Source organism: Ovis canadensis, chromosome 14, assembly GCF_042477335.2.
Source record: "Ovis canadensis isolate MfBH-ARS-UI-01 breed Bighorn chromosome 14, ARS-UI_OviCan_v2, whole genome shotgun sequence".
NCBI lineage: Eukaryota > Metazoa > Chordata > Mammalia > Artiodactyla > Bovidae > Ovis > Ovis canadensis.
In genome coordinates, this window is record NC_091258.1 from 36,318,347 (window position 1) to 36,462,525 (window position 144,179).

At 43.6% G+C, this 144,179-nt stretch overlaps 2 protein-coding genes and 1 long non-coding RNA gene across 26 annotated transcripts; 2 read left to right on the forward strand and 1 right to left on the reverse strand.

The window, feature by feature from the left end:
* Positions 1-22,292: 22,292 nt before the first annotated feature.
* On the reverse strand, positions 22,293-83,619 carry LOC138418454 (uncharacterized). Of its 22 annotated transcripts, none has more exons than XR_011248568.1 (14): positions 83,202-83,619; positions 79,510-79,627; positions 78,042-78,107; positions 71,161-71,217; positions 68,629-68,806; positions 46,841-46,935; positions 44,907-45,014; positions 44,569-44,680; positions 44,189-44,280; positions 42,574-42,791; positions 34,667-34,883; positions 32,610-32,874; positions 26,165-26,247; positions 22,293-22,556 (listed from the first exon to the last, which is right to left on the reverse strand). It is a non-coding gene; the product is annotated as an uncharacterized lncRNA (long non-coding RNA). The 22 variants fall into 22 exon arrangements; XR_011248572.1 differs by having other exon boundaries at positions 32,610-33,251; positions 68,629-68,974; XR_011248570.1 differs by lacking the exon at positions 68,629-68,806 and adding an exon at positions 80,861-80,909 and having other exon boundaries at positions 83,202-83,600.
* LOC138418453 (uncharacterized) lies at positions 82,562-83,916 on the forward strand. The gene is made up of 2 exons (XM_069549855.1): positions 82,562-82,797; positions 82,891-83,916. Exons 1-2 carry the CDS (start codon positions 82,795-82,797, stop codon positions 83,644-83,646), a joined length of 759 nt encoding a protein of 252 aa, XP_069405956.1. The 5' UTR covers positions 82,562-82,794; the 3' UTR covers positions 83,647-83,916.
* A 1,182-nt stretch (positions 83,917-85,098) lies between these two features.
* On the forward strand, positions 85,099-108,436 carry IRX5 (iroquois homeobox 5). Of its 3 annotated transcripts, XM_069549858.1 has the most exons (5): positions 85,116-85,825; positions 86,890-87,295; positions 87,445-88,224; positions 106,752-106,835; positions 108,234-108,436. In XM_069549858.1, the coding sequence occupies exons 1-4, from the start codon at positions 85,577-85,579 to the stop codon at positions 106,796-106,798; spliced, it is 1,482 nt and encodes a 493-aa protein (XP_069405959.1). In that variant the 5' UTR covers positions 85,116-85,576; the 3' UTR covers positions 106,799-106,835; positions 108,234-108,436. The 3 variants fall into 3 exon arrangements, with proteins under 3 accessions (XP_069405960.1, XP_069405959.1, XP_069405958.1); XM_069549857.1 differs by lacking the exon at positions 108,234-108,436 and having other exon boundaries at positions 106,752-106,870; XM_069549859.1 differs by lacking the exons at positions 106,752-106,835; positions 108,234-108,436 and having other exon boundaries at positions 85,099-85,825; positions 87,445-88,798.
* Positions 108,437-144,179: the final 35,743 nt, after the last annotated feature.

A 144,179-nucleotide genomic window follows, 5' to 3' on the forward strand; every position in this document is an offset into this window, starting at 1 on the left:
CGTGAAAGGAACCCAAAGCCAGGCTATCATGAATTAGTCCCAAGGCCCACAGGAGGAAGGATCCTTGCTCACCTTGTGGGGGAGGAAGTTGGTGGGCAGACCGTTCTGAACTGAGCAATCACATTCACCAAATGGGTCAGACCCTTAGGGAAGACAATGATAACAATACAGTAAGAAGTGTAACAGCCACCACTTACCGAGCACTTCCTAAAGGTCAGACACTGAGCGCCCACAAAGGCCTGACTCTGGAAGACCCTTACCACAATGCTAGGGAGCTGCTCTGACGTATTATCCTCATTTTCACTGGAGAAACTGGAGGCTCAGAAAGGTTAGATAGCTCGCCTGGAGCCAAACAGTAGTGCATGGCTGAGTGCCAGTTTGATCCCAGGTTCCTTGAAAGCGAAGCTCACCTCTTCACCTCTGTGCTCTCTGGCCTCTCCAGCTGCCCCCTCTTGGGGCCCACTTCTCTCTGAGATGCTCTGGGCACAGCTCCCACGTGGCCAGCGCCAGGAGAACCTCTGCTTCTTGCAAGAAGCAAGATGCCTACCGTCACTGCACTGCTAGAAAGACAGATGAAATCCAGACCTGGCTCTATTTCTTTTCTAAGCAGTTCTAAAATCTATTTTTTAAAAGGCCGTATAAATAATATGTATAACACTTTAGAAAACTTGCAAATTTTTGCCTAACTAAAAAGTTTATGCCATTTTGATTCCACATGTTTGACTTAGTATGAATAGAGCGTTAGATTTCTGATTAAAAAAATAGATATGCAACAAACAAAAGAGGTTTACTAGAGAGCACAGGGAACTACAGTCAATGTCTGGTAATAACCTATAATGGAAAATAATTTCAAACATAATATACGTGGATATGTATAAATGAATCACCTTGCTGTGCGCCTGGAACGTTGTAAGTCAACTGTGCTGTGCTTAGCCACTCAGCCGTTTCTGACCCTTTGCGGCCCCAGGGACTGCAGCCCGCCAGGCTCCTCTGTTCCTAGGGATTCTCCAGGCAAGAATACTGGAGTGGGTTGCCAAGCCCTCCTCCAGGGTAAGTCAACTATACTTTAAAAAATATATGCATAAAGAAAGAAAAGGCCGGAGGTTGGGGGGGCAGTGGGGTGCGGTCAAGAACCACACTGTTGGCGCTTGCCAGAAAAGACTCCCGGCCTTCAAGCGGAAGAGAAGGGAGGCGGCCTTTCTGGAGAGATGTTAGTTCCAAAGCCGCGGAGACGAGGGTGACCATAAAGCCCGGCGTGTGGGCGCGGTCGGGTGCCGAGGCCCGCGCGCTGCTCCAGGACTAAGGCCTGCGGCATAAGGCGGCGGCAGCGCGGGCCCAGGCAGGCTGGCGGCCGGGTCCACCGGGCGCGGCTGCGTCCTGCGCCCTGGAGCAGAGCGAGGCGGCCTTCCAGGGGGCGAGGCTGCACAGGCCGGCACCCTCCAGCTGAGTCGGAAGTGTCCCAGCGGCAGCTGCTCTGGCCGCCGGGTCGCGGTGAGCCCTGGGCCTCTGCTCGCTGGTGTACGAGGCTCCCTTCGACGCCCAGGCCGGCCTCTGCCAGGCCTGCTGCGGCTCCCTGCAGCCCCGCTGGACCCGCTTCCTGGACTGCATCCTGCATGTGGGCTTCGTGGGCCGCTGGTGAGTGCGGGGGCCCAGATGTGCGACTGCGACCTCAGTGTTGGCAAGCTCTGTGCGGCGTGGGGCCCTACCTGCTGCGCTCCAGAGGCTCCTCCAGAGAAGTAAGGCCCTGTGGTGCTCAACGCCCTTGGACCAGGCGCGGTGGGAGGAGCAGGTCTTGCAGAAGAAGAAGGACCAGCTGGCCCTGAGCTAGGCTGACCCTCTGGTGCCCTCGGAGCTCGCGAGATGAAACCCCAGCCCAGCCTGGGTCCGGACCGGGCTCTGAGCCTGGGTAGATGGCTGGCCTGCGATTGCGCAGTTGGTGTGAGTGAGCCTCAGCTACAGAGTGATGGGAATAAATCATGTGCTGTGTTCTCTCCCTGGTTTTTCACAAAATTAGGGGCCCCCTTCTCACTTGTTCCTTATGACCTGACGCTGACTCAGAGCCTTCTTGGTCTGGGAGTTGGGGAGAGATATGTTCCATGCCATATTTATCACACTGCCCCAGTGACTAAGGAGCCTTGGAGGGAAGTAAACCTTTTTTAACTGGACTCCAGGGTTTCCCTGACTGAAGTATCACAGGTGATAGGTGACTCCCAAGCTCTCCTAAGAACTTTCAGATTTTCGTTTTAAATTTTGAACTGAACTTTATCCTCTCTTTCCATAAGTAACATATTTAAAAAATAATACTAATTTTGAAATAATTGTAGTCTCAGAGGAAACTGCAAAAATAATCGAGACTTCCTGGATACCCTTCCCTCAGCTTCCACCAAATGGTAACCTTTTATATCAGCAGTACCAGACCAGGAGATGGACATTGGGTTGACTCTTTGGATTTTACATGGAAACTTTTTGCAGAAACAACTTGCTTTTCCCTTGTGTGTACTGCTAGTGATGTTAAAGTGACTTGGAGGGATAAAGCATTTTCTGATCTGGAAATCAATATGGAATCAAAGCTTCTGGTCATGTTACACTTCAATCATCCTGAAAACACAGAATCCTATGGAAAGGAATATGTTGATGTACATAGCTGGGTTATAATCAGACTTTTAAAATATTAGAGGAATGAGATGAACTTTGTCACCCACATGGCCTGTGGTTAGTTAATAAACCAAGAGATGAAACAGCAAAAGGGGACCATGAAGACAAAAGTGCTTAGAGTGCATGAAAGTCACAAGCCTGCCCAACATCTGCTAGATGCTAAAGATCTTTTGTAGCCCATCTTCCCACTTTACCTAGAGGGAAGCTGAGGCTGAGAGAAAGGAAAGGACATGTCCTATGTCATCCAGCCAGTGATGATTAAACCTGGAGCCTGGATCCTCCCATCTCAGTTCTGAACCATTTCTATATCAGGAATGAATCAGAAACCATGATGCTTCTTTTTGGTCCTTCTCGTGTTTTCTAACTGGGATTAGGTAAGTGTGTCCATCTAAGATACATTTGATCGGCTTTTGTGTTTTGGTATTCAAGCTGTCACAGTTAATGTCTTTGTGCCTTTTAAAATAATGTACAAGTGAGAAATGCAATGATTCTGGGTGGTTCTTTCCTGGAGGACAGGTTCTTTCCTTTTATATTAAATACAACCCTTTATGTGAAAGGGTCTTGAGAAGGTTAAAAAGTGCTTATGGACCTGAAAGGGGTTACTATGGAGAAAGCAATTATGAGGCTGGGTGGTTAGAACTGAAAAGTGAAAACAATTTCCTTTAAAAACTGCCAGCAGACATTCTGGAACACCGATCTCAGTAATCTACCTTTTGGTTTTAAATTTGTCAGAAGCGCCCTTACTCAGCCCCTCTCACCAGGAGCAGTGGCGGCTGGGCCTGATCACTCGAGGCCTCTCTCTGCCATCTCTCTCTCTTCCAACAGGCAGAGGTCTCCACCAGGTTGGCCCCCAGACCCGGGCCATTTCATCCTGCCATCCCTTCCTTCTGGGCTGCCAGTGTTATTTATTTTTAATGCCTTTGATTCATTTCCCTCTTGTTTTGACCGAGCAAACAGCACACATCTGCTGCCACCAGGAGGTGTCAATAGTTCATACTGCTCAATTTGTATGCCCCAAACCCACTGTAGGACTGCTTTTTTTGCCATGCCTGTATCTCAAGTTTCAATTTCAAAGTATTATGCTGCGTTCTTGGCATTAAAGATTCATAGGTTGAATTAAAGATTTATTTTTTAAGGGGGGGGGTACATTATTATAAGGCAAATCACGTTCTTTTCATTTTAGACATATTGGCTATTACGATTTCATCTTTTTTGCTAAAAGCTCAATTACATCAATATCGCTCGAGACCCTCCAAACACTGAGCAAAAAGCCAGGCTTCTCAGCAGCCAAGTGCTGGTTGCCTTGGAAGGATTAACTTTTCTAAGAATGAATCCCATCCATCCGATGCAGAGTTATCTTCCTAATAAAAAGCTGATGGAGTTACACCTCTGCTTAAAATCTCTGCTGGCTTCCTGTTGCTTACAGAATGAAGTTTAAGCTCCTTCTGTCTTACAAAGCCTTCCACAGACTGGGCCCAACCTGCCTTTCACAATTTCTGGGGCACACACTACTCTTCTTCACACTGAAGAAGACCAGACCCTGCCAAAATGGCTCATCTTGACTGTAGGAGGGCCCCCTCACCCTGCAACCTTACTTCAAGACTTTGGTTCACTGATACCCAAGTATCTCTCACCCTGGGGCAGAATGCTAACACAGAAGTCCATGTGCCTCCACAGTTCAACTTCCTGGGCTATATTGTAGAATATCTATATGTCCATTCCTCCCCCTAGACTGAATTCCCAAAGATAGGAAGCAGAGGGCCAAGCATACGCCATAAAGATTAGTAAGTGAATAAATAAATGAAAGAGTTAAATGTATGGATTTAGCAGCCCAAGAACTCACAGGCATCTTGATCAACAGAACATGACAACAAAATCAATGACAGCCTCAGCATTTCGGGTTTTATATTCAGTATGTATAGAGAAAACAAGTATATACAGGGAACAGCCAAATTTCCTACCTTTACTAAGGATTCTGAGACAGGCTTTGACTACAGTAAGTGCACAGAAAATTATCCAAGTGGTCCCAGGCTTTTGTGGAGACCAGAGCTTTTGAAATGGGTGTGTTGAGTAGAGGGCAGGCGTTTGGACAAGGAGAAAAATGTCTTGAAATGGGTGACAACCACATGGACTTGTAGGTGAGCAAGAAAAGGGCCATTCTTAGCCGGAAAGTGTAGCAGACTTTCCGTTGTTAAGGATGATGTAAGTGACAAGGACAGGGAACTCTGGGGAGTGGGTAGGCATGATAGAAGCAGGAATTTCTAGAAAAAGTCAACCATGACTTTCCTGACTTAGAAGCAAGGAGAGTGGCTCCTTTGAAGGATGAAGTCACCTTTTTTCAGGGGCTCAATTCTGATGGAAGTTTCAAAGTGCTGTTTTGAACCGTGAGACGAAAGGACAAGGATAAAATGTGTGGAAAGTGGACAGCTATTCCCTAATGCTGCTGGTCCCTTTCCCCACTCCGCTCACTCCCCAGAGGGGAAGGAGCCACCTGCCTGGTTGGCCTGAGCGTGGTTTGGCTGCTCCTGGCTCTCTCAGGTCTGTCTGTCTGGAAGGGGCATTTCCTCATGCTCCTGCATCGACAGGGCAGGTTGTCTGGGGCCTGGCATCTCCTTTCTGGAAACAGGTTGGAAAACCATTTCTATTTGTCTGAACTCATGAGACTTCTCAGATGGGAGATGGTGACCCTATCAGCCATTGACCTAGGGCAGGTCAACGTTCCTTTACAAACAGGCAGTCCTAAGACCTTGTCTCGAAGGAGAGAGTGAGAGGCAAGATGTGAAAACCCAATCACTGAGCCACAGATTCCAACCACATTTTCTAATCGAATGATGTGATGTGACGTGACATGGAAGTCACTCAGTCGTATCTGACTCTCTGAGACCCCAGTCCATGGAATTCTCCAGGCCAGAATACTGGAGTGGGTAGTGAATTGAGTGAGGCCAGCAATAAAGATGACATTTTGATCTTCATCTATCTGATGCGTATAGATATTTCCTGATTAATTCTGAAATTTGGAGGGAAAGGATTTCATTTGCCACTTTAAAAACCCAACACATTGCTTATATTCTTTTAGCTCTGAATTAAGTGATGGGCTCCTGGACCACTCACTGCAGGAACCCAGGGAAAAAGCTGTTTCTTCAGCTGACACTCCGATATAGGGCTCCTGCCTCGTTTGATCTGAAGTGGGATATCCATTTACCGTTTAGGGGGAGAATCCTAACTTTCACAGTAGCTGGAGGTATCAGCCAATCCAAAGGGTGACAACAACCGCCCTACCAGAATGAAACATACAACCTTTGTGAACTGCAAGCTGAACCAAATCCAACTGCTTATCATACTCAATCTGAAATAAGCAAAGTTTTACTAAAAAAGCAATAAGGCACACCTTGAAGACATTGCAGGTTTGGTTCCAAGCCACAGCAATAAATTAAATATGACAATAAAGTGAGTCACAGGAATTTTTTGGTTTCCCAGTGCCTATAAAAGTTACCTTTACATTTTACGGCCATATATTAGGTATGTGATAGTGTTATGTATAAAAACAAAGTTATTGTTGTTTAGTCACTCACTCACGTCCAGCTCTTTGCAACCCCATGGACTGACTGTAGCCCACCAGGCTCCTCTGTCCATGGAATTCTCCCGGCAAGAATACTGGAGTGGGTTGCCATTTCCTTCTCCAGGGGAACTTCCCAACCCAGGGATTAAACACGTGTCTCCTGCATTGGCAGGCAGATTCTTTACCACTGAGAAAGGTAAATACCTTATTTAAAAACACTATTGCTAACCATTCTCTGAGCCTTGAGGAAGTTGTAATCTTTTTGCAGTAGTAACATCAAAGATCACTGATCACCATAACAAGTATGATAATAATGAAAAAGTTTGAAATATTGTGAGAATTAGCAAAATGTGACTCAGAGATCACAAATGAGCAAATGCTATTGGAAAAATGGTGCCGATAGTCTTGCTCGATGCAAGGTTGCCACAAACCGTCAATTTGTGAAAAACATAGTATCTGCAAATGTCAATAAAAGGAAGTGCAATAAAACAAGATGTCTGCAGAAAGATACTAAAGGATCATTCAGACAGAACTGAACTAGCTATTTCCTTAAAAAAATCAAAAGACCTCACCTACTGCATCAGAAGAAAATCAAAGCTTTAAAACATTTTCTGAATTGAACTGATAATTCATTCTGCAAGTATCGAATATCTATCTGGCAATTTTTTTTCCCAGCATAGAAAAATATTCAGCAAACTCAGCCATGGGTGTTGCTTCCCTCTCATCCTTTTAATTTCTCTCTGTTAAGTTACCTTCCCTTTTGGTTACCACTTTTCAATTGTTTCATCTTTCATAGTATATATGCATGTGTATTTAATTGCACTGAGCAACTTTAGCTGTATGCAAGAAATTCCAGTAAATTCTGGTCTCATCTTTATTCTCTTACAAATATTTTCTAATTTTTCTTGTTATGGTTTCTTAGATACACTCACCATTTACATGTGGACATTTAATTTCCAAATGTGTGGGATTTTAAGCGTCTTTAATTTCCGTCTAGTCAAGGCTATGGTTTTTCCAGTGGTCATGTATGGATGTGAGAGTTGGACTGTGAAGAAGGCTGAGCACCAAAGAATTGATGCTTTTGAACTGTGGTGTTGGAGAAGACTCTTGAGAGTCCCTTGGACTGCAAGGAGATCCAGCCAGTCCATCCTAAAGGAGATGAGCCCTGGGTGTTCTTTGGAAGGACTGATGCTAAAGCTGAAACTCCAATACTTTGGCCACCTCATGTGAAGAGTTGACTCATTGGAAAAGACTCTGATGCTGGGACGCATTGGGCGCAGGAGGAAAAGGGGACGACCGAGGATGAGATGGCTGGATGGCATCACCGACTCAATGGACGTGAGTTTGAGTGAACTCCGGGAGTTGGTGATGGACAGGGAGGCCTGGTGTGCTGCAATTCATGGGGTTGCAAAGAGTCGGACACAACTGAGCAACCGAACTAAACTGAGCTGAATGTTAATTTCTTCATTTGATACTGACTTCTTATTTAAATGCTTTCTTCTCTGCAATCACCCTCTGTGTTTTCTTTAGTCTAACTTTACTGAGGCTTTCTGTGGCTAAGTTGAAGTTGGTGAATGTCACATTGTACTTGAAAATATATGAGTTATTTTCAAATACCTTTTGATATTGGTTTCTAACATAATTCCACAGTGATAAGAGAACAGACTCGGTATGATTTCAGTACCTTTAGACCATGAAATTTTTGCATCTTGTTTCATGTTCCTGGATGTGTTCCAGTGTCTTTTAGTTTACAGTCTATGGGAACTTTCATAGAATTAGTATCCTAGTGTTGTGTGAAAATTGTATAAATCTTAATTATGTTGAGTTGGTTTATAGAGCTTTTCAGGTCCACTATATCCTTCTACTTCTCTGTATATTCGTTCTATTAATTTTTGAGAGTTTGATATTGAAACTCCCAAAAAAATCTTAATTTATCTACTTAAAAAAGAACAAATAGCATATAAGCATGAATGACCAATAAAAATAGTCAAAAGATTTTATCTATGTTGGTACAATATTTCATGTTTTCTCAAAGAAGAAATTGTGAAATTCATGGCTGAAGCACATATAACGATGGAATTTCCTCTTCTAAGACACCTTACAGGATTTTTGAAGGTGATCTTTTAATAGATTGTAAGTAAATGAAACCTGTTCCATTGCTCTCCAGGTAGTTCGCCGCTGGGGCTTCTAGTCTTGGCTTGTACACTTCTTAGTAGAGTGGTATTTATATAAGAGGGTTGGAGAGCTGTATGCCGGTTTGATTGTTTATTAGCTGATTCATTCATTCATTCCTTCAACGAATATCCAGTGACCCCCTCTGTGATAGTCCCACAGAATAAATAAGTCACAGCTCTCCTTTGAGTTCCCAGATTAACAGTGACAACAGGCACATCAGTGGATAAATCATAGAATAAGGGTTACAGAGAGGTAACAAGGAACTGTGAGAACTCTTTATGTTTCTGATTAATGGTGATGCTCGTTTCTTTTATCCTTAGATGAAACATCTATTTCCAGAGAATTCTAGTTCAAGGAAGTAAGCTGATCAACTCTATTGAGCTGCAGTCTGACATTTGGGAGGTACTTTGAAACCTCCCAAGGACTTCTGAACAGTGTCCAGCTACACAACTGTTGCTAGGCTGGGCTATGGTTAGAAATGACATGAAACAATAGTTTAGGCCGACTGCATAGGTACACTTATTTGGGGCCAGGCACTTTTCAAAGCACTTTAATTCATTGCACCTAATCACCCTGTGAGGTTGGTTCTTTTGTAATCCCTGTTCATAAATGATGCGTCCAAGCCACGGAGAAGGTGAACAAGTACCTCTGAGCACACAATGTATAAAGTGTTGAGCATATACTTTTGTTTACTCAGTGGAATGTAACCTTGAGAGCTTCTCTTGAGTTAGCTTCCTGCCGTAGGTTCCCTCTCTATCTCCTTCTCTCATAAAAATCATGTGCAAGGGACTTCCCTGGCAGTCCAGTTGTTAAGACTTTACCTTCCAGTATAGAGGGGTTGTGTGTTCAATCCCTGGTGGGGGGTGGTTAGATCCCACATGTCTCGTGGCCAAAAAAAAAAAAAAGGCAAAATATAAAACAGAAGCAATATTGTAATAAATTCAATAAAGACTTTAAAATGGTCCACATTAAAAAAATAATCTTTTAAAAACGTGCAAAATTTAAAAGCAACAACAACAACAAAAAAAAACCAAAATAAATGGGCTTCTTGAGTTTCAGGGTTCTAAGTTTAATAGAAGCTTTCTGTTTTCTCAAAACTTGCACTTTTTATCTTTTATGAATACTCTCATTTGGGTCTAAAACACAGCCTATATTTTTAAAAGAGCAGCAACTTGAAATCTAATAGATAAAAATTTATAACAAGTATTATATAAAAGTAATAATCAAATCTTTCTTGCAATGTGACAAACTAAATTTGAAACAAAATCAGTAAAGTTTAGGCCCCTGAATTTCATTTAAGAAATACACACGTAAAATAACTGGAAAATCATAGGTTATTCAAGGAAAACCTTAAGAACAAGGCCTTCCCTTGCTTATCAAAGATAAAAGAAAAAAGATTTATTGAACCCTAGTGAAATAAAGATTTGAGCATTCATTCTGCCTGAGGGACTGTTTCTTAGTTTCATGCCTAAAATTCTCTCAACAGAGACAGTCCTTTGAATTAAAATGTTATCTGCAGAAAGCCCCCAAACTCCACATGTTACCTAACAGGAGAGAAAACTTCTTATAACATATTAGCATCTTGTGATAAATTATAACAGCTTAATTTGTCAAATTAACCAACTACAACCTTAGAAAGCATTCAGCAGAGATGAAAAAGAATAGGACTCAGCAAAAGTGAATTTTAATTGATGGCAAGTCATTATGACTTCTCATGGATTTTTGAAAATACTTTCTTATTGATTTGTGAGAACTGTTTACATATTAGTGACAATCTGCTGGTTTTGCCCCTTGGCATTCATTTTCCCTTCTTCTGATAGCAGAGTCACGCTGTATTAGGAAGAATGTATTCCAGGTAGTTCGTGATCTACCCCTTTCCCTACCACAAGGGTAGCACATGATCCATGCCTGGCCAGAAACATCAGTGGGTAACACACTAGAATCTCAGAACAAGAGAGAGACAGGAGCAAAAGAGAAGGAAACTTTCCTTCAGCCACAGGGGTTATTCAGTGTTGGACCTGTGACCCAAACTGGGTCAAAATCCTTCTAAAACCTTCTCTGCTGGAGCAATCGTTAGGCTGGTAGGACAGGAGGGACTGGGCTCTAGGCAACCCAGGTGGAAGCCTCAGGCTACTCCATCCCTGGGCTCTCCAGTTATGGAAACTAGCAAATCCCCTTGTGTGTTCCAGCAAGTCTGAGCAGGACTCTTCAGTTGAGAGCAACCATACAAAATCACACACTGAAGATATTAACATTTGGTCTGCCACGTATGCAGTGTTTTCCCCAGTTGTTTGTTTTTTAATTTTGCTTAAGGAGAGTTCTGTCATATGGCAGTTTTTTGTTTTTAAGGGGTCATTCTTTTCCCTCTTCAGTGTCTAGCTTTGATGATATACTTCAAACAGCCTCCTTAAATTCCTTCTCTAACCGAAATTAACAAATAGTTATCTTTTTTTTTTCTGGTACTTTTCTGGTTTTGTCTGTACATTTAATCTTTAATCTATCACAGATTTTTATTGTAAGATGTGTAATAGGTAATTCATTTCAGCGTGACAATAGAGAGTCATTTGTCCTAACCTTATTGGGTGAACAATCCAATTTTTTTCTGGTCATTTCAATTTACCTTTACTTTGTCCCAATTCATAGTCATGCCTTGGTTTTTGTCTTGGCTCTCTATCGTCTTCCAACAAGGCACCCCTCTTCCTGAACCAGTTCTGCACCTACATAAATTAATGGATTCTTGGGGAGTTCCCTAGCAGTCCAATGATTAGGGCTCTTCATTTCCACTGTGAGGGGTCACGGGTTTGATCCCTGGTTGGGAAATTAAGATCCTGCATGCCTTGTAGCCTGGCCAAAAAAAAAACCCCAAACAGATTATTATACCTGCTAGAAGAAAGTTCATTCTTCTACTGGCTATTCTTACACATTTGATTCCATATTAGTATTAGAATCTTTTTTCTTCCAAAGTTCTTAAAAACTTTGCTGGAATTTGCTTGGGTCTGGATATGTGTATGAACTTACAGACAAGCAATATCTGTATTATTTTGAGTCCATCCATGTGAAGATGTGCTGAGTTTGCTGTGCTTAGTCACCCAGTTGTGTCCAGCTCTTTGTGACCCCAGGACTGTAGCCCACCAGGGCTCCTCTGCAATGGGGATTCTTCAGGCAAGAATGCTGCAGTGGGTTGCCATGCCTTCCTTCAGGGGATCTTCCCAACCCAGGGATGAAACCCATGTCTCCTGCACTGCAGGCGGATTCTTTACTGTCTGAGCCACCAGGGAAACCCTCAAATTATTAAAGTGATTTTTATCTTCATCAGTAGAGTTTAATAACTTTGCTTACATTGGTCCTGGGCATTTTGTATTTTTGTTAATCTTTAAAACAATATTGTTTGAGTGATTATGTTTTTTAAATTGTGTTTACTATTATATAGGAATACCAGACCACCTAACCTGCCTCTTGAGAAATCTATATGCAGGTCTGGAAGCAACAGTTAGACTGGACATGGAACAACAGACTAGTTCCAAATAGGAAAAGGAGTGCGTCAAGGCTGTATATTGTCACCCTGCTTATTTAACTTATATGCAGAGTACATCATGAGAAATGCTGGACTGGAAGAAACACAAGCTGGAATCAAGATTGCCGGGAGAAATATCAACAACCTCAGATATGCAGATGACACCACCCTTATGGCAGAAAGTGAAGAGGAGCTAAAAAGCCTCTTGATGAAAGTGAAAGAGGTGAGTGAAAAAGTTGGCTTAAAGCTCAACATTCAGAAAACAAAGATCATGGCATCTGGTCCCATCACTTCATGGCAAATAGATGGGGAAACAGTAGAAACAGTGTCAGACTTTATTGTTTTGGGCTCCAAAATCACTGCAGATGGTGACTGCAGCCATGAAATTAAAAGACGCTTACTCCTTGGAAGAAAAGTTATGACCAACCTAGATAGTATATTCAAAAGCAGAGACATTACTTTGCCGACTAAGGTCTGTCTAGTCAAGGCTATGGTTTTTCCAGTGATCATGTATGGATGTGAGAGTTGGACTGTGAAGAAGGCTGAGAGCTGAAGAATTGATGCTTTTGAACTGTGGTGTTGGAGAAGACTCTTGAGAGTCCCTTGGACTGCAAGGAGATCCAACCAGTCCATTCTGAAGGAGATCAGCCCTGGGATTTCTTTGGAAGGACTGATGCTAAAGCTGAAGCTCCAGTACTTTGGCCACCTCATGCGAAGAGTTGACTCATTGGAAAAGACTCTGATGCTGGGAGGGATTGGGGGCAAGAGGAAAAGGGGACGACAGAGGATGAGATGGCTGGATGGCATCACTGACTCGATGGATGAGAGTCTGAGTGAACTCTGGGAGATGGTGATGGACAGGGAGGCCTGGTGTGCTGTGATTCATGGGGTCGTGAGGAGTCGGACACGACTGAGCAACTGAACTGAACTGAACTGATTGGCTTTATAATTAGGATGGTAAACCCTCTTGATTCCAATAATTCTCTGTATTTCTTGGATTTTCAGGTGCACAGTTCCAATAACTGTAAATAACAGTATTTTAGGCCACCTCCTTTCTCACACAGAAATGTTATATTTTATTTTCACTGCTTATTTTGATGAGTACTTGTAGAATCTTGTTAAAATATTATCACCTATAATAGGACATGTAGATCTAGCTTCCAATTATAATGTTAGGTTCTCATGGGTTTCAGTACTAAGATATTGACTTAATGGTTTGAGATCGTATATATGATAAATTGTTATGCCTAGGTTAAAAGGGTATTCTATTCCAATATCACTAATTTTTTTTTCTTTTTTGCCTTTTATTTGTTTTTCGTTGAGGTAGAAGAGATACAAGTGAGGGAGAAAAACACACAAAAACACCCAGTCATCAGAAAAAATATTAACTAAAACCATAATGGTATGGTGTACAGTGATTACTGTACACCCACAAAATTTTTAAATGCTGAGAATACCAGATGTTAATGGCAATGTGGAGTGATCAGAGTTTGACATCTGTGGTAGACATTTTAAATCATATAGCCGTTTGAAAGACAATGAAATTTTTGGAAAGCTAAACGTACATTTACTCTATGACCTAGTAATTCGATGCCTAGTTATATACTTAAACAGAAGCACTTGTGATTTATTGTCTTTTTAATAGTAGCCATTCTAATAGGTGTGAGGTGGTATTTCATTGTGATTTTGATTTGCATTTCTTTGATGATTATTGATGCTGAACACCTGTACCCGTTGGCCATCTGTACGTTTTTTTTTGGGAAAAAAAAAAATGTCAATTCAGGCCCTTTTCCCAGTTTTTAATTGTGTGGGTTTTTTTTTTTTTTTAATGCTGAGTTGTATGAATGCTTTGTATATTTTGGATATTTATCCCTATCAGATGTATTGTTTGCAAATATATTCTCCTATTTGGTAGGCTGCCTTTGTGTTTTGTTGAGTTTCCCTTTACCGTCCAGTGCTTTTTAGTTTGACACAGCACCATTGGCTTATTTTTGCTTTTGCCTCCCTTAAGTGAGAAGACCTACCCCAAACTAGTTCTTCTAAGTGTGTACTGTCTGTTTTTCTCTAGAAGTTTTATGGTTTCAGGTCTTACAGTTAAGTCTTGAAGCCATTTTGAGTTTACGTTTGTATATGGTACAATAAAGTAAACCAGTTTGACTTCATGCATGTAACCGTCCAGGTTTCATAATACTATTAATTGAAGAGGCTGTCTTTTCCCCATTGTGTATTCTTGCCTCTTTTGTTGTAAATTAGCTGGCCATGTAAGTATGAATTCATTTCCGGGCTCTCTTTTCTGTTCCATTGATCTATGTGTCTGATTTCATGCCAGTACCATACTGTTTCGACTACTGTATCTTTGTAGTATAAGGAATAAGGAAGTATGATGCCTCCAGCTTTGTGCTTTGTTCTTCTTTCTCAAGATTGTTTTAGCTATTCAGGGTCTCTTTTGTTTCCACACAAATTTCAGAATTATTTGTTCTAGTTTTGTGAAAACTGCCATTGGTATTTTGATAGGGATTGTATTGAATCTGCGGATTGCCTTGGGTAGTATAGTCATTTTAACCACATGTCAACATGTATTCTTTTAGTCCATAAGCACGTAATATCTTTCCATTTGCTCGTGTTGTCTTTAATTTCTTTCATCAAAGTTGTAATTTCGAAGTACAAACCTTTTATCTCCTTGCTTAGATTTATTCCTAGGTATTTTATTCTTTTTGATGCAATTATTAGATTATTTTCTTAATGTCTCTTTCCGATAGTTTGTTCTTAGTGTATGGAAATGCAACAGGTTTCTGTGTATCTTGTATCCTGAAAATGTACTGAGCTTATTTATTAGTTCTAATAGTTGTTTGGTGATGTCTTTAGGATTTCTATACAGATGGCCTTTGAACAAATGTGAGTTTGAACTGCACAAGGCCACGTGGATTTTTTTTTTCAATAAATGCACAAAAATCTATGTGCAAGAGTTGTATTGAAGTGGATAACCTGTTCTTACATAGGCATCGATGACATTTAATATAAAATTAATAATGTGCTAGTTTTCTTACTGTTTATATCTTTTCTTTCAAAGGATTACCTTCCTGTACAATATGCTTCTCTCTCACAATTGGAGAAACTGCCTATCAGTCTATCATCCCAGGTAAGTGTTGTTTGTTTTTTAAAATAAGGTAACAATATTTCCAATACTGTATTATGAATACGACTGTAATACTGTATACCATAAAACTTTTGTAACAATTCATTCATTAATATATAGATCAGGCTTATTGTTTGCTGTTTAGTTGCTAAGTCATGTTCGACTCTTTGCGAGCCTGCCAGGCTCCTTTGTCCATGGGATTTTCCAGGCAAGAATACTGGCATGGGTTGCTGTTTTCTTCACCAGGAGATCTTCCCGACCCAGGGATCAAACCCTCATCTCCTGCTTGACAGGCAGATTCTTTACCATTGAGCAACCTGGGAAACCCCATAGGTTAGGCAACCATGAAGCAATTGTATAGGTTACACTAGATCAGCATAAAGCAATCATGTTGCTGCTTCCTTGTTATCAGTGCAGAAATTGTTATACCTGAAAATAAATATGCATTTGTCTTTTCCCTTTCTATGGTATTAGTAATATGTGTAATATTTACTGTGTCATATAAGCCAGTATTTATGTCATATAAGCCAGTATTGATGTGGGCTGACAGTTCATCTTGTAAATGAATGACATAAACTTAACAGTACTGAAAAATTCAGTACTGTACTATTAGTGGGATTCTCCAGGCAAGAATACGGGGGTGGGTTGCGATGCCCTCCTCCAGGGAATTTCCCACCCAGGGATTACACCCAGTTCTCTTAGTTCTCTTGCATTGTCAGGCAGATTCTTTACCACTAGCGCCCCCTGGGAAACCCATATATTTTTCACTTCCTTATGCTTTTCTTGGTGGCGCTAATGGTCAAGAACCCGCTTGCCAATTCAAGAGATGTAAGAGACCCAGGTTTGATCTCTGAGTCAGGAAGATCCCCTGAAGAAGGGAATGGCAACCCACTCCAGCATTTTTACCTGGAGAATTTCATGGACAGAGGAGCCTGGAGGGCTACAGTCCATAGGGTCGCAAAGAATCAGACACCACTGAAGCGACTTGGCACGCACTCACAAATGATTTTCATAATAGCATTTTCTCTGCTGCTGCTAAGTCACTTCAGTCGTGTCCAACTCTGTGTGACCCCATAGACTGCAGCCCACCAGGCTTCCCCATAGCTTACTTAATTGTAAGAATATAGTGTATATACATATTGGTAAGGCTTCTAGTCATCAGTAGGTTATTGATAGTTAAGTTTTCGGAGAGTCAAAGGTTATACACAGATTTTCAACTATAAGGAGAATTGGCTTCCCAGCCCTTGTGTTGTTCAAGGGTCAGCTATTTGTAGTATCATGTATTCTGCCAAAACTGGCAATTTTGCATCCTTCTTGCCAATTCGAATTCTTTCTATTTCTTGTCTGACTGCTGTGGCAATCCAAATTTCCTCTAATACCTCACTTTTGCAGCTTACAGAGTTCTAACTTCCCACCAGGGCAAAAACTAGCTCTACTGTTTTCCCTTTTGATCCTCGTCTTCCCTGAACCCTGGATTCATGTGTTCCTAAGTCTATCCCGGCCTCAGCACAACACACTTCTTAAATCAACTTGGAATTTTAGTTAAACACCTATTTTATCCTATATTTCTTGAGATTGTCTACAGAGGGGGAAAAAAAGAGAGAAAGTGATATTTAAAAAGTAGAGTGGAAGCAAAATTATTAAAGCTGGTGGTCTGATTTTTAATTTCAGGTTTAACATCCCCTGCAAAACATACACACATATAATCTTTGGTCAAAAAACCAAAACAAGTGGCATAATAATGATAAGGATTTTTTTTTGTTTGTTTAATTTTTAAAATTTTATTATTGGGTTATGATTGCTTTACAATGTTGTGTTGTACAACAAAATGAATCAGCTATACACGTCCATTTCCCCTTCTTCTTGGCCCTCCCTCCCACCTCCTCATCCCACCCCTCTAGTTTATCACAAAGCACTGAGCTGAGCTCCTTGTGCTACACGGCAGCTTCCCACTAGCTATCTATTAGAAGAAGGTACAATTATAATTTTTTTAAATGCAAGTATGGTAAATTTAATGCTACAGACTCGAGTGGAAGCCCTCTTACAGCCTTACCAACTCAATGTAAAGTCTTCTGAAATCAGCCTTCTTAACTTCGTTTTGTCCCATTTACTTTGTTTTTCTTCCTTCTCAGAATTATTAAGTTTCTGGTCACTTTGCCCCAGATGGCCTCTTAGCTTCATGATAAATATTGTCAACTCACGTGACACTTAATATATTGTTACAAATTTTGTAATCTGCAGGTAATCTCAGATCCTAACTGTAACAGGGTTCGACCTAAAGTTAAAATTTTTGAAACTGGAAACCTATCACTTTGAGTCACAAACATTGCTGAATACAAGGATGGTATATGGAATTGGTGTCGAAAAAGAACTTTTCCCTTTTTTTTCAGGGAAGTCCAATTTAAAGGCTGTTGAAAGTCACCAGTGTACGTAGAACATACGCGCACCCATTGTTCTTGGCAAAAGTATTGCACCCACAGGGTAACAAAAACGGAGACAATTCTTCTTGAGGGGCCGAGGGCTCTACTTGGTGGTATATGTGGTGTGTTTGAACAGCACTGTGCCCCTTGGGAGTTATAAACCTCTTTTCTCATGAAATCTGAATTTAGACTGATACTTGCCTGAAAAATCACTTTGTTTTTTCCCTTCCTGGGAGATGTGCCTATGATCTAACCCAAACATTTCTCATAAGAGATTACAAATTTTGAGGATGACCCAGTTTCCCATTCATCGTCAGGCCAAGAGATTGTGACAAGATACTGTATGGGTTTGACACAGGACTACCCACATTAGACTCTTAGGGTCCCATGGTGGTTTAGTCACTAAGTTGTGTCTGACTCTTGCGACCCCGTGGACTGTAGCCTGCCAGACTCCTCTGTTCATGGGATTCTCCAGGCAAGAATACTGGAGTGGGTTGCCATTTCCTTCTCCAAGGGATCTTCCTGATGCAGGAATCGAACCTGGGTCTCCTGCACTGCAGGCAGATTCTTTACCGACTGAGCTACAAGGGAAGCCCAGGGTCCCATAGATGGTGTCATTTAAGACTTTGAGTCTGGAAACAGTCCTCTAGACTTCTGGGTTTGTCTTGTCCAGGCCATGAGAATTTAGTGTTGTGCTAATGAAGGAGCATGGCTGTTTTCCAGGAAGGGAAGAGATCCTGTTAGTAATCAGGCTAGAGCAGGGATGAAGGATGGTCTTAAACTTGAGGAAAGACATCTTCCTCTCTCTGAGGCCAAGTTGAGTCTGGGATCTAAGGAAAGAGTTTTCTTAGAGGTGGCAGGGATAGAAACAAATAGCTTAGCCCAGTGGAGCTAGACCAGTAACCAAGATGAAGCCCTAAGTGAGGTCAGGGCTGTGTATTCAAGATGAGACATCTGTAGGGCGAACAAAAATTATTATAATAATTTTTTGGTCCAGGTTCGCTCAAAACTGACACAATTTTCAAACTAAAATTTCTGGAGAACTCCGTCTTTAAAGAAAAATTTTTGAAGTTTTTATTGGAGTATAGTTGCTGTTCAGTGTTGTGTTACTTTCTACTGCACAGGAAGTGTATCAGCTATATATATATATATATATACATTTCCACTCTCTTTTGGATTTGCTTCCCGTTGAGGTCACCACAGAGCATTGAGTGGAGTTCCCTGCGCTATACAGTAGGTTCTCATTAGTTATCTGGCCTACCGTTCTTGTTCAGTCTCTAAGTGTGTCCGACGCTGCACTCCCATGAACTGCCACATGCCAGGCTTCCCCGTCCTTCACTGTCTCCCAGAGCTTGCTCAAACTCATGGCCATTGAGTCGGTGATGCTATCCAACCATCTCATACATGGCATAAATAGAGTATATATATCAATCCCAATCTCCTAATTCATCCCCATTTTCTGGGCAAATTAGGATGCTTGGCTGACCTAGCTGTTAATCAAATGTTCCCCTTTGTGTTGTACTATCGATGCCCCCAAGACTTCAGTAAAAACTGGTTGGAGGTCCAAGCTGTGCTCTGGGGACCCGTTATTGCCCCTCCCTTTGGCGGGGCACACATCCATGTGTGAGGAGAGAGCAGTGGCTACCTGCCTAAACGTGACTCCTCAAATGTGGTAAGAAGCAGTCAGTGGAGACGTTGAGCATTAACCTGGACTGTTAGAGGAACATGTAAGTGGTCTTCACAGGTCCCAAGAGAAAGATGGGAGAGGTGACAGTGATAGGATGAAGGCTGGACTTCCTGTCAGGGCATAAACTATTATTTGAGTATTGAAGGGAAGTCTTGACCTTGAAGCTGGTAAACTTGGGGACATCTGGGTTACATATATTTCTAGACATCTTCCTGTATTGTATGGAAAAACACATGCCAACCTCAGAATTGATTTTTCCATTCATTTCCTTGGTACCAAATATATAAGTGACATTTTTCATTCCTAATGCCAGGTGTTCCAATATAGAATTCCCTGTGCATTAAGCTCTTCTTCAGTGGAAGAAATGAGATAGTAGTCTTATGACCCACCCCCAGCACTTCCTAGTTGTAAGACCTTAGAAAAATTTCTCAAGTCTTCAAAACATCACTTTCTCCATGTCTTTGAGGATTACCTAGAATTTCAGGATTAAATCCTAGTCTTTCAGGATTACCTAGAATTAAGTGAGAAAATTTCTAACAAGCAGGGTCACCACATTAAGAAATCTGTGGACCCTTGCCACATTGCCTTTGTTGGCACCTTCCTCCATAAAATAGGGTTAAAAAAACAAATTATTATCATAATAATTTTAAATTTTATTATATGAATCAATAATATATTAATATATTTAATTTATTGTATGAATTGATAATATATTAATATATTATATTCATTATAATAATTAAAATTTTATTATATGAATTAACAACATATTGATGTATAAATGCATTTTAATTTTATTATATGACTCGATAATACATTAATATAATTATATTATTATTATATTCATTGTTTTCATCTGATTTTAAAAGACATTAAAACATCCCTGCTGCCCTAGGCACTGTGCCTGTTGTGGCCTGCTAGTCAGCCCTGACGTCGAGTGACTGGATGAGCTTTCAGTAGGTCCTCCACAATTTTTATCCCCTTTCTCTCCCATGGCACGTCAAAAGAAAAAAAAATTTTTTTTCAAAAACTTCAAGTGGCAAATTAAAATTCAAGAAATCAAGTCAAAAGAAAATGTTCCCCAAGCCAATGGATATCTGTAACAGCAGGTTTCACTTATAGTGAATATCACTTTACTGCTTTTAACAAACTTCAAAGAAAATGTTGTAAGGCCATTCATTCTACATGTCTGTTTCACATCAGTCACAATTATATCCCAGCTTCACTTCTCTCCCCTTGTTATACCTCATAAATTGTGTAACCAGAATGTATGTGTAGTATATGGATTACATTAGGAATTGTCAGAAGTAGCCTGATAGTAAGCATTTGCAGTCACCCTCCCTTCTGGCTTCTCTGAACCGCTCTGAAGGTATGTTTAATACACTGCACCCACAATAACAGGGGACAAAAACACAGATCCGGGAAGGGGACCCAACATTCTTAGCAGCCCTTCCAGAGAACTGAAATTGCCACTGCGATGTTTAAACAATAGCCCTGCAGTTCTGTGACAGAGGTGTCCGCTTGCCTGTTGAACTGTCATACAGAAATAAAAATGAAAATTTCCACTGAGAGTGAAACCTTGCTTGTGGTAGGCAGGGACAACTTGGGTTTCCAAAGCAGGTTCATTCAGACCAGCAGTGAAGGGTGAGCTATCCTTTAAGAAACGCTCTCTGCCAAGTGCCTGTTCACACAGGAAATGTCTCTAAGCTTTGAGCTTGATCGTCTCCTGCTCTTCTCGCTATGGGTAGGACCCCTGGTGTCATCTGCCATCCTTCGCATAAGGAAACAACTACAGAGATGAAATGGCAAGCTGGGGCCTCTCTGGCAACCATTTGGACAGCAGCAAGAGAAATTCACCTTCTCTCCAGCCTCCCCACCTCCCATCATGGGTCCTTTCTCCTCACATTGTAAAGAACCAAGGAAGTGACTCATCTGTGCCCCGCAACTTTTTCTGTTTGAAAGATGCAGTTAAAGAAAAAAGTTATATGGTCACAGAATATAGATTCCTTGTTCTAAATGAAAGAGCTTTAATAGATTTATATTTATCACTCCTGTTGCATTTATAAGATCATTGAAATTCAAGACTGTATCATTTGTCTTGCACTGTTAGGGAGAGAGCTGCTTCCCACATGTGGCTTTTCTTGATAACCCAAGCTTTCTACCCTTTGAAGCACCAGCACTTGTTAAAACTGAATCTTTTTTTTTTTTTTCCTTGATAGAAAAATGTCCAAAATGTTACACATGTCTCCCAGGCTTTTAAAACAGACTTCCCTGAAACATACTTTAGCCTTTGTTGAGGGTCATCCTTCGGTGTTATGCTAATGCCTGAGAGGCATGATGGTGAAAGGACTCTGAAATCAGACAGGCTGGGTTCACATGAAATTCCGATTCTGCAGTACTGACCATGAAACCCTGGGGCAATTACAGATCTCTAAGTGCTGCCATCGAGGTGGGATAAAACCTGCCATTTCTGAGAGATGCTGAGAGTGTAAATGACCTGCTACACATTCAAAAGTGTTCAGTATGATGCTCAGGAGATAGTTAGCATTAAAAAAAAAAAATCATTGTAAAAACTAAATTGTACGATAAAATTTTAAAAGTGAATAAGCAAAATAAAAATGTAGTGGAACTGTAATAAACTGAAAAAGCAGTGTCATGATACAGAGATGACTTCAAAGGCCTCTTAGAGTAAGCTTCATTCATTCCACCTATCCAAAATGGTCCCAGATCTGCTCTGTGATGACCTAGGTGGGTGGGATGGGGAGTGGTGGGAGGGAGGTCCGAGAGGGAGGGGACATATGTATATGTATAGCTGAGTCACTTCATTGTACAGCAGAGACTATCGCAATATTGTAAAGCAATGATATTCCAATTTTTAAAAAACTGAAAAAAAATTAATTAAAATAAATGCAAAGCTAAAAAAAGTGCCCCCAGGTTATAACGCTTTTTGAGTTCCTTATCTTCTTATCACAATTTTCTTTTCTTTTTTATCGCCCAGTAGTTCTCCCTTCTTGCTGTGCCTACCAGTGCATACCTCTGGTAATATTGCCTCTAATATTTTGCTTCAAACATCCTGTGAGATGGAAAACCATATAAACAAGTTGGGGAGAAGTGTTTGAAAGTAAGAGCAAATGAGTTCAAAAGCATGACTTTAGACAGTTTTTATTTTCTGGGGGGTTGAGGATAGATGAAAAACAACTACAACTTTTAATTCATTATGTTAGTCAGGATGGGCTAGGTTTTGCTGCAGGAACGAAAGACTCCAAAATCTCAGGGGCAGTAATATAGCACAAGTTTGTTTCTCATTCATTTTATGCATCCACTGGGTTTCAGGAGAGCTCTCCTCAGCATGGCCGTCAGGGACCCAGGTGGGCAGAGGCTCCGTCTCAACACATGCTTCCAGGGTGCCCCTGTAGGGGAAGAGGAAGTGGTGAATTGCTCAGGAGGTCTTATAAATTCTGTAGGAAATCACACATGTCTTTATGCTTACATTTCACTGGCAAACACAAAAGAACATAGCCACACTTAACTTCTAGAGGGCAGATAAATGTGGTTCTATCATGGGTTGGCAACTGGCCATTATCTCATGCATTGCTTTGGTTTTACTTATTTTAGGTAATAATAATCCAAGGTCGTGAGTGTTTTACTATGTTCCATGTGCTGAACTAGGTGATTTCTATGTATGAACTATTAATATTTTCTATCATGAAGAATTAAAACTCAAATGGATAGGTTGCCTATCCATAGTTATAAAGACAGTAATTACATGATTAAACTGATGCTCAAATTAAGTGTGTCTGACACCAAACCTCATGTTCTTAACCAACTTTTTCTGAATCTCAAATACATTCCAGATCACTGAGGTTAATCAATAACATTGAAATAAGTGAGTTACTGTTTTGTCGGTGCAATTTATCCGCTAAAGAATGGTCAGAACTTGCGTGTTCATTTTCTTTTCTTCATTGCCTTTCCATCAGAGAGACTGCTTTCAATTTAACAAACATATTCTTTACAATGTGTTTAGCTGTGGAACATGCCATGAGGGATCCCAGGGCAAGGTATAATAAACACCACAGTTCTTGACTTCTGAGATTCTATAATCTTTTAAGGGAAATATGGAATAAAAGAAAGCAATTAAAAGGGAATAGAAAACATAAGATAGTTACATACAAATAAGAGAGAGCTGAACAATGCAATTATGTATTATGTGCTACAAACAGCTCTATTTGCTGTTGTCAATATTGGATTATACAAAGGAAGGTCTTTAAGAACTGGCAGGATTTGGACAACAGAGACATGAATCCTAAAATAAGTCAGATGATGTGTGTAAAAAGAGAGACTGGCCTGATGGAAATGAAAAATATGCATTGGGAAGTAGAGAGGGAGCTAAGCTGGCTGAAACATAGAGGTAAGTTATAAGGGACCATGAATATCTGGGAAAATCCTGAGCATCTCCCAGAGGCAGAGAGGGGGAAAGGCTTGTTTCTAAATGGTTTTTAAACTGTAGAACATTTCAGAGAACGTTGACATCTCCTTTACCCCCCACCTTAGCCCCTCCTGGTCACCATCATCTCTTCTCTTTCCCAACAGGAAGCTACTGCCATGTTTTGGTGGGTAGTATTCAAGTCCATAATTTTATGCTTTTCTTTTGCTTGTGTGCAAATTATGCATTCCATTTCTGTTCTGGCATGTCTACCCTTACATCCATGCGTGCATGAATGCTGAGTCGCTTCAGTCAGGTCAGACTCCTTGTGACCTTATGGACCATAGCTCACCAGGCCCCTCTGTCCATGGGATTCTCCAGGCATGAGTGGAGATTCTCCAGGCATACTGGAGTGGCCAGGGGATCAAATCTGGGTCTCTTGTGTTTCCTACCATGGCAAACAGGTTCTATTATCCCACTAGAGCCATGTGAGGAGCCCCACCCTTACATCCATATTCACACTTAACATCTAGTTAATCAGTATCACTTGAAAGAGGGTGAAAGTGTTAGTCACTCAGTCATGTCCAACTCTTTGCAACTTCATGGCCTGTAATAGCCCACCAGGCTCCTCCATCCATGGAATTCTCCAGACAAGAATATTGGAGTGGGTAGCCATTCCCTTTTCCAGGGGATCTTCCCGAACCAGGGATGAAACCTGGATCTCTTGCATTGCAGGCAGATTTTTTTTTTGTACCGTCTGAGCTTCCATGCATGTGTGCAAAGTCTCTTCAGTCATGTCTGAATCTTTGTGACACTATGGACCGTACCCCACCAGGCTCCTCTGTCCATGGGATTCTCCAGGCAAGAATCCTGGAGTCGGCTGCCATGCCCTCCTCCAGGGGATCTTCCTCACCCAGGGATTGAACATGTACCTCTTACATCTCCAGCATTGGCAGGCAGGTTCTTTACCACTAACACCACCTGGGAACCCCACCTGAGCCTCCAGGGAAGCCTGATCAATATCACTGATCTCCTTCTAAATAATATATGTTTTAATTCTGATTTGCTCTCCCATGTTCCATGATTTTGTTACTTAGAAATTTATTTTCCCTTATTTTTAAATACTCATAAAGTAGCCATTTCAATTTATACTATTAAGTGTTTGTTTAGGTACTTATCCATTTTAAAAATATTTCCTGCATCCCATTTCTTCTTTGCAAGGTAATTTACTTCCTAGCCAAAGGAAATATTCATGTACAGCATGCCAAATACTGCTGGCCAAAATAGTCATCTGTATCTGGAATTTACTTTATTCTACTTTCACTCTGGAAAGATAGTTTTTCTGTCAGTAATTTAAATGCATTATTCCTGTGCATTTGTAGCTACATTTATAACACAACAGCTGTGTTCTGCTAGTTATTCTTGCTTTGAATATTATGCCCCCAGTCTAATTGTCATTCATTTCTAGGTAATTTATTTTTTCTCTCTAGTAAATTTTAAGGTTGATACTTTGCAGTTGAACTTCTGTATTTAAGAATGGGTTTGTTTTTAATTATACTGCATAAGAACTGGTGTGCTTCTTAAAAGACTCCTGTCTTAGATAATGGAAATTATTGACTACTATTTATTAGCTTCTAACTCTTTTTTTTTTTTCCACTTGGAACTCTTAATAGACATAGGTAGAACCTTATCATTTGATCAATTTTCATATTTTTCATTTCTTTATCTTGTATGTTATATTCTGGATAATTTCCCGTAATGTGTCTTCCAATTCACTTAACCTCTCAGCAGCCCTCTCTGCCTTACAGTCCAACTGGTCTATTAGATTTTCATTTCAATTAGTATATTTTTTCCTTTTTAGAATGTCTTTTCCAAATCTGCTCATTTTCAAATAGTTTTATTCTGGATTTGTGACTACTCTTCTTTTTTCCATGACTTGAAATGATTTTGTTTTTATTTATTTTAAAGCCTTTTTGTTTTTAGGGTCATGGATTTTGGATAGCTTAGCTGGTGGGTTCTGGTTTGGGCTTTCTTGTGAAGTTGCAGTTTAAGAAATCTAGGGAATCAGCAAGAATTTCATTATCTGTGGCTGGACTCCTGCCTCCAAAATGATCCTCCCATATGGCTAGCCAATCAGGGCTGGCTTTTAGCCAGTGGTCTCTATTCCTTTGAGCCTTTGAATGCCCTCAGGACAAGATATAGGGCTTAGTGCAAAGTAAGTGATCCAAGAGGGCAAAGCCACAGTGCTTTTATAACCTCCCCTTGAGAGTCACGTGATCTCCACCACCTTCCATTTGAGAGAAACGAATTATGACACCTGGCCCACATTCAAGGGGAGTGTAAGAAGACCTGTCAAAGATTGAACTTATTTTAAACCATGAGAGCAGGCAAAGAGACTCAAGCAAAGAATGCCAGTGCCTATGGAAGTCAGGCAGGCTGAGGCCCTGTGGGACAAGGGAAATGGGTGAACCCCAAAAATGCCTTCTTCAGGAACAAATGAAGATAAGGCCCATCCATTTTCCAGTCAGTTTTCATTCCAATCCCAAAGAAAGGCAATGCCAAAGAATGTTCAAACTACCACACAATTGCACTCACCTCACATGCTAGCAAAGTAATGCTCAAAATTCTCCAAGCCAGGCTTCAACAGTATGTGATCCGTGAACTTCCAGATGTTCAAGCTGGATTTAGAAAAGGCAGAGGAACCAGAGATCAAATTGGCAACACCCACTGGATCATCGAAAAAGCAACAGAATTTCAGAAAAACATCTATTTCTGCTTTATTGATTATGCCAAAGCCTTTGACTGTGTAGACCACAACAAACTGTGGAAAATTCTTAAAAAGATGAGAATACCAGACCACCTTAACCTGCCTTCTGAGAAATCTGTATGCAGGTCAAAAAGCAGCAGTTAGAACTAGACATGGAACAACAGACTTGTTCCAAATTGGGAAAGGAGTACATCAGGGCTGGGTACTGTCACCGTGCTTGTTTAACTTATAGGCAGAGTATATCATGCGAAATGCTGGGCTGGAGGAAGCACAAGCTGGAATCAAGATAGCCGGGATAAATATCAATAACCTCAGATATGCAGATGACACCACCCTTATGGCAGAGCCTCTTGATAAAAGTGAAAGAGGAGAGTGAAAAAGTTGGCTTAAAACTCAACATTCAGAAAATTAAGATAATGGCATATGGTCCCATCACTTCATGGCAAATAGATGGGGAAACAATGGAAACAGTGTCAGACTTTATTTTTTTGGCTCCAAAATCACTGCAGATGCTGACTTCAGCCATGAAATTAAAAGATGCATGCTCCTTGGAAGAAAAGCTATGACCAACCTAGACAGCATTTTAAAAAGCAGGGACATTACTTTGCCAACAAAAGTCCGTCTAGTCAAAGCTATGGTTTTTCCAGTAGTCATGTATGGATGTGAGAGTTGGACCCTAAAGAAAGCTGAGCGCTGAAGAATTGATGCTTTTGAACTGTGGTGTTGGAGAAGACTCTTGAGAGTCCCTTGGACTGCAAGGAGATCAAACCAGTCAACCCTAAAGGAAATCAGTCCTGAATATTCATTGGGAGGACAGATGCTGAAGCTGAAACTCCAATACTTTGGCCACCTGATGTGAACAACTGACTCACTGGAAAAAAACCCTGATGCTGGGAAGGATTGAAGGCAAAAGGAAAAGGGAACCACAGAGGATGAAATGGTTGGATGGCATCACCAAATCGATGGACATGAGTTTGAGCAAGCTCTGGAAGTTGGTGATGGACAGGGAAGCCTGGAGTGCTGCAGTCCATGGGGTTGCCAAAAGTTGGACACGACTGTGCTACTGAACTGAACTGAACCCATTTTCCAGGCTTGGGGAAATAGATTTGGCTGATAGAAGGAGTTACAAAGTGACATCCTTTGCCAAGGATGTAGACTCAGAGAGGGGTGAAGATTTGAGATATTATAAGTGCCAATCTGCCGCAACCACTAAGAAAAAAACAGTACCAATTAGGTTATGATACTCCATTAATTATCAACTGTATCCCACTTTGGGGAACACAAGTATGAGAGAAAAGTACATCTTAGAATCAGCAAATATAGTAGTCGCACAAAATATTTCATATTTTTACCTATACGGTTGTTGCAAAAGCAAACACCTATAACTATTATCTTCCATCTTATATAGAGGTCATTAAAAATTAAGGGACTTTACTGGTGGTCCAGTGGTTAAGACTCCACCTTCCAACAGAGGGGGTCTGAGTTCAATCCCTGTGGTGTGTGACCGAAAAAAGTTTTTAATTAAACATAGGCAATCATTAATATGGAGGTTTTGATCATTAACTCTCTCTGCATCTCAGTTTTCACATCTGAAATTTAGATAAGGTACTGCTTTGATTCTCCTACAGATCAAAAATGAATTCAAAATAACTTCAAAATTAATATGTTATCTATCAAGTTGTAAGGTGCTATGAATGGACAGAAGCAGCTATAAAACTTACAGGCAGCATGAAAGAAGGTGATCATTTTCTTCTTGAAAGCTCAGGAAAAAGTGACTAATTCCTCATGCTGCTAGTCAAACTGGAATGATTCCTACATTTTAAAGAAATGTCACTGCTTAAAAGCAAAAGGGGGGGAAATGGGAGGTGGTGATTGGAAGCTGAGGATGGTCCCATACACACAGATCCTTCCCATAAATAAATTAAAGAAAAGCCCAAGTTGGTCATTTTCTAGCTGGCGCAATAATTCCAGGTGCAGGAGAGATACATATCTCATTGGCTGAGTGAGCATGCCTGGTCATTGTTCACACATGGCTGTTTCCTAATGTTTTCTGCACGGCCAAAACAGAGAACTTGGGGCTCTCAGCCAGAAAAACCCAGGCTGCCACTTGGGGAGCTTGAAAGCTCCCAATATAAAGAAGTGACATACACCTGAGCAGGTCTGATATATATTCCTTTCTGCAGAGGGCAGTGGAATGCATTCCCGGGCCATTCATCATCTTGCTAAAATTAGATCCTGCTTAGAAGGAATGATATATTACTGATTACATAATAAAGATAGCTATATTTCTCATGAGAAACAGAAGGGAGCGGTATAGTTAGGCAGAGGGCAAATATATCCTTGATATGAAAAATGGATTCATTAAGTATTTAATCTTTATACCATTCCTGTGAAATAAATGCACACATACATCATACGTGTGTTAAAGTGAGTTGATAATTAATATTGTTACACTTGAGAAAAATCCTAGCTCTCCATCCAGAAGTCATGTCGTGAGTCGGAGAACGCAGGCCGAGGCATGCCCTCTGCTGACCTCTGAATGGGACGGCATGGCTGTGCTCTGAAAGCCAAGGGAATCATCTCATTTGTGCATCGAGGGTGGGTCATGGCTTTGCATCAAGATTTCACCTCATTTCGGTGAAGGCCAGTGGGAGTCACAGGCCCCCCAGGTGGCTCAGTGGTGAAGAATCTGCCTACCAATGCAGGAGACACAGGTTCTGTCCCTGGGCTGGGAAGATCCCCTGGAGAAGGAAAAGGCAACCCACTCCAGTATTCTTTCCTGGAGAATCCCATGGACAGAGGAGCCTGGCGGGCTACAGTCCATAGGGTTGCACAGAGTCAGACATGATTTAGCAACAGAGCATGCACGCCCACAGTGGGAGTCACTGGGGCTCTCCTCAAGTAGCTGGATCTTCCGTTTTTAAGGGTCATGGAGAGGCAGCTGTAAAGATCCCATGTACTAAGGGCCTCTGTTAATTGAGTACAGCCTTCGTGCTCTCCTCTTGACAAATAAACCTTCTCCCTCCACATCCCATCTCATTCTATTTCCCTCCTCCAAGAGCCTTGCCAGAAAGGGCAAACCTCACAGTTTGTAAAACCTGGAGCCACAGTGGAGGAATTTCCAGATATCCTGGTGATGATATTCCAACTTAAACGTGAGTGCATTTGGTTTGAGTTAAACAAACATGCAGATTTGTAGCACCTTGGGTGTCAAAGATCAATGAAACTCTGAGTGAAATGAAATAAGAAAATCATTCTAGGAATTAATAGCTTGGAATAGTAGATTGATCTAACTAAACCAAAGAGATAATGTTAGATAAACACTAATAGGCTATCAAGGGTTAAAATCCATTACTTGTATGCTTATAGTACAGGAAAACTTACAGGTTTCAAGTCAGATGGACTTGGGTTCTTGTCCTGACTCTGTCATTTCCTAGTAGGTGATTTTTTAAATTTTTTTCTTTCTTGTTGAATTTTTTATTTTATTGACCACATGGCATGGGGGATCTTAGTTCCCTGATCAGGGAATCAAACCGACGCCCCCCTGCAGTGGAAGTGCAGAGTCCTAACCACTGTACTGACCCCATAGTTAGGTGATTTTTAAACAAGTAGTTTAACCTCTTTGGAGCTCTTCTTCCTTATCAATAATATAAAAATCAAAATCCTCTAGTCACACTGTTCTGAAGACTGACTGCATGTGCAGCATCTGGCAAGGCACCTGGTATAGAGTAGGAAATCAACAAACATTATTTCCCTGCCATTCTCCATCCCCTTGAGCGCACCCACCATAGATGAGCCCAGAAAAGGAATGCCAGAAACCTGTTCCCTCTCCTTCACCAGGCTGGAGATGAGTAAAAGTTCTAGAGAGTTAACAGGAGCACCTTCATGAGGAAAATCTTGGCAGCAGTAAGGATAGGCTAGGCTCTGCTGCAGTAACAACCACCAAGGCTCTGTGGCTTAACATAGTGAAGACTGATGTCTCTTTCATTCTGTCTGTCCACTGTGGGTCAGCAGGTGGCTGTGCTTAATTTAGTCACCCAGGGACTCAAAGATTCTACCATTTTTCTATGCCACCATCTCAACACAAGGTTGACAATTCATCATCAGAGGAAAAGAGAAAACAACATCAAAAATACAGTGGTGGCTCTTCATGGCTTCCACAAGGAAGTGATGTATGACCCTTCCTCTCATGTCTCAAAGGGGCAGGGAGGTACAATCTGCCTGAGTGTGTGCGTGAAGGAGAGGAGATTCACAGGGTTGAGGCCCCTACACCAGAAGCAAAAAGATGAACTGAGCATGCTTCATACAACCAAGTCCACAGAGGCTTCCAAGAACCCCACCATGGTTGCTATAGACCCGACTACCCCCACTCCTTTCCTGGGAGGAGGCGGCTTTGCATGGCGGGCCCCCCAGTCTTTGCCAAGATCTCATCTGAGCCCATTCTCTCCCCTGGTTCCTGCTGTGAGCAGCACTCTGAAGTTGCCATTGTTAACTTGTCTAAATAACTCATACACCTTTCTCAGCTCACATCCAAGCTGCCAAACTTTCGGATGCTTCACGGCAACGTGATCACAATTGTCATTTTGTCACCTTATTTTCACCTCAGATTGAATCAAATTCCCCATAGAGCTGATATTCACACAATTTTTGCTTCTTTCTGAGAAATGCTCAATCAATATCTCCCTTATTTGCTTTCCATCTGTGGTTGGCTGACTGCATTAATGGCCTGCCTTTTTCACCCCTCCCTCCCTGTGTCCCAGCCCCTTGCACATGGCTTTACACAGCCTCTAGCTCAGAGAGTGGGGTTTATTTCTCCCAAGAAGTCAAAGGCAATGTTGAGGGGCCGTGTTCAAGGAGATTGCCCTGTTGGGGGATTTGGCAGCAGCTGAGTTTGCCAGGCTAGACTGAATCAGGAAGGAGCCCCCACTGTGGTTCTGGGTAGTTCATCTTTGACGCCGGACCCCAGCTGGCAGCTTGGACATGGGGTATAAGGCCACCATGAATCGGTAGTCAGCAGTAGCTAAGCAAAGAGTAGGCAGAAACAGAGGAGGCGGCAGAGGTTTGGGCTGAGGGTCCAGGAGAACAGCTAGAGACCAAACAGGAAATCGGAAAAGGGGAACTCCCTGGTAGTCCAGCGGTTAGGACTCTATGCTTTCATTGCGGACAGCCCAGGTTTAATCCCTGGTGGGGTAACTAAGACCTAAGACTCCACAAGCCCTGCAGCATTAAAAAAAAAAAATCACCAAAATCGAAACAGGAAAGAGTGGAGAGCCCTGGTGGCGTTGGACCAGGCTCACTGGACATTGCTGAAGACAGCAAGACCAGTTTCAGAAACCATCCACAGGTAAGAGGAGGATCCTAAGTTCTTTCCAGGTTTGGTCAGAGCTGGATAGAATCAAGCGCCTCTACCTGGCAGGCGTGGGACAGGCAGGGCTGACAGTGGCTACCCTGGTCACTCACTTATCTCAAGAATGGACTATAGCAGCCTGCTAATCCAGGGTTCTCATTCCTGGCTACAGATCAGATCGCCTGGCACAGTTTAAAAAACACTAGTGCCCGGGACTTCCCTGGCAGTCCAGTGGTTAAGAATCTGTGTTCCAAAGCAGGGGCTGCAGGTTCGATCCCTGATCAGGGAGCTAAGATTTCACATGCCTCGTGGCCAAAAAGAAAAAAAAAAACACCATAAAGTAGAAGCATTATTATAACAAATTCAATAAAGACTTAAAAAAAAATCACCAGTGCCTGGGCTCACCCTCCCAGGTCCTGATTTTACTGGTCCTGGTTGGTAGGATAGATCATTGTTAATAATGTACAGCCAGGGTCAAGAACCACTTACTCAGTCTTGTCTGTCCCCCAACCCTCCCTCCCAGGGCAGACCTCCACATTTGTCTTTCTAAACCACAGTTTAGTTAGACACCCTACCTGCAATTCTTAAAGAAAAAAATTAATATTCACACACACACATACACAAGGATGAGAAAAACTTTTTGAGAGTAAATTTTTAATCTACTGATCATGCACAGAAGTTATTTAGATTTAGAACCTGTAAAGTAACCAAATACAGACATTTTCCCCTAGCCATATATTTGCATGCCCTCCAAAGTAATGGCCTGACTCTAAAAAGATAAGCAATGTATTGTAAGCCTTCAGAGTACTTCTTATTAAAGAGATTCCTTAGCAACTTAAAAATGACAAAATATTAACTTATCAATAACTATCATATACATGTATTCTTATCAAACAGTGGAATTCTAAAGGTTTTAAATTATTTACCTGTGTATTTTCAGCTGTGTTGGGTCTTCATTGCTGCTCACGGGCTTTCTCTAGTTGTGGTGAGTGGGGGCTGCTCTGCATTGAGGTGGGTGGGCTTCCCATTGCAGTGGTTCTCTTGATGCAGAGCGTGGGCTCTAGGGCTTGCGGGCTTCAGTACTTGCAGCCCCCGGGCTCTAGAGCACTGGTTCAGTAGTTGTGGCGCATGGGCTTCGCTTCCCCGCGGCATGTGGCATCTTCCTGGACCAGGAATCAAATCCATGTTCCCCTGCACAGGCAGGAAGATTCTCAACCATTCTTGGACCACCAGTGAAGTCCAGTTCTAGGGTTTTTACTAAAGCATCTTACATGCTAACGAGAAAATAAAAGAGAATGCCAGGATACACTGATGGGGGAGTTTCTTTGGGACCTGGGGTCAAGGCAGGGCCTCTTGGAGAAAGTGCCATTTGATCTCAGGCCCAAGTGAAGAGAAGGTAGTAGTTATGGGACCATCTGGGGAAGAAGGCTTTGCAGGCAGAGGGAATCATCAGTGAGAAAAGCTGGCAGAGGTTTCCGCCTTGATGATCAGTGAAGAAAGGCCATAGTGCAGCCTCTTCAGATGACAGACAGCAGTTTATCATCCCAAATATGGAGCACCCCAACCAGCTGAAGGGCAGAAAACAAACACCACAAAATACATGAGGAATAGGAGCCAAATACAGTTTCAAAGTACCATGAACAAGCACAGCTGGTGTTACAGGCAGTGTGCTGGGGACGATATTATGCGCTTTTGCATAACATTTATCAAGAACAGAGAATGGCATGGCCCTGCTCGGTTTTCCCTAGGAGTGATACAAAATAATCTTTTATTAATCTTATTTTAAATTTGTTACTATTGTACATGATCTCAGAAGACCAAGTGGAGAACATTTGAAATAAATCAAAGGAATAAATGAATATGAAAGAAAAGACAATTATATGCTGCAATAAAAATTTCTGCCCATTCTGTTACACTGTAAAGCATTTTGTAAATGTAAATATTGTACATAAATGTTAAATAAATCTATTAATATGAACTTCCTCTGGGTTTTTAAAAATAAGAATCTCAGTAGGCAAAGAGTTAGCATTTCATATTGAAAAGTTCCCTCAGGCCCACATTTTCCAGCTTCTAACAGTTACCACAAGGAAGCCATTATCCCAGTAGAGACAATGAGAGTGATGCTCAAAAGCCTTGAGTTGGGGGCAGACAGACCCAGGCTCAAATTCCTACATTGCCATTTAATAATTGCATGACCTCGAACAAGGTAAGGTATCTCTCCAAGCCCTTATATTGAAATGTCTAAAATGTAATGATTCTTTTTAATTGAAAGTTGTTATTGTTGGAACAAAAAGGTTCTGTTGAGAATAGGGCACAGTGGCCATGGCATCTTCAGGTTCCCAGTTACTCCCATCATCATCTCATCAGAGGGCGTGGGTGTGTGCAGGGAGCTCACGCTCACACACTTAGAAAAACACAGGACAGGCTCAGGATAGAAGAAAACTGTGGCATGGCTGCTCCCCTCCCTTTGGAAGACTTGTAATGGACAACAAGCCCGCTGTAGCTTTATCCGCCCATCCTCTCCGACAGTTGAGAATCTAGGACTGATGAGCTCAGTTTGTTGCCAACTGGTTGTCTGTGCATCTAGCCTAACCGGTTTGACTTCTCCTTCTTGATTTAGGAATTTGATAATAATCTTAAGAAGGGTTTCTGGAGAGAATCTTTCCTGCAACAAATTGTTACCTGGAAACTCATAAAGGATACCACCCATCCATACAAATAGAAATTCAACTATGTGGCAATTAGTTACTTTGGAGGACTATAGAGATTAATGTTATTTGTGATGGAGAAAGATATTCTACTTTAGGCATACTTCCTATGCTGCCAGCAGGGGTATGAACATATTTTTTCCTCTTTTCCATTCAAAACAAAGACAATGAGTGCATTAATTAGAAGCTGTAGGATTTATTCTAGGTAACAACTCAGAATATAAATTGAGAGAGGGAAAGGGAAAAGACTATAATCAGGAGTCATCCATCACTACCTCATCTGTTGGTGAGGTTATACTCCCAGGATTCCAGCTGTCTGTCCTGAGTTTAGTCTGCTTCACAGCTTTGGACCCTCTGTAGAGTGACTCATCAAAATGACCATGCCCTTGTGCTTCACCAGAATAACCATGGCCTCCTCTGGACCAAAGGGTGGACGGTTTCCTTATTGACATCGTTAAACATTAGGTGTATCCGGATGACAAATTTTGTTCTCTGTAGGACAAAAAAGGCACGGAAGGTTAGCTGCTGTTCCATGTGTGCATGCTCAGTCTCTCAGTCGTGTCCGACTCTGTGACCTCATGGCCTGCAGCCCGCCAGGCTTCTCTGTCTATGGGATTCTCCAGGCAAGAATACTGGAGTGGATTGCCAGTTCCTCCTCCAGGGGATCTTCCCGAGCTAGGGATCGAACCCATGTCTCCTGCATCCCTATATTGCAGGCAGATTTTGATTACTAAATGACCTTATGAACACAAATTCTTAAAGGTCTAGCATGGGTACGTGGTGGTGATTTAGTCGCTCAGTCACATTCAACTCTTGCAACCCCCACTGGCTGTAGCCCACCAGGCTCCTCTGCTCATAGGATTTCCCAGGCAAGAATACTGGAGTGGGTTGCCATTTCCTTCTCCCAGGGACCTTCCCAACCCAGGGATTGAACCCAGGGATTGCAACAGATTCTTTACTGACTAAACCACCAGGGAGCATGGGGTGCAAGCACACTTAATATCCAAAATACTACATGAGTTATGTAGAATAAACAAGCTGTTTAGTTTCATGGAAGAAAAAAATGGAATGACCCCAGAGTGAGAACTCAGGTTTAAATCTGAGGTTGATCACTGAGCAGCTGTGTGACCTTGGACGTGGTCATTTCACTTTTCAGAATAAATTTACTCATCTATAAAATGGGAATGATAATATTTATTTCAGGTTCCTCCTAGCACTGTGGTGGAAATTAAAACAGAAAGTGTATGTGAAAGCACTTTGAAAACTGCCAGAGGAGCTGCCGTGTAAATGGTATCATTATTACCAATTTCTAGAAATTATTGAACACCATATCCTTAGACCATATCGGCAAGTAGACACCTGACAAATGAGAACTCATTACTGTGTCATATCCCATTGTCTCTGGCTGTTTTCATCCTCAGCTGATAGGGTGGGCCTGTGGGCCCTGTTAGCATAAATCCTTGGTAGAGGGCATTTCTCTAAAGGTGGAAAGAATTTCTAGATCCTGTCCCACCGCACCTCTGCGTCCTTCCACTCACGCATACCACCAAACATACATCACTCAAAATTCCTAAAGCAAGATACGAGAAACTAGGAAATATATAAGCTCCTCTGTTTTAGGTTTCCCCACTGTTGTCAAGATTCTTTACAGATCCAAATGGCCACAGCCTCAACTCCCAAAATCCTTGTAGAGTAATAACTGTTTATTTACCATGTGTTGAGCACTAGCTGTAGTGGGTCACAGTGCAGAGAATCTTTTTTAATCCTCACAACAAGCATATGGAATACTGTTACTGCTCCCAGTTGAAAGATTGGGAAGTTGGGACTTGATGAGGTTAAGCAACCCTCCTGAGGGTCATATGCTAGCTCCTAAGTGGCACAGATAGGACGAGACTCAGGTCTGCTTGTCTTCAAAGCACATGGTCTGACGGCTATGTTATCAAGTTTCTCCTAAAACACTGTTCTGTTGTTATTGCTAGTTTTGTGTAGAACCTACTATTGGGAGAAGTGGTTACTGAGCACTTAGACGTCTTCAACGTCAAACTAGAGACTGTCAAATGATTCCTTTTTTCACCTAACAGGTATTTCCAACCAACAAATACCTACTGTCTGCTAGGTATTGTGCTGGGGAGGGAGGGGTCTGACACTGTGAATGAATCCTGTCCCTTAATCCTAAAAGAGATTTGGTATAAGGATAATAGATCAATGACAACTTTTTCTCTAAGGTGTGTTGACATGTACTGCATTAGGAAAATCCCTTCAAATTATAATACAAACCCATGAGGATTTTCTTCATCATCTATTAAAAAAAAAGTCACCCTAGGATTTCTTTAATTTCATGCATTCAATCCATGAAACAGTAAAAATTTGCTAGGTTTTTATTAGGAGGCAGTCACTGTGCTAACCAACCTAAAGACAATATTATATCTATGAATCCTTTGTTTACTCACTGCCATTCCAGAAATACCAGAGAACATCTAATGTTAACACATGTTCATTCCTAGTTATGTAACTTGACAGGGAAAGAAGGTAGAAGTGATAAAAGTACATATATCTATAAAGCTTTGTGTGTGTGTCTGTGTGTGTGTATATATATATATATATATATATACACACACACATCTCTCCATATTTCACTATGACCAAGAATTTGAGACTTTCCACTTTAAACTTTCACAAAGATGTTTTGAGCTTATAAACAATCCTCTTAATTTGCTCTGTGGGGACTTCCCTGGTTGTCCAGTGGTTAAGAATCCACCTTCCAATGCAGGGGACATGGGTTCGATCCCTAATCAGCGAAATAAGATTGCACATGCTGTCGGGTATCTAAGCCCTCATGCCACAGCTACTGAGCCCACATACACTGCAGTGTGTGTGTAGCAACTAGAGAATTAATGTGCTGCCACAGAGATTCCCTGTACTGCAACTAAGACCAACGCAGCCAAATAAATAAACAAATGATCTTTTTACATTTGCTCTGTGGAAGAAATGTTTATAAACAGTACAATAGCTAAAATTAGGCTGCAAAAAAAAAAAAAAGAAAGAAAAAAGAGGTAAAGGGAGAAATGAAAGGCAACACAGGTAAGCCAGAAGCTAAGTAAATTCTTAAATAACTATCAGGGTTTTTAATGAGCTTTTCATGGTTTCTGAGCACCCAGATCAAATCAAGCTTTCATTTTTCTGAATGATGGTTCCACTTTGTACATTAAGCTTATTTTCAGATTTGTGGGGGCCTTCTCTTGGAGAGATGTAAGCTCCCTGAAGAAAATGGCCTGGCTGTATTTCTTTATACCTCCACAGTGAACAAAACAATTCTGGGCACATAACAGGCACTGAATATGTACTTGCTGATTAACAGGTTAAGATTCTTGGAAAGTTAACAGTAGTACATGAAAGACTGCAGAGAACAAAATCAGAGAAATTCCCTAAAAGCCACCATCTTCCCATCCGTTGGAAGCAGTTAGAATATGGTGGTTAAGAAGCCAAGTTCTGTCATTTTCTATTTATGAATTTTTGGGAAAATTACTTAATCTTCTGTGCCTCAGTTTATCTTCACCTATAAAAATGAAAAAAACAAGACTGTCTATATTATAAAGCTGTTATGAGAATAAAATTTAGTTAATATAATAGCATTTTTAACACTAGCTTATGATAAATGTATAATAAATGTTAGCTATCATTATTTGTGATACTTTTCTCTTATTTTTGAGACTGCAGAAGTGATTTAAAATGAGGAAGATGATATAACAGATTGACTTACTTTAAAGATAATAGGAAATTTAGTTCTTTGCCACCACTAAGTTTACCTTAAATAATGAAATTCACAGTTGACTTCAGGTAAAGAATGGCAGACTGCCCATGTGCACCTACTCTCACTCCCTCCCAAGACCACTAAAATGGCAGAAAACAATCTTATTTGTTGGGCTGCACTGGGTCTTAGTTGCCACATGTGGGCTTAGTTACTCCAAGGCATGTGGGATCTTAGTTCCACAACCAGGGATTGAACCTGAGCCCTCTGCATTGCAAGGCGGATTCTTAACCACTGGACCACTAGAGAAGTCCCAGGAAACAATCTTTTAAAGGGGTAAACCCATAGGGATTTGGAGAATAGGAGAGGATATAACAGCAATGAAGTTTCTTCAGTCAGACCCTCACATCTATGGAAACTGGGTTTATACCAGTTCTGACATGGATTGCAGAACAGTGGGGAAGGATGGAGAGTGGTTGGAAGAACACAACAGAGCATCCAAGAGATGTGAAACAATAACAAAAGATCTAACCTATGTATAATTGGCATCCCGGGAAGAAAAAATAAGGAGGAATAATACTCAAGAATATTCCAAAATGAATAACAGATACCAAACAACTCAAAGAACACCCAGCAGAATTAACACTCCCCTCCCCAAGACACGCCCACACCATATGCATATTACATAGAAACTGCTGGAAACCAGAGACAAAGGAGATTATGAAGGCAGCCAGTGGAGAGAAAGACACACAGCGTATAGAGGGATGAAAATTAAAGAGCTAGACTTCTCCAGAAACTGTACAAGGGATGAGGTCTCTGTAGCCGAACAACAGCAAAAACCTGTTAAGTCAGAATGCTATACCCAGCAAAAATGTCTTTCAAAAAGGAACAGGAAATAAAGCCTTTCCTGAATGAAAACCATAAAACAAATATGAGCGAATTCGTCGCCAGTAGATCAATGTTATAAGTAATGTTAAAGAAAGATCTTCAGACAGAAGCAGATAAGAGCAGACAGAAATCTGAATCCTCGCAAAGAAATGAAGAGCACTGGAAATGGAATAACGAAAGGTAAACAAAGTCCAAATTTAATTTTTTATTGATTTTAGTTGCTCTGAAAGATAACTACCTAAAGCAAAAAGAGTAATACTGTGTATTTATAGCACATGTAAAAGTAAATATGTGGCAAAACAGAACAAGAGATGAGAGAATAAATTGGGGATATAGTGTCCTTATGGCAGACATGAAGTGGGATATAATGTGAAGTAGACTGATTAAATAAGATGCAGATGGTAAACCTTAAAGTATTCAATTTTTAAAAAAGAGTTGTACGTGATAATTCAATAGTAGAAATACACTGAATCACAGAAAATGCTCAATTAATTAAAAAGGAGGCAAAATGAAAGGAAACAAAAGACAAAATGGAACAATTAGGAAACAGCTGGTTAGATGGTAGATTTTAATTCAATCATATTGATAATCACATTAAATGTAAGTTATACTAATTCAAAGATAGATTGTTATATTACATAAAAAGCAAGATTCAACTATATGCTGGCTACAAGAATACCACTTTAAATATAAAGACATAAATAGATTAAAAGAATGAAAAAAGATATTCCATGTAGACACTACTCAAAACAAAGCTTAAAGTAGCTTTATTAATATCAAAACAAGATTGGACAAGAAATATTACCAGTGATATAGAGACTTATTACATGATGAAAAAGGATTCAATTCTCCAAGAAGACAGAAACATTAATGACTTTACGCCTATAATTTCAACAACTTAGAACAAGTGGACAAATCCCTCAAAAAGCACATCTTACCAAAATTAGCACAAGAAGAAATAGAAAAAATCAAAGAGCTTTATATCCATTTTCAAAATTGAATTCATAATTAAAAACCTTTCAACAAAGAAAGCCTCAGGTCCAGATGGCTTTGCTCACAAATTCTATCAAAGGTTTAAGGACAAAACTAATACCGTGTTATATAAACTCTTTGAGAAAATAGAAGGAAATGCATTTCAAGTAGTTTAATGAGGCCAACATAACCCTGTTATTAAAACCTGACAAAGACATTACAAGAAAAAAAAATTATAGACCAATATCTTACATGAATAAATATACAAAGTCCTCAATAAAATATTAACAAATCAAATTCAGTGTTATATGAAAAGGACAAATGTTATTAATAAATGGAGCTTATGCCGGGATTAAAGGTTGGTTTTACATTATGAAATCAATAGTTGTAATTCATCGCATTAACAGAATCAAAGAGAAGAAAAATCTCAGTTGATGCAAAAACATTTTTGACAAAATGTCATACTCATTCATGAAAAGAAACTCAGAACACTAGGAAAAGAAAGGAATTTCATCAACTTGATAATGGGCATATATGAAAAAACAACAGTTTATGTCATACTTAATGGTGAAATATTGAATGCTTTTTAGTTCAGGAACAAGATACCCAATGTCTCCACATCTATTCAACAATATACTGGAAACCCTATCTAGCACAACAATGTAAGAAAAAAATAAAACTATAAAAATTAAAAAGCAACAAAAGTCTTTTTTTTTTTTGCAGTTGACATGATTGTATATAGAAAACACTCTAAGGAATCTACCCCCCCAAAACAACTAGAACTGAAAAGTGAATTTAGTCACAAGAATTAAGGTTAATATACAAAATTTATGTTTCAAAAGTTACCAGCAAATTATTAGAAAATGAAATTAAAAAGCAATTCGTTTACCTTTGTAGGAAAGGCATAAAATACTCAAAGATAAACTTAAGAAAATATAGATAAGACTTAAATTCTTAAAACTGCTACATAATGTAGAAAATTATTAAATAAAAACTTAAACTATATAACATGTTTAGGGATGGGAAAAATCAATACTGCTAAAGTATCAATTCACCCCTAACTGATCTATAAATTCAGTACAGTCCCAATCAAAATTCTATGAGGCTTGTAGTAGAAATTAACAAGTTGATTATATATGTACATGAAAATGCAAAAGCTAAAAAATAGTAAAAATAACCTGAGAAAGAAAAACAAATTTTGAAAACTTGTACTTTTAAATTGTACTGAAAACTACAATAATTAAGATGCTGTTACTTGCATAAGGAAGATAAAAAAGTCAGTGAAGCAGAATAAAGTCCTGAAATACACACACACACACATCCTATGTGGAAAGGAAAGTTTTCGCAACAAATGATGCTAGAACAATTGTATACGCATATTTAAAAAAGAAAGAACCTTGACCTCTACATCACACCATACACAAAAATTATATTTAGATAGGAAAGGAATCCTTCATGTAAAATCTGAAACTAGAAAGCTTCAATGTTTTCCTAAAAGAAAACATAGAAGAATATTTGCATGATCTCGTGGTTGGCAAAGAGCTCTTTGATAAGATACAAAAAGCACAAATCATAAAAAAAAATCATAAGATGGACATAACCAAAATTTAAAATTTCTCCTCATCAAGTAATACCATTGAGAATATGAAAAGAGAAAATACAGGCTGGGAGAGAGATGTGCAAAGTCAATTTCTGACAAAGAGCTTGTTATCTAGAATGTATAAAACTTCCATGAGTCGATAATAAAAACATCCCCAAAGTGGAAACAAATGAGCGTCAATAAAGAAAATTGATAAACGGTAGTATTTTCATACAATGGAACACTACTTGGTAGTTAAAAGGAATAAATTTCTGCATGAATCTCAAATATATCATTTTGAGCAAAAGAAGTCAGGGCCAAAAGAGTACATAATATCTAATGCCTTACAGAGAGTTCCAGAGCAGGTAGGTCTAATCTACAGTGAAAGAAATAAGGGTGATTGCTTTACAGATCTAAAAAGGGTGATTGCAAACATCTATAGGGGAACTTCTGGGGGTCTTGCAAATGCTCTGCAGTTTGGTGTACAGCTATGTCAGTATATTCTTTCATTAAAATATATATGGTGATGTACAGGAAGGCCTGATGTGCTGCAGTCCATGGGGTCACAAAGAGTTGGGCACGACTGAGCGACTGAACTGAACTGAAAATATATTGAATGGTACATTGAAAATCTGTGCATTCATTGTATATAAATTTTACCTTGGTTTTTAAAAAGAGTAATTAAAGAAAATCCATCTTCATGGTAAAGGGAAGAAGCAAGTCACATTTATGTAGCATCCCAAAACTGGTAAAGCAAAACAACCTATTTCTCCCTGTGACATTATTTTCTAAATAATCTGCTGTAAGAATTGAAAGTGGTTGCCTCTGGTGGGCAGGGTGGGGGGCTGGGGAGAAGGCTTAATTTTTTTTTAACTTTTTAATCACAAAACCAGGAACTACTTGACCCTTCAAAAATCTTGACCCTTCAAAAATCTGTATATATATGTATAACTTCAGTAAAAATAGAGAACAACAACAACAAAAAAAAATCATACCCATTTGCAAGTTGGTGATATTAGCTTCCATAGAGAATTACTGACATTCGTTTTCAAGAGGAAATTATTTCTGATGGGTGAATCTAGCAGAACTTCAGGCTGTTAAGACCAGGAGACTTGAGTGAGTCCATTTGCTGCTGGTGTTCATGTGGGCCACCTTGTTACCAGTCAAGCAGAAAAGACAGCAGGGAACTCAACACATCCAGGGTGATAATACACTGGAAAGGGGGGCATTAAATTAGAGGAAGTGAGCAGAACTGTGACAGAAACCCAGTCTGTACTCCCTAATTACAGAGCCCCACTTTCACCAAACTGACACCAATGTTAAGTCAAATTAAATATTGTCTAATTAACCAGCATATACAAGAATTCAAGCCCAGTGACTAGGTAGGATTCAGCCCAATCAAGGAAACATGAGTACTTGTAAATTCTCAGTCACTCCCCCCACCCCACCCCCATCTGCCATCTCCACCAACTGCTACAAGATTTGTCCATTTTGTTTTCACGCATCTCCACTTTTCAGGGCTCTGCTTGTAATATTTACAGAAAAAGGCAATGCTGGTAAACAGTTTCACACAATGAGGTGTGAGAGTTGATAGGGTCCTATTCAAGCTCTGAACTCTCCTGATGAGCTGCCAAAAGTTGTTATGAATGGCCCGGCTGACAGGGTGATGACTGATAAAGGAAAAAACAAACAGCTCTGGTAATTCATGAAAACACACAGCGCTGAGACAACTCAAAGTGGCGAGTGACAGTTAAGATAATGGAATTTTGGAAGCTTTTCTTAAAGGGATCCTCAGGATACAATTATTCTGTTAATAGATTCTTCCTTAATGTAGCTGGATCTTCAACTTTTTTTCCGCTGAAAGATATTTATTATGATCGCTGGCAGAGAGGTGCTGGTCTGGGCTTTTATACTATGATCAGTTTTTCATATAATTTCCTCTTTCCAGAGCAGGATGAATTTTAGCTGAAGCCTGTGCCTGCCATTTAAAGAAATAAAATATCCTATTTCCATTTCTATTACGAGAAACATTTCAAAGCATTCTTCCCTCATTTCTTTCATTTATAAACCATTTGCCACAAACCTTTGATTAGAAAATAAATATTGGTTTACACACTCAACTGCTAATATTTTAAAAGACAACAATTTAAATGTGGTTGAAGTCAATTTCCAATTCACATAGCCTATTTGGGGTTCATTTCCTTAAATCAGGCGTGACCAAGCAAGAAAGTATCAATTTGTCACTGTTTTGCCTTTGTACCCAATGTTTTTTCATGAAGCGCATTGTGGTTTCTGTAACAATGGCCTATTTCTCAATTAATGTTTTAGAAAGCAGGAATATAAAGATATATATAAAGCATGTGTATATGTACATAGGATACTGCAACGAGTAAGGGCAATGTGTTCACAAAAGTTGTATTTTAGAGCCCAGCTACTGAGAGGTCTGGGAACAAGCAGCTTGTTAAAAATGCTGAATCTCAGTCCAGCCCAAACCGCTGTCCCCCTGCCCCCACAGAACCACATAATTTGCATTTAAACAAGATCCCCAAGTGATTCATATGCACATAAGGTTTTGGGGGTCTCTCTAATTTAGATGATTGAGTTTTTTACCTTAATAGTTGAGCTTCCCTGATAGCTCAGTCGGTAAAGAATCAGTCTGCAATCAGGAGACCTCGGTTTGATTCCTGGGTTGAGAAGGTCCCCTGGAGAAGAGAAAGGCTACTCACTCCAGTATCCTGGCCTAGAGAGTTCCATGGACTATTTAGTCTGTGGAGTCACAAAGAATCAGATGCCATTTTCACTTTTCACCTTAATAGTTTAAGTTTTAGAGGGGAGAAAGCTTATAGACAAGAGGATCCATATTTTCCAAAAAGTTTAAAACTATATCATAAATTCTTTAAAGCTGACTCCAAATCATTTAATAACTTCATTCAAAGCTCTTACTTTCTTTTCCTCCCCTTGAAGAAGTCTTAGAGCATCCTTGAACTCACCAAGCCTTCTAAGGGAGATTCATCCTTTTCATGAATCATGTTCCTTTACCCCAAACATTGATAGCGTTGTCCAGCACATTCCTGAAGGACAGGCATGGTGGAAGGGTAGAGCCTGGATATTAAAAATCCAGAACCTATTGTTAGATTTAAAAAATTGAATCACTGTAGTGAACCATATTACTTTCATAACTAATAAAAACATTTTAAAAACATTTAAAAAATCATATTTTGATTGTAATGTTGACTGTTCTGCTAATACAAGATAGAGTTGAGTATTTTACAGGAGAGATGACAGAATCCTTGGAAAGGCCTAGACAATAGAAGTGGCTTTCACTCACCTGCTAAAGTCTGGACTCATATTCCTTTCATTTTGTAGCTGATGGTATTTGTGGCATCTTCTTTAGACTTGGAGGGATCTTGAGATGTGGTCCAACTCAACAAATTTCCTGGGTGTTGAGAAATTTAAAAACATGTAAACATTTAGGATGGACTGAAATACTGTAAACAAAGACAAAGGGTAAACTGGAGGAAATATTTGCCTTAAGGGCTCACTTCCTCAATTGAAAAGGGGTCTATATAATTCAGGTGGAGAAAGATATACCCATGGAAAAGTGGACGAAGGATATGAATAGGCAGTTCACACTCAGAAGTGAAAAATACAAACAGGGAACAAATGCATGAAATGGTGCTCAATGATATTGATAGGTAAAGACAAATCAAAGCAACTGTGGGAGAATGGATCTTACCTATCGTGTTGGCAAAAATGAAAATACTTGATAACATCAAAGAGGTGCATTCATCCACTGTAGATGAGACTGTATTGGTCTGACTGTTTATAAGGGCGCTTTGGTGGTATTGATCCAAATTGTGAATACATATAAATTCTAATCCAGCTACTCTACTGCCAGGAATTTAATCTAGAAGAAGAATCCTTGCAAAAGTACCTTAGGTGAGACAGATGAGGCCCTGCAGCACAGCATGACTTGCGGCATTAGATGTTTGGTAGCATCTACAAGGAGCATCACTCCAGAGGGCTGGCACCCGTGGCAGTGCGACCCAGCAGAAGAAGACTACAGTAGCCACATGGTGGAGTGACTGCAGAGCCGTTTTGCAACGGGATTACCTGGAAGTTGGCTTGCAGGAAGTCTTGATCATCTCTTATGGTCTTTCTGAACTCCCCAGAAAATTGGTGCTGCAACGGCTCAGCGTGTCACCTGGCTCCAAGGAAACCACCCAGGTATGTCCAATGTGTGTTAAAAGCAGGTGCTGTTGATCTAATTCTCAGAGCTGTGTCACACTGATGACACACAGCCAATGAGTTAAATCCCTTTTGACACGTTAGACCAGCCTCTGACATGTTACTGATGTAAAATGACATAATATGTTGAAAATGGTAATGTTTAAAACTATGATAATATATAGATCCAAATAACCAGCAAGTAATATCACTTTCAAATATTAGAATGGAATGATAGTAATCACTTGGTCCCATTCTGAAAATGCATCTTTCTCGGAATGACGATAATCACATAATAATAGCAACTAACATCTACTTAATCCCTGCTATTTACAGACATATGTTATGCGGATTATCTCACATCCTCTTCACAACAGCCCTCTCAGGTAGGTATGATTAATAACCCTATTTTGTAAACTAGAAAACCAAAGGCCAGAGAAGTGAAGTAACCTGCCAGAGGTCACACAGCTGCTAAGTGGCAGAAGCTCCTTTAGCAACATGGCTACATACGCCTTCTTTTAAAGGAATCCAGAAATTTCAATGGGCCTTTTCAAACCCACTTCAAAACCTAGATGATATCTCTGACACACACACTGAAAAAGAAATACAGGGCATGTAAATGGTATGCTTGGCTTGCTACATGGAAGTCATCAGGCCAGTGACTCAGCTTTTATGAACCACTGTTTCTTTATCTCTACAATGGAGATAATGACAGTACCTTTATTACAAAAATTGTGGTGCGAATTCAACACTGTTAGGAGCTGAATGTGTCTCCCTTTCCCTCATTCCAAATGTATATATTGAAGCCCTAATCTCTAGGAACGGTTTGGAGATAGAGCCTTTAAAGAAGTGATTAAGTTCTAAAATGAGGCCATTTAGGGGGCCCCCTAGTTAATCCATTCTAACTAACGAGGGTCCTTATAAGGAGAGGAGATGAGGGAAAGAGTCACACGGATGCTTACACACAGAGGACAGGCCACGTGAGGACACAGCAAGAAGGTGGCCATCTGCAGGCCCAGGAGAAACCAGACTCACCAACACCTTGATCTTAGACTCCCAGTCTTCAGAAGTATGAAAAAATAAATTCCTATTCTTGAAGCTACTCAATGTGGTATTTTGTTATAGCAGCCCTGAAAAATATTTCAAATATATTTAGAATAACTACCATAGTATCCAGCTCAGTAAATGGTTTTAGTATTAGTTCGGTTGTGAATACACACACACACAGACACTGTCACACACACATTCACAGCCTTTGTTTTGACTTAAGGGGCATGTATCCTAAGGTACATAATCTGAAAAATGCCTCTGGTCCAAACAGTAGGCTTTTCATGAGACGTTTAATTAAAAGACTAAGGATTTCCCTGGTGGTCCAGTGGTTAAGAATCTGCCTGCCAATGCAGGGGACACAGGTTCAATCCCTGGTCCCAGAAGATTCCACATGCCATGGGGCAACTAAGCCTGCGCGTGGCGAATACCGAAGCCTGTGTGCCCTAGAGCCCATGCTTCCCAATAAGAGAAGCCCCTGCAATTAGGCCACGCACTGCACCTAGAGAGTAGACCCCACTCACCACAGTTAGGGAAAGCCTGCGCACAGTAGCAAAGACCCAGCACAGACAAAAATAAATGAAATCATAAAAAGAGAAATGGTTTAAAAATTAAAAGACTGAATATAGTTCACTTTTCAAACTAATAAAGTCTAGTTAACACTGATTAAAAGTCAGTTATAATATGGCATCCTATTATGATGTTAAAACTGTATGTGACTTGGAAATTTCCTTTTTTTTTTTTGCCTGGTAGCTACACGAAGCGTACTTAAGTCTAGGCTGAAAACTGATGCCATTTGGAGAGTAATACACAAAAGTCATGTCAGAAGGAGAGTGAGAATATCCCAACATAAACCAGTGTAGACTCCCAGAAAACATAGAATTCTGACATTTCCTTGAATGAAGCTACCTAGATCAGAGCTGGTCTATAAATGTGTCCTGAAGCACCAGTTCCAATCACTTGCCTTCAACTTATCTTAAGGAAGGTTCTAACAACACATCTCGGCTCGGGGAAGAGTGCCGGGTGGATTAGGAATGGCTGTTTGAACAAGGGGAGAAAGAGTTACTATTCTGGATCTGGAAATTAGATGATGGATCCTTCTGACTCCTTAAGTTTACGGCCTATCAGATCCAGGCTATTATGCATATTGAACGCATCTCAATTCTGTAAGTCAGCAGTTCTGAATTCACTAAAAAGTAAATGTTTTCCTTTGTACATCTATTTCTTGAGACATTTAAGCTTTGTTACTTAAGAACACAAGGAGAACACTCCCTCGGGCCAACAAAGACCATCAACCTAATCACTGTGCAGGTTTCTCAAGCCGACAAATCCATACAATCAGAAGAGGAAGAGAGTTTTTCCTCCAGAAGTCACCATGGTAGCCTTTGAGGCTGCCGCCAACAAATAGGCATGCGGTTCACACATTTGCATCAATCTCTAGCTAGTTACTGTTTAAGTTAACTCCTGGTGATTGCATGTTATCATGGAGGAGGCCAGGTCGTGGGATGTGTCACCCACTGAACTGTCCCCTGGAATGTGAGAGGGGACATATCGGCCCCACGCCTGGACTTCACTTGTTTCTACACAGAGGACCGAAGCTCCCACTGTAAGCGTGAGTCAAGGCTGATACAGTAGCCAGCCAACCCCGTCTCCTCAATGGAGAAAGTTATTCCTAATGATTAACAATTAGCATTTGCATCCAAAGCACCAAGCCCAGCTGTCAAAAGTAAGGTGCTAAGAGGTCTAAGAATCTGGGTTTCAGCCCCAAATGGGCCAATTAGCTTCACGCAGAGAAACCTCCAGCTCCACTCCAACTACAGTCTGACCTGTGAGTTAGGGGGAGGAAAGAGACCGAAGCCCAGAGGGACAGGGAGACTGACTATAGTCAGGTTCAGCACCAAAGGGCAGGTGCTGCTGAGAGAACCTCGCCCCCTTTCTCCCCAAGATCATCACAACAGATGTGTAGTTCACACTCAATACGTATCACTGCAGAAGGATAAGAGAAGATGCTTGATGTTCTAAGTTAGTCATTGCATCCCAAACATGTGATGCCTATGGCATCTCACACAATTCCTTATGCACAGGGGTGTGCAATAAGTATCTGTTGACTGGCTACATTTCAAAATAAAAATGAGCCTTTTACCTTCATTTGATAGAACAAAGTATGCTCACATCTCTATTAAATCTGTTGAAGGAAGCTGGCTCATGAAGCAACTTATTGTACTGTGTTAAGGATTCTGCCGAAAGTTTGTAAATTAAAAAAGAATTATTACATTACTTTAAAATTTCACTCAAAATATGAAGTAGAACAAAATAAGAATTATGTTGGTTTATCTTCAATGGTGAAAACAACCTAGAAGACTTTAAAGGCTTTTTCAAATTTAAGAAATGCCAACAGGCAAAAATAAATTTTTTTCAAAAATTCTGCAGGCAGACTGCTGTTAAGATGATGCCATAATTTGGAAACTCATTGTGCTTAATCCCGATAGTAAATTAGTTAATAACTTTTTTAAAGAATAATACTTTTCAGAGAGAAAGAGAGCTATTCTTTTCATGACAATCTGTTGGTAGCTAAATTGTCAGAAGTCACTATAAAGTAAAACATCAACAAACTAAAAAAGAGATGACTCCAGTCAGGGGGTGTCCAGCTTATATTTATTCTGGCTTCATTTATACGCTCCAGCTATGCACAGTGACAGTTTGTAAATGACACATTTCTTATGCCATTCTGGAAGCAGTGCCTCCTTAGGCTGGCTTCACTTGCCACCAGTAGAACTGCCATACTGTGGAAAACATTCTAAATGACTGCTTTTTTCCTGAGAGATGCAAAAACATGAGCTTTCATGGATAGCAAGGGATCCCTTAACTGATTCAGTATACTTCGTACATCTGTGATAGGAACCTTCCCAATTGAAGATTTAGTTATGCTTTTTAAAAAAAAAAATAAAATAAAAAGTTGCTTCTAAAAGAATGCAATCTCTCCTTCAAATATCTGGGTTTCTAGCACCTTATCTGAAGAAACCCCTGTAAATCCTCTGCCCTTTCATTGTCTCCTGAGAGGCTTTAATAACCAGGAAGCACAAAGATGGAACTTGAATTCAGGCAGCATAAGTGGTAACCTTCTCCCCCACTCCCTGTTCTCTGCAACCCTGTGGAATGCTTTTTGAAGTCAGAAGGAGCTCCCTAGGAGGTGAGGGCTGACTTTGGCTGCCAGCAAACAGAAATGTTCAGCTACTTAACACGGGGCCACATGTGGCAGCTACAAAAACACCATCAGAATGTGAAACCTACTTGCTTCAGTGGTAATCCCCTTACCCTCAAATCTTTGCAAACCTAGGAAACCCTGGGAGTAGGTAAACTTGGGGAGGAAGAGTGGAGAGAAATAGCCTGTGATTTTAGTCCAAAATTTGTACTGTTGGGTGAATCTTGGAGCATATCCTGCTGTGCTTTTTTTTTGCACATTGCCCTTTGAGTCTGCAGTCTTGGGCTGCGAGAGTGTTATGTTTAACATAAAGCCTGAGATGGCACAAGGGTTTGGAAAACTGACTAATAGGTGGTTTATGTTAATTATAAGTCAGAAGAAAGGCGATGTCAGAGTAGGTTCCCAAGGTGCCCTTCTCAGGCTAAGCACTGTATTTACTTAAGTTACATCAGACTATAGCTTCCTTTACCCTGTAGACAGACGGCTATGTGCACTTGCCCAAAACGATCTGGGGCCCACTTTTGTGCCCTTCTGTAGGTGCCTTGGTGAGCTACAGAGTCTGGTCCTGCTATTTCCTATGAGGCATCAGTGCTAAATGCAGTGCTCACCCTGCAAATGATGGGTGACCGGAAGTGTCAGGCATACGTTTTCTCCTCAGTGCCAACAGGAGCTGGACCAAATAGATGACCTTTGTGATCTTTTCTTCCTCTAAGAAGATCACATTCACCAAATGTGATCTTTTCTTCCTCTAAGATGTCATGACTCCAGCCAGTGATTCTGTGATGCTTAAGTGTAGAGGGAGGAAAACATCACAGACACTGGTAGAACACGATGACACCAACTGAAGAAGCTTTGGAATCAGACAAAGCCAGGTCCAAGTCCCACTTCTCTCATTCATGAATCCCATGGACTGGAGCAAGCAATTCATCTTCCCTGAGTCACAGTTTCTTCATTTATACAAACAGGAATAACAGAGATAATTTACCCCCTGGTGGGAATTAAATGAGATCTTATATAAGGAAATGGCAACCCACTCCAGTATTCTTGCCTGGGAAATCCCAGGGACAAAGGAGCCTGGCGGGCTGCAGTCCATGGGGTCACAAAAGAGTCGGACACGACTTAGTGACCAAACGACATCAAAATGTTGCACATGCAGTATGGTGCCCAGCACGTAGGAAGGGCTCAATAAATGTGAGCTCTCATTATTAACATGATGAATCAACTCCCAACCCCAGATCACTGATCTACACACTCTTCTCCAAAAAGGACAGGGCTTAAGTCATCACAGCTGGAACACAGATGTGAGGGAGTGAGGAGCAGACATAATCTTCCTCTCCGCATGGATCCAGCTTCACTCCTTCGTAAAGCAGTATGTGGTCCCAGATCTGGCACTTGAAAGGCAACATGGGTGCCTCTGATGGCAGCTTCCTCCAGGCCAGGCAGAAGGAAAACGGTGTACTTCCTGCAGTCTAGAACAACCTATCTCTGCTGTGTTTATTTACTCAGCAAATATGTATCATGCAGGTGCCAGGATTTGCGTTAAGAGTGATAAAAGATAGAGCTTTCAGCCTAGAGAGGCCAAAAGACAATACAAGAGGGAGAAAATGGAGACACCCCCAAGAGGGGTCTCTGATGAGGTGACAGTAAAGCTGAGACCTGAAGGAAGAGATAAGGGTTCCATTCCAGGCAAAGAGGATGCAAGTATGTAAGGAGAAAAGAAGGAAGACATGACTGCACGAAAGATATCAAAATCATCTTCAAAGACATCAAAACAATTTCGAAAGCAGAGAGTGTGGAGAAGTGATAAGCTGGCTTTAAAGAGGAAAGGAAACTAGAATCTAAATTCTGCAAAGGGGAGCAAAACTGCGAATGAAGCCGATGGCACCTAAAGGCTCAGGAATGGGAGGAAACAGGTATGGTGGAGTGTGGGGGCTGAGGGTTAAGGTGGAGATAGGCTCAAATTCTGTGCACAGCAGTAAGACTCCCAGATCTTCTCTCCTCTCCTATGTATCCTGGCAACAGTCAGGGGCAGGAGACATTAAATTAAAGGGTCCAGCCTCAGAGATTCCATGCAGAGAGAAGAGCTGTTCAAGACATGGGGCTTTAAAAAGCCACATACTTTTTAAAGCATACTCCCTGGGGCCTTCCTCCTCCTTGCTTCCAGAAAGTTTGAAAATGTCAGTCGTTCAGTTGTGTCCGACTCTCAGTGACCCCATGGATTGTGACCTGCCAAGCTCCTCTGTCTGTGGAATTCTTCAGGCAAGAATACTGGAGTGGGTAGCCATTCCCTTCTCCAGGGGATCCTCTTGACCCAGAGAGCGAAGCCCAGTCTCCTGTATCTCCTGTACTGCAGCAGATTCTTTACCCACTGAGCCATCAGGGAAGCCCAAGTCAGCCACCAAATCAGACCTCCCAAAGAGGAGATTGGTAGGTTCACCTCTCAAGACCGGAGTCTAAAGAAAGGGAGACTTTCAAGAAGTTCAAGTGTTCCTCAGAGTCAAGAATGGCTTGCCCCTTGATCCTCCAATTCATTCACCAAAAAGCTTCACAAAGGTACACACAGCTTCCCATCAGCTTTTGAGTACCTTTCTCTTAAATATTACAGTTAATGACCACAAAGCCATTTGAGGAGATCCTCCAACAGAAAGAAAAAGACCTACACATATCAAAAAATGGGATCTGGAGGAAGCTGAGACCATGTGGAGCACCAAAGGAAATAGTGCTGAAAATCAAGTTATTAACAACCTCAGAAAAATAAGAGAAGATAGTGTATCAATGAGACAAGAATATGCAGTTATAGAATAAGAGCAATCAGGGTATAAGATAGAGCTCTTAGAAAAGTGTTACACCTCCAGTAAAGACATTTTCACATGAAAATATTTTACTTCCTTCCATACTACTGTAAAAAGCTGTGAAAGGATGTGCTCCATGAAAATGAGAACGAAGAAGACATACAGCAAGAAAACACAGACTCTAACACAGGACAGCAGAAATATAAGTTTCAGGATGACAACCAGGTGGCAAAGCAAGAAAGCAATCAATGCAAACTGGAGAAGGAGGGAAAGAAAATTTCCAGAGAGAGTTCCCTAGAAAAGAAAAACCAAATAACCAAAAGAGAATTGATAAATTATTATCTGGTAGATCTAACTGTTTAGAAACTGCTGATAGTGAATAATGGATGGAGCAAATGGAAATTAATCAAATATGGAAACAAGTCCATTATTAGCATCAAGGGAAAAAAGTGTAAATGATTAGGGAAGTTTAGTTACACTATTTTGCCCAGCAGTAAAAAAGCAAATTTAACCAAAAATTATATTGGGAGAATAAAGTTTTAGAGCAATAGGAATGGTAAACTAACAAAACCATATATTCATATGTCATGAGTGGAAGTCAATAAAGCACTCCTTTAACTGATAAGCAAAGCAGAAATCATATGACTTAGAAATGTGAAGGCAAATAATGGAAGAAACAGCTAGAGATTTTTCAAGGGTTATCTCTGAGGAGTAGAATGAAGTGAAGAAGGGCAAGGTGAAGACCTCCTGTTTTTCTTTTAGTGTTAGTTCACTGTTAACTAATTCATCATTGTCACCCTGATGAAAATAAGAATTAAGAAGACTGGAATAGATTAATAGAAATTCCAGAGCAAATCGCACTGTAAACAGGTATAGGAATAACTACTATGGAAATGAAGTCGTCCCTCTCAATGGAGCAGACTCAGAGATGACAGGTTTGAAAGACCCAGAGTGAGTGATGGGCAGTCTCTCAATATCACTGAAAGGCCCACCTGGAGAACAACAGATTCTGTTAGCAGGACAAGGACTCCAGGGAGGCAGGTGAGGCCTTAGAGTGCAAAATTCAGGAAAACACACACTCTCAGCATCCTGCGAGGTCTGCCTGACTTTGAAGTCACTGACCGTGATCACCTCAATTTTGCACCCCCTGGGTCTCCCTTGGCCTACTCTAGTGCCAGCCTTTCCCCACACTCACTCACCCTCACTCACAGGTACAGTGGGTTACAGCAGCAGTGTGTGCTACTGAGAATTGCTCATCAAATGGAGGGAGAAGTGTGCCGAGGGAAGGCTCACTGTTGAGGTCTGGAGCTGAGGGAGAAGCAAGAAAAATGAGAAATAACTCCAGACTCTCAAAAAATAAAAAATCACAAGAAGCACCACACTGGGGAAAAGATTTCCTTTAGTAATCTAAGGGAACAAAGACAGAAATTTTATATCAATTAAATACACAATCCACCATGAAGATACAGTACAAACAAATCTTTATGAAACAACACAGCCTCAAAATATATAAACACATTATTGGAGATACAGGAGAAGCTTTAAAACTACAAGCTCTAGGCCACTGACAGGTTATGATATGTGGAAAATAAGAATGTAGAGTATTTGAAAGGCATAATTAACAAAGTTGATTTAATAAGTAAACTTAAAGATACTTTTCCTATAGAGAGAAGGCATTTTTCTTTAAATATGCAGAATGTTTACAAAAGTTAACTACAAAGGAAATCTCAAGATACGACCCAAAGGGCAAATGATACAGGCTTTATTCTCAAGCTATTATGAAAAAAGAAGTAACCTAAAATAAACAATATATGGATAGCTCTCTCTTCTTTACCTATGCCCCCCCCCCCCAAATACTGCTATAACCATTTATTTTTTAATGCTATTTTCAAAACAAATCTTTGGTTAAAAAATAATAAAAGTGTAAAATTATAGGCTATTCAGTTAAGAAAGACAATGAAAGCAATATATGTATAAACTACTGGACACAGTCAAAGCAAAACCCAAAGGAAAATTTATAGCCTAAAAGTATGTATTAAAAACAAAGAGAGAGGAAAAAATAAACACACTCTACATTCAGCCAAAAGACCCAGGAAAAAGTCAATCATATAAACTAAAACAAGTAAAAGGAAGAATTAAGATGAAAGAAAAACAAGTGAAAAAGAGTATATCAATAATATCAAAATTTTTATATACATAGACCAATAAAGTAAAACTGTTGTCTGACAAAGATGAAAAGTGGAGAAAGCAAAGTAAACTACATTTGGATTAAGAAAGTGTACATAGTTAGAAATATGGGGAAGATGTTTTAGGTGAAAATACTATGTATAATAGAACTTCACAATGATAAATTTAAAATCTAATGAAATAGATCATTTTAAGAATTTTTAAGCTATCTAGAAAAAAAACAAGTATTTACCCCCTCTCCTTTTCTCTAAAACCAAAACAAAGCACATATTCATTCATTCAACAGATATTTATGAGGTGTTATTCTGAGATATCATAAGGAGTGAGGATTAGAAAGATTCATCCCTTCCCCTAAATTGTGCTATAAATTCAATCTATTCCCAACTGAAATCCCAAAGGAATTTCTAAATGAAATTTTACACTGACACAAATGTTTATCTGAAAAAGCAAATGTATGTCATTAAAATATCTTTAAAATTTTTACGTATGTATAATTTTGTATTATATATAGATATTTATAATATATATTATTTTTATAATATGAGAGTATTTGATAGAGGTTATTTTTTAATTATAAGATTTTAAACTCACTTTTGTGTTATAATGGTAAAAAGTGTGATGCTGTAGGATTGGACAAGTGAAATATTCCAGAGAATTGGCAATCCAGAGACATATATAGGCAGACTATAGTATTAAACAGAGGTTATCTTTCAAACCATAGAGAAAAAAATGGACAGCTTACAAAAGGAACCTGTGGGTGTTACTAGAAGTAAAAGGTTTGATCTTTATCTCATACTGCACACCCAAATAAATCCCACTTGAGTGGAAGATCAAAACTGTTAAAAAATTAAAAGTAGTAGAAGAAAACATAAGGAAAACAAAGTTGTAATCTTGTAGGTGGTGAAAAACTTCCTTATACCTCAATCCATAAAGCAAAATTTGTAATATTAAAATAAACCAAGGTAAAAATATAAGCAATCGGCTTAGAAAAAATATTTGACGAAGTATAACTAAGAGCCAACAGCCATTAACAATTAAGATCTGTTGTAATTTGCTAAGAAGACACCACTAGAGAAAAATGAGCAAAGACAGAAACAGCCCAATTCTCAGAAGAAGAAATGTAATGGCAATAAACATATGAAACCACATTCAAACTCACTACTAAGTAGAGGTAAATTAGAAGGAAAAACAAAGCATTTCTGAAGGAAAAACAAAGCATTTCTGCAGGCACACTGGTTCGGTTAAGAACTCAGACTGGTGTGCCAGACCTCCTGGGTTTGACCCCAGGCTCTGCTATTACTTGCCTGTGGCCTTTGGCAAGCAACTTAACCTCTCTTGTGCCTCAGCTTTCCTATATGTAAGATGGAGATTACAATACATCTTAGCTTTTTATTGTAATGATGCAATGGCATAATATATGTAAAGAGCTTTGAATAGTGCCTGGCGCAGAGTAATCATGCAATAAATGCTAGTTCAGTATCGTTTTATGACATCTGCTCAAAGATGTACACACATCTGCTGCAGACACACACACGCATACACTCAGGCACACTCGGAAGTTCACTGCCACCCTATCTGCCATAGTGAAAAACGAGAGGTCACTTCAAATTACATCAACAGGCAATAGCTAAGCGAATCTTATGCCTCTAAAATATGGAATGGCAATTAGCTAGGAAAAAGAATAAGGAAGATTTGGGCACCATTATAGGAAAGTATCCGTGATGATTAAGTGGGGGAAAAAAAGTATGTTCTTTAAATAAATACGCTATATGTAATTTGTATAAATAACATCTGTTTGTGCACATGTATAATATTATGGAAAATATTATGGATGCTTGATACGTTATCAAACTGTTAGCAAAGGTGATCACCAGTGAGAGAGGGAAGACTAGGGGAGAGGGTGAAAGGGAGAGTTTATCAAATACATATCTACATTTTTCTTTTCTCTCTCTTTAAAAAAAAATAACCTTTACATCTAAACATTACAAAAAGTAAATAGAAATCATGATCAGTTAGAATAAATTCTTGAAAACAACTGTCTCAGACAATGGTAAGCAAAAGAAGATGGTGAAACCAAAATTCTTGCAACTTTTTCTCTTTTTTTTTCAAGAAAAGACAGAATGTGATTGGCAAAGGAATTAGGCGAGTTATGCTTCAAAGAATGTCAGTTTAGCTATGGTTTTTCAAATACTTTGAACATGGGCTAAACATGTCAAAGTCATACATCTTTCATGGACAGGGATTCTATAATAAATAGTCTCCATTAATTGTTTCCATTGTCCATAATATTTTGTAAGTTTTACATCCCCAGGAAAATAATGTTTGCCAAATTCAAACCAGGGACCTTCAGTATTACTTAGATGACATAAACAAATTAAAATGAGACCGACCTAAGCCAGTTGTGTTTATCAACCTGATCCCCTCTGAAAAGGAGAAATGAAGTCAAATACCCTTTAATACTATTTATTAGTGGAGTAATATAATACATTTTGACAAGTTGAACGGTTGTAACAGGCGGCCGCTGAAGTCTCTACAGGGCCTGTTTAGAATGAAAACAGGAGTGAGAGACAGCTCTATAACTGGGTTTCAAGAACAGCTCAGCCATCAACTATATCCTAACCAAGTACTTTTATCCAGTTAATTTACGGAGGGAATCCCTTAGGGTCTCTAGCCGTCTACCACTGTAGCTCATTAGAGTCTAATATCCAACTTTTCTCATTGTAACACTGAAAGCATTTATGCTTAAAATGTAATTAAACTTAAAACAAACAAGATCTTTATTCCCTGACAGTCCTGCTATTTTTAAACTGACAAAGGCATGAACTTATATAGGATTATTTAGAAAGCACTATACATTTCAGCCACTTACAGCCAAGACATTTGCCCAACTGTTCATCCTGCATGCAATTAGAAATCTAAATAGTTGGGTAACGGGTTTCTATTGGGAATTAAACTTGCAGATCTCTTACAAACGAGTAATGTGGTAAGACTTGCTGTCCAATGAGGTGTCTTATTGAAATATCCCAGGCCGTTTCACTTGTCACAGCTGTCGTTTCAGCCGCTTGCACTCACAGTGTATAGCTTTCATTACGAAAATAGAAATTTGTGTCCTAAGTGCTGTTACATTACTAATGCTAAATATTTAATTCCCTGGGGTTCCAATTATGGTTGAGCACTGGCAACACTGATTCTACTTTTTAATAACAACTGTAAAAGCAATTTGAGCATTTTTCAATTAATTAAATACATAGTGAACGAGTAACCTCTTGTCATTTTGCCCTCTAGGACCCAAGCTAATTGGTGTAGAATAAAATGTTTTGAAAATTAACCGATATTCCGGTCTGCACAGTTATACCATTAAATTACAGTTCACAAAATGAAGTTTGTCTTTTAATAGTTACGCTCAATATAGTCTGCAGATGTTAGAAGGTACCTGTGTTTTATATACTTAACTGTGCCTCTAATTAGAGCAGAGTTGAAAGCTGAGTGTCATTCCTCTAAACACCAGTCAATATCAATAATATTTTGCATTGTTCACAGATAAATGCAACAAATTTCAACACAGGACAGTTTCCCAGCTTTCAGGAAGGATATTTTCCCAATTCACCTTAAACATTTATAAAAGTTGGCCCTGAAGAATTCCTATCGTTAATTACACTCACAGGAGAAAAGTTCAAAACTAGATTTTTAGATTTCTTCACAAGTTACAAGTCTAACATCTGGGAAAGTCCTTCCTCGTTAAACACTTTGTTGAAGTTTCTCCTTCTGCCATAGAATGGTGTCGTAAATAAACTCTAAATTGGTTTTTCAGCTTTAAAAGGATGGTGAGGATGAATCATAAAAGCAGATGCCGTTTTACCCACATTTTAAAATGAATCTTTTTCTGAAGTGCAATGAAACCTGATTAAAGAGACCATCTTCTTGTAGAAAAACGTCTCTGACAGGTGTTCCTCCAGCTCTGAGTCTTGATTGGCCGTAATCTAAAATCCATGCTCGGAAAGTGAATGCCTTTTCGGCAGCTGTCTTTCTAACGGAGATGATCCCCTAAACAGGTTTCACTGAATTAGGGATCTCCGCAAAAGCATTATGGTTCATGGAGGAAGACACAGAAAGTGAAATGAATCACTCTGGGAGAGGAGGAAAAAAATTAGAGAAAATTGAATCATTTCCATACCAATTTTTAGGATTTAAATCTTTAATATTTCTAGGATGTTAGTAACATCTTTGGGAAATGAATTTTAATTATAGGATTAACTTGATAGCACCAGTCTGTGAATATAAATAGATCAGCCTGAATTTCTGATTTTTAAAAAACTAAGCTGGATAATGAGAACATTTTAGAATTTGGGGATTAGGTTGACTTCTCAGGAAGCATTCTATACTCCATCAGCAAATACACACACACACACACACACAACTGAAGAGAAAAATACAAATTTGTGAAAGGTTTATTTAAATACTGTTCTATTTGGAATGTAACATCTTAATAGACCTTCAAAATCATTGGTTTAACATAACCTATCATTAACAATTCTTAAAACACAATAGAGTTTGCAAATGACAAATTAAATCCAGTTATGCAAATTATTCTTGTCAAAGACTCATTTTTTTCCAGCTCGGAAACAGTTATATTTTGAAATTTGAAAGTAAAAAATAAGGGAAACTTTTGATTTGGATACAAGTGGCACAGATATGATTGTTTGTATTAAGAAATGGATCAGAATATATTCCAAAATACCTTAGGCACCTAATATTGAAAGATAATAATTTCATTAACTGACCACTACTTTAGTGATGTTTTGAGGCCAAAACACCACTGAACAAGACAGTATTTAGTTCTTCAAAAACATTGGACAGTTATCTTCAGTAACAACGAATGCCACTATATTTAGTTGTAGGGTCCCCAAATTCCTGTACACAACTAACCAGTCACTCCTTGAAGCCTAAGTGGGCTAATAACTAAGGCCACTCTATTTAGATCCGGGGTCCCCAGATTACTGTACATGACTAACCAGTCGACCCTCGGATCCCCTGCTCCAGCAGCAGCAGGGGGACAGCTAGTTGAAGAAGACAGACTTCTCCCTCAGGATCACACACCGCTCAGGTTCTCCTCTCATGGTGGAAGCTCTGACATTTCACATTCTTGGAGCGGTGGGCAGCCCGCGCTGCAGGGTGACAACTAACGTGTCTGCACGCTGTAAACTAAGAGGTTTCAGCTCTTACTCATCAGTACGATAACTTGGGATCTCATGGGGCAAACCCACAGGTCTGGGAAGCAGAGCTCCCGGGCTCAGTCTCAAGAACGCTAACAGACCTTGGACATGTCGCTGGACACCTCTGCCCTTCTGGTCTACTAGCTCTGACATGGAGGACAGTATAACCCCTGGGCTGTTCTCAGGGTCCAACGAGGAAGCACAGTGAAACCCTGGAGATGCTGCTAAGCACCACAGAAATGCCGGACAACCAAGTTTCTTGTCTAATATTCACCTGACAGCATCTTTAATGAAGCATTTTTCATTTGTTTCTGTGCAAAGAAACTATTGTAAAAATATATGCAATAGCTCCATAATAGTGTGCATTAAAAATTAGAATCATTAAGGGCTCTGCAGTTTCTTTTAAGACATATTTATCTCTTTGGGCTGTGGCAGGTCTTCGTTGCTGCACGTGGGATTTCTCTAGTTGGGGAGAGTGGGTGCTGCTCCTCACTGCATATGTGCGGGCTTCTCGTTGTGATTGCTTCTCTCGCTGGGGAAGCACAGACTCTAGCTGTGCGGCCTTCAGTGGTTGCAGCACGTGGGCTCGGTAGTTGCGGTGCCCATGCTTAGCTGCTCCATGGCAGGTGGGATCTTCCCAGACCAGGGACCCAACCAGTGTCCCTTGCATCGCAAGGCAGGTTCTTAACCACTAGACCAACCCCCAGGGAAGCCCCAGCTCTGCAGTTTTGACAATATGTCTTTTTAGAAAAGCATTTTTTAGATGTATTAGCTTTAGTCCCAAAAAGTTACAAGCTAAAAGAGCATATGTTCAGCATTTTATTTTTTTTTTAAAAAAAAGGAAAAAGAAGCAATAGGATAAAGAAGAGAAGCAAAATTTGCAGGATAGTATCATGATGTAGGCATCATTGAATAAACTATGAATATAAGATGAGGCCTGTTTTAAATCTGATTTGCGTTTCTAAGGAATATTCAACTAACTGCTTTGTTTCCCAGACACAAGGCCCAGAGCTCCTCTAGCCTGGCTGGAATCAGCTTCTGGTTGCAGAGCTTTGCTAAGTAGAGAAGCGTGTTGAGGGGAGGATTACAGCAGCTCTCACTGACTAGAACAAAGACAACCAACACATTAATAACTAAGAGTTTTCAGGGAGATAAGGGTTGGTGGCAAGTCAATACCCAACTGCAGTATCTGGCCTGTTAATGGGTTCTGGGAAGTCCTTTCTCAGGCAATCCCCCCATATTCTCATGAGTTTCATCACCTAGTTTTCAAGTCCACAGAAGTATAAAAGCAGTAAACTGAAAGGCAGAGGGCAGGCTAGCGGGGGGTGTGGGTGTGGGGTGGCGGGCGCGGGTGGCGGCAGTGAGAAACACAGCTGACAGCCGTTGAAGAAAGAAGACTGGTTTCAGAAATGCCTGTGAGAATTAAAAACAAACAGCAACAAAAACTAAAAACAGAACAGAACAACCAAGTCCTTTAATGAAAGCTGAGTGATGCAGTGCAATTCCAACTGAAAACCAGGAGTAATTATCCAAGTTCGCGGACTTGATATCTCGTTTTCAACATAAGAGGGAAAGGTATGATCCATTTTTAAAAGGTTTCCATCACAAATAGTTAATGTTCATTCTTCAGACTTGGCTATCTTGAATAGCCCACTCCCCGAGGGTTCCAGATTATCGTGGTTTTTACTGTAGTTAGATAGTTTTATGGTTAATGTACTGCGGTATAAATAAATATAGCTTAGCCTAAGTGTCTCCACTGAAAATATGTATGTCATAAAATGACAAATAAAATAGGTCAATAACCAAACCCACAGTAAATAATTCAAGCACTAAAGTACATAACATTAGAATAAACTAAAATGAGCCTTCTTCAACGCTGACTATAAATATATTCACCATGGCTGTTCAAAATGAAAAACAAAAATGTCCTAAGATAAATGGGGAGAAAAGAGAGAAGAAATTGCTCATTTGTACCCTTTGGATGAAATCTCAATAATCACACACTGTGTTCATGAGAAGAGGCTGTAGGAAAATGAATCTAGGCTATGCATCTGGGTAAGGGTCTAGTAATATTCTACACCACTCATTTATTTCACATCATAATGACCTATTAGGTGCTCAACAGATCATTGTTTATCTGAAATATAATTTACAAGTGATCTGGCTGTCACATAAATAAAAGCAGCAAGATATTGGGAGTATCATCAACTTTTCTTGGAGGTGTTTAGACCTCTAAGACATATGCAAAGGGAAAGAGCTGGAGACTGAAAAGGAGACCACTCCACTGCAGGCTGTAAAGCACACGTTGATTCTGAACGCATCCGGAGGCAAAACCTACTGGGGGAAGAATGTCCCATTCTGGTTATTTTTCAGAGTAGGAGACTGCGGCTAATCTATTGTTGTTGTTCATTCGCTAAGTTGTGTCTGACTCTTTGCAACCCCATGCCTGCAGCACGCCCTTCTCCAAACAAACAGGAGATGATGAAGACAAGGCCAGAGTTCCCCTTCATGGCTTCCCTGGCACAAGCCTTGCTACTAGGTCATCTGTTCAGTCAGGAGACAAAAGATGCCCTGATCTGTGGCTTTGGGGAGATAGGGTAGCAGGGTGAACTCTATGGAGCCTCTTGAGAACAGAGTGTAGCAACAAAGACCATCATAGCATTAGCAAGCCTCCTCTACTCGCTTCCCTGAGGCTAATGATGTCAGGGTTTTAATAGCCCCACTGTTTTAGGTTTTAATGTACATGGCTATTTGGTTTGAGTATTTTATAGAGTTTATGGCCGTTTGAGCCATTTGAGGCAGGTGTACTTGCCTTTAATGTCTACTGGCTTAACTGATGCATTGCTATACCTGTCTATTTTATTATTCCAAAGACAGGATATCAGTAAGCTGTGCAGTTTTTCCCATAGACTGAGAATTCTAGACAGTATGCTAGGTCACGGACATGGGTATCCCCCCTCTAGCCTTACCCAGTTTATGAAAAGCTCAACCCTACTTTCCAGGTCCAAATTCCACATAGCCCAGCAAAACACAGGCAGAGCACCAAAGATATTACCAAATCACTTTATGGTAACGTTTTAGCTCTCATATCATTCACAGTAAGCATCTCATGTGTCTATCTCATTAAGACACCTGGGTTAAGGATTAATTTTACTAACTATTACACATGTTCAGTGTATGCCATTGCATCTTTCACTTCACCAATAAAGGACATTTCAGGCCGCTGCAGTTGATTGGCAAGTGGGGGCGGATTACTCATTGTTTATGCTATTCTGAAGGGAAAAAATTCAGGAATTTAGAAACTATAAAGGTAAACTTGGTGAGGCCTCAAAAGGCTATTTAGAGACAGGGCAGAAGAAAGGGGACATTTTGCTTCCTTTGAGCAGCGTTTGGCAAACTGTAGCCCATGGGCTAAATCCAGCCTGCAGCCTGTTTTCATAAATGTTATTGGAACACTTTTGTAGAAGTGTCATTGGAACTCAGCCACACCCACTTGTCTATGGCTGCTTTTGCGTTGCAGTGACAAAATAGTTGCAACAGACATTGTCTAGCCCACAAAGCCAAAAATATCCATTATCTGGCTCCTTCGAGAAAAAGTTTGCCAAGTCCTGCTTTAGAGAGGCTCTCTCTGTGAGGAGGATGGGAACCCCAGGGGAGCTGCCTCCATCCTGGAAAGTTAGTTCCCCACCCCTGACCTTGAGTGCCTCTTCTCTGGTCTCCCCCAGCCCTGAGGCATCCAGATGCTGGTTTCAGGGTCATATAGTAATTGCTCCTACCTAATGGCCTGAAACACATCCCACTTTCCAGTTGTGAGATACCCAATGAAGACACAAGGACATGAGGTTATCAGAAGTGTGGCTGAATCTGAAAGTTTCCCTTCTAGCTCCACACTTAAAATTGACTGTACGTTGTGATGTAGTCTAGGAAAACCAGCCTCTGGAGAGAAGGGTGCATGGGCTGGAGTGGTAGAAATGATGCCAGACGGGTCCTCTAGTCAGGTGGTAAGCAGCCTTGTGAGTGGGGCTGAGAAGTTGGTGTCTCCAAAGGATTTAAGCAAGGGGGTGACATGGTCTGATCTCTGTGTTAGGAAGATCACTCCGACAGCTCGGGTAAGGTAGGTGGGGGGTGGAAGCTATCTTTGCCATCCCATAGGCTGCTGTTTCCTCCCCATCACGTCCACTCTGAAAAGCCCTAATCACCCTTTTTTTTTGTAGTCCAGTTTGATGTTCTTCCCCAGGGATCTCAGAGCACCTTCTAGATAACTGCAAAAGTGGTATAATTCCCATCCCAATCACTGTTTTCTTGACTGCCTCCCACTCCTATGCTTCTCCACTTATCTGGAGTAAAGGGCCAACTGCTTATTGTCATTTTGTTTCAATCCTATTTTCTAATCTTCTGCAGACCAATATTTTTATAAAATATAACATTGTGTATTTGGATATCACAGCAATTTCAAATAACTATTCAGGTTTCTAAACGCTTTCTTTTCTTTTTGGTGTTTATCTCATCACAGGCTGGTAAGTATTTGTGGACTTCCAGTTTCTGGTCCAACATGTAAAGAGCTTAGATGTCAACAACTCCAATATAAAACAAGTAAAATACTGAACAAACTGAAAAATCAACAATCCTGCAAGAGCCATAGGAGAAGTGAGGTTACAGGGCAAACGTTTGCCCCCAAAATTGGAGAGAGAGACAGGTGAATACAGAAAACCATAACAGAGCAAAAACCCACAAGCAGAAACCTCCATGAGAGCAACAGTGGGGAAGGAGAACCTGAATTGTAATTGACCAGATGCCAGAGGCTCAGTGTAGACAACTCTGAGAAGCAACAGGGAGACCCAGGGGGACCCAGTCAAAGGGAGTTCCCCCAAACTTTTATGAGTTTTACCTCCAGAAGCTCAACCAGATTCTCACAGTGAATATCCAGAAAGAAAAAAAAAAAAAAAAAGTTGAGTTTCTATAAGGGGGAGGGGAAAAGGAATTATTTTAAAATGTTCCAAAACTTTCGTCTTAACAAGATCTGTCCTCAGGGAAAACTATTTTAATAGAGCCTAACCTGCTAGGGTTTTACCAGAGCCTAACTGACCTGAGGGAAAAGAAATACCCATTTCCAGCAGGCTCAAGCCTTCCACAGGGAAGAAGGGAGATATGTAACTCCAGCCCACTCTAGCCACCCTGTCCTAGCTAAAGAAGAAGACGACCAAGAAGGATTGTGAAGTTCAGGCAAGAGGCACAGGCTCATTAAGTCAGAGGCCTAATCTCATTCACTGCTGGTGGGAATGCAAAACAATACAGCCACTTTTACAAGACAGTTTGGCAGCTTCTTATATGTCTAAATACTCTTACATATGGCCCAACAATAGCACTCCATGGTATTTACCCAGAGGAGTTAAACATTTACATCCATATAAAAACCTACACAGCTCCTTACAGCTCCTTTATTCATAATTGCCAAAACTTGGAAGCAACCAAGATGTGCTTCATTAGGTAAATGGATAAATTCTGGTACATACAGAAAATGAAATACTATTCAGCACTAAATAGAAATAAGTTGTAAAGCCATGATAAGACAAAGAGAAACGTTAAGTGCATGTTATTAACTGAAAAAAGCCAATCTGAAAAGCCTAAATACTTGGTGATTCTAACACTATGACATTATGGAAAAGGCACAACTATGGAGACAGTGAAAAGATCAGTGGCTGTCAGGGGTTGGTGGAGAGGAGATGACTAACAGGCAAAGCACAGAGGCTGCTTAGGGCAGTGAAACTATTCTGTATGATACTTCAGTGGTGGATCCACATCATTACACATTTGTCCAGATCCACAGAATGTAAAACACCAACAGTGAACCTTAACGTAAACTATGGACAGTGGGTGATGGTGTCAATACAGGTTCATCAACTGTAACAAATGCACTACTCTGGAGGGGAGTGTTGACCCTTGTGAGCCAACAAGCCACAACTCTTTCTCAGCCACTCAGGAATATCTAGGAGCTACTATCCACCTATGTTCCAGTCCCCTGCTTTGAATAACAATCCCACCAGCCCCAACTCAACAGGTAGAAGAAAGTCAAGGCAGCCTGAATCCTTTTTCTTCCTGCTGTGAATGTGGCAGTGCCCTCTGGAGGTATACATGTTCATTTCTATGGGATCCGAGAGTCATAAGTTGTCCTCCCAATATATGTCAATGATAGTAAACAGATACAGACAGAAAGATCATAGAGAGCTACCTTTGGAATTTATAGTCCTCCAGCTAGACTATTAACTCTGTGAGGGAAAGGACATGCCCAGTGTGGTCCCTACTCAATGGCCAGCACTGTCCTGTACCCTGTACCCAATACCCAGTACATGCTCAGTAAGGACTTGTGGGTGAATGCTGAAAGTAATATGACCCAGATAATGTTACTTACTAATCACTTAAGCATATATTGTAATCCAAACTCACCAAGCTTCTAAAAACAAAACTATTCTCCAGTCCTTTTTTCCTGGAAGTGTTTTGCCCCTCCCTCTCTATCTTTAAATCCTTCTGCACAATTGAAATTTAGTGCTCACTGCAGGTGGTGACTGCAGCCATGAAATTAAAAGACGCTTACTCCTTGGAAGGAAAGTTATGACCAACCTAGACAGCATATTCAAAAGCAGAGACATTACTTTGCCAACAAAGGTCCGTCTAGTCAAGGCTATGGTTTTTCCAGTAGTCATGTATGGATGTGAGAGTTGGACTGTGAAGAAAGCTGAGCGCCAAAAAAATTGATGCTTTTGAACTGGTGTTGGAGAAGCCTCTTGAGAGTCCCTTGGACTGTAAGGAGATCCAACCAGTCCATTCTAAAGGAGATCAGCCCTGGGATTTCTTTGGAGGGAATGATGCTAAAGCTGAAACTCCAGTACTTTGGCCACCTCATGCGAAGAGTTGACTCATTGGAAAAGACTCTGATGCTGGGAGGGATTGTGGGCAGGAGGAGAAGGGGACGACAGAGGATGAGATGGCTGGATGGCATCACCGACTCGATGGACGTGAGTTTGAGTGAATTCCAGGAGTTGGTGATGGACAGGGAGGACTGGCGTGCTGCAATTCATGGGGTCGCAAAGAGTTGGACGCGACTGAACTGAACTGAACTGAATCCTTCAAGCTGTTTAGGGGACAGCTATCGCCAGAACAGTCTTTCCCTTTCCTTCCTTTATATCCTTCCGAACCACATCTTTTTTTAAAAACAAATGTTGCCCAGTAATATTGAACAGTTCATCTCAGACTTGCTTTCCATGGGATCATTACAGCTGTATCATATGAGGAAAAAACATTTAATAATGAAAGAGAACACTTTAAAAAAGAACGAAAGAAAAAAATCTGCCTTTCAGAAATCAGGAAATCGCATTTTCAGAGAAAAGAAAATAGACTGATATGAAAGAATAGATTGTGTTCTCCGGCTGCTTCAAGATTGTGAGTTCCACCCCCTGGATATTCTGCTCGTGCCTCAAAACCAGCTGATGTGCCCACACTGTGTTTTCTCCATTAGACCTTCTTCTCCTAGGTCCCCCGTCTCGAAACACCACCACCACGACCGAACTGCTGCAGCCTTCAGGACACCCTCACTGACATGCTTTTCCTTTGTCTGCATTTGTAACCCTTCAGTCACATGTCCTTTTATTCCTAGCATCTTAACGTCTCACATCAATCCACTGACATCCCTCCTTCCCCTGGCCATTTTCTCAGCTCCTGCAACTGATCTCATCCCTGGACAACTACTTGCAAAACCACTGAGTCTCTTATCATCCAGAGACTCTTGTGTCACTACTGAAAGTTTTACCTCCACAATGCAGAGCTGATCTGGTGAAAGGAAGATGAAGTCCAAGCTGCTCTGTCTGGCATATAAACTGCTCTTCCAGCCTGGCCCCTCCTTACTCTCATTTCTTTCCCATCTCTGCACACATATCTTCTGCTTCCTTCGAGCTCCTCACTGACTCCCAAAGGCACCAGGCTTTCCCTTCCTTCAGGACTCAACCTCAATGCCCCTTTCCTACAGGAAGCCTTCCTTGACTTTACCCTCCCTCTGTCAGGCTTGCCTGGGGCCTCTGCCCCTGTGGTCCCACAGCACCTGGCCTTTCCCTCTCACCATGCTGAGCTGAAATGGTCTGTTTATAGCCCTCTATAGCCATGGCAGGTGCTAAGCTCCAAGCTCCACAAAGACAAACACTGCATGCTGTTCACCGTCTCAACTCCAGGCCTGAGTCCAATGCCCACTTTGTTGAATTCAGGGAACATGTATTCAGATTTGATTCCCTGAATTTATCACAATGTTAAAACCCAGCAGGTATGCATAAATAGTAATGAATACATGGAACATTCTTTTGGTTAAAATCCAGTTCTGAGATTAACATGCCTTACCCTGTTACTTGTACCCATACTGGGTGCCAAAACCTTTGGATGGCACGTGCAGATGATGAGTTAGACATTTATTTCTGACGTCTGTAGAACAAAATATTATGAAGAAGAGGGTTGTGATACAAGCATCTGAAGCCTGAATTTCCAGAATTGGGGACAAGCATCTTCAAGTTGGCAGCATCTGCTTTGGAGTCAAAAGATCCTTATTACCACTGAGGCATTTCATCTTCCCAGGACTCAGCTTCTTCATGTGAAAAACACGTCTTCTCTAGCTTCAAAAGCCTGTAAGTGGGAGCTGCCTGCTATTTTTATGCATTGAGTTTGAAAGGTGTTCTGAATAAAAAGACTTCTGGAAAAAAAATTAAATAGTCTGCTAATGTGTCTTGCAATCGACACTTCAGTATAGTCATACATAAAGCTTAAAGATGGCAGGTAGGCTAAGGTAATTTAGCAATGTAAGTTGTTCTAGAAACACTCTGTGGATAAAATATACATAAACAATTATAGACAAAATTATAAAGTGCTCGGTATTTTAAAAGAATATACAGAGAATATAGCAATCACAGCAGAGTCAGGAAGTCTAGTGGTAACCAACCTATGATTTGCAGTATTTGTAAAAAAATTTTTTAAACTATCTAAAATAGCACCGGTTTTTCTTTCTTTTTTTTTTTTTTCCTTAAACTGCTAGATAAACACTATTGCAAGATGATTCCACAATACTGGGTCATTACATATATTCGGAAATTTTAAGTCGCCCACCTCTTGTTGCACTTTCACAAGATCCAATTCATCTTGGCCTCCCCATTGGCAATGGTATATAGTTAAGGGTACTGGAATCTGTATTATTACATGTAAAGCCCTGAGTGTCTTAATTTGGATGTCTTTTACAACCACTTTGATCAAATCTGTGATTTACATAAACTTATAGAACTCTAATAGTCCCTTAGGTGGCTTCCTTTTTCCAAGTTCCTGACATAAAGGGCCCAGTCATATTAGAGAGTCCTGATTTAGCCTTCTAAAATTGGATGTATATTTAGAAAAGACTCTCAGCTCTCTTCCTACCTTGACTGCTTGAAAAAAATGCACAGAAATACTTGTATTTTCTTAGGGTGCCCAAAAGAGTTTCTTAGTAGAGCCATCAGCTCTATGTACCGTCTTACAAACATGTTCTTTATGTAACTTTTATCTACATGTGATCTTGCAGTTTTAATTTTGGAGCTCTTCCAAAAGAATTTAAAGTTCTTTTATTTTAAGCTTAAAAGAAATAAAACATTTCAAAGTATTATAGTCTTATAGGTTATACATTTAAGACATTAGAAAGGTACAAAATATTCTATCCCTTATCAAACATAAAGGGAAGAAAATAATATTTTGGTTTTCACAAACTGAGCTTCATAACAAAAACAAACTTCCAAGCCCTGGTTTTAGGAGGAAGAGTATCCATTTGTTTTTTTCTCTCAAATACACATAATTCAAATATTACTCTTAAAGAAAGCCTGCCACATTTCTGGTGAGTTACTAAAACATAGGAAGCTATTAAGTATACTTTGGGCCAGTCACAAACCATTTTAATACCATGGGAAATTCTAGCCAGACCAGACTGCACCCCACTTTCAACGAAATGAACTGCAGCTTCTTTCTTTCTCTTCCTAATGTCTTTTTTTCTCCATATCACGGATATGCTCCATCCCAGCTGAAGCCCACCATTTTCTGTGAGGCCTGTTCCAGCAGCTTCAGCTTTCCTAGCCTCTCTCCTAAATTCTGAAGGTTCTGGATTTCTAGTAACACATAATCATGTTGGTCTCTATCTCAGTTTCTATCTACTTCTCCCCTGTCCCCATCCCCTAATCTAAGAATCAAGAGAACCACTCAAAGGGGTCAGGGTCTGTGTAGCTCTTCCTTATCATTAGGGTCCCAGTGCCTAGAAGTGCTAGACAGAGGTGCTTCCCTCGCTGCTTCATGCTGAGTGACCACTGATATTTATAGATTCCATGTGTCCACAATATCTTTTGTCCAGGTCATTTTCAAGGGCAAGGGCTATTTTATTGTCTTATGTCATTTATATCACTGTGGTCATGGCCATAATGGGTTAAAGATGAAGTTATATTTAGAAGTACTGCAAGACTGGGGTCTGCTCGGCCTAAGGTGAGGTCCCTAAGGCCTCACTTGAAAAAATTAAAGATTTATAATATTGACTTTTGTTAGAAGGATTATTGTAACCCCTTAATGACATCCAAAGTTTTCTAAAAAGAAATGGAGCAACATCTTCATTAAGAGTGCTAAAGTCAATATATATGGTAGAAAATAAAAATAAAATTATCCTTGACAATTCTTTCAGTGGGCTTCTCCCAAAATATAGCATAGATGGTTTTGTATGTGCCTCATCACGTCTCAGTAAGTATACCAGCATAATTTCTACCAGAGTTGGAAACAAAGCCATTCTTCCACTAAGCATCGCATAAAGTAGCTGCATTTTAGGGGCCAGGTACTAGAAAAGATGGCTTTCCTAGGTGGCTCTAGTAGTAAAATACCCACCTGCCAATGCAGGAGACTCAGAAGACACAGGTTTGATTCCTGGGTCAGGAAGATCCCCTGGAAAAGCAAATGGCAGCTCACTCCAGTATTCTTGCCTAGAAAATCCCATAGACCAAGGAGCCTGGCAGGCTATAGTCCACAGGGTTGCAAGAGTCAGACACAACTGAGCATGCCTGCACTAGAAAAGATACTTTCTGTTTCTCATTTCCTTCTTTTTCTTCCTACATGCATATAGTTGAATTAGATGGACATGAAATGCAACACAGCTGAACACAAATTATAAAGATAATAATTTATTCTACAAATAAAATCTGCAGGCAACATGGTAGTGACAAAAGTTAAAGTCTACAAATTGAAAAACTATTACAATATACCCTTGAATGTCAAGTCTCTATTAACACTCGGAAAACTTCCCCAAGGAACCTGTCAGCTTTGCGGCACTTTTCTATAGTGTATGTCTACCTTTATTCCTTTACACAGAAATTGCTTACACCGCCCCCCAAAAAAGTCAGTTTTTTCTCAAAAGTATTTCTCTAGAAATAAGAACAAAATCTAGTTTGTGGAAAAATGTTTTTTTTATATCTAGCTACAAGTTATTTAAAATAGTCTGTATGTTTTGAAATCATAGACAAATCCAGTTAAAGCAAAAATACCACAAAAATGTAGATGTTCTCTTTGTCTCCCCTTCCATACACACAAAATCAATTCTAGTCTTAAAAAGATTCTATGTAATTATCATATGACCCACAATCACACTCCTGGGCATTTATCCCAGGAAAATGAAAACTTGTGTTCACATAAAAATCTGTACATGCATGTTTACAGCAGTTTTATTCACAATGGTGAAAAACCAGAAACAAAACTGAAGTCTCAACTGGTACAATGGTTAAACTGTGGGGCAACCATACCATGGGATATTACCCAACCATAAAAAGAACAGAATATTGATACATCCAAGTTGAATCTCCAGAAAATTGTGCTGAGAGAGAAAAGTCAATCCCAAGAGGTTATATACTATGTGATTCCATTTATAGACCATCCTTGAAAAGAAAAAAAATTATAGGAAAGGAGAACAGCCTAGTGATGCTAAAGGAGGAGGAGCCGGAGAGAAGCATGTGTGATTATGAAAGGACAGAGTGAGGAGTCCTTCTGGGGATGGAAGCTTTGCATCTGGGCTGTAATGACGCCAGTGTCCAGGTTGTGATACTTTCCCTACTGAGGGGAAACTTACTAACGAAAGGTACAGAGGACTGCTCCCTTATTTAGTAAAGCTGCATGTGAAATCTGTAATTATCTCAAAATATAAAGTTTAATTAAAAATAAATAATATTCTAGCCTAAAAAATTTACTTTGCTGTACAGAGATCTGTGCTTAAGAATTTATCACAGCATTTTGTGAAAACTGTAGAAGTGGATGAAGTACAAACTGTGTCATGTACAAAACAGTCACTCACCACTACTTTTTCGGGTGTCAGCACATCTGTGCATCTCTCCAGTCCCCTCAGTAAGGGCTACCTCTGGTCAGACATACCCCTTGACAGTGTTCACACCACCGAAGCCAGAGGCCTGCCTGCCACAGAGGAATCCTTCCGTTTTCCTTCAGCCACCACAAAGGCCACAACAAGGAATTTCCCGATGACAAGGCAACCCCTCATTATTCAGTCTGCCCAAATATAAGAACTCTGTGGAAGACTGGATGTCAACCTTTATAGAAACCAAATACTCAAACACGTAACAAATGCTCTGCCAGTTGAGATGATTTTTCCCTCATACCTGAGTTGAGCTAATAGATGTTTTTAAAAGAAAATGTTTCATTCCAGAGGGACTACTATAGAGAATTAAAATTATATATATGGATACCTTTTAAGTCTTTCTTCTTCCATAAATATAATAGGGTCACATTAGAAAGTGATTTTAAACCTATTCTAATGATATCAGATTGCCAGAAGAATTGCTATAATGGAGAAAATGATTTTTCTCGGGGGGAACCCTCTTTTTCAGGTTTAAACATTCATTCAGTTCAATAAAGTCATTTTAGAAAAAAAGGCAACATATAAAATTGATTTCATTTTTTCTATACTTTGATTAAAACAGCATTCAGTAACACTATAATGCTAAGCATTTCAAATAAAACTGGTGATCAAGAAGGGCATAACCTCCTTCTGCATGACAACTGTGGATTTTAATTGGAAAAATCCTGTAATCTATAAATGAGAATATCCAAAACATATTTAAACCACTTGAGCACCTGATTTTTCCATGTCCTTTGCATCTAGATTGAACAGACCACAGGAAATTTCAAAGACTGATTGCTGAATCTAAAAGAAAACACAAGTCTATGTAGTTGTCATGACCACTGTCACCATCAGCCCCTAATATCTTCTTCTACTTCACCAATCTTACTTGATTTTGCCCAGCTGCTTTATGCTTGGGAGAAAGACAAATCACTAATCAATCATGTACACTAATTAAAAATGCTACCTTTTGGAGGCATTGTAATACCTTAGTAATAGGGGTGAGGATTTCCTCTAACTGCTTACTTTTAAACATTTTTGATAACACATGAGCCAGGATACAGTGAACATTTGCAAACGCTTAATGCTAGAGTCTACATAAAATATCAAATTGCCCCCCCCCCCAAAAGTGGCGGTACAATTCTGCAACTGGTTGAGGTCACATGGAAAATAGAATTATATGCTAATTTGTTCCTATATTAAGTTATCATAGAAGGTCAGACCAAACAGAGTAAAATGAATTCTGGAAAAAAATTAACTAAGTAGATTGGTATGTACCGTATCAAAGTAAACTGTTTATCTTAATAGATACAAATGCAAGAAAGGTTTTTCAAATGGGGGTATTTTCTCCTTTTTGAAAAAAATAAATGTTTTAACCAACCCCAGGCAATGACTTGCATGATTTAAAAACACTTTACCTAAATAATTTTTCCCTAAAGGAGAACAGGGCAGGATATTTTTTTTTCAAGGGGAGAGAAGAAATGGAAAAGGGCAGAGTATCCAAAAGAGAATAATTTCCCCAGAAAAAGCTTTATCTATGTACTTATTAAATTTTACTCACATAAATAGTTCTGCACATGTATTATAAAATGAATAGCCAGGTTTAAACTACATGATGGGGTCAGGGGGTGCTTACCATATACATTTATTATTTTATTCCAAAATAAACTAAACAACAATATAGATGTTTTCCTTAACACAGATTTGCCTCAAGAAAATATGCTTTATTTTTTTTAATTACTGAGAACGATCTATATTTATTTTTTTCTGGAGGGTATAGTCTGTAGATAAGCCTTATCCATAAGTAAGTTCTCATATCTAAGATCTAAGATATGAGATCAACTTAGAAAACTATAAACCAAATTAATGGTTGAAGAATTTGGGCTATCAGTTTCACATATGATGATGGTGCAGGCTTTATATTTCTATTTTCAAAGGTGCTTTATAGAAAAAGGGAAAGAATTTGGAGGAGAGGATAATGGAGAACTAAAATCTTACAGCATTTGAAACCAAGGGACAAGTATTTTATAAAGTATCCAGTTTACTGCAGGACACAACTAGGATGAGTAACAGAAATCATCTGTCTCACACCCTCAGGCAAATTCCTGGGGAAAAAAACCAAAATGGTAATTTTTATTCTAGAGTCTATCCTATTTTCCATTAAAAGATCTGTTTGTATTTTTCATTTTATTGAAACATTTCCAAAGCAGTGCTGCAAAAGAACTAACAGTCACAAAGAGTCACCTGAATTTTCTAAATCAAAACTCATTTTTAATTTCTAAAGGGACTTTACCTACTGCTTTCAATAAAATTTCATTACTATTAGTTATCATAAAATATGTTAGGTTTCCATGGAATACCAGTTTAGGCATAAGATCTTCAGGCTCCTCGATGAACTATAAAACAAAGCTATATACTACTTTACTATCATTGTTTGAAGGACCTTATATTTTAGGGTCTTGATCCATTAAAAAGTTGAGAATTACGTTTGGAAAGGAGGGGAAAGTCTAACAAAAATGGAAACATGCACTGCTGCCTAAAATATCAGGACTTAAGTAAATTAATCTTCATTCCCAGTGAAAGCAATCTGATGTCCAGGGACTGGGAATTATTCTACCATAAAATACAGCACATTAAATACTACAATAGACCCATTTGAAATGTCTTAACATAATTATTATGTCATCTACAAATGACTGGATATAAACTTATATGTTAATATTCAATACCACAGGTTCTAATGCAAAAGATGCTGAAATGGTAAATATATTAAGTTGGTTAAAGGTAACAGCAAGTAAATCAGTATCTATTCTATGACTAAAAGTAAGACTCCAAATAAGATTTGAAAAAGAATCGATAAAAGCAAGGGCAGAATATTTGGACCCTGGTTATCACAAATAACACTATCATTCTGATGGTTTGCATATAAAACTCCTTATCTCCACTTGCTAGCTGAAAAGAATGAAAAGCTTACTACAACCAGCTAAAAAGAAAGTCTTTACTATGCTCCTTGAAAAAGCTCATTTTCACATTACTCAGGCTTCATTATGCTAAATCAATATTCGTTTAGTCACTGGGGTTATTGACATATTTTAAAATAAAAGTATACCCTTCAGCTACTGCACTCATTACAGGTAATTTGTCTTGTCAGAGAGCAGGGAATATTATCCTAGTCTTTCAGGGGCTGACAGCCCATGGAAATACCTCCCCATGGTTACAACTGTAAATAATTTTAAGGTAAAATATTGAAAAATCAATGACTGTTTCCTGCAATCTGTCACAAACAAATCAATCATAATCTGTACTGCCAGAGACTATGATTTGAAGGAGATGGGAGCAGATGTAATTCTTGGCTGGAATCTCTCATTTCAAAATCACTTCACATAATGGTGTCATCATTTAAACACTTAACAGTCAGTGCAACTGCCACTGTAACATCTAGTTGGACAAAACCACAAGGAGGAGGAGGAGAAAATGCCATCACTATTATGTTAACAAACATTTAATTTAAATGGTTGCTGCATTAGGAAATTTCAGCTGAAAACAGTTTTACCTGCCCCCTTTCACAGTTTTAAATTAATCAAGGCTGATTTTCTGTGTACTAATGTTTAATAAATTAGTCCATGACTAAAGCATGTATTTCTTTTATTTTAAAAGTCCATTAGAGAGAACAAAATTTGGAATTAATAAATAAAACATCTGGATTTTAGAATAATCCATAATTCTATCTATATCTCAAAGACAAAAAAATAGTGTCATAGATGTCAAGATTATACATTTAAAGTAGGTTTAATGGTCTCAGTTGCCTAGATATTAAATTTTATATTTTCCTTCTATTAATAAATATTACATTTCAACTTTGTAATACTGAAGCACAATTTAGAATGACGAGCAAGACTTAGTCAGTTCAAAAATACCCTTGTATTCCATACACAAGCTATACCATAGATTGATATTTTAAAAGCTGGAGTGATAACCCAAGTAATACGAAGTGTAAAAGTTGGTCAAGGTCATAATATTGAATTGTTCTGCAAATGTAAACTGCCTTCCAAGTAACCACTTTTGGATAATTTTTTTCCAGGCCACATGTTAACAGCTCTTCAGCTGCTTCCAACCTCTACCTAGGACAGAATAAAAGAATCTGAGATTGGTATGCTGCTTCTTCCTATTGTATTAACCAAAAATGTCACTTGATTTAAAGATTACAGAGTCGTCTTCTTGAAGTTTTTTGTTTTTAACTCTATACTAGCTCTTTAATAGAAGAAACTGGTTTTAGCTACTACTACTGTTGCTTACCCATTTCCCAATTATATAATTAGACATCATAAAGTCCTTCATTATTCCATTAACATCCTTTATAGCTATAGTTTGGGGAGTAGATATTTTTGATGACTAGAAAAGTATATCATTTTTCTTAAAAAGGAAAAAAAATTACATAAACACCATAACACAATTTAAGCCTTTATAAACATTCTTCAAAACAGAATGACTGAATGACAGACTGATATTTTATAAAAGGATTTGACTCTGTTTTTAATTTAACTTGCATAGTCAAGGCAGCAGCATAGCCTGAAAAGATGGAAGCTTTTCTTTCTGATACAAATTTTCTCATTTTTTATTCTTGTTCAAGAATCTTAGATTCACTCTTGGACACCAACATTAGGTTTCTGAAACTGAAAAAGCATGCGCAGAAATGCTCAAAGATCTCATCCAGAATAAAACAGAGTCCTCCATTCCATGTGAATCCCTGCAACAGCTGCAAAGAGAGCAGCAAGCCAACCTAGTGAGAGGAAAGGGAAAGTATTACCCACAGCCCAGGATTACACAAAAAATGGAAAGGGACCTAAAGCTGACAACTAGGGAAGGAACCCGAGTGGCGCAGCTCCCGGCCTCCCGTGCGCTACAGCAGCCCCGGCTGGGCCTGGAGAGCTCCTTGGCAGAGCTCTGGAACCAGTTGTCAACCAGCGAGTCTCCCACTCTGGGCTGGGTGGTGGCTGACAGTAAACTGCCCTGCAGACAGCGTGTTCCCCTAGAGAAGGTAACAAAGCCAGAGAGGTAAATGAGGACAGCTAAGCAACTGCTCAGTGTGTGCACATCAACCACACACTAAAATGACACCTACTGGGATGGGGTAGGCCACCATCGCAGATCTAATTCTCAGAAAGAAGCTATTTTAAGGGTGCTGAGTAGGCCTAGCTGAGATTTCTCAGCCCTCCCAACACAGCAGCTCAAAAACTCAGCAAAGAAAAATCAGATTGTTTCCATACCCCAAATTTAAAGAAATTGCTGCCTCCTAGATAAAGTTCTTATATGTAATAAAGGCGCAGGATTACAGAGAAAAGTATTCTCTTAAAAGAGATAATATTACCTCCCTATCTTCAGAATCTCCTCCTTCCAAAAGCCAGTACAGTGGCTCCATTATGGACTGTAGATTCTTAAAGAGAAAAACAGCAAGAGTTAGCTTCATCTTTCCTACCACTTCCTTCCTTCATTGAATTACAATTTAATTACCTATACTTGAATTGATTTTATTCCTGAAGGATATATTTCTCAAAAAGCATACCCTAACCATTTCCACCAGAGAATATTTAGTATAACCTTCTCCGTTAATCAACTATAATCTATTATTGTTGGAAAGGACATGCTTTCTTCATCTTTTCAAGAGTAGGGAACTCCCTTCCACACACCTATTTTATATAAAATGAGAATTAGTTTTAATATATTTGAATACCATTAATATATAAATAATAACTATAAATCTTAATAAATTTTGTCGAATAACAGATATAAAATCCAACCAATTTGCCTGTATGTTTAGATTTTCCTATATTCATTCTTAGGAAGGAAAAAAAAAATCTAATCCTCCGTCTTTTAAATTCAACAAGTTTATAAGTGGTTAAAAAAAGAAAAAACAAAACCAAAAACTAAGCTTAAAGACAAACAAAGAGGAATCAGATTGTTCACGGTATAACATTTTCTTTGTATCTGTGTGTTTCCTAAGTCACTATAATACTTCAGCTCTTGGTCATACATGAAGACCTATAAGGCTCAATCAGTTATAGAAGAACACAAAGGTGCTATTTGAAAACAATTAGATATGACTTCATTTAATATTGAGAATCACTTTAATGCCTTTGAAAGTATTCACAAAGAAGCACTGATTCTATAGCAGACTGTACTCGAGTTGCCTTCTGTAGAATTAGCTTTCTTTCTTTTTTGGTCCTCCAACCATCTTTTTTACTTCAGAAAATATTCTCTATCACTGAATCCTGTACTTTGCTCTCCCCACTAGACAACACAAATATTCTGCACAATTTTTTTTTCTTATAGCTTTTCTCATCTGCTTGTGTTCAGCAGCCCTTATTCTGATGAGAAGGGACAAGTTTTGAGCACACCTGTATGTTCTTTGTCACTGAGAGTTTAGTACCTATGACTAGAGCTGATACTCCCATTATATTTATTCTAAAAAAGAATTGGGATAATGAAAATAATAAAAAGCTGTAATTTGATATAAATATTTCTTTCAAATAATAATTCTCTCTTTATAACACATCATAACCTTAGTCTTGATTTTTATGAAAAGCACTGAGGTCATAAATTTCACTATCCAAAGATACCATTAAAAAATAAATCATTCAGTTTATTTCCATGAAGCAAAATGTTCCTACTTATTAATACATTGGTAAAATTGTAATAAAGGCCTCAAGTGACATTCTTTGCATTCTGTACTGAGACTGTCCCTATTACCAATATAAATACTTTGGTAAAACAAACACTGGTGCTATTTTGGGTTTACTCCCAAATATACAAGCACAACTGTGCAGACACTCACTTACAGATGAGCGTGGGGATGCTCAAGGACAGATTTCAGTCAACACTTGGAGGAACCCCATAGTTCAGAAGTGAACTTAGCTGAAAACATCCAAACGTATATGGAAGCATCATACTCATAACCTGCACAGAAAATAAAAATGATTCTGTTTAAGGAAATATAGAAGTCTGGTTAAATACTTCTGAGATATTAGATATGAATAGCTAATCTAATTTTCCCCAAGGTATCACTTTATATTACCGAAAATAAACAAGTAAAGACTGTATCAAGGTATGGAATATCATTAACCTGAGAAAAGGTTGGAAAAATGGATTACATAAAAGATAACTGTAGGACAAAATTATATTCTCTTCTCCTGAACGAATGTTAAGTGCATCCTCACTAATAAAGATTTAAACTTTAACTACATTTGTATATACTGGTTTTCAATTTTGAAGCATCTAAGTTAATTTACCACGTTAAATTGGTACTTAGGTATACTCCAGCTATAAAAATACTACAAATTTATGAAGAAGTTAAGTCATGAATACCACACTCCAGAGTAGTGCTATGAAAGCAAACCAGAGTCATTATTGAACAAAAATAATAATTCTGAGGTTTTACATCTTTTCAGAGTTGTACCAGCTGCTATTCTATTAAGGACAATTATTCTCTATAAAAACAGCTAACATTTATACCCAAAAGATGTTAAAACTACAGGAGTCCACACAATGTAGACACTGAAGGGAAATATGTAAAGACATTGAGGTACTACCACACAAAACAAGCTCTGCTATCTCAGAGTTAAAACGTTATTCCAAAATATAATACTGTTTTCATAATCTATTTTAAAAAACATGTTTAATTCACTCAGGATCACATGATCTAATTTACTTGCATATTATCAACTGAAAAACACTGACAATTTCCCCAAGATTTCTATACTGTAAAAATATATAACTATATATTAATACATTAATAATTACTTGGTATTATTTACTAAAGCAGATGACAGGTAATTAGCTCATATTCTGATTTAATTTCTTTTAACGTATCATACTTGAAAATAATAGATGGATAATAACACTGGGATGCTGATACTGGCTGCCAGAAAAAAAAATTTTGATGGGGGATCTGGGAGATAACTAAAGCAATTATCTCAAAAGTAATGCTCTTGTTTTTGTTTCAGCAAACAAGTCTAAATAAATCATTCTTTGATTTTAGTTTCCCATATAATGACAGGCAGCTAATTATCCCTGGAGTCACAAATAAGCTGTGACTCTATACCTGGCCTCTCCGATCATAACGCCTATGGCCTCCTCCACTTTCATTTCCTTTTTCTACAATGAGTTTTAATATTAAAGAAAAACACTCACACATCTTACATACACATTGATGGACAGCCGGCTTCCAGGAAATCATGAGCTACAAAAAGAGGGGGGAAATCTTAATGCAATACTTATGTTGAAGGGTATTAGGTGCTGGGTAAGCCAAGGGGTAATATAATCAACAGCATCCGTCTTGCTATTGTTTTGGCATTCAGAGATTTGAAGTAAAGGACAGTAATATTATTTTAGTGGTCATCCAGGTTATGATTCAGAGCCTTAAACTAGTAAGAGTCTAAATGCACTATCTTCACTTGCTCATCAATTCGAATTTACAGAAACACATTTTGGAAGAAATAAAACAGTTTTCTTCTGTGTCTGGAAGTAAAACAAGGCATTCCATAAACAATGTAGCTAAGTACTTGAGAAGAAAAAAGAAAATGTTTTAGATCATGAAAACATCCTAAGAGACTTAAAAAAAAAAAAAAACAAAGAAGGGACATAAATTTCTTATATATTTACTTTTTCATTACATTCCTGTTTCTGCACATTAAGCATGTCTTCCTCTACATATTTTTTTCTGAATACTAATAAACGTTTGCTTAATAACATACTAGGCTATTCATGCTTTCCTTTCTAAATCAGAAACCATTATTCCACAAAGATGGAGCACAAAGAAAGCCGACAGAAGCATTGCCAAAAAAGCCACAAGTAGTATCAATACATGCCAGAACACTTAACATTGAACTATCATTTCTCTCAAACTTCTGCTGCCAAAGTGCTCACAAAATCTGGAACTCAAAGACAGATTTCTAGTGCAATTAAATTCTCCAGAAGCAAAACTGTACAAAAATATGCTGCCCTTCTTATGTCACCATTTTATAGACAACATTTTCTCAGGATCTTAATTAAGATAACGATGCACACCTGTGTCAACATTCTCTGGCAAGACAGCCTTATCAATCATAATCCTTTAAGTACACTCCAAAACAGCAAAGCGATATGACAGAAACAATCTGTTGCCTTTCCTAGCCTGTGTTGTGTCTCTCCCACAAGAATGATGAGATCTTTTAAAATACAGATCTACTTTTATAAGTCTTTAAAGTTTTTACTGTAAACAGTTATTACACTAAATAAACAAGAATAACCTCTTTTGCACTCGATTTAAACAATGACAACTGTGCAGCCCAAACTCTAGGAGCAAGCTCCACACCATGTTTTAGCAATACGATTGTGTCTGTTATTTTAAAGCTCTAAATTTTAAGAGTAATGCGTAACAGGATCCGTGCAGACATGACAAACCAATAAACCCTTAGGAAGTTTTAAAATTAGAATGTTTTAAAGTCTTTCATTAAGATCAAGGCATGCCTAGCCCTAACCTAAGTGCAAATGTTCAGAAAGATACAAATGCACCAGTAAGCGGAAAAGAAAAAGAATCGTCTTGGTAACCTGGAACCAGAGGGAGTTAGTTCCTGCCTGCCGGGGGGAGAAAGCTTCAGTGACAGGAGATGAGTTAAACTACTGCTAAAAGTAAGCAGGCTCCCAAACTGGAAAGCTGATGAATAAAGTGGAAAAAGGAGGGAGGGGAGAGAAAGGAATGCATCCAAGGCTAAAAGTTAAAACCTCGGGTTTACCAGCAAAAACGGAAGGCTTTCACATGAAAACGGAGAAAACCCGCCAGATGCTATCTGAATCCCGCCTGCCTGCTAATGATCAGCTCTTCCCTCTAGCATATTAACACGAGTCTATCGCAGACGCGGGCGGCGGCGGCCGGCGGAGCAGCAGAGCCATCAATGTGCAAATAAAGCAGAAAATAGAGACATCCTTAAGAAATGAGTCTCAAATTTGACGCAGAGCGGAGGTGACAACCACAGCAACAGAACCATAAATTCTAAATGCTTCAATATCTTTCAGGATTCTCTCCAAGCCCTTGACACCAAAAAGAAGACAGTATTAGAAAACCGGGGGGTGCGGGGGCGGGAAGTATGGTGTGTGTGTGTGCTTTGGCGGGGGGTGGGGTGGGGGGAGTGGGGGCTGCCCAGAGTGGCAGGATGATGTAATGAGGATGTCTGTGTTGACAGATTCAGATTCTCGGTGGCACAAACCTCCAGGGCTCCATTTCCGAGATCAGAATCCTGGACCAGAGCCGAGGGGGTGAAGTCGCCGCGCGTGGATGGAGGGGACCACGCCCACGCCCGCCCGCTGGGGGGACCGTCACACCACGAGAATCCCGCCCAACGTTCACGCGGCCCATGCCTACCGAGAGCCCGGAGGGGCGCAGGGCACCACCACGTCCATCCCGTCCACGGGCGGACGTGGACGCGGCTCGAGAGGCAGGAAGCCCGGCCGAGACGCAGAGGGTACGCGGTGGCAGGATGGACGCGGGGCTCACCTCTCCTCCGCAGCGCGGGAGCTTGAGCCGCGGACGCTCCCTCGTGGCTGGCGCGAGCCCCCGGCGGGCGGCGCGCGCGGGCCGCTACCGACCGTTAGCGCGAGGGGCTGCGGCGGCGGCGGCGGCAGCGGGCGGAGCCGGGGGCGGGCGTTGGGGAGCTGAAGGGCCGCAAGAGCGGGAGCGACGCAAGCAGGCGGGGACGCTCCTGGGCACTCCCCGCGATCACCCCGGCCTAGCCCGAGCCCCGGAGGACACTGCCCCCTTGGCTGCTGAGAGGCCGCCAGCGATCGCCTCCGCGCGCGCGGGGCTGCTCGGCCTCGCCTCAGTCGCGGCCGGTTCGCTGCCACCTCAGCTGGGCTATGCCCGCCACCGCCGCCGCCGGCTTCCCGTCTCCATGACAATAGGGCGCCGACGCCCCGCCCCGCCCCGCCCCCTCGGCGCCTAGACTCGGAGGGAAGCGGGCTCACGTCGCCGAGGGGCGGAGCCTATAGAGGCCAGCGTCCAATTAGAGGCGAAGGCAGGGAGGGATGGGGCCGGGCGATTTCAGAAGTTGTAGGAGAATATCCGCCTGAGGGGCGGGGCCTGGGAGAACTGACGGGGAGGAGTCTGCGCGCGTGCGTGAAGTCGCGCTGCAGAGTGCGGGTCTGGAGACTAGGCTTGTGTGCCAGACCCGGTTGGAACTTAGGAAATAAAAGTATCTCAACTGTCAGAGTCATTGAGGGAAACTTTGTGTCTAGGTATACTTCGGCTTCCGTGTGACTGCATTATAAAAGCCACAAAGTCCCTGATCTACTGGAGTGCCCAAAACTGTGCCAGCCCCTGTCCTGGTTCACCAGCGCCCCTGTCTGTCCCAGAGTTCGAGTGCTTCTGTGGCTTGCGGTGGCGCTGGGTGTAGAGACAGGCAAAAGGTCTATTTTGTATTCTGTGTGGCCTTCGTGGGCAAGGGCTCGGCCTGTGACTCAGTTGTGTTTGCCTTGCCAGCGCCTCGCTGAACAAACAGTGGTTGGGTTGGTTACTCCCCCGCGGACTGTTAGCGGTGAAGCGTGGGCGGGTGCGAGCGAGTGAGCGTGCGAACTGGAAGAGGACCCGCACTCTCCACCACCGTCACCACCGGCCTGGAGGGGCGAGCTGCCGGTGATGCAAAGCCCCAAGAAAGGGGCAGCGAGCCATTGTGGGAGAGGGCGTAATGGAGTCCAGAGACTTACTCCAGTGTAGCTGCTTCTCCTCCGTCTGGCAGCTCTTGCCCACAACCTCTCTAGAGAAAGGCTCCCCCCCGTAGTACTGGGTCCCCAGTGTCTCCTCCCTCGCCGTCTGGCGGGGAGTTGGTGGACGGGAGGCTGAGCCGGAGACGTGCAGATGTCCAAGGCCTGTCTCTCGCCCACCTGCTGCTGCTGGTGGAGGATAGTCACCCCGGACTCCCAGCGCCCTGAACGCTGGCATCCATCTGGGTCTCCAGCGCTCTCGTGGGTCCTTTAACTAGGGGGAGAAACCAGGGGAGGGTGGACAGCGATCCGCTTTGGAGCCCAGCCTCCTCGCGAACAAGAAATCCGCTAACTCCGCGATTTACTGTGGCGTAGAAAAAGCAGAGCGTTCGCTGGCGCGTGGTCCGCTGCCTCGTTCCCTTTGTGCGTCGGAACGCGGACCGGCCACCAGGGCCCGCTTGTGTCGGAACCGCCGCTCCTCCTCCCCGACTTAGCAGGGGAGGAAAGTTGGAAGAGATAGTCGCGCCTGGGATGTGATTGTCATCCTGGGGCCGGCGCTCGAGAGTCTGAGTGAGAGAGAGGGAGAGACCGATGAGGGGAGGGGGGGGGGAGGAATAAGAGGAGGGGGGAGAGGAGGGCCGCGGAGGAGAGGCGGGCGCTAGGGAGGGGCGAGGGGAGCGCCAGCGAGCGGGAGAGGGAGCCGGGGAGGAAGAGGGAGAGGACGAGGAGCGCCTGGCGGCCGGGTTGGCTGCGGCCGCCCAGAGGCTCCTGCCAGTCCTCCCACCGACTACACCCCGGGAAGGAGGAGCTTCAGGCGCGCACAAGGCGTCAGAATCCTCAATTTCCAACTTAGCATCTTGGCAGGACCTTTGCGAAGCCAAAAGCGGAGCCCCCCAGTGCAAAGAGCGAGGGGGAAAAAGAGAAAGCAACAAGGGAGGGGGGGAAACCCTGCCGGGAGGAGCGAGGCGCGCAGAGGAGCGGGCTCATCGGTCGCAGCCAGAGGCGCGCGGGAAGCCAGCGAGGAGGCGCCGCGGGCCGGAGCCCGGGAGCCGGGGCCCGAGGAGCAGCGGCCCGGGGCAGCCGGAGACCAGGTGCCCGCCCGCTCGCCCTCGCAGGGCGCCGCCCGGCTCGTTGGCGGCCGCGGCGCGGAGCGCCCCATGCCCGTGTGTGGCCATGTCCTACCCGCAGGGCTACTTGTACCAGCCGTCCGCCTCGCTGGCGCTCTACTCTTGCCCGGCGTACAGCACCAGCGTCATCTCGGGGCCCCGCACGGATGAGCTCGGCCGCTCGTCGTCGGGCTCCGCGTTCTCGCCCTACGCCGGCTCCACCGCCTTCACGGCGCCCTCGCCGGGCTACAACTCGCACCTCCAGTACGGTGCCGATCCCGCGGCGGCAGCCGCCGCCGCCTTCTCTTCGTACGTGGTAAGTGAGCGGGAGCCTGGGCGGGCGAGGGCAGCTGGGGCCGCGCGTGGCGGGCGGGGGTTGCGGGGGACACGGGCCTCGGCTTCACCGCGGACCGTCCCGCCGAGCCTCGCGGCCCCTGCGAACTTGGGCGATTGTCTCTCTCGGCTTCTCCCGGGTTTCGGGCTCAGGAGTTGCACGGAGAGGAGAGCCGCGTCTTGCTCAGATCGCTAACTTGGCGGAAGGGGTTTTTGGGGGGAGAGGTCGCTTCAAAGAGCAACATTTGGTTCAAACGTGAGCTCTAGGCCGTCCTGCACATTTTACTCTATTTCATTTTGGGGGGTTTGGCCATTTGGCGAAAAGTAGTTCAAAAGAAATAGATCCGAAATCTGAACAGAAGCGTGCTCGGTCTGTGTAAATGTGTTTGGCCTCGCCTTTAATTAGTCCTCCAAAATGTTGCAAATCCGTAATCCTATCTTCGCAATCCGATTTGGAGGTATTAAATTTCTGAAAAGTCGGGCGAGCTGCGGTGCATCCGGGATTTTTCGGCCGGGTGCACTTTCTGGAAAAGCGCCGTGGCTTCGGTTTGGGATAACACTTTTGGAGGGGAGGGGGTGCCAGGGACAAGGCTTGAATCTTCGTTTGCCTTTCTCTGGGGGGGAAAAAAATTCCTTGACTTCCTTTGCTCACTACCCTTGTTTCTACTGCGCAGCCACTCGGGCGCAGAGAGCAGAGTCGCCGCCGCTGCCCGGGCCTCTCTCTGGGTAGAGGGGCCTGGCCTCGGTGGCCGGATCTGCTCACGCGGGGGAGGACGTGCCCAGCCAGAGGGGGGCCTACCAGGTGCCGGGGAAGCCAGGACTGCTCCAAGAGCCTCCAAGGACTCAGGGATTGGCGGCCTCTGCTTCCTTCTAAGGAGGAAGAGGGGTTGCCCCCGGGTCTGAGCCCTCCAGCCCTACCCCAGGGGGAGCCTGAGTGCGGGCCTCGCTGCCCGAAGACCCCTGGGCGCAGAGGAAGTGTGCTTCGGTCGCCCAGGTGCCAACTGGGGACCACGGCCCACTCACGTTCTCTCTGCCCTTTCCCTGCAGGGCTCTCCCTACGACCATACACCGGGCATGGCAGGTTCCTTGGGGTACCACCCGTACGCGGCGCCCCTGGGCTCGTACCCGTACGGGGACCCCGCGTACCGGAAGAACGCCACGCGAGACGCCACCGCTACGCTCAAGGCCTGGCTCAACGAGCACCGCAAGAACCCCTACCCCACCAAGGGCGAGAAGATCATGCTGGCCATCATCACCAAGATGACCCTCACCCAGGTGTCCACCTGGTTCGCCAACGCGCGCCGGCGCCTCAAGAAGGAGAACAAGATGACGTGGACGCCACGGAACCGCAGTGAGGACGAGGAGGAGGAGGAGAACATTGATCTGGAGAAGAACGACGAGGATGAGCCCCAGAAGTCCGAGGACAAGGGCGACCCCGAGGGCCCCGAAGCAGGTTGGTGGACGCGGGAAAGGGTGTGTGGAGCCAAAGAGGGGCCTGGAGAGGGGGCGCCCAAGGCCTGGAGATTGGGGACAGGGCCTTTTGCCTTTGCGGGTGGGGACCTGTGGCCTCCGTGCCTCTGACCGCCTGGGTTTCACCCGCAGGAGGAGCAGAGCAAAAGGCGGTTTCGGGCTGTGAACGGCTGCAGGGGCCGCCCACCCCTGCCGGCAAGGAGACCGAGGGCAGCCTCAGCGACTCGGATTTTAAGGAGCCGCCATCCGAGGGTCGCCTCGACGCGCTGCCCGGGCCCCCCCGCGCCGGCGGGCTCTCCCCGGCCGGGCCCGCGGCAGCGCGGCTGGCCGAGGACCCAGCCCCTCATTACCCCTCCGGCGCGCCGGCTCCGGGCCCGCACCCAGCCGCGGGAGAGCTGCCCCCCGGTCCCGGAGGGTCCTCGGTCATACACTCGCCGCCACCGCCGCCGCCGCAGGCGGTGCTCGCCAAGCCCAAACTGTGGTCTCTGGCGGAGATCGCCACATCCTCGGACAAGGTCAAGGACGGGGGCGGCGGGAGCGAGGGCTCTCCGTGCCCACCGTGCCCCGGGCCCGTAGCCGGGCAAGCCCTAGGAGGCAGCCGCGCCTCGCCAGCCCCGGCGCCATCGCGCTCGCCCTCGGCGCAGTGTCCCTTCCCAGGCGGGACGGTGTTGTCCCGGCCTCTCTACTACACGGCGCCCTTCTATCCTGGCTACACGAACTATGGCTCCTTCGGACACCTTCACGGCCACCCGGGGCCCGGGCCAGGCCCCACCACGGGTCCGGGCTCGCATTTCAATGGATTAAACCAGACCGTGTTGAATCGAGCGGACGCTTTGGCTAAAGACCCGAAAATGTTGCGGAGCCAGTCCCAGCTAGACCTGTGCAAAGACTCTCCCTATGAATTGAAGAAAGGTATGTCCGACATTTAACGCGGGCTGCGTCGGTCCCGGACCTTCCTAATTTATTAAAAAAAGAAAACATGGCCTTGGCAGTTATTTTTCCATCAACATGAGAGAAAAGCAAAACTACCCCTCCTACTAAAAAGTTTATAGTACATGGAGATGGATGATATAAAAATGTAAACATCTCCACACACCCACAGAAATGTCTTAACCAACTGAAAAGAAAAATTTAAAAAAGGATTTGTATTAAATCTTATTCTGTATATTTAATGTAGCATTTTTGTATTTAAATTGATAATTCAATATCTTTGAAGTAAATTATGAAATTAAGACACCTGTACAGGCATTTAATGTTTTTTTTGTAATATAAATATATACATTTGTGTTTCCCCCAAAACTGTTTCATAGTTTAAAAATACAAGTTTAATTTAATTTTTTTACACCTATTGATTTTTTCTGGGTATGAGCTAAAGTATTATTACAGAAAGGAAACAGGTTATATACTCTTAGATTTGAAAAGTAAAAGAAACTGCAGCCGCCTTTGTAAAATGCAAAATATTTAATTAAAAGAGATTTTAACATAATCAGAGCCACTCATTACTTGTTAGAAGCCTCAATAAACTATCCATCGCCCCGGACAAAAGATGCAACCTGCAACTTTTTTTCGAAGTGGGGAATGAAAGGTTCCACCGAACCCAGTTTGCCAGCGGGAAACCGTAATTAGGCTTCGAGCTCCAGGGAACCTGGCGCTGCCCGGAATGCAAATTTGGATCACTGATGCGGGCTGCTGTGGGGGGTGATTGGACCCTGGAGGAGGGACGAGAGAGACCCAAGTGTGTGCCCAGAAGGGAGAAGAGATGGCAAAGCCAGTTAGAGACACGCACCACCCGAGCTCCAACGCTTAACCTAATTACTTCCAATCAGTGTCGTGTTTTATGCAAAGCAATCAGCTGGTGAACTTTGCTAATGAGTTCGATTTTATGCCGGATTTAGCCCTTATTACTATTTCAAAGGTGCTCTGGGCTAATGCGGGCGGGAAGCAGTTGGGGGATGCCAAGGAGAAGGCTTTCCCAAGTCACTGTCGTTTCTACCTCTTCAAAACTGGGCATTGATCTCTTCGCTGGATTTCATTAAATTAGTAAATGTTCCATCCGCGACCGTGCGGGTGGTAGGCGGCCGGGTAGATTCCCCGCGCAGCCGCGGGGCTGGGGCCGCGGGACCAGCGAGGGGACGGTTCCCCCCTTTCACAGGTAGGTGTCACACTTGTCCTGAATTACAAGCCTGCACTTTGCAGAGTAGGAGATTGGCGAGAGAGGGGGCGGAAGTTGGGGAGGGAGCACCACAGGCGTTTAGGGAAGGAAGGGGAGCCCCGGATGGACCAGAAGGGTCCCCCGCCCCACCCCACGGACCCCCTTTTTGGACAAGAGGCATTCAGCAGTTAAAGGACATTTGCCTAGATAATGAGGCCGTTGTGGATTTGATCAGGCTTGTCGTCACCTTAGCACGTCTCCCATCGCTCATTCAAGAGTCTCGAGTAGCTGCAAAAGTATTTCTGAGGTTTTATTTTCTCCATTTAATCCCGCACATTTCATCTCAAAACGAAGTCAGGTCGGGTCTCAGTCCCAAACGAGGAAGAGAAACCGCCCTGCGCCCGAGGCCCGCTAGCACTGTTGGTGCTCCAGTCTCCATTTTGCGCTGGAGATGGAGAACCGCGGACGTGTGGAATTTCGTGGGAAATTTTCACTGGTCGGGGAAGGGGAGGCTTTAGGGCAAAAACATACGCCAGCGAGGGAAATTAATTTGCTCTATTAAACCCAAGCCTCTGAGTGTAGAGAGAATGTGTTTGCACATAACACCAGTTTAATTAGGCTAAATCAAAATGCACATATTTGCATTTCTACTCAAGACTACTTTAACCCTACTTGATTTTTTAAACACCGCCCAAACTTTCACCGGAGGTTTTACTTTTGCTACTTTTTCTTTTTCCTTTAAACCTGCAACGGGGCTCTTTTAGCTTATTCGAATTTAAACAAGTTTGAAAGCAGCATTGTCCAGCTGTTTTGGCGAATGGCAGTCGACTTCAGAGTTTAAATTAGAAAATTCACTCAGGGAAAATGGTTTCAAACTTGGAAGTGTGAATGATTAAATATGCATGAGACGATCGTATTTTACTTTGTCCCTTTAATTATAAATGATTTTTTAAAAACAATTGAATTCCAGAGATGACTTGCCCTACCCCCCGCGCTCCAATCCCCTCCACCCACAACCACCCCCCGCACACACAGCCCGGTTCACAATCAGCTTTTTCCCCCCTGTTGAATATGTAACCCCAGGAATCACCTTCTCTTCTAAAAAAGTCAGAAGAATAGGCCAGTCCAGTTTAAGGACGACATCAACTCTGCGGGATTTGGAAGCACTGGCCCTAAACCCTGCCCAACGATTTTAAAAAGAAAATTACAGGCCTCCTTGTGTTCCCGGGAATATGCAAATAGCGAGGCGCGGGCCTCCCGGGTCTGATTGCTGAGGCTCGGGGCTGGGAGCCGAATGCCCGCGGGGGCTGCCTGGGAACGGGAGCCGCGCACCGGGGAGCCCGCGGCATTTTTCCCCAACGAGGGGCTGCGGGAAGCGCCTCCAGCTGGGCAGCGAAACCGCCAGAGGTTGGAAGGCTGATGCCCAAATTCGCTGTCCCCTGCCTGCATCCCTCCTGCCCTGGCCTCTAGAGTTTTCTTTGCGTACTTTGCCCTAAGTACAAGCCCCGAATTAAGTTTAGGGTTTTCTCCTTTCCAGAGCTGGGGTTCGCTGACCAATGTTTTTTCTGGTGTGTAGAGACTTTTCAGTTTGGGGGCTGCCTGCCGGGCGGATCGAGGTATGTGCGGTTAAGACAGTCTCCCGCGTTTAATCTCAGAAGTAGTGGCTTGTCTGTAAGGTTCCAAGTTCCTCCTAGAGCCTCTGAGCCTCTGCTTGGCCACATCTTGGGCCGTGTCGAAGGCGATGCTCTCTGCAAGGGGCGGTGGGGCGGGGAGGGCAAGGGGGAAACCTTCCGGCCTGTGCCGGAGGTTTGTTCGCACGCTTGAACTGGGGCGCGCAAATTACGCGATGCGAAGCAGCGCCTAAAACACCTCGTTGCGGGGGTTGCGCGGCATTTGCCACCTGCGCTTGGCTGCGCTGGTTCCAGTGTCTAAACAGAGGCTAGCCTGACACTGAGGGTGACTAGGAGTCTCTGCATCTCGCAAAAGAGTTGCTGAGTCCAGCAACAGAGGCCGCGGGATCACTGAGTGGGGTCCCTGCAGTCAGCCCCCGCCACCCTTACCCAGGGAGCTCCAAACCAGAGACCCGCTGGGTTTCTTCCCCTTTCCCCCTCTGTGCGCGGCAGAATCAGCTTCTGGGATTTGGGGTGACAAGCCAACAGCCCAGTCAGTCCCCGAGGGCTCAGAGAGGTTGAGGCTGCAGAAAGGGCCCCTTTTCTTCCCCACTCCTCGGATCCGGGGGCCAGTGCCCGAAGTGTTGTTCTTAGGCCTAGGTGAGGAGCCTTCATCGAGGCCTCCTGGTTGCAAACCCCTCGGGGCCCTCTCATTTCCCCTGAGATGTACGCAGCTCTTGGAACCTGGAAGATTTAGGGGCTGGGGTAAGGTGGTCGTGCGTGCGGTTTCAGAACGGGTGGTGCCAACCAGCCCACCTGTCCCGCCTCACAAGCTGCCAACCCCGGGCAGAGACACGAAATAACGCCCTTGCAAAGCGCCCAAACTGAAAGGAATGTGCCTGCGCTCCCAAGAGGGAGACACAGGCGGATGCAGTTCAGGAAGGGCGCCGCCTACTGGTCCCCGAGCGCCCTGCGGCTCGCAGAGAGAAGAAGTTAGGCGACACCCGGCCATGCCCCCTCCTCACCCCCCGCCCACCCCCGCCGCTGGGTCCTTAGCTCTGGACCCCAAGAGGGTCAAATGTAAACTCCCCCGCCATCCCACTCGCTCCGGCCTGGGACCCAGAACCTAGTTAACACTGGGGATTCGGGAAGCAGGGCCTGCGACCAAAAGAGGATTAACCCTGCAGATGCCTGCCAAGGCTGGGGCACAGTCTTTACAAACCAGCGGCAGGCAGTTGAGCAATCTGCGGGCGGCCGGAGCAGCCTGCTGGTGGGGGCCGCCGCCCGCGCAGCCCGGGCATGTCGGGTGCTCCCGCTCGGCTTTAGGGGCACGCATTCCGTTTCTGCAGGCCTTCCCATGCCCGGCCTCTGGGCCCCCGCACAGTTTTTTATTTGCGGTTTGGCATGTAGCGGGGTCTACCATGCAGCCGCGGCCCCCAAAGATCTTTTCTATCTTTTGGCCTGTGGGTTAGACATCTTTGCTGCTAAAACTACCCTCAAATTCTTCAAACCCGGTTTAGAGCGAATCTTTAATGAGGCCGGCGTGGCAAAGCTGGAGGTGCTCACCTGGACATGCCCTCTACCCCTCCTGAAGGTGTTCCCTGATCTCCCCTCGGGCCAGGACGTTGGAGGACAGCGGGAGGCGCGCCCTCTGTTTGGCTCTTAGCATTCCTTTGCCTCTCGGCCGCCGAATAGGAGGGAAATCGGCCGGACCTGGAACTTGCCCCCTGCTCTTCCCCCTAAACTGGCCAAAGCTGCCGGACTGTCCGTAGACCCACCCCGCGGGTCTCCCTTTTGGACCAGGCCGGAGCGGTTCTTCTTTTCGTTTTCGCTCTAAATGCGACTTGGGTCCCAGGCACCAGGTGGGGCCCAGGTTGTGGCCTAACACAATCGCCTCGGGGGCCGGGAGGCAGCTCCGGCTGCACACCCCGCCCTAGCCGGAGCCCCTCCGGGCCGTTGGGGATCTCTGGCCTCCAATCGGCCTCAAGCCCCAACCCAAGGTCCCCAAGGCCTCCCTCCGGGCCACGCTCGTTTCCGGCGCCCGGAGGAGCCCGGCGCTCCCAGACGCCACTTTTCCCAGTGAAATCTGCTTTTATTTGCTCCGAGCAAACCCCGGGCTCTCAGTGCTCCCGCCTGATGGATGCAAATGTAAATGTACACTTATTTAATTGGATCAGGCCCCAAGATAAAAGAGATAAACGGCTCCCCGTTTGCTAACTTATTTTCCGAGGCAGCGCCGCGTGGAGGGGAAGCTAATGAAGGAGGGGCGCGTCGCCGGGCGCTCGAGCTCTCCGCGGCCGTGCGCGCTGGTCAGTCGGTTCGGTGGACCGCGGCTCCTCGTCCATCTCCCCTGCCCGCCGGGTAGGATCCGCTTGGTACCTTCTGTGCACCAGGACCGGAAAGTGAGAAGGCGCGGCTTTGGCTTCGCGCTTGCAAATACCCAACCATTCGCCACAATGTTCTGAGGTTTGTTCCCCTCTCCTTTCATACCGAACTCCCTATACTGGAGTCCTACTGGCCAGGCCCATTCGATGGAAAAATCCTTCCCTGCTCCCCTCCCCAGGCGTCATCTTTCACCCCATGTGGCTAGGGCCGCGAAAAAGGCCAGGCGTGTCCCCCACCTCCAGCCACCAGTGTCCCGTGGAGCCGCCCTCCAGGCGCGGAGAGCCTCTTCTCTGTTCCCAGACGGCTCTCTTTTTGATCCGGGGATTTCTTTCAGGACTGGCGTGGACACACCCTCTCCCCAATAAAGTATGCCCGCAATACACATAACCCTTCCATGGTTTCAAAGAGTCGCCGAACCCCGACATCCAGACTGAATGAGGGGAAAGGGCTACCTGGTTCTCCCCTCCCCTGGGCGAGAGTTCAGAACTTCAGCATCAGTACGTCTGTCTCCTTAACCCTCGGAGAAGTTCGTTACCCGATTTTGATCCTCGGTGTTTCCAACAGTTTCTTTTCTGTTTGGAAGGTTGAGGAGCAGGTAGGGGTGGGTGAGGGCAAAAGGGCGGCTGAGACAGACTTCGGAGGATGGGTGCAAAAGAGCTGGGGAAAGGGGGCGCCCTAGGCCGAGACACTCGCCAGGTAGCCGTCGCAAGCTAGGCTGTGCAAGGCTGGGCCTGGTGAGGGCCGGCTGGTCCGGGCAACCCGGCCGCGCCCGGTTCCCAGTGCGCTGATGGATTGGCTTGTCAGGAGAGCTCTGTGCGCAGAGCCCATCAGAAAGCACTTACCTCGCTAAACTGAAATTACTGTCTTTTCAGGGGCTAATTTGTGTAACTCCCATGGAGGGGCTTGGAGGGGGTTTGATGAGGCATAAAATGATGATTAATGAATTTATTGGCCGCTGCTCATCAAACAAGGGCTGGAGAGCTCTGGTGCGCACCAGCGGCCTGTCGGAGGCGCTCCACACAGCTGGGGTTCTACCTCAGAGGATTCAGCGTCTTCAAGGATTTCTATTTGCATCCAGCCCTGGCCCTGGGCGCTTTCCTTTCCTTTAGCCACCTTTTGCTGACCAGCCTTGTATTTGGGGTGTGAGCTCCAGCCATTCCACCATCCCAGCAGGCTGTCGGCTGTAGTGTGGGGTGGTAGGGGGGCCGGGAGGGACTCCTGTGGCAGCAGGCTCAGAGGTAAACAGCACTGCTCCAGTATTCTAGAAGCCAGGACTTGAGTGTGACCGGGGCGCTCCAGGCAGCATGGAGATGTAGGCTGTTGTCCAGAGGCATTATAGCTTACTGGTTGGGCCCTTTGGCCTTGGTGACTCAATTCTACGTCTGCAATTTAATAAGCTGTGTGTCCTTGGGCAAATCACATAACCTCTCTGAACCTCAATGGCCCCTTCTGTACAATGGCCTGTACCACCTGTTTTGTGAGGATTCTAATGGGTGGCATGTGGTCATCCTTTGACATAGTTATTATGGTCATACTCTCTTAAGACCTCACTTCACTGAAGATGCTAGCCGAGGCCTGAGGGGAGGGGAGGGAGGGAGGAAGACTTGAGGCTTTGGGTTCTGACTTGGGGGAAATCCTGCCAGCACGGCTGGTATCCTGCAGCACTCTTCCCTTCCCCCCCTCCCTGGCATCTGTATATTCCTCTCTAGAACTTGATTAAGGGGGACAGTGGGGAGCCTGAGAAGGCAGCTCTGACCTTTGGGAGCTGACTAGACCTGGCTTGGGATCCCCTACAGGGGCAGAATTGAATTTCCGGTTAGCCCACATGACTGTTCACAGCTGTTCTGATTCATACATAACCCACCCTTTCTCTACAGGCTCCTATCTTTGGGAGTGTGTCCTGAGGGCCTTTTGGCTACTTCCTCTAGTCTGAATAAAAACTCTGTAGCCCATAAACATATAAACTCAGCTTGGAGTCTTTGCCTCCCCTACCAACCTATACCCCACACAGCGCCCCACCCACATCTCCCAACAATAGGCTCTACCTTTGTCTCCCCAGGACTTGCTGCCCTGCTGAAGCAGCACATGGGAAGCCCTTGGCATTGACCAATCCAGTGGAAAGCTTAGGCTGGCCTCCATATTAGTGCAGCTCCACTTAAATCATTACCTTCTGTCTCTCCAGCATACATTAATTGAGCATCTATAATGTGCCAAATACATTGTTCTAGGTGATGACGATGCAGCGAGCAACAAAGCAAAGTCCCTGCCCTCCTGGAGCTTACATTTTAGAGAGAAGGACAGAAAGTAAACAAATAAGTGTGATAATGGCTAATCACCATTTCCAGGTGATGAGCATTAGGAAAAAAAATTAAGGCAAGGCAGTCTGGGAAGCATCGCCTGGGAGGGGGCGTTAGAGTGGATAAGCTGGGGGAATGGGTGCCTGTGCGTGCATTTTCATTCAGTTGTGTCTGACTCTTTGTGACCCCATGGACTGTAGCCTGCCAGGCTCCTCTATCTATGGGATTTCCCAAGCAAGAATACTGGAATGAGTTGCCATTTCCTCCTCCAGGGGATCTTCCTGACCCAGGATCAAACTCAAGTCTCCTAAATCTCTTGCATTGGCAGGTGGATTCTTTACCACTGAAAGGACAGGCAGATAATCGGAGGGAGAGATTCCAGGCAGAAGGCATAGCAGGTGCAAAGATCTTGAGGTAGGAGCAAGTTTGAGCAACAGCAATAAAACTTTTGAGGGAGGGAATTAGACCAAGGCAAAGCCAGGTTCACATTATATGGGGCCTCATAGGTCCATGTGAGATTTTTTGGATTTTATGATGACAGAGAGGGAGGAAGTGGGAGAGGGAAGGTTTTCAGGCGAGAGACAGGATCTAAGTTATGTTTTAAAGGCATCCCCAGGTATGAGGAGCTGAGACTCTGGAAGGGGAAGAGTAGACACAGGGACCAGTTAAGAAGCTGACGGAGAATTTTAGGGGGAGGTGATGGAATTCAGTCTTGGACCAGCATGGTAGCCGGGGAAATGGGGAGAAGCAGTCAGGTTTGGGCGATAATTTGAAGGTAGGGTCAACAAGTTTTGCTGGTGGGTTGGATCTATATACACTCTTGGGAACAAGAGAAATGGAATTCTGGGTGCCTTCAAGAATTTGAACCTGAAAACCCAGAGGCATGGAGTTGCCATTTGCTGAGGTGGCCAACAGTAAGGGAGGAGCAGGGATTTGTTTTTTTTCAGAGAAGGGGAAGTAAGATACTCCCTTGACCTGATAGCCAAATCCTTTGGCCCAAAGGAGTTGCTCTTAACACGTGGCAATCCAGTGGCAAAGGACTTGGTGTCCGGGCCAAACCCTGAAGTGAACAGATCGTACCTCCTGAAACCAGAGATCTCAGAACTCTCTAGTTCAGTTCCCTTTTTATTCCTGTCTTTTTTTTCCTTTTTCCCTTTTCTTTTTTTTTAAAAATCAGTGGAGAAACTGAGGTTTAGAAAGTGAAAATGACTTGCCCAAGCTCACATAGTGAGTTTACGTGTGCACGTGTGCTAGGTCGCTTCAGTCGTGTCCAGCTTTTTGTGATCCTATGGTGAACCCTCCAGGCCCTTCTGTCCATGGGATTCTCCAGGCAAGAATACTGGAGTGGGTTGCCTTGCCCTCCTCCAGGGGATCTTCCCAACCCCGGGGATCAAACCCTTGTCTCTTACATCTCTTGCATTGGCAGCAGGTTCTTTACCACTAGCGCCACCTGGGAAGCCCCACTGAGTCTATAGGCAGAACCAAACGGAAACCCGAGTCTCCTAACACCTAGGCTGTGTTCTCTCCCTCTGTCTCAGCCAAGCTAAGATCTCGCAGATATCTGTATTTTAACCGAGAACTCCTGGAAACAAAATGCCTTAACAGAGAGGAATGAATTTATAATGGTGGAATCTCAGACACTATGACAGGCTGTCAAGGGAGATATTTTTAGACTGGGCCGGGAAACATCTTAGCCCTCCTCCAACGCTGCTGGAGGACGGGGCTGCCTCCTCAGGACTCCGGGTGTGAAGTACAGATGAGGAAAAAGCTAGGAGTATGTCATCTCCCCTAGACACTCACCAGCAAGGAAGGACTAGGACCGATGCTCCTGCCAAGGAGTGTTTACTTCCCTAAATAATTGCCATCTGAAAAGATTTGCTCATTTCTCCTATTGGGAGTAACTGCCTGCCCGCCCACAATGAACTCACATAATGCAAGCGAAAAATGAATGTGCCTTCACCCATCATTTTACAGAGCAACTTCTAGCAAACATATTCAAGTGGGGACAAGGACTTCAATCATGAGTCTTTCACGCATTTATTTTGTATTTCCTCTTCTTTTCAAAAACTTTAAACAAATTTTGTTCTTGTTGTCATTTAGTTGCTAAGTCATGTCCAGCTTTTTTGTGACCCTATGGACTGTAGCCCACCAGGCTCCTCTGTCCATGGGATTTTCCAGGCAAGAATACTGGAGTGGGTTGCCATTTCCTTCTCCATCTTCTTCTTCTTTTTGATGTCTCAGTTTGACTGTTTTTTGCTTCCTCCAACCCCTCAATCCTTTTCTTGAATCCTTGTATTTTATATATGGTCGTCAGCTTGGGGATTTTTTTTTTTCCTGTAAAAACTATCAGTGGCTTTGTCCCCAAGGGAACCCACAGGCCCTTAGAAACATCATCTCAACATCTTTCAAGCAGAGTGAGACATCTGTTAGCTTTAGATTCCAAATACCCTCACAGTTCCAGAACATACCAGACACCTTCCCAGCTAACACAGTTTGACATCAGACTTACCACACAGTTGTCATTTCTGAGACTTTTTTTTTTTTAGCTCTAAACCACAAGTTTTTTTTTTTTGTTGTTGGTTGGTTGATTGGTTGGTTTTGTTTGCCTTCTATTTGTATCCAGCATCTAAATCTAAACCCTGTAGTAATAGGTGGCTCTTCCTCTAAACACTCACACGTGCAAAGATCTTCATGGCTAGTTGAGGACTGACTCTCTTGCATCACATAAAAGAGTGGATGAGTGGTGACTTGGAGAAAAGGGCTCATTTGGAATAAACACCACCTCTTTACTCTCATGAAGAATGTGGTAGAAATTGTTGGCCTGGTTTATTTTGGCTGGTGGAGATTATTTTTTCTCTCCAGACTTGTTTTTTCCTTCCTACCTTCTTTTAAGTTTTTTCTTTGAATCTGGTGGTAAATGCCTGACAACTTCTAGAAAATGTCTGAGAAGACTCCGTAGGACTCAAAATTGCAAGGAAAGAACCCTTACCTTGCTCAGTGTTCCCTGAAACTTACTCATTTGAGCCCCACCTTCCCAATACTCATCATCACCTCTGACTCTTGAAACTACTATTTACAGAATAATTTCCTTCGAATTTTGTCACCATTTCCTTATATTGAAAGGAATGTGTATACCATCACAGTCACCGAGAGCTAGTATCCCTTGTCATCAATGGAAGACAATGATTGCAAAACTAACTAACTTAGTGAAGTTCTTGGCTGCCTGGGCTTCGAAGGCAACTGGCGTCTCTCAGGGTCTCTGGTTGTTCTAGAGGTTTCCCCCCAACCCCAGTCCTTCTGCTTTGCCCATGATTGTGTGTCTCCTCCTCCCCGCTCCCCCCACCAGAAATGTGCTTACTACACTTTGAAAAATAGTAACTGCTCATTTTATAGAAATGGAAACTCAGGCCCTGAGAGGTAAAACCATTTGCTCAAGATCATGCAGCTGGCTGGTGACAGAGCAGTCAGAGATGCCTGCTTCCTGTCCCCACCCTATTCCCCCTTGTTCTTTCCTAATTAATCCCCTGCGCTATAACCCTCTGAGCTCCCCTGTCCATGGAATTTTCCAGGCAAGAATGCTGGAGTGGGTTGCCATTTCTTCCTCCAGGGAATCTTCCCTGGGAACCCTTATGGGTTCCCAGGTGGCTCAGGGGGGAAAGAATTCACCTGCAATGTAAGAGACGCAGGTTCCATCCCTGGGTCAGGAATATCCCTGGAGGAGGGCACAGCAACCAACTCCAGTATTCTTGCCTGGTGAACCCCATGGACAGAGGAGCCTGGAGGGCCATGGCCCGTGAGAGATCACAAAGAGTCGGACACAACTGAAGTCACTGAGCATGCACTGTAGCCCTTATCTCCAGGTGTGCTTCTGCAGGAGCAGGACCGAGATGGGAGGATCGTTAGAAATCTGCTAAGCTTTGGTTCCTTCCATTCCACTGGTTCTGCAGGGCCTGAGTCTCTTTTATTGTAGTTCATTTTGGGGGGGGGTTAAGAACTTCCCAGGTAGCAAATTGGTAAGGAATCTGCCTGCCAGTGCAGGAGACACAGGAGACGAGAGTTCAAGAAGAGTCGGGAAGATTCCCTGGAGGAAGAAATGGCAACCCACTCCAGCATTCTTGCCTGGAAAATTCCATGGACAGGGGAGCTCAGAGGGCTGCAGTCCTTGGGGTCGCAAAGTGTCGGGCAACTTAGAGACTGAGCATGCACACTTTAGGGATAAGAGGCTAAGATCTACAAACCAATATGCTCTTTGACACCATGAAAGACTCTAGTCCTTCTCTGTTCCTTCTGCAGGGCAAGAAGAGAGGCTCTGAGCAAAGTTTGGGGAAGGGTGGGTGAGCTTGAGGACATGGATCCATTGCCCTTTGAGAGGTCCCTGCCCCTTCAGCGCCCCCTTTGCCAGATGCTTACAGATGGGAGGTCCCCATCTCTCTCCCCTTCTTCCTAAAGCCGGCCAAAGAGACACATGGGAACTCTGTTTAGTGCTATCGAGCAGAGGGCTGTTGGGTTTGCAGCTGTAATGTCACTCGAAGTTAAGCCCCCACCCCAAACATACACCTCGTCTCTTTCCCCTCTCTTTCCTTTTCTCTCTGGGTGCGGACCTTCAGCCTAGCCTGTTTATTGGGTAGGCCCTCCACAGCCTGCCCAGAAGCTCTGCCACACCCCTCAATGGTGCTGCAGCGCACCTGGCCTACCTCCAGTGCCACCCCCTGCCCCTGCTCCAGGGCACTCATCTCACTGCCTGCATTATATCTCCAGCCAGAAGGACTTCGAATACCTCAAATTCAAAACGTCCCAGACTAGGTTATTTTGTTCTTTTCAGTGCACTGGTAAATGGGATTGTTTCCTCAATGTCTATGTTTCCTTAATTTCTATATATATGGTAGAGTACTATTCAGCCATTAAAAAGAAGAAGGAAAATTTGCCATGTGCAACAACATGGATGGAGTTTGAGGGTATATGCCAGAAAGTGAAATCAGTGACACAGAAAAAGACAAGTACTGTCTGATATCACTTATGTGTGTGTGCGCGTGTGTGCGCGTGTATGTGTGTGAGTTGTTTAGTCATGTCTGACTCTTTGCCGCCCTATGGACTGTAGCCCACCAGGATCCTTTGTCCATGGGATTCTCCAGGCAAGAATACCAGAGTGGGTTGCCATTCCTTTCTCCAGGGATCTTCCTGACCCAGAGATCGAACCCCGGTCTCCTGCATGTGAAATCTAAAAAATACAGCAAACTAGTGAATATAACAGAAAAGAAGCAGACTCACAGACACAGAAAACAAGCTGGTGGTTACCAGTGGGGAGAGAGAAGAGGAGAAGAGCAATATAGGAGTAGGGGAGTGACAGATGCAAGCTAGTAGGTATAAAATAAGCTACACAGATATACTGTACCACACGAAGAATATACCCAATATTTTCATAATAACTATAAATGGAGAATTTGTGAATACTATATTGTACTATATACCTATAATATGTAATATTGTACATCAACTATACTTTAATAAAAATAATTATATATATTTTTTATATATAAGAATAAAGCCATATAAAATGACAGATGAAAAAAAGTGTCCCAAACTAAAGTCACCTCCTTCCCATTCCCAGCCTCACCCCAGATCTTGGTTTCTCTTGCCTCCCTTCATCCAGTGATCCAGTGGAAAGACTTTAGAAATGAGCCAGCAGTTTGCTTTTCCCCATGCTTCACATGCATGCACTCCTCAAGTCCCATAGATCCTTCTGAGAAGTCTTGTTCAACTGTCTCTCTCACCCACAGCACTAGTCTGAGCCTCATCATCTACCACACTGACCATCACATACCCTCCTGAGGGTCCTCCTGCCCCAGCCATCTTTGTAGAACCAACATAGAGACCAAAGCCTGCAGCACCCTGGGTATTCAATACCTGTCGATGGAAGTGAAAATGAAGAAATGCACCCCAAGCCAGGATACTTGGATTTTCCCATAGAAATATGAATTTTGAAACTGCTGTGCGATCAGACAGATCAAAATTCAAATCTTGACTGTACTCTATTATCTGGGGTGTATTGAAGAACCAGATTAGACAATCAGGAAATCTAAACAGAGTGGTGATTGGGTGCCAGACTTCTTGGATTCCATTCCCCTCTGTGCCCTCTGTCAGCTGTGCAACCCGGGGAAAGTTTCTTAGCCTCTCTGAAATTCAGCATCTGCGTCTATACAACAAGAATAATACAGTACCTACCTCATTGCTTGTTTAAATGTTAGAGTGAAAGTGAAAGGCACTCAGTCGTGTCCAACTCTGCGACCCCATGGACTACACAGTCCATGGAATTCTCCAGGCCAGAATACTGGAATGGGTAGCCGTTCCCTTCTCCAGGGGATCTTCCCAATCCAGGGATCACACCCAGGTCTCCCACACTGCAGGTGGATTCTTTACCAGCTGAGCCACCAGGGAAGCCCAAGAATACTAGAATGAGTAGCCTATCCTTTCTCCAGGGGATCTTCCCGACCCAGGAATTGAACTGGGGTCTCCTGCATTGCAGGCGGATTCTTTACCAGCTGAGCTACCAGGGAAGCCCAAATGTTCAAAAATGAGGATTAAATGAGATAATGGGTGCAAAGCCCACTGAAGCCCATGGTGAACTCTCAAGAAATGTGAGCACTTACCATTATTGCTTACTACATATAGTTTCCTGATTGAAAATGACTTCATCTGAGAACTTCTAAAATTGTGTAGCATGTTTTCTCCAGTTCTTAACTACTTCACATCTTTTTGCTGACCAGCAATGGTTAAAATGGCTAGAATTTAAAAAAAAAAAAAAAAGCTTATTTTAAGAATCATTCCTTGGAACATTATTTCATTACTTAAACTTTCTGCTGACTCATCTGTTCCATGGTAACTGAGTCTCTCTTTACCAATAACTTTAATTACATCAATCACTCATTTCCAAAATTGCTGAGTAACGAAAACTCCTAGAGGTGACACCATGGACTTCTGTCACAAAAGCATGGACTTTTGGAGGGAGATAGAATAGGCTTTTCTTTATTTTTTAAAAATAGCAGTCAGTACTTCAAATAGGGAGCATAATCTCACTACTGAAGTAGTCAGTACTTCAAATGTTTAGCTTTCATGATTTACTATCTGTCCATTTATCTCTCTATTACTTTATAATTAGGAATGACAAGTCACAACTTCCTGAATTGAATGGAATGGAATTTGTTTCCTCTTCTGACATTTCTTAATCACGTCTCCACCTTGATGATAAGATAAATGATGTTTGAGAATTCCAGCACCTATTCCTTTGCTAAAAGCTGCTAATCAACTGCACAGAACAGTGGGTAACATAATACCTAACCAATTATTTTGCTATTGATAATAAGAGCTACCTCACTGAGCTCTCAGTGTATACTAGTTATTCTACTGAAGGTTTTACATACAGGAGCTCAGTAAAGCCTCGTCAAACCTAGGGAGTATGTATTATTATTAGGCCCATTTTATAGGTGAAGAAACTGGGGCGCTGAGGTTTACTTGCCTGAGTCAGTGTCAAAGTGAGATATGAACCTAGGAATATCTGACTCTTGTGTTTTGGGCCTAGCTGGATCCAGGAGGGAGTTGCTGTGTGTTCTTTACAGTTTTAGGCAGCAGTTGTTTTTCTGGCTACTTCGTGGCTCTATTCTGCGGTGAGTAGAATAAGTTACCTGCTATCTGCTGAGCTTGAAATGCTATCTGATGCTGCAGAGAAGCGGTGATCCTCAGTGTGACGAGGGCCAGGGTGAAGGCGGGGAGGGGGTTGGCGTGCATCTCACGAAACCCCTCCCTGAAGAATACGCTCTTCCTTCCTCCTGTCGCCTTCAGGCCCTGTCCTCTCCCTCTGGGACTGTGACATCAGCCTCCTAATAGGTCTCTCTGTCTCCATGCACTCTCCCATCTTTCCATCCACATGCTCTTGCCTTATTAGCCAGGAGACAGTAGCCAGCGGAGCTACAGAAGGTTGTGGAGTGGGAGAGTGGCAAAATCTAAGCTGCATTTCGACCGACAGAAGTCACAGTTCCCCTCTCTGTCTTTGAAGCTCTTCATCCGTCTGACCCCATGCGCCCGTGTGACAGGACCCTTTCCTGGGTGTATTGTGTTCTGGCCACACTGGCTACACAGTCACTTTCCAAGCCGCTTATCCCAGCCTGGCTCCTTGGCGTCAGAGCAACCACCCAGTCACCTGTCCAAATGCACTCACCCTTCAGAGACTGTGTTCAGTCCTTCTAGAAGCTTCCAGGAAATTCTCAGTGGCTCCAGTCCCACACTGCTCCCTCTCCAGAGGAGGTACTGCTGGGGCAAAGGCATCAGGGAAGTCCTTCCTTCTTGCTTTTCTTGTTCAAAACTATTTGACTTGGCTGTTTGGGAGGATTTATGCTTCCATGCAAGTTTTAGGATCAATTTATTATGTTGAAGTCATTGATTTTTGTTCTTTTTCTCTCAGTACTGTGCCAGGTACAGCGTCTGAGCTTCAGGGTACTAGGGATGAGAGCATCCAGGTAATTCTCCGAGGATACAGGTGGAGAAAGGAACCAGATGCATGCCAGGTCCTACCAGGAAATCTGAGGGCCCAGGTGTCTTACCTTGGGTGCAGGGGAGAGGCAAAGGTAGGGGCTCCAGGCAGGATGAGGAAGGGGCTCACTACCTGCTCTTGGTGAATGGCCCTCACCTATGCCTGGTGTTCTTTGCAGGGTGAGAAACTGGTTGGGTGAGGACTTGTACCCACACCCAGTGAAGGAGGTTTCCTCACTTCAATCAGGGTTCCCTTAATACCCGTGGCCCAGTCTTGAGCCCTATGGGGGACAAGCACAGGGCCTCCAGAGTACATCATGACGAGCAGTGCAGCCTCGGGAGCCAGGATGCCTGGGTTCCTGCCCTCCACCCTCAGCTCACACCTGCCCCACCTCAGCCAATGGCACCACCATTTAGAAACCTGAGACTCAGCCTCAGCTTTCCGTGTCTTCTCCAGATTGTCATCTCCAGGTACCAAATCTGGATTCAGATTTGGTGGATTCAATGTCCTTAATTTTTTTCTTGAGTCTCCACTTCCTTCCTGTCGCCAACGCTGGAATCCAGGCCACTGTCATCTCTCATCTCCTTGGTAGCCTCCCAGACCTAGTCCTATTCCCTGAAATTGATTTTGCCCATGAAGATAGATTGGATATGTGATGATATCATTCTTCTGCCTAAAATATTTATCAGTTCTCTACTGCCCTCATGAAGGCTTAAACTCCTAAGTATGATATTCCTTTAATTATTAGGCTCTAAACCTACAAAACCATTTGTCATTTCTCTGTACCATTTTGCTTCTGGGATTTTGCACATGCTGTCCCCTCTGTCATGCCCCACTTCTCACTGTCTGCCCCTGACCTTTCTACAGTCAACCCCTAGATGGTGAAAGATTTGTGCTTAAATTTCCCTCCTCCCTCGGTGACAAAGGAGCAAAGCAAGGAACAAGCAAAACTACCTACTTGTTTGAACTTGGGTACTTAATTCATCTCTGAAGTTTGGTTTCTCTTTCTCGAAAATGGGACACAATCATAGTTATAAGGGTCCATTCTAGATAGACAGTTTAAAAGTCATAGGATTGTTTTGAGGATTAAAAGAGATCATTGCAGGCAAATTTCACAAACCAGTGGGGAATAAACAGAGACACAAGACCCAGTCCTAGCCTTAAGGAACTTTCCATGAAATCAGATTCACACCAACACGGCCGACAGCTCCTGGAGAACCATTTCCTTCCTTCTCTTTTCCTAAAGGAACCCCACCTCTGTGTGGAGTGGCAATGCGCCCAGCCCTAAGGGATGGACCATTTATATCTGGGCCAGTTGTGATCATCCTATTTCCCTTGCCAGATGCTCACTTTCCCAAGTTCCCTTGCAATGAGGAAGTCAGGTGACCCATTCTGGCCAATGAGACATGAAGAGAATCTAATCTTTCTGAATCTCAGTCTCAACTTTTTTTTAATGAGGAGGTGGGATCAAAGACCAGTGTTGTTTAGTCCTCTTGTTTTGTTTTGTTTTGTTTTGTTTTAAGCAGAGAATCCCACTTTTTTAGTTCCAAAGAAATCTTACATGGAATGCTAATATTTAACAAACAGAGCACAATTACTCTAATTGAAAGGGAGCTTGGAGAGCACGGGAACTCTCAGTGTAGGCTTAACAACCATGAAACAACACTTGGAAAACCACTGGGTCAGAGCATCTCTACATCCTGTAGTGGATATGCATAATTTTATTTGTGTATATTTTTGGATATTTATTCTAGTCCAGCATTCTGAATTTCCCTTGGGAACCATCTGTCTTCACCTCTGGGTCTAAATGCTTTTGACGAACTTAATTCAATTTTGATTCTAGGGCTAGACATATGATTTAAGGCTGCCCAACATTCCATCCCCCTGGGTTCAGTGACTGGTTTAGGAAGGTACACACGACCCAAAATGGTCCAGACTGAGATTGAAGCCTCAGATTTTTAGTAAATTTGAAGAGAGGTACAGGCTCTTTTTTCTCATGGAACTTTAACTTGGGTCTATAAAGACCTGAAAAAAAGTCTACAAGAACAGGAACAGAGCTAAGAGATGGTAAAAGACAAGATGTTAGAGACTTTGAGCCCTTGGATTAAGTTTTGCCTGAAGACAGACCTGCCACTGAATTTTAGTTTTGTGAGTCAATAAATTTCCTTTCATTTAAGTAGTTTGAGTTTCACCTTCTATATTTGCAACTCAAATTGTCCCAATAAGTACAGATCCTTTCCATATCTAGAATCTTGGATCCTCTGAGAGGTATATATGAAGGCTGTTTCACAAAATTTTCAGTTTTTCTCCTCCTGGGCAGGTGGGAGAATTGTCCTTCTCCACTGGTTCTGAGAGACGCAGGGCATATACCTTCCTTTGCCAAGGAAATACATGTTATTTCCAGGTGGGTCTTTAAACATCGTGCACAATTCAACACAATTCTCTTTTTCTTTCCCATAATGATGTTCCAGATGGTGGAGCCTCTATCATCCTGGGTCCCAAGCTGAGGACAACATGAAGTGGAGACCCCTGCTGACCCTCGATGGATACGCACCGTGAGCAAGAAATAAACCTTTGTTGTTTTAAGCGATTGAGATTTGGGGTCATTTGTTATAACAGCATAACTTAGCCTATCCTGAATAATATATTCAGAAACATTCTCTTCCTCCTCTTTCTCCTTCTTCCCTTCCTTGTCCCTTCCTTTCCTACAGCTGCCCTGCTCTGCCCAGCAGTCTTATATAACTCTATTTCTTAACTTATCTTCTGTCAACAGACTATTAAAAGGCATCTGTGATTGGTCATCTCCTGCCTTCCCAGTGATATTCAAGTGGACCTTGGCAGGAGATCACCAGCCTGCCCCACAAGGCCATGTCCCTGGCATCATCAGCAGTGCCCATCAATTACAGCTGTCAGTCAGTAGGCCTCCCCAGCACTGGCCTCAGCAGGAGGTAACTTCCTCAGCAAATTATTGGAGTCACAGGGCTCTGCATTCTGAAACAAAACCTTCTCCAGGAATGCCCATTCATTATCTTAAGAAGATGAACAAGATCCTGAAGTTTGTGTTTTGGTAGTTGTAACAATACTCTGCAAACATAAAAAAAAAAATGACAATTAAAAGAATTATATATGTTGGCCTTCATCGTTAATATGCAATTTCTAGAGCTTATCAGTCAATGAAGATAATGTACGAGATTCTGCAGCTGTGGTAAAAGTTTGGCGATGACTAAGATCTTTGGAAAGCAGAAGAGAAGTAAAACATTCCTGAAGCTTGAGTGTGATCATCTTTATGAATAGGTGTGATACTTGCACAGCTCAAGAGACTCAAACTTCCCTGCTGACATGGCCAGAAAGGCCACATAGATGGGCAAGCTAGCCATATGAGAGTGGTGGCAACTCAGCATCCGAGTGCTGCCTTTTCTGCATTCAGTACTGGCTGATTGTCACCATCCAGGAATGCAAACCCCATATTGCTAGCTCTTTCCTTTCCTTTTTTCAGTGAAATTTGAAATCCATATAAATCAACTGCATCACATTTTCCCTAAAAGACTCCAACATCCAAGCTTAGTGGGTAGGCACAGGTAGAATGTTTCATAGAATATAAGTTGGTCACCCTTATCATCTCTGCCCATTTTACACCATCTCCATTTTCCAGATTAGGAAACCAAGGTTCAGAAAGGGAACGTGACCTACCCAAAAGGACATAGCCAGACTTTGAAACTCAAACCATACCTTCTCACTGCTTTTCTTCCTCTTGTGTCCCAGCCATCTTCTCATGGCTCAAGTATATAGCAGAGGACTACATGTCCACCAGAGAGTCGTACTCTCACTTCTGCAATATAGGTTGTTAGCGAGAAGCAGCCACCAGCCAGAACTACATTTCCCAGCTTTCCTTCTAGGTGAGGTCATGTGACTCATTCTTACCAATGACAGGAAATGATATGACTTATTTTCAGGCACCAGCAGTTAAGAAATGGATGTGCCCACCCCACCTCTTTGCAGATGAACACGGCAAACTTGGAAACCATTCTTGAAGATGAAAGGACCACAAGGCATTGAATCTGGGTTCCTGAATCACAATTTGGAGGAAAGACCCCTCTAATTAGGAGTATCCATTTTGGACTTGATGTTAGGGATAAAATAAACTTCCATTGTATTTGAGCCATCATATAATTTTGGTCTTTAAAAGTTATAGCAATCAGCATTACCTTAACTATATGCATAGATTCTTAAAAATATTTCTTTTATTCCCCTTTCTATGGTGTTGAAGGGGTTTGTAACAGGGCCATCCACATGAATTCAACCCACTTGAATTCAATGGGCCTTGAGTAAGAAAATGGTGCCAATTAAGTTTGGTTTCTGGGTATAGAGGTAGAGGGGCCCTGAGTGTCACTGCATCCTGCCTCCCTCCCCCTGCCCCCAATGCCACATTGGCTTTGAAGAGGGGCTTGTTCATATTTCAGCTGAAGGTGAGCATATATCAACTGAGCCCTCCTGGAGGAAGACGAAAGACAAAACAAGCATTTGGCTTGTCTGGGCCACACACCCTCAACCGAGATAGGAGTGAACATGTTTGGGAACATCAAAGGCAGTATGATATCTTAAGCATAAGGAGATTAACATTTACAAAGGTTTGCCCCTCGGCCGGTTCCCAAGAATCCAGCAGACAGAGCCAGAAGGGACAATTAACATCACCCATCTGCACTGGGGTCTTCTGACGTCTCAAATTAATTTCTTTTGAGCTTTCTGCTAGATTTAGGATGGAGGAGACAAAGTCTGGTCTCCTATTTCAACAAGAATCCTCCACACACTAGGGAGATGTTAAAAAGCACTGTGAAATGACAGCCTAGGAACCAAGTCTTGGGGAAGTATTTTGCCCTCACAGGTACCAGGCCACTTGCACTCAGAGACAGACTGACAAACAGTCTTTACAGATCTCATAGTTCAGAAACAGTCAGCGCTCTCCTAGGCCAGCCAGTCAGTAAAAAGCAGGGCTGAGACTGCATGATTGGAGGAGGGGTGAGGCACTGGTTTTGTCCCTTTGAAGCAAGAGGCCAAGAATATCTCAACACACTCCAAGTACCAGCAACAGTAGGCAATGGATGGAGACCAAAATCCCTTACAGCTGTTGGAAACCATACCCTATTCAGAGATAATTGGCAATTAGTTAAACAACTCCTGTTTAAAATACTCCTCCTCCCCACCCTCAAAGACAGCTGTGTTTAAAAAGGGGCGGGGAGAGACTTCTCAAGAAATGTGGAAACCTAATCTTCAAGTCAATAAAACAAAACAGGGCTCTGGGAGTAAAGGAGTTAGAGAATTAAAAAATATGTCTAGGTAATGGAACATCTTTTTGAAAAAAATCCATTGCTCCATTTTTCTCTAGTAATAGGACTTGGTGGTCAAGAACATAAATTTTGGGGTCTGAAAGGCCTAGGTCTGAGGACCTGCACTGCCATTTACCAGCTTTGTGAACTTGGCAAGTTTCTTAAACTAACAAGTCTCAGTGTTCTTATCTGTAAAATGGGAATGATAGTAATTGTACTGTGAAGGTTAAATGAGATAGTGTATGGGGCCTGGCACATAGTAAGTGTTCAGAAGTGTTAGCCCTTAGGCCTACATGCTTATACAAACCCAAATTCCCCATCTGGACATTCAATTTTGCAAAGCTGGGCTTTGCAATTTGTCTCCAACCTACTCTTCCAAACTCTTCCCTATCGCCCCATCACCTTTCAACAGGTAACTAAAAGGAGCCAATCTCCCAGGCCTTAATTTCCTAATCTATGAAGTGAGATAGAGAAACTAGATTCTCTCTAAGGATCCTGCCAATCTTTTCTTCCCATCTTGCAAGTCAGTTTCACAAGGACCGGTTCAAATGCCAACATGAAGCCTTCCCTGGGAAAGAATTGATTCCTTCTTGCAAAGCTCAAACCTGGAGTTGAAAATTAGTGGCCCTTTTGTTTGACCTGCACTATGTTTTTAAAAATCAGAAAATGGTACCCCAAATGGTGGTTTTCTACCTCTTTTAAAAAGAGTCTAAAGACCTGTCAATTCTGGTCCCGCATTCCTGGACAAAAACAATTGTTTGTAGATGGGTCACTGCTGCCCCCTGCAGGTGGGGCAGGCATTTCAAGATTTCTCCACTTCTGTGGATTCCTAAATGGCAACCCACTCCAGTGCTCTTGCCTGGAGAATCGCAGGGACTGGGGAGCCTGGTGGGCTGCCCTCTATGATGTCGCACAGAGTCAGACACGACTGAGGTGACTTAACAGCAGCAGCAGGTAAACTTGTCTGACTGAGCCCTGAAGGCAACTAAGATCCTCCCTCAGCCCCTCTCCTCCTACTCCCCTTCTCTTCCACTCGATGTTTTTCTTGTAGGTGCTATTTCTTGCTTTCTATCTTCTTTAAGAATTACTAATGTTTATAGGCATCTTCAGGGCTACCCCAGTGGCTCAGCTGGTAAAGAATCTGCCTGCAATGCCGGAGACCTGGGTTCGATCCCTGGGTTAGGAAGGTCCTCTGGAGGCAGTCATGGCAACCCACTCCAGTATTCTTGCCTGGAGAATCCTCATGGACAGAGGAGCCTGGTGGGCTGCAGTCCAACCTGTTGCAGAGAGTTGGACATGATTGAGAGACTAAGCATGCATGCATACATAGGCATCTTCATCTCCTCTGCTACAGACTGTGTGATCCTTGGGCTGGTGGTGGGAGGGACTCTCTTTTATCAGCCTGTGAAGCCCAAAGTACCTGTCCCAGTGTCTGGTTTCAGAGAGAGAATGAGCAAGGTGCCTACGTATGTAATGTCACCCCCTGGGGCTGTGCAAAGTGATTGACTGAGTGACCTAGTGAGTGAGGGAAAGGATGAATAAATGATGAAGGCATGCACTTATAAAGCACCTACTATGTGCCAGGCACAGGACTAAGCACTTTACAGATAGATGAATAAACATAGGGTATATTCTGAATACCAAATGGATGGGTCTCTCTGTTTGGTTCCCAGCTCACAGTTGGAGAACCCTGCTCTGTGAGTTATAAACAGATATTCCAACTCTGGGCCTCGGAAGTTTGGGGGCTCAGTCCAAGCGCCAGGTCTAGGTCTTAACAAGATCCACTCTCATCAATGGGATGGGGACACAGATATTGTGACTGTTTGCAACCAGAAAACATTGTTTGTTGTCCAATGAGGGAGCCTCAGTGAGACCCCAAAACCAGTAGGCAGAGGTTACGATAGCTGCAGAGCCAGACTGTCTTCTTAGTTTCTCTTCCAGGGTCACCCAGAGCGTCTGTTAGGGTTTTACTCCTTGGAGACAGAATAAAACACTCTTTGGACCAAATCTGTTTCATGCATATGATGTTTCAGAGCTTCAAAATATGTCCCCATTCATGATCCACTCGGATCTTGAAAAACTACATTTCTATCCCTCCTTCCCACCTCCTTTAGTTCAGTTCAGTTCAGTCGCTCAGTCATGTCTGACTCTTTGCGACCCCATGAATCGCAGCACGCCAGGCCTCCCTGTCCATCACCAGCTCCCGGAGTTAACTCAGACTCGCGTCCATCGAGTCAGTGATGCCATCCAGCCATCTCATCCTCTGTCGTCCCCTTCTCCTCCTGCCCCCCAATCCCTCCCAGCATCAGAGTCTTTTCCAATGAGTCAACTCTTCACATGAGGTGGCCAAAGTACTGGAGTTTCAGCTTTAACATCATTCCTTCCAAAGAAATCCCAGGGCTGATCTCCTTCAGAATGGACTGGTTGGATCTCCTTGCAGTCCAAGGGACTCTTAAGGGTCTTCTCCAACACCACAGTTTAAAAGCATCAATTCTTCGGTGCTCAGCTTTCTTCACAGTCCAACTCTCACATCTACACATGACCACTGGAAAAACCATAGCCTTGACTAGACAGACCTTTGTTGACAAAGTAAAAACAGGTGTTACCTTATACCCATTTTATTGATGAGGAAACTGAGGTAAAAATGGAGGAAAGGATTTGTTCTAGGTCACACTGGAAGGCAAACGTTATTACTTGGTCTTCTGACTCAAATCTTTTTCTGGGTTTCATTGCAAACCTCTACATAGGTGGAGAAAACCTATCAATCCACTCGCCACTGATGCCATATCAGCAGAGAGGAAGACATGGTGGCTGTGTGACTGAGGGAGGAAGAAAGAGGTTCAGGGAGGAGTGTGTGTGTCAGTTGCTCAGTCGTGTCCAACTCTCTGTGACCCCACGGACTGTAACCTGCCAGGCTCCTCTGTCCACGAGATTCTCCAGGCAAGAATACTAGAGTGGATAGCCATTCCCTTCTCCGGAGGATCTTCCTGACCCAGGGATCAAACCCAGGTCTCCTGTGTTGCACACAGATTCTTTACCCTCTGAGCCACCAGGAGAACCCTCCGGGAGGAGAGACCTGGCGAGAACATGGCTGGGCTACAGCCTCAACTCCTTCTCCCCACCCCCTTTCCCGTTAGAGCCCCCTTTCCCAAGCCTGTCCTAACCTGAGGCAGAGGAGCAAAGACCACGGGCACAGATTCTAAGAGAACCAAAGCGGAGGAAAGCCGGAAGGACCTTGGCAGCCACAAGAGGAGCAGGGCGGAGTGAGTCGGAGTATAGCCTCTGACGTGGCGACGCCTGGCTTTAAACTTCCCTTCCTTCTAGCTGTGTGATCTTGAGTAACTGACCTAAGCTCTGCGGCCTCAGTTCAGCTCAGTTCGGTTGCTCAGTCGTGCTCAGCCTTTGTCACCCCATGGACTGCAGCACGCCAGGCCTCCCTGTCCATCACCAGTTCCCGGAGTTCACTCAGACTCATGTCCATTGAGTCGGGGATGCCATCCAACCATCTCATCCTCTGTCGTCCCCTTCTCCCGCCTTCAATCTTTCCCAGCATCAGGGTCTTTTCCAGTGAGTCAGCTCTTCGCATCAGGTGGCCGAAGTTAGCTCATCTGTAAATGAGGGCTGCGACTGTGCCAAGGCTGTCGGGAAGAGGAGCTGAGACCATACGTAGTAAATGCTCACTAACTCATAGCTGTTGCACATATTAACTCCTTTGATCTCCTGGCTATACCTCTAAGAGAAGGGAACACGCTCATCTCTAGTCACGAGGTAAGTGAGGGACCTTCCAGCCCGCTGCTCTTCCAACACATCACTCAGCATTCTAGGTGGGTGGTCTGGAGGCTCCTGGGGGACGCAAGCCCACTCTCCGCTTAACAGATGCTGTACCCTATCTACACTGTCCTGGGTTTGTCCCACTCTTAGCAAAATTTCCTGTTGGTCTAAAAGTCAGGTGATGAGACCCAGCAGGAGGCGACATTTTATGCCACCTGCGATCTCTCGCTTCTCCTCCAGAAAGATGTCCCTTCTTCCTAGGTTGGGAGGCTGGTTCTGATCCACTGCCACCCCACTGAGAAGGTCACAGGACCCCCCGAACGTAGCTCTGCCCTCCCTCTCTCCAGCCCCAGCATCCACACCCTCACACTCCAACCACTGGCAGCAGCTGCCGCCTCCCTCTCCCCCCATTCCAGACCCTCTTCCTAAACCTGCCGCCCTGACCCGTGTCCTCACTAAAGTTTAACTGCACTCCTGCCTCAAAGGGCTGAAAAGAGTCAACCATCGCGGAGCCATCGAAGACTGCAAGAGAAAAGAGAGCCAGAGAGAGAGTGAGGCAGATACATAATTTATGGTATGGCGGAGGGTGAGTGACAGGCAGCAGCAGGAGGCCTCAGCACCTTATCGATCCTTTCAAAAAACCTGAGAAAGGGCCCCGTGCTGAGGGCCAGGGGAGGCATGGAAGGTGCAGGCGGGGGCAAGGCCATTAAGGACGCACCGCGACCAGGCCGGCCGCCGGGGGGTGGGCGGGGGGCTCCGGCAGGTGGGGCACACACACGCGTGCCTCCGATCGATGACACCATGTCAAAACATAAAATGCATGCTTTGGCTCTTAAGCCAAATGTGCGTGAGATTTTTTAAAAGCATTGATTCAGGATGGATCAATAGAAATTGAGGCGTATTTTTTTTTTTTCCTCCCCTGTGCAAAAAGGGGGTAATAACACTTTGCAGAGAGGGCCTCGGCAGGGGTGGCAAGAGTAAGTGTTCTACCAGAAGTGCCTTCTATTCCTCTGCTTGGGAGGAAGGTCAAGGTGTCTGTTTGTCTCAGCTTGCTCTCCCGGCATGGAGGCACCCACCTCAGCGAGGGGCTGAAGGCTTCCTTGGCTGCCCGGCCAGGTAGGGAGCTGCATCTCGTTCACCAGGTGCTCCCCCTGTCATCATCCCAGGGTCATCCCACTCTGTCCATTGCCTAAGCAACCCAGCGAGCTCTGTCTCCAGGATCCTCATCTCCATTGCTTCTACCTGTCTCTATGTCCATTTCCCACACAGCAGCCAGACAACTCCTAACTCGCCCAGAGTGACATCAGTTTTTTACGAGATCTGACCACACATCTCTGACCTCCTCTCTACTCCAGACCCCACTCAGAGAGGCCTTTCCAACTGTCCAAACACATTGAGCCCCGTGCCCATTCCATCCCACCCTGCCCACCCCACGACGCTTGTCCATTTTTTTTCCCTCTGAGTGCTTAACATGATTTATAGTATTATTGTTTGTGTCATTGTTCAGTCTCTAAGTCGCGTCTGACTCTCTGCAACCCCATGGACTGCAGCACGCCAAGTTTCCCTGTCCTTCACCTTCTCCCAGAGTTTGTTCAATCTTATATCCATTGATTTCACTGATGCCATCCAACCATCTCATCCTCTGTTGTCCCCTTCTCCTTCTGCCTTTAAACTTTCCCAGCATCAGGGGCTTTTCCAGTAAGTGGGCTCTGTGCATCAGTGACCAAAGTATTGGAGCTTCAGCTTCAGCATCAGTCCTTTCAATGAATATTCAGCATTGATTTCCTTTAGGATTGACTGGAAGACTCTCAAGAGTCTTCTGCAGCACTGTTTGTGGGTTTATTTCTTTTTCTGTTTATTGTCTAGCATTTCTTTATAGAATGTGAGTTATGAGAACAGGAATCTTGTCTGGTTCACTGCTGGGTTCTCAGAGCTTAGAACAAGCTTTGGCGTAGAGTAGGTACTCAGTTCAGTTCAGCTCAGTTCAGTCGCTCAGTCGTGTCCGACTCTTGGTGACCCCATGAATTGCAGCACGCCAGTCCTCCCTGTCCATCACCAACTCCTGGAGTTCACTCAAACTCATGTCCATCGAGTCGGTGATGCCATCCAGCCATCTCATCCTCTGTCGTCCCCTTCTCCTCCTGCCTCCAATCCCTCTGAGCATCAGTCTTTTCCAATAAGTCAACTCTTTGCATGAGGTGGCCAAAGTACAGGAGTTTCAGCTTTAGCATCATTCCTTCCAAAGAAATCCCAGGGCTGATCTCCTTCAGAATGGACTGGTTGGATCTCCTTGCAGTCCAAGGGACTCTCAAGAGTCTTCTCCAACACCATAGTTCAAAAGCATCAATTCTTCAGTGCTCAGCTTTCTTCACAGTCCAACTCTCACATCAATATATGACCACAGGAAAAACCATAGCCTTGACTAGACGGACCTTTGTTGGCAAAGTAATGTCTCTGCTTTTGAATATACTATCTAGGTTGGTCATAACTTTCCTTCCAAGGAGTAAGCGTCTTTTAATTTCATGGTTGCAGTCACACCTGCAGTGATTTTGGAGCCCCCAAAAATAAAGTCTGACACTGTTTCCACTGTTTCCCCATCTATTTCCCATGAAGTGATGGGATCAGATGCCATGATCTTCGTTTTCTGAATGTTGAGCTTTAAGTCAACTTTTTCACTCTCTTCTTTCACTTTCATCAAGAGGCTTTTTAGTTCTTCTTCACTTTCTGCCCTAAGGGTGGTGTCATCTGCATATCTGAGGTTGTTGATATTTCTCCCTGCAATCTTGATTCCAGCTTGTGCTTCATCCAGGCCAGCGTTTCTCATGATGTACTCTGCATATAAGTTAAATAAGCAGGGTGACAATATACGGCCTTGATGTACTCCTTTTCCTATTCTAACAGTTGCTTCCTGACCTGCATATAAAAAAAGCATATAAGAAGCAAAATGGCTGTCTGAGGAGGCCTTATAAATAGTTGTGAAAAGAAGAGAAGCGAAAAGCAAAGGAGAAAAGGAAAGATATAAGCATCTGAATGCAGAGTTCCAAAGAATAGCAAGGAGAGAGATAAAGTCTTCCTCAATGATCAATGCAAAGAAATAGAGGAAAACAACAGAATGGGGAAGACTAGAGATCTCTTCAAGAAAATTAGAGATACCAAAAGAACATTTCATGCAAAGATGGGCCTGATAAAGGACAGAAGTGGTATGGACCTAACAGAAGCAGAAGATATTAAGAAAAGGTGGCAAGAATGCACAGAAGAACTATACAAAAAAGATCTTCATGACCCAGATGATCATGATGATGTGATCACTCACCTAGAGCCAGACACCCTGAAATGTGAAGTCAAGTGGCCTTAGAAAGCATCACTACGAACAAAACTAGTGGAGGTGATGGAATTCCAGTTGAGCTCTTTCAAATCCTGAAAGATGATGCTGTGAAAGTGCTGTACTCAAGATGCCAGCAAATTTGGAAAACTCAGCAGTGGCCACAGGACTGGAAAAGGTCAGTTTTGATTCCGCTTCCAAAGAAAGGCAATGCCAAAGAATGCTCAAACTACCGCACAATTGCACTCATCTCAAATGCTAGTAAAGCAATGCTCAAAATCCTCCAAGACAGGCTTCAGCAATACGTGAACTGTGAACTTCCAGATGTTCAAGCTGGTTTTAGAAAAGACAGAGGAACCAGAGATCAAATTGCCAACATCCACTGGATCATGGAAAAACCAAGAGAGTTCCAGAAAAACATCTATTTCTGCTTTACTGACTATGCCAAAGCCTTTGACTGTGTGGATCACAATAAACTGTGGAAAATTCTGAAAGAGATGGGAATACCAGACCACCTGACCTGCCTCTTGAGAAACCTATATGCAGGTGCTCAGTAATGTTTATTGAAATAAAGGGGAGAGGAAATGAGAGAGGAGGGAAAGAAGGGAAGGAGGAGAGGGGGATGGAAGAAAGATGAAGAAGGAAGAGGAGAGGGAAGGAGGAAAAGAAGGAAGAGGCTACATACAGTCAAGGAGGAGACAGCAAAGCATTATGAAGCCACAGTCAGTGCTGTCACTATAAAACATGAAAACAAAAAGAAATCCCATCACCAGTTATGAACCGCATAGACTTTCACAGGGGCTGGTCCTCCATAGTTAGGAGTTCTAACTAGAAGCTCTGAATTGAGGAGTTAGTATCATTGAGAAAAGCGTATTATCAAAAACTGCTTTTTTGGAGGGTCAAACTCACCGTTCTCTCTGATTCAAATGAAACTCAAGCAGTGTCATAAATAAGCCTTGGTCCCCCTACCCAGCTCCTTTGGGATGGGACATCCCTGGGGCTCGACCTCTCTTTCTCTGGGGTCCAGTATGGGAGAAGAGGCTCTTGCCGTAAAACCATGGAGCCGAGGGCTGTAGGATTTTCTGATGTCCCAGGGGAGACCTGGGCTTCCTGTCATCCTGGGCACCAGCATCTGGCCTCCCACTTGCAGATGGAGGCTGGAGACCTGCCTTTTATTTCTCTGGTATCCTTCCTGGAGCCACATGCCATTTTTCACTGTCGTGAGTACTTCCTCGGCCAGGACCGTCAGACAGGAAGATGAAATGAATCTTTACCACCCGTCAGAGAAAGAGAGAGAAAGACTGAGGAGTTAATTCCACCAGCAGGCTGGTAACCTGGCCCCCCAACCCTTCCTCCACTGCTCCAGCCCCACCTTGGAATGAAAAGGGGGCAGAATCATTTTATTTGACCAGTGCTCATGAAGAAAATAATTCCATTATTTCCGTAAATAATTTTCCAAGAGCCCGGTCTCACTCTATTTGTTATGTGTAGAATAACTTAATCACAACTTTGACCGGGCAGGGAAACAGGGATGGGAATGAGGGATGTGGGGGAAGGGGAGATTAAAAAGAGCTTGTTCAAAATTATTCTCTCTCCTTTTATTTTTTTCCCAATTGCTTCAATATGTCTCTCTTCCCCTTCTCTCCATCTCACTCCCTCCCCATTCCCTCTGCTGGCCTCTGTAAGACTGCTTCTCTTTCTGATTTAACAGCCCCCACCCCTCATTCTCATCTTCCCACTGTGCGCCATCCCTGCCTTGGCCCCCAGGCTGGCTTGCAGACAAACTTGACCCCTAATCATTTCTGACAGTAAGATCACCTCCGTGCAGAGCAGAGCAAGGTGCCCACCTTCCCCATCCCATCTCTTATTGGCACATCTTGTGGGTTTCCATTAGTGAACCCAGCCCCTGGGGAAGCTTCAAACATGAACATCTCATTCCTGGGGCTCTGTTTTGTCCCACTCGAGGGTGTCTCCCGACCCCTGATCCAGGCTACATCATCTGCTGCTGTTCAGAGTTAGGGAGGCTGGTGTTTCTCCAGATACCTTCCTCCATACCTAGATGTGAATTTCGCATGCAGGTTAGTGGCCCTCAAGCTTGAAGAGGGCCTTTGTCTAGGAGATAAGGCAGAAAAGCTGGAGGACTCTGGAGCCAGATTGCAGTACTTACTAGCTGTGTGATCCTGGACCAACTACCTAAACTCTCTGGGCCTCAGTTTCCTGATCTGTACAGTGGGGATAAGTTATAATTCCTTCATAGGGTTTATATAAGAATTACCCGTGTTAATACTTATAAAGCACTTAGAACAGTGGCTGACACGTAAGTACATATTCAGTGTTTATTATCAGCAGTATTTATCATCCCAGGTCTCCATCCTGGGAGGTGCCGTCTGGCCTTGACCCAAATGGAACAAGCCAGTCATCATTTTTACAATTTTATTTATTTATGTATTAATTTATTTTGGGCTGTGCTGGGTCTTCCTTGCTGCACACAGGCTTTCTCTGGTTGTGGTGAGTGGGGGCTACTCTGTTGCCATGCGTGGGCTTCTCATTGCAGTGGCTTCTCTTGTTGCAGAGCACAGGGTCTAGGTCAAGTGGGCTCAGTAGCTATAGCACACAGGCTTGGTTGCCCTGAGGGACATGGGATCTTAATCCCTGGACCAGGGATCAAACCTGTGTCCCCTACGTCGGCAGTCAGTTTCTTAACCACTGAACCACCAGGGAAGTCCCCAAGCCAGTCACCTTGCTGCTCATGAAGCTTAAACCTTGAGCAAATCACATTTCTTCCCTAAATCTCAATTTTACTATCCCCATAATGCAAGTGTGCTAATACCCCTTTGTAGGAGTGTTTGGAAGCAAAAATGAGTTAGTGCATGTTAACAGCAAAGATGCTAACACCAGCCAGGCCTTGTGAGTACAAATCCCATCTCTACCACTTACTAGCTGTATGACCTTGGACAGGTTACTTAACCTCTCTGTGCCCCAGATACTTCATCTATCAGTAATACTCTCCCACCCTCAATCTCCTAGAGTTTTGGGGAGAATGAAATGAATTAACTCATGTAAAGAATTCAGCACATGGTCTGGCACAGAGTAACACCTAGGCAAGTGTTAGTTTTTACGAATGACTCCCAGAAAAACATTGCTCGCCTCCCTTCTGTCTCTGAAGGATTTTTTTCTCTTCTCGTCACTCTCTTCCCATTAGGTGGCTCAGGGCAGAAGTTCCTAGTTTTTCATCTAAATCCAAATTGTTCTGACAGACTTGGCCTAGCAAGTCTTACCTCTGGAGGCAGAGGGAGGAGTTGAGAGATGTCACGGGGGACCCATGTCAATGACAAACTGGGGAAGGTGATGAGGAGCTGAACTCCTAGACCCGGGCCTTGGGAGCTGGTTCTGGAAAAGCCAGCACCTCCCAGTGTGACCTTGACAAGCCCCTTAATTCTTTTTTTGGCCTCAGTTTTCTCATCTGTCCGTTGGAGCAGATTGCCTACTTCCCACATTATCATGACACTTTAATAAGATAACCGAGAAGAAGATAACGTCAGAGTGGAAAAAAATGCCACAGAGTCCAGGGTCATCTGCTCTATTTGGGTTCTCTGAGTGGCAAGAAAGAGCCCCACTCAAGGGGCATGGTGTCGTTGAGGGCACATGGGCAGGAACCAGAGAAATAAGGCCTGCCAACCTCTGGAAAGGCAGGGATTGAAGGGCAGCTCCAGTCCTAAGTCAAAAATGCATGGATTACCTATCTCTATGAGCTTTACCATCCTCAAAGACTTGCTGGGTCTGCTTTTTCAGCCTCCCAGGAAGTACTTCATTCCTTTATTCTCATAACTGCTTTTTGGTTTTGCTGCCTGAAAACATCAACTTGCATGTGGTCTTGTTGGACTTGAGGGCCCTCTCCATCCACCTGTCCATCTACCATCCTCCATCCATCCCTGCAGGCATGCATCCGTCCACATATCCAGCTATCCGTCCGTGTATGCATGCCTGTGCCCACCTGTCTATCCAGCCATGCACTCATCCTTAAATCCATGTGTGCATCCACCCATCCAAAAATATTTACCAACCCTCTGCTCTGCACCAGGCACCATAGTAGGTGCAAATGAAAGCCTAAGTCGCTCAGTCATGTCCGACTCTTTGCGATCCCATGCACTATACAGTCCATGGAATTCTCTAGGCCAGAATACTGGAGTGAGTAGCTATTCCCCTCTCCCTTCTCCAGGGGATCTTGCCAACCCAGGGATCAAGCCCAGGTCTCCTGCGTTGCAGGCAGATTCTTTACCAGCTGAGCCACCAGGAAGGCCACCATGACCACTGCTGGGGTGCTATTTCCCCACAGAGTCCAACGAAACCTGACGTAACCAGGCCTGGTCCTAGAAGTCCTGCATTGAATCCTGGCTGGAGGTGGACTGGCTTATGCCAGTCTAGAGCTGGGGGAGGAGGGGAGGTGTGGCATCCACAGGGCTCTGGACACTCAGTGTGGCCTGGAGGAGGCTCTGGTACCTGCCTTTCTAGCAGGCTATGCACTCAGGACTGGGGATGAGGAGAGGTTTATGAAAACAAGCAGTTCACTCTGGTGCTTACAGATCAGCAAGGCAAGGTTTAACTCCTGCCCTGTTCCTCACTAGCTGATGACCCTGCACAGGCACCTGCCTCTCTGAGGCCCAGGTTCCCACCCATAGAAAGGACATGATCACAGTGTCCTCCCATGGCCACTGAAAACATCCAGTGATAATGGCTGAGCACACAGAGCTTAATACATTTTAGCTATTTTTCTTATAGTCTTTTTTTTTTAGCTCCATGCATCAGCAATTCTGGGGCCTCCCTGGTGGCTCAGCAGTAAAGAATCTACTTACAATGCAGGAGATGTGGGTTTGATCCCTGGGTTGGGAAGACCCTGCTGGAGAAGGAAATGGCAACCCACTCCAGTATTCTTGCCTGGGAAATCCCATGGACAGAGGAGCCTGGAGGGCTGCAGTTCATGTAGTCACAAAAGAGTCGGACATGGCTTAGCGGCTAAATGACAAACAACAACAAATCAGCAATTCTAGATGACGTTAGCAGTAAAACACCCCTCTCCATTTTGACTTGTAAGTGGTGACCTTATAATTCATTGCTCACATTGAGGCATCGGGACAACAGATGTCAACTGAGACCCGTTAAGATCCTACGTGATCTGGCCCCCAGCTACTGCTCTAAACTAATTTGTTGACACTTTCTAAGTCATTTAAACTGAATAGCCAACTCTGTGCTTCACAGATGTTCCAAGCGTCTTCCTACCTTGAGGCCCCTCCCAAGACCTGAAGGCTGGGACTTGTTTGGGGCCAGGGGGAGGGCCCTTGCAGCCTGAAGGAGGGTCCTTCATGAGGGCTTCATGGCACTCTCTTTGGAGGTTCTCCCTACACTCACCCTTCAGTGGGACAAGGTCTCTTTCTTACATGGCTCCTTCCCTCCACATCTTATTTTACAGTGGTGGTTGTTTTGATATTCATGTGATTACTATTTGTGACCCTCTCCCCAGCAGGCTGTAAGTTCCATGATGTCAGAGGCCACGCCTGATTTGTTCATGTTTGTACCCTCGGCCCGTGATGCAGTATCCGGCACATAGCAGGCATCCACCCAAGTATTGATCAAGTGCATTTATGCGTGTGTGTGAGATAGAGCTGAGAGCCGAAATGAGCCCACATTCTTTCCACTACCCTCATACTAAGACCGTCAGCCTGGTAGGAAACGCTGTTCATATCTGGGTTAGAGACACTCTTTATCAAAGTCAAGGCCAAGATCAGTGGGAAAGGGTCAGATAAAAACAAAGGATCCAGATGTGCAAATTCTTTTCAATGAGGCAGATGTGACCCAGTGATTCCACGCCAGGCATAACGGTTGCCTCTGATTTCTCATCTCCATGAAAGGAATCGTAGCAGGTGCAAAACCCAGAGATTATCCCAAGAATTAAGATATGAAAAGCATGTTAGATCACTAAACTCCAATTAGGGAAATTAAATTGTGCACACTCCCCTCCTGATGCAATATCGGGCGTTTGCATTAGCTCTGGGCTCTGGTTCTAATAAAATTAGAGAATAACACTTTAATTGAATTGTGCTTAAAAGGATCATGCTGACAAATGTGATTGTATCTGGCTGGGATACACACCTTCTCCAGCAATCATTAAATCCAATGAAATGCCAGTCTCAGGATCTTGACAGTTTTCTGAAACAATCTGTGAACCGTGCTGTATCTTGGAGTATCTAATCAATTTAGAGCCGCCTCATTAGGACTTGGCTGCTAACGGATACTTAAAAATCAAAGCAAATTACTGCACTCCATGGATAACTAGCTAATCATATCGATACAACATGGCTGGATTGTGTTGCAACAATTCATTTCCTCTTTAAGAAGCCACTGTCACCCATAATTTAGGGATTGAGATTCATAAGCCTGACACAGACAGCTCCAATGTCAAGGATTTTCCTGAGCTCAGCACCAACGGGTACATGCCACCCCAGCCAGTGAGGGTGAGCTAAAGCCAGCCCCAGTCTCCTTTTATTTATACCCTACCCGCCTCCCAAGTTCATTCTTGAATAATGAATTCAAGACTGCTATTGTACAAAAAGGAATTGGAAACTTAGAGATGAACAGCATATTTCCTAAGATCACACAGCAAATTAGCGGCACAGCCAAGATTTGGCTCTTCTTGACATGACATCAAATTTTCCAATGTCACTTTAATAAGCATTTAGAATTGTGATTTTTCCTTCATTGACAGTTTACTTGGGTCCTTCTTTAATATCCTGACTATTAATAAACAGTACCACCACCATTATTATTGTAATGTGAACAGTCTATATTTACATAGAACTTATAAATTGAATTCCTTTCATTCTCTCAACAACTCTAGAAATACGCTATATGATTATTTGCATCATTTAATCACTAAGTCCTGTCCGACTCTTTCCAACTCCCTGGACTATAGCCCACCAGGCTCCTCTGTCCATGGGATTACCCAGGCAAGAATACCGGAGTGGGCCCTCACTTCCTTCTCCAGGGGATCTCCCCAACTCAGGGATTGAACCCGTGTTTCCTGCGTGGCAGGTGAATTCTTTAACCACCGAGCTACCTGGGAAACCCTCTGTGATTACTGACTTGGCATTAATGCTAGTCACCAAATATTTCTGGCTTCCTCTCTCCAGAACACGTGGACTGCTCTTCGTTTAACTGGAAGGATCAGGAGCCTACATCTGGCCTTTGAGTATGAACAGGGCAGATGTGTGCTATTTACAGGCCAGAGCATGATTGCTGGCTGAAGATCTCTGTCGTTCTTTCTCCCTCCTGTTATCACCCAGCAACATTTGGGTTGGTAGCCGCTCTGAACAAGATGAGCAGAAACTCCTCGATGGCACACAGTGGACTTGTAGTATAAGTGAGAAACACACCTGTGTTGTTGGCAGCTTTGGGGTTGCTTGTTACTGCAAGATAACCAGACTTGACCTGCTTCGTGGAGTTATCATCGCCATATTGCAGATGAGAAAGCTAAGGCACAAAAAGATTTGATGGCTAACACTAGGCCTAGTTCAGGCCCTAGCAGTACATTTCTAAAGCCCAGAATCTCTTTGGTTCCTTCTCTATTTCCCAGTTTCTCTCCTTGTCCTTGACAATTATTTCTGGGCCTGCAGGGCTGACAGTAAGCAGTGGGTGCCAAATCTCAGTTTAGAGACTCAGGTCTGACTTACCCAGACCACTCAACACTGTCACTCAGATCAGGGCTGGGCAGATCAACTTTTTTTTTTAATTGAATTGTAGTTGATTTACAATGTTGTGTTAGGTTTAGGTTTATAGGTAGAGCCAAGTGATTTAGTTATAAACACACACACATATATATTAATATATTCTTTTTTCAGATTATTTTCCATTATAGGTTGGAACAAGATATTGAATATAGTTCCTTCTGCTATATAGTAGGTCTTTGTTGGTTAAATATTTTATATATAGTGGTGTGTATACGTCAGTCCCAAACTCTTCATTTTTGCCACCCCCACCCCTCTTGGTAACCATAAGTTTTCTATGCCTCTGAGTTCATTTCTGTTTCGTAAATAAGCTCACGTGTCTAACTTTTTTAGTTTCCACATGTAAGTGTAAGATGACATTTGTCATTTGACTTACTTCACTCAGTATGATAATTTCTAGGTCTGTCCATGTTGCTGCAAAATGGCATTATTTCTTTCTTCTTTATGGCTGAGAAATATTCCACATCTTCTTTATCCATTTCTCTTCGATGGACATTTAGGTTGGTTCCATGTTTTGACTATTGTAAATAGTGATATTGAGAGCTTTGGGGTGCATGTGTCTTTTGAATTATTATAGTTTCCTCCAGATACTTGCCCAGGAGTGGGGTTGCTGGATCATAAGTCCATTTTTAGTCTTTTAAGGAACCTCCATACTGTTTTCCATAGTAGTTGCACCAACTTACATTCCCACCAACCGTGTAGGAGGATTTCCTTTTCTCCACACCCTTGCCAGCATTTATCTACTTTTGAATATGCTCTGTTTTAGGCATCTGAACCATTGACTTTCTCTGAAGTCCCTTTGGTATCCTCTAGAGATAAACATAGTCTAGCAGGTACTTTATGAGAGCAATGCTTTACCAAAGGACTGAGTCTCCGATGGAGATATTCCAGGCACAGTGAAGGTCTGGGTAGAGATCATTAAACAGGGACTTTTCTGCACTGTCTCTCCCCTACCCCTACCCCCAGCCTCAGCCGCAGCCATGGATATGAGTTGTGGGCAAAGAAGGCCCTGAAGTTCTGTTCCCTGGATCATGCCTCGCCATTGCCCTTGCAAGAGAAGTTTAAAGGATGGCGCTGGAGGGAGGGAGCTTGAACCTCCAGCTCTAGAAGAGGAGATGAGAGAAAAGTTTGCAAAAATTGTATACAGCTTCAGGAAATGTCTGCCCTCCGCCAGCCATATCTGCGTCGGTTAAGACAGTAATTGCAGACCTTCCCCGACACAGAGAGAGGGCAGAATGGCAGGGGCTGCTATTATCATGTTCTTTCAGGCACAACAGCTTGTTTACGGGAGGGCTGTGGACTGCGGAGTGATTGTCTGGTGGCTCCGGGGGCAAGGGCTGCTGCCCCAACCCCTGCTTGTTCTTGGGCCCATGCCAGGAATCCTGGTGGCCAGTCCTGGGAGTGCCCCTTGCCAGGATGCTCGGTGGGGGGAGGGGGTCACAGGGTGCAGAGTTTTCACGCATGCACATGTGCCCAGGCGCACAGTTGTGTTCGACTCTTTGCAACCCCGTGGACGGTAGCCTGGAGGCTCCTCAATCCATGGAATTTTCCAGACAAGAATACAGGAGTGGGTTGCCATTTCCCCCTCCAGGGGCTCCTCCCAGCACGGGGATTGAACCCACCTCTCCTGTGCTTCCTGAATTGCAGGCGGATTCTTTACCACTGAGCCGTTGGAGAAGCCTTTCAGACTTTTCACTCGGTTCTATTATTAGCTCCCATTCAAGCCTCATCGCCTCCCTACCTGCCACACGCAGGCCCAGAGAAGGCCAGCTCAGCTCCAGCGGGGCCACTTCACTGGAAGGCCCTGGGGGCCTAAAGGTGCAGCATCTGCCTCCCTCCCTGGACTCCGTTACTCTCCCACTGCGGGACCCTGGAGGTTCCATCTCCTGTCACAGCCTCCATCTTTCATTTTAAAATGAGTCCCACTGGGTTAGTGCTTATATATGCTATGTACCCAATCCTTTCCTTTCAAAGAGGGGGATTAGGTTCAACACAGATTATTTTTATTTTAATATCCCTCTGATATTTATAGGTATGTTGCAAACAGCAGAAAACTATGATGGTAATATAAGCAAAAACATATTAATGAAGGACTGTAGAGTGGCTAATAGACTCCTTGGAGACCAGTGTACAAGGACAGAAACCCCATAACATCAAATCAAATGGCAGAACTGGTCCTACAGAGCTTGGGGTGGGACTCCTGCTGGCATAGATGCCAGAGTTGTCTCTGCATCTTTTCATGCTAAGTCTCTCTCTGTTCCTTTTCTCCTAAGCCCTCAGTGATTATAGTTGTTGATACCAGTGTGAATGTAACCACAGAAGCAGACATGGCGTTGGAAAGTGTGGCGCTTCTCAGTTAGAAGATGGTCACCCCAGTGAAAAGAGTAATCCTGTAAAAACTCTTTACATTCCCAAGTCTTCCACAATCTATAGGTTTCTCTCACATGTGCCCTCTCCAACTTTGTATAGTATATATCAGTCCTGCTGGAAAAAATGTCCAGTTTCTCTCCCCTTCCAGGCACAGAGGGATTACACTTTCTTCTCCTTAAAGTTGAGTGTGGCTCTATGACTTTCCCAGATCAATTGATGTGGCACTTCTGAGTAGAAACATTTCAGATTAATTCACACTTCTGCACTTTCACTTCTCCCTGTTATAATGACCAGGGATATTCCAGATAGTGGTACCAGCCTGGCTGAATGAAGATGACATGGACTCTGTGCCAATGGGATAAACATGAGTATGTGTGAGCAAATGCATCTTTCTTGTTTCAAAGCACTGAAAATTTGAAGTTGTTTGTTACACAGCATGACCAGCCTGTCCTGACCGATACACTTAGTAAGGTAGGGGTTACAATTTTTGTGATCTCCTTTTTATACAACAAATAACTCTGGCACAGAAAGTTAGAGAACCTTGCTCAAAGTCAGACAGGTTAAAAAAAATTTAGGTGTAGAATGCAAATCCCAGTCTAAGTCACTCCAAATCCCAGGCCTCTCTCAGCAACTCACACAGGGGAGATGGCAGAGTCTCTCCAGAGACTGATTACAGTCAGCAAGGAAGGCTAATAGAAAACGTGGATGTCTCAATGGCTGGAGTACAAGTTTCAGACCCACCTATGTAAAAGACCATGCTGAGTGCCAAGTATGCTTCCACTTCAAAGTTTTCCAAGCTTAACAGTGAAGCATTCTGAAGGTTTAAATTAAAAAAAAAATCATAGTTCTCAAATTCTTTCCAACAGCCAGTGAGGTCGAGAAGATGACAGATGTGTTTGGAGCTGTTGAGCTTCCATCCCAAGAAGCAGTCTCTGCCTGTAAACCTGCTCACAGCGGTGATGTGCGTCCCAGTGTCTGTGGGTGGGCATGCAGTTTGCAGAAGAGAGACTCTACCTTCTGCCTAGAGAGCTCCACCCCACCTTCCCGTGAGAAGCAAGCATCCCAGCTGGAGGCCTGTGAGACCGGTGACTCGGGAAAACACCAGGGGGTATTGGAGGTTCACTATCACTTTCACAGGATGATACGAGGGGGCTGCACCTAGAAGGTGGGCTTCCCAGGCAGTGCTAGTGGTAAAGAAATGCCTGCCGATGCAGGAGACATAGGAGATGCAGATTCAATCCCTGGGTCAGGAAGATCCTGGGGGAGAGCATGGCAAGCCACGTTAGAATGCTTGCCTGGAGAATCCCATGGACAGAGGAGCCTGGAGGGCTACAGTCCACAGGGTCACAAAGAGTCAGACACGACTGCAGTGACGGCATGCATGCAAGCACTGGGGCGAAAAGAGAGAGATGTACTTGAGGGATTGGTCAGAACCATAACTTATTCCCTTGTTCTGTGAAGGTCCTTGCAAACCTGGACTTCACTGAGATGACTCCCTGATTCTTTTTCCATCCCACAACACCATGGGTGACCTTTCTCCTCCTGATTATTTTCTTTCTTTTAAAAACACTTTTTATACATTCCACATTTCTCCATTGGCAGGTATTTTCAAGTTCTGAAGAATGGTAACCATTATCGGTCCTCAAGATACTCTGCTTCCTGCAGGACCAAGGGAAAGAGGTTCCATGCTTTCTGCGTCCTTAATAGACCCCTGTGAGGACTCTCTCAGCTTAGCCATTGCAAGCCTCAAAAGGAAGCTAGGGATGAGGTTAAGCTCATGACTGAGTGTGGATTCCACTTCAGCCTCTGCATCCAAGAGACGTGTAGCAGTGTTCTTTCTAGATTACCTGCAAGGCTGGTACACCCGATCATGATGGTATTCATCTTCTTTGGAGTCGGTTCTGTTTGCTTCCATGTGGAGGAGGGGCCATTTTTCCCATTAACATGGCTTTGCTGCAGCCCACTGGGGGCTACTACCATCCTTACCCCTCCACCATCATTATTGTGCTACCATTTCATTTCTCTTTTTCTGCTCCTACTTGACCCTGGCTCCTTTCATAGAGACTATCACATCGACTGTCAAAAGATCTGTCTGTGTACAACCCAGGAGAAAAGATGCTTTTGATCTTAACTGTTCCCCTGAAAGGGGACATGGACTCCTGCCATACACACTCTCTTACTTGATCTCCCATCTAATTTGTGATGGTTATATCCTAATCCTCATTTTGCGCATTTGCAGAATCCAAGATTCAGAGACATGAAGTCACTTTTTCAAGATCACAGAGAAAGTTAGCAAAATTTCAAATCCAGATAGGCGAAGTCTATACAATGTAATGCCAGCTGTAAAACAGACAAACTTCAAAATCTCGGCAGTTTACCAAAGAAAAGAATCTGTTTCTCACTTGTGTCCAGTATCCTGACAGGAAATTTCTCTTGCACTCCAGAACTCAGGCACCTTCCTTTTTGTGGGTCTGCCCTTTACAGTACCTGACTCTCCATGTTACCCCGGGGACCTTTTTAGTCCAGCCAGGTGGAAAGGGAAGAGCAGAGAGGATCCACAGAGGGCGGTTTATGGGAGAGTTCTGAGTACCACTCACCTCCAAGCCGGACTCACTCTCTCCCATGCTGAACAGGCTCTGAATCCCCTCCAAACATCTCTGTAAGCAGCGGCTACTGATGAACTGAAGTTGATACCTAAGAAGAAACTCCCCTGCCACCTTGATTCCAATGGCTCAAGCAACACTTTTGTGTGTGTGTGTGTGCTCTCTGGTTTGGAGGTGGTGGGGAGCCGTGGAGGAAGGGCATCAGAACCATGTCTGAAAAATTTGTAAAAGGTTTGGAAATGAGCAGGAAATAAATGGTTGTGTGTGCTGTTTCGTTCCTCCTTATGGATGACCTCCACATTTCTTAGTCTTTGAGCTATTTTATATCTCTGAAAGTTGTGGAAAACAGATAAGAATTCAAATGCTTCTCATCCATTGGAATGCAAATGAGTTTTGTTTGGTTGCAATGCAATTGATAAATGCCGGCTGAATGGATTGTTTCCGTGTCTATTTGTAGTTTCATTTCCAGCTTTCTCAGCTGCCTGTATATGTGGGTGCTTTGAGCTCTCTTTTGAACAGCTGTAACGTCGTGCTTGTTGCCTCATTAATTAATGAGTTAAATAAAATCTTTGACACATGTTCACTTTATATTTGTATGTGAATCATGACTTTACTATATATATATATACACATACACATATATGTATAGATAGAAAGATAGATAAATCTTTTAACAACTAAAAATCCCCAGGGAGAGAAGGAAAATCCTTTGATAGATTTCACTCCCTTGCTCCTGCTTTTCAGGTGCCTCAAACTCATTTTAGAAGAGAGTCTGGGGAAGGATTTTTAATTCCATCTTGCAGCTCAGAAAACTGAGACTCAGAGAAGGGACTCAAAGATGCCATAGCCCACACAGATAGAAATGGTAAGGCTAAGAGTTCAGATCCACCTGTGTTTGACCCTAAAACCTGTGATCTTAACCACGCTGCCCCATTTCTCAACAACTACTCCTTGAGCTGAATGGGATATAAACAGGGATAGATATTAACAGCTTCCTCATTTGGTAAATGATGAAACTCAGGCTCAGAGACGTTAAATGCACATTCCGTGAGGTGAATGGGATATAAACAAGGGTAGATATTAACATCTTCCTCATTTGATAAATGATGAAAGTCAGGCTCAGAGAAGTTAAATGACTCAGAGGTAAATCTGGATCCAGAACCCAAGGCTGAAACTGTTTCCTGCGTCATCTTTATATAATCCAAGTGAGTATGCTTTTCTAGTTAGGATGTTCCTTGAACATTTTTTTTTTTAAGTCAGGGAAGATTACTAGGTGGTTTTGGTTCCTAAAATGCTCTCTGAACCTTTATTCATAGAAGCATAAGTGAGACAGGAACCTGGGCCAAAACGGGCAGCATCTGCCTTGTAGGGCTCAGGCTTGGCCCCTGGAAACGGCCAGCAGCTGCAGAGCTGGCATGGGACGCTCCTCCGGGGCCATGGGAAGGTCATGGTCAGTAAACGTTCCTGCTCAGAGAGCTGTTCTCAGGATTTGCTAAGGCAGAGCAGAGTCAGGACTGGGAGGCTTCCCAAGTGTGGAAGGCTCACTGGCTTAGGGATGAGGCCAATCAGAGTTCAAATCCTGTTTTTGCCACTTATCAGATGTGTGACTTTGAGTACGAAATGTGCGACACCCTTCTGGACTTCAGTTTCTTCCTCAATAGGATGGAGATCACTACCCTCATGTCCCAGGGGGACCCTAGTCCAGCCTGCCTTCCACTCAACCAAGTCTCATACCTGGGGAGTGCTTCTGCCCAGAGTGGATGCTATTGTTCAATTCACCTACATCATATGGGCCTGCAGCCTTCTGGGTCACGAATGGCTGCTTGAGGGGGTGGAGTGGGGAAGGGTCCTTAGAACTGTCTCACCTTTCCTCATATTTCTTTCCTCTCTCCAATCATCAACCTCCTTCCCTTCTGCAAGATGACCGCAACCTATCACAGCTGGCTAGTTAAGTTCACTGACTTCTGATCACAAAGGGTAAGCAGGTCCATGGAAACATAGCAGAGAGGCCAGGACCAGCGCCTAGACCCTCCCACGCCTGGAGTCTGAGCTGGGGCCTCTCCCTAATAAAGCTGGTCAGGTTGTGCCCTAACCATCTTATTTACCACGTCCCCAAGAAAATCCACCCTAGAGATGCCCGAAGTCTGCCCCTCTGTTCAAGCTGGTTTTGCCGGGCGATTGCGTCACCACTGGATCCTTGTTTTTGACTTCTCAGGCCCAGGTCCTGCGGGAACCCTCTGTAAACTTCACCTCTTGTCAATGGTCCCCGTTCAGGAAAATTGGCTCCTTTGACACCGTTTTAGACAAACCATAATGTGTGTGGAGCTGAAAGAGGTTCTATTTACAAGTCTGCAGGAAATAGCCCTGGGCAGAGGATGGTAATTGTAGGGTGAAGGTTCACCAGGGGCGCAGAGGGGAGCAAGGTCCGCCCTGGGGAGAGGGTGCTGTGATGGGCGAGAGAATGAAGGAGCTGCCTCTGTCCCCATGACCCATGGCACTGGGGTGGACCTAGGGCTCTCCTTCTGTATCCTCCAGGATCCCTCAGCACCTCTGTGCTTCACACTCTCTGCTGGGGTGTTCTTCCCCCAGGTGTCTGAATGGTTCATACACTCACCACCTTTTAGTCCTGCTTCAAACATGAGTTTTCCTGATCTCCATTCCCAGCCCCCTACACAGTCTCACACATGCACACACACACACACACACACACACACACACCACACATGCATATGTCTATACATTGATGTACACACAGAGAGACACACATATATGTCGCACATGCATGCATATACACATAAACACACTCGTGCACGCACACACATGTACACATGGAGAAACACATGTACATGTATATGTGCATACACACATAGAAACACTCGAATGCAAGCATGCATACACAGAGAGACACAAGCACACACGTGTGCATACATAAACACATATACATATACACACATTCAGTTCAGTTCAATTCAATTGCTCAGTCGTGTCCGACTCTTTGTGACCCCATGGACTGCAGCACACCAGGCCTCCCTGTCCATCACCAACTCCCGGAGTTTACTCAAACTCATGTCCATTGAGTCAGTGATGCCATCCAGCCATCTCATCCTCTGTCGTCCCCTTGTCCTTCCGCCTTCAATCTTTCCTGGCATCAGGGTCTTTCCAAATGAGTCAGTTCGTTGCATCAGGTGGCCAAAGTATAGGAGTTTCAGCTTCAGCATCAGTCCTTTCAATGAGACTGATTTCCTTCCGGATGGACTGGTTGGATCTCCTTGCAGTCCAAGGGACTCTCAAGAGTCTTCTCCAACACCACAGTTCAAAAGCATCAATTCTTCAGTGTGCAGCCTTCTTCACAGTCCAACTCTCCCATCCATACATGACCACTAGAAAAACCATAGCTTAGGCTAGATGATCCTTTATTAGCAAAGTAATGTCTCTGCTTTTGAATATGCTATCTAGGTTGGTCACAACTTTTCTTCCAAGGACTAGCGTCTTTTAATTTCATGGCTGCAATCACCATCTGCAGTGATTTTGGAGCCCCCCAAAATAAAGTCAGCCACTGTTTCCACTGTTTCCCCATCTATTTTCCATGCAGTGACAGGACCAGATGCCACGATCTTTGTTTTCTGAATGTTGATCTTTAAGCCAACTTTTTCACTCTCCTCTTTCACTTTCATCAAGAGGCTTTTTAGTTCTTCTTCACTTTCTGCCATAAGGGTGGTGTCATCTGCATATCTGAGGTTATTGATATTTATCCTGGCAATCTTGATTCCAGCTTGTGGTTCATCCAGCCCAGCATTTCTCATGATGTACTCTGCATATAAGTTAAATAAGCAGGGTGACAATATACAGCCTTGACCCACTCCTTTTCCTATTTGGAACCAGTCTGTTGTTCCATGTCCAGTTCTAACTGTTACTTCCTGACCTTCTTACAGATTTCTCAAAAGGCAGGTCAGATGGTCTGGTATTCCCACCTCTTTCAGAATTTCCCACAGTTTATTATGATCCACACAGTCAAAGACTTTGGCATAGTCAATAAAGCAGAAATAGATGTTTTACTGTAATTCTCTTACTTTTTCGATGATCCAGTGGATGTTGGCAATTTGATCTCTGGTTCCTCTGCCTTTTCTAAAACCAGCTTGAACAACTGGAAGTTCATGGTTCACGTATTGTTGAAATACATTTCAGCACACATTACACACATATATATATACACATTCATCCATATACACATTAAACATTCACACACATACATGCATATATGCCCATATACAGATGTGCACACAAACATACTTATTTATATACACGCACACACACACACATATGATGGCTTCCCTGGTGGCTCAGTGGTAAAGAATCCACCTGCCAATACAGGAGATGGGGGTTCAATCCCTGGGTCGGGAGAATTTCCTGGAGAAAAAATGGCAACCTATTCCAGTGTTCTTGCCTGGGAAATCTCATAGACAGAAGAGCTGGGCAGTCTAGGGCTATAGTCCTTGGGGTCACAAAAGTCAGACACAACTTAGCGACTAAATAATGATAAGGCGACGCACACACACACGCATACACACACACTTCCTCTTTGTTTAATCTGCTTTCTTTTTCCTCTTGGCCCCCATCGCCTCTGAACACACTGCTTCACCCCCTAGTGCACTGGCCGTCTATTCCTTCTACAGAGTAAGTTCTATAAGGATTTAGGGTGTAAATTTGCTCCCCACTGAATTGCTACTATTTAGATGAATGCCTGAATGTAGGTGGTGCTTCCTCAAAAAATCCTGAAGGCATAACTAAAGAATGGAACAGATGAGAAAATGAATGAATGATTAGATCCAAACATCAAGGTTCACTTAGGTTCCCTCCCCCCATGGATCCTCTCTCCCCAGGTAGAGATGGCCTCACTATGCAGGAGACCTTGACCTTCAAGCTGAAGAACCCACAGTTCCGCTGGAGTTCTCATCTGGTAGAAGCCATGGAAAGTCACCCAAATAAGCTGTTTGCAAGGCGGTCAGAGCCAAAGATCTGAGGCCTGGGAAGCTGGGTGATGTGTCCAAGGTCACCCAAGGTCAACATACAACCAAACCAGGATTCAGAAGAGTCTTCTCCCTCCTGGTGTCCTGGGCTTACTGGTTTAGCAGGTGAGAAAGCAGAGAACAGAGTGTGATCTCAGCTGACTGTGTCCTCACTTTAACCCTCTTGAAGGAGGTGGTCCCGGTCTGTGGGATTATGTGTATGGAGAAGGGATACAGGCAGTGGGGGTGGGGGCTTGGGTCTTCCTGCAACAAGAAAAGGGTTGGTGGGGCCTGGGGAGGTGACGCCGTCATGCAGACTTCTGCCCAACCACCTCCTCAGCAGGACGCCACTCTGGCCAGGCAGGCCTTTGTTCCAATTACAGTTGTTTCTCAACTATTCATACATCTGTCCTCCACCTACAGCCATGTGACCTCCACAGGTCACTTAACCGCCTTCCCCGCAACCTCTCTACTAATGGAAACCGTGACTAACATTATCCAAAACCAAAGGGCTCCTGGGCGGGTTTGAGCCTTCAGCAGCCCGCCCCCCAGGAAAGACCAGGCCCTTCTCACCCAGGAAGGGAGGCCAGGCCCGCGAGAGGGTAGAGACCGGTCACCTCAGTCTGGCCTCGGTATTTTTAGCATCTTGCCTCCTCCCCTCCCTCCCACAAGCCACTAGCCCACTCCTTGCCCAAATAACAGCCACCAAAATAGCCCTGGCAGGGAACTGAGGGGCCCTGGGAGGGTCTCCTCCCTCCTGCCGGTCAGTCAGGCTGAGCAGAGGCCCTGGGGCTGGGCGAGGCCCAAGCGGAGGCTGTTAATTGCACCTTTGGCCTGAATAAAAAAAGAGCTCTGCTCAGGGCTGGTCCTGAGGAGCCAGGTACCTGCCTCGTGCCAGCCCCTGGGCTGCCTAGCGGTGGACATCCCGGCACCTTGTCTGCAGACAAGGTGACCAGAGCGAGCATCTTGCTCAGTTCTTCCTGTCACACAGTCATCCAGATGAAGAGACCGAGGCTCAGAGAGTATATGTGTGCTGGGCCATCCCCTGCTCGGAGAGAACTTCACCCTCCCTGCTGAAGCAGGCCGCAGGCAGGAGCCCCGTATGGCTCTACTTCTCTTATAGCACCCCTCATTCTCGGCAAGCCATTGTGTATCTCTCTACATCTGTCCCCACTAGAATATCAGCTCCCAGAGGCAGGGTACTGGGCTGTTGGCTCCCCACTGTGTCTTTAGCACTTAGACTAATGCCTGGAGCTCAACATCAGCAAACAATTTGATGAAGCAGAAAGCCAGCAAGGTACTGGCTTGACCGATAAGTTCATTTGGGTTTTTCCAGATGAGGCAATGGAAAGACCTGAAGAAACTCACTGGCCAACCCAATATACCATATCTGGTCCGTTCTGGTGCCATGCTTCTCCTTCTTCTGGCTGGTCCATGCTGTGACAAGCCAGAAGAAGGAGAAGAAAGAAGCAAGGTCCCACCAGCACCAAATTCCCCCAGATAAGAGTAAGACAGTCTTCCCCATGTGCTCAGCTCTCTCTTGAAGCAGAGCCCACTCTGTCCTCACAAGAGCCCTGGGCAGCAGAGGAGGTCCCAGTTAGTAATAAGGAACTAAGCTCCTTCTCATGACTTTATTTATGTGACTAACACAGTTTTGGTAGTTACCCTAAGTAAAGTTAGTCCCGTTATGATCTCCAGGTTATAGATGAGGAAACTGATATCTCAGGAAATGAAGTAACTTGATCCACATTGCAAGACCCCTGTATATCAGTGCTGGGATTGGAACCCAGACTGAAATTTGAACCGAGGCAACCAGAGGACCTGTCTTAATCTCAGCACATATGGCCTGTTGTCCAATGAGATCCCTGGTGTTCCAATAGGTCATGGCCTTCCCTTGGCCAGACCAGAGGCTCATCGCCCTGCCTCTGTTAATAGCATCATCAGCGATGCCTGCACTTCTCTTTAAGGGCCTTTAAGGAACTTTGTACACATCTTTTCTCTGACATTGTATAGCATGCCCGAGAGGATGTATTGTTCATTTCGCCCCATTTTTCAGAATCTGCCAGCAGAGGCCCTGAGAGGATAAGTGACTTGCAGAATGTCACCTTGGGTAGAATCTCTTGACTCCCTCTGCTTTCACAGGGCTCAGCCTTCTTGGCCCAGGCTAATGTGTTGGCAGCTACTTAGCCCAGGAGGCAGCACCTGCAGATCACTGCTCGGTGGCCGCTAAACACATTCTTGACTTTCTATGAGCTTCGTCACCTTGTCACACACCAAATTGTCTTTATGGCAGCACCACTAAGGCGAATCATCAGGAGTGACAAATCCATGGATGAAGAGTTGGACCTAGTGAGTTCCACTCAAGAGTACAGACTGCAAACATATGACAGTGAGGCAGGGTGTGAACTGGAATCGCTGCCTGTGACTCCCAGCAGCCCACCCTCCCTGGAAGGTCTTCCCCAGGAGTTAAAGGACCTAGATTCCAGGGTATTCTCCATTCATTTCTCTGTGCCTTGGATATCTGGTCTTGCCTTGGGGTTCTTTTGCAGGAGTCTGACCAGGATCACAAGTGATGGGGCACAGGGTTATAAGATTGTGTTTGCAGGCCCCACCCCACCCCTCACCCAACACAAATCTCCAAGGTTTCAAGGTTTTCTTTCAATATCCAATCTGTCCCTCTCTGGGGATCCCTCAGGTTTCTCTCTAGTGACTTGTGTGGGCCAGCCTGCCCCCGCCCTTTCCAAAGTCTGGATTTTCTCTACTCTTTCTTTCTCTCCTTCTTCCTTTCCTTTCATCATTCAGGCATTCATTCCAGGCTCAAATTTACCTTCTTAGAGTCCTTCCTTCTTTCCTTTATTTTGCATTACAGTTTCATGTCTCTCTAATCCCTTACTTGGTTTTTCTTCTTTATGAGTAAACTTTGTTTTTCAGTTACTCAGTCGTGTCCGACTCTTTGCAACTCCATGGGCTGCAGCACGCCAGGCTTCCCTGTCCTTCACTATCTCCTGGAGCTTGCTCAAACTCATGTTCATTGAGTCAGTGATGCCATCCAACCATCTCATCCTCTGCTGCCCTCTTCTCCTGCCCTCAATCTTTCCCAGCATCAGGGGCTTTTCCAATGAGTCAGCTCTTCGCATCAGGGGGCCAAAGTATTGGAGCTTCAGCTTCAGCATCAGTCCTTCCAATAAATATTCAGGGTTGATTTCCATACTCAACATTAATTTCTTAACATCTTCAGACTCTGTCCCTCCTATTAGAACGTCAGCCCCAGGAGGGCTGGCACTCTACCTGATGTTCATCTCAAGATCTGCAAAGCTTGGGACAGCACCTAGCACAGAGGAAGAGCTCAGGAAATATTTACTGAATCTTAAATTCATTTGTCCAACCCCTGCGGAGTAAGACAATTCCAACAGAAAAGTCTCATTACAAGTTGTCTCTGAAGTGGATCTGTCCAGAAGCCTGGCTTGTCCACTGAGGCTTGTAATGCAGGCCAGGTGGACAACCCTGACACTTCAGGGTGGACCAGAAGGCCTTAGCAAAAGATGGGGGTTTAGACATTCTTCCACCTGCTCAGGGAGCCCACAAAGTTTCCTCGGGGTTCTTAGCCCACTCCCATCCAACTAAAAAGTACAGCTCCCCTTTTGATAAGCCTTACACATCAAGGATCTACCCAGGATTTTGTTTAAAGAAAGACTTCCAAGTAGAAAACAAAGTTTTGAAAAAGGAAATTCTGTCTTAAAAAAATTTTTTTTAAACAGAGCAGTGTGTAACGTACTAGCACAGAGACCAAGGGGTCTGATAAGAAATCTTTTCATATGGTCTAGGCAACTACTGACCTCATGTAGCTTGAAAGTGCCCTAAAGCAACCTGTAAGTGCATGAGAGGCCATGTCCCAGTAAAACGTTTTTCATTGACACTTAACTTTCATGGAATTTTTTTTTTAAAGAATTATTTATGTATTTATTTATGGCTGTGCTGGTCTTCATTGCTTTGCTCGGGCTTTCTCTGGTTGCGGTGATTGGGAACTGTGGTTCTCATTTCAGTGGTTTCTTTTTTTGCAGAGCAAAGGTTCTAGGCTCTCGGGCTTCAGTACTTACAGCACGTGGGTTCGGTAACTGTGACTCTCCGACACTAGAGCACCTGGGCTCAGTTGTCACTCATTGGCTTAGTTGCTCCGAGGCATGTGGGATCTTCCCAGACCAGGGACTGAACCTGTGTCCCCTGCATTGGCAGGCAGATTCTTATCCACTGCACCACCAGGGAAGTCCCCATGGAATTTTCACATGCCTTTTCTTCTTTTGGGTTTCCCTGGTGGCTCGGATGGTAAAGAATCTGAGTATAATGCATGAGACCGGGGTTCATTCCCTGGGTCGGGAAGATCCCCTAGAGAAGGGAATGCAACCCATTCCAGTATTCTTGACAGAGGAGCCTGGTGGGCTACAGTCCATGGAATCACAAAGAGTAGGACATGACTGAGTAATTAACACTTTCTTCTTTCCATTTTTTTCAATTATTGAAAAATGTAAGAACTCTTACATTTTTGCTCTCAGGCTGTTAGAAAACAAGACAAAACAAGGCATTGAGTAGGTTTGGCCCGTGGGCCCTAGTTTGCTGACCCCGTCGTCACCAGAAAACTAGAGGTCAAATCCTGCTATGTCATCACCTCCCAAGTAATGGTGAACAGCTAGCCATGATCGCCTCCCAGGGTTCACTTTCCCTATCTGGAAGAGGAAGGCTTGGTCCCAATGGTCTCCAAAGCCCTACTCCACTTTAACACCTAACAGTGGAAATTCCAGGAATTTTGCTGGCTGGGTGGAAGGAGTCACTTTTGCCAGGAGTGAGGGAAGAAATTCTTCTGGGAACCTTCAAATCCCAACGTCTGGGAGGAAGAGAGGGTGCCTTCCTGTCTGCGCCCTACTCCACTGTCCTTCACTAGACGCTGAGTGGGTCTTAAAGCCTCGGAGGCCCAGTGACCCGTGGACAAAGGGATTTTGGCTGAAACATCAGAAGCGATCATCCTTACCCCTTCCCGGCTCCCAGCTGGGGTCCCTCACCATTCATCATGCTTGCCCCCCCTCATTACCCCAATGCCTTGCTTAACAAAGACAGAGACAGTAGTTGACACTGTAATGTTGAAAATTGCTTGTTTCAGGACATCCCAGTAAACAAGCCCGTCTTTGTTTTAATCCCAGCCTAGCTTACTGTAGTTAATTATAGGAATTTGTGGCTATTTATGTGAACCGAGGACAGGCAAAAACATTCATTTGTCGGCCGTGTAAGTGCTGGGTGGGAGTGGGCTCCAAGGACCGAGGGAGGACCCAGGTAGCATTTGTCCTGGGGTTGTGCAAGGTGGGGATGGCCCCAGGTGTGTAATTAGCCCCTCAGCCCCAGAGACAGAGCAGGCCGCCATAGAAAGTGACACCTAATGACTGTTTTCAGCCACGTTGGTCCCGGGGAAGTTCCCCGTGTTTAAGGCAATTGCCTGAGATGTGGGTCTTGCACCTGCCAGGTGAGCTGGGTTATTTCTGGGCCTGTCCCCGGTGGCTTGGGCAAGAAGGAAGCAGGGCCAAGGTTTCCCAGGGGTTTGAGGAGCTGGGAGCGGGGCCACGGAAGCCAGAGGGCCTGGGTGCCGCCTTCCTCACTCTGCTCCAGCCCCCGAGGAGCCACAGTTAGTGAGGAATGTTAACAAAGAGGAGACAGCGCTGGCTAAACAGAGGCCCTACGACGATTCCCGGCCCAAACAAAGCCACCCCAGGCCCCCACCCAAATGAGAAAACAAGCCAGGCCTTTGTGCACACTGGATAATTATCACTCGCAATTACCCAAGTCAGGGCCACTGGGCTTGGCTGGGGCGGCGGGCATGGAGCACTTCTGAAAGCTCTGGGCATCTGGGGGTACAGGGTCTGCTGCTCAGACCAATTCTCTAGGACGCCACCTGCCAGGGGACCTCTAAGGGGTCCAGGTGCCCTACTCCAGACTCTCCATGGACTGGACTTCCACTCGGGGCCCAGTTATTAGAAGCCCCAAGAGGCTCAGCCTGCATATGCCAGCCAGTCTGCACTAAGTGGGTTTGGGCCCACTCTCTAAGCTGAACTCTCATCCCCTTACTCCTGCTGTCCATCTCTCACCCCTCATGTGCTCCTCTCTATGTGTGTCCTCTCTGGCCCCCAATCTTCCACTCACTCCTTTCCTCTTGTCTTACCTCCTCCAGATTTGAATCCTGCCTCCTCCAGGAAGCCTCCTGGGATTGATCCACCCAAAGTTAATCTCTCCTTGTCTGGCCTTTCAGAAGTTAGTGAGAGAGTGTGTGTGTATGGACATATATGTACACATGAGTGTTGCCTGGCCAACTCAGTTATGAACATGATAACAATAATCCCAGGGATTGTAATTATATCCAGTGCTAACTGGGTGCTTCCTATGTGCTAGGCCCAGCACAGAGTGTTTTCCAGGCATTTACCATTTACGTCTTATGATCATCTTAAGAAGTGGACACTAATATGATTCCTGTTTTACTCTCTGAGGCATAGAGGGGTTAAGTAACTTGTCTGAGGTCACAGAGAGGCCAGGGGTAGAGCTGGAATCTATGGTGAGCTGGAGCCAACGTGGAATGGCTTGCGAGAGATGATCACTTTGAAATCAGCATGAAGATAATATTCACACCATGTGAATGCTAAGTCACACCATGCATGCTAAGTCGCTTCAGTCATGTCCAGTTCTGTGGGACCCTATGGACTGTGGCCTGCCAGGCTCCTCTGCCCATGAGATTCTCCAGGCAAGAATATATGCCTTCCTCCAGGGGGTCTTCGGGACCCACTGATCAAAATAGGGACTCTTGCATTTCAGGCAGATTCTTTACCATCTGAGCTACCAAGGAATCCCCATTCACACCTTGGAAATCAGCAAATAAGGCCACAGATTTAAGTTACTCCCTTTCCTCTGATGTCAGTTGTCAAACATTTCCCTGCAAACCACGGGACTGGACTCATGTTGTCCAGTGACCAAGACTGTGCTTCCCACGTCATGGGTTAGGAAGTTTCTGTAACTCCTTCACTGACTCCCACACCACAGGGCAGTTCGGGGTGCGTATGGTGTCAGCTTGCTCATTGGGCCCTCAGATGAGCAGGGATTCATTTCCAGGCTATTCCATGGGGAAAGGGAGCTTGGCTTTAAGTTTGGAGAAGGACATCACCTTCTTCCTTGGTCACAGATGCCCTTTGGTGTACAGAGGTCCCCGTTACTCCTCTGTGAGTCTGGAGCCCATCAACGGCTCTCAGAGAATCAGCAGAGCCGGGCTTGATCCTGGCACAGGCCTCTCACCTCTGTTCAGCCGCGAGGCACAGCCAAGAACTGCAGACACCAGGTCAATTAGAGACTAGCTTCATCTTTGTTTTCCCAAAGACAAGACAAGAAAAGCTGTGGATAATGTTAGAAAGGGTCAAAGTTAGCCCTTTTCTGAGAGCCCGGTGGGGCCAGGCTGGACGGCTGTCTCGTGAAGTTATTTTGGTTTCTCTGGCTGGTGTGGCTTGGAGCAATTTGCTGGGTATCCATTGGCCAGAGACACCATGAGCCTCCTGCATTGGGAGCTGCCATTTTACACCAGGATAATGATGGTTTCTGAGCAAGAGAGATCAATAGTGGATAAAAATAGGCTTCCATCACATCTGGATGCCTGCTCCGGGTCCCTTGATGACTCAAAGGCACCCTACAAGGAACTGGGGTGGAGACTGCTTGACACGACAAGTCTGACTAAACACTGCAGGGACCCAGCCTTTCAGGGTTCCATAGCCCCCAGACCACCAAGGAGAAGTCAGTGCGGGAAGACCACATTCCCACCCAGTTTCCTCAAAGAAGGGTCCTCTCAACTGTCCATAGAACAAGAAGAGTTAGGGGCATTGAGCAGAGGGAGCCAGCCAGCACTTCCCAACTCTGGTTCTGTGATTACAAAAAGCAAGAAAACTCAGACTCGTCTGCCCCTAGAGAATACATAGTCTGGGGTAAGGAGACACTCAGGGAAGCAGACATACATCTTACAGAGAGACAGTCCTGCAGGGATCCGTGGAAGCACAGAGCAGCATCCCTAACTCATCAAAACAAACAAATAATAAAGACATAGAGACATACCAGTTATAATAGTTATTATTTAGCTACCAGCCTCTATAGCTGCATCCTCTCCCTTAATTCTCATAGCAACCCATGAAGTAGCTATTACAACTATCCCATTTTACAGATGATGACACCAAAGCTCAGAGGTCTGCAGTAATGTGCCCAGAGACTCCAACTAATGAGCAGCGGAGTTGGCGCCCAATCCCTGGCCTCTCTGCCTTCCAGAGCCGCATACCTACATTTTTTGCCTTAGACCAGGATTTGGGCAACTTTTTTAAAAATAAAGGGTCAAATGGTAAATATTTCAAGCCATGCAGGCCAGATGGTCTCTGTTGCAACTACTCAACTCTACCATTGTAGCATGAAAACAGCCTTAGACAATACATGAATGAATGATTGTGATTCCAATAAAACTTTATTTACAAAAGCCAGTGGAAGGCTGGATTTGGCTCCTTGGTTGCAGTTTGCTAACTTCTACTCTAGTGCCCTAAGATATATTTTCTTATGAGACTATTGTGAGGGAATTCAACTAGAGTTTGGAAGACTCTGGTGAATTTCAGCACTTCCGGCTTGGTTAGATCTAGACTTTTCACTGTGCCTTGCTCTGGAGCAGCATCATCTAACAAAAATATAAGCATAAGGTGTACATGCAACTTAATGTGTGCGTGTAAATTGCCTCAGTTGTGTCCGACTTTTTGCAGCCCTATGGACCGTAGTCTGCCAGGCTCCTCTGTCCATGGGATTCTCCAGGCAAGAATAGTGGAGTGGGTAGCCATTCACAAGAATAGTGGAGTGGGTAGCCATGCCCTTCTCCAGGGGATCTTCCCGACCCTGGGAACCTGCATTTCTTCTCCAGGGGATCGTCCCGACCCTGGGAACCTGCATTTCTTAAGTCTGCTGCTTTGGCAACCAGGTTCTTTACCTCTAGCGCCATCTGGGAAGCCCGCATACAACTTCATATTTTGCAGTAATTACATTAGGAAGGAAACAAGAAGCAGGGAAAATGAATTTTAATAACATATTCTATTTAAGCCAGGATGTCCCAATTGTTATGATTTCAACAGGCAATAGATACAATAAATTATAACAAGTTTTATTAAATTTATATTTAATAAAATAATAAATTTTAAATAAATAAAGTTTTTTTCATACTGTCTTCAAATTAAAATGTGTAATTTTACACTCACAGCCAATTTCAGTTCACACTTCCTTATTTCAAGTACTCTACAGCCACATAGGGCTAGTGGCTATCTCATTGGACAATGGCGCTCTAAAGTACCACTATTGTATTTTTACTGGTATAAGATGAAATCTCTAGTATAAGCTGAAAGTATAAGAACAACAGAAATGAGAGATAATATCCTGGGTGGGTCATTGCATTAATCAATTTTCTCCAGAGAAACAGAACCAGTAGAAACCAGTTGAGTTTATTATTATTACATGAAATTGGTTCATGTAATTACGAGGGCTAACAAGTTCCAAGATCTGCAGTCAGCAAGCTCAGAATCCAGGAGAGCTGAGGGTATAACTCCAGTCTGAAATCCAACAGGCTAAAGACCCAGGAAGAACAATGTTTCAGTTCAAGTTCAAAGGCAGGGAGGAAAAAAGAGTATTCTAGC

What these genes read in the sequence shown, in the direction of transcription:
- IRX5 (XM_069549858.1), top strand. Translation starts at nt 85,577, where the DNA reads ATGTCCTACCCGCAGGGCTACTTGTACCAGCCGTCCGCCTCGCTGGCG. An exon ending in CCGCCTTCTCTTCGTACGTG is followed by an intron (nt 85,826 to 86,889) that starts GTAAGTGAGCGG and finishes CTTTCCCTGCAG; the next exon opens with GGCTCTCCCTACGACCATAC. An exon ending in TCCCTATGAATTGAAGAAAG is followed by an intron (nt 88,225 to 106,751) that starts GTATGTCCGACA and finishes ATGATGTTCCAG; the next exon opens with ATGGTGGAGCCTCTATCATC.